A 106,400-nucleotide genomic window follows, 5' to 3' on the forward strand; every position below is an offset into this window, starting at 1 on the left:
CAAGTTACAGCTTGCACGGACGGACGGACGGACGGACAGACAGACATCCGGATTTCAACTAACTCTATATCTAACTCTTTTAGTTTTAGTACTTACAAACAACCGTTATGTGAACAAAACTATAATACTCTCCTTAGCAACTTTGTTGCGAGAGTATAAAAATTTCGATTAGACAATAATAAAAAAAAATCTTCGGTTGCACCGAAGCTATAATAAACTCACAAATACTTTCACAAATATTTTATTTGTCTTTTCTTATGCCAAATTTCGTAAAGATGTCTTGTCAAATAAACAAGAATTTGATTTTGATCGGTTAGTTTATATGATAGATATGTATATGCTACAGGGTATCGTTCTTCCTGTTTGGGACAAAAGAGCAGCATGGGGAGAAAACGACGTTTGCAAAATTTTTTGATCAATATCTCAAAAACTGACGGGTTAGTTTGTGTACATACAGAAAGACGGGTAACGGACAGATACTGCTAAATCGGCTCAGCTCGTCACGTTGATTATTTTGATTATATGTAAAATGTATACACTTTATCGAGTCTCCGATGTTTCCTTCTGGATATTACAAACTTCGTGGGAAAGTTAATATGCTCTGTTCCGGGTATAAAAATTGAATATAAAATCAGATTACAAAATTAAATCATGAGAATGGCATGAGGTAGAAGTTAATATGAGTATAACGTTCAGAACACGATTTACATTACAAAGTTTGTTTTTAAACCTTTGAGTCCTTTTAGATTGAATCATACAAATACAATTTCGAGGTTATGACATAACCTATATTAGTTTCTGGCATATATAAAGACTGAGTTCACATATCTATCCTTTTGTCTTCCAAGTATTTCCCATTTTAAGCGTTTCAGAATTGTAAATTAATTTTCTCTTAGTATCTCACAAACGCCTTGCTTGATTCTTACTTTAAAGACCTTACGATTAGTTGCCAAAATATCTAGTTTTGGCTAGTAGCACAGAAACGTCTTGTTCGATAATTACTCTAAAGGGCTCGAAGTTAATGAATAGTTGCCACAATATCCGTTTTTAACGGTGCTCTCTAAAAAAAAAAAAGTGTAGTGACGTAAAATCGCAGATTTGAGTTGAAAAATTGGCATCGCTTATTGGCTTGAGAAATGGACTGTGGGTATGACGTTATCTCTTCCTGAAATTCTCGATGGAAATGCCAGTTTATCAATGATGACGTTAGCAAATGAGTTTACCTCGAGCAACAAAAAAAAAAAAAAATAAAAAACGATCTATTTACATATGTATTTTCTTTTCATATACAAAATGAAATATTTTATTCAAACTTATTATTATCCCTCGAAAAAAACGTGCTCTCGCGTTGACGTCAGAATTTTTTACAGGACCGTCTCAAATAAAAAGGCGAGAAGTCTTTGTATTAAGATATTGGACAGAGAAAAAAGAGAAATTGTATTTTTGGCAGATGTTTTTACAAATGATTGCAAACTTTGGTGGAAAGTTAAATTAATCTGATGAATATGATCAATTTATGCATAAGAAATATTTTTAAATATTATATCTTTGCGAAAAAAAACTCCACACTTTTTCCCACAGTGCATCCAACTTTCACCTTAAAGCGTCTCTTCACCAATATTAAATTTGCTGCATATATTCCAACATTTTATCACGGCTGATAAGAGAATGTTTGTAAGAAATTAACTAAAAAAGAAAAAAATATTGAAATGCCAACAAAGTTGCCTGCCAACGGAGCAGTTATTTGTTGTTGGCAGCATTTGTTTATTTTTACTGTTTTAAGACAGCCTAACTGCTACACTTCCTGCAGCATTTGAAGACAGAGACAGCTAGTATGCCAATACACATGCAATTAAGGGCGAGCCTGTTGAATACCTAACGAAGACAGCCACGAAAACAGAATGTGAGTTTGTGTATGGAACTGAGACAAAGTAACAAAATGACGAGAGGCTAATAAATTGCCAAGCCACGGATGGACACATGCATTTGTGTGTATGTATCGTCTGTACAACATTTTTGTGCATGACATGCTCGTTTTGAGCCTCTCTCTTCGTGATTGTGTGTGTGTGAGTGCATATTTTTGGCCACACCCACTAATTAGACGAATATGTTAAAAATGGGTGCTATCACATCACACCATCACACGAATACACAAACATACGCTTGCATGTGTAGATATGTTCGCCACGCACATGCGCTTCTTCCGTTGCTCATCTCTTTCGGCACTCTTTTGCGCATACGCTCTTCCTACACATCGCTTTCCTGCCCATTTCTCTAGGTGCTAAGAAATGCGCCTCTCTGTCAATTCGTCCTCGCATACACACATATCCATTCATATCACATACATATGTATATTCACTCTTCGCCAATGAATTTGTTTACCATTGGTCCACTTGGCAGTTTTTGCTCAGCTTTATTCTTGCCAAATTTGCTTTGTTTAGCTTTTTTCATTGCTTTTTTGCTTTGTTTGTCGTCCACTCGTTTTTTTTTCTGGCTCACCTGTCAATCGTGCTAATAATCCATGTTTACTCAACTTTGTCGATGTTGGTGTGTGGATGCAGTGTTTCAAAGGGGAGCCTCAAGCTTTGTGTGTGGTGGCCACAGCCGCCGAGTCTCTTTTTGTCCATTCGCAGTTTTCTTTGATTGCATTGCATTTGGCGTGTGTATGCGTGTGTGTATTTATTTGTTCTGTTTGGTCCTCTGCTCGCTCATTTCGTTGTTGCAGTGCATTTCTGAGCAGTAAGTGTAGATTTAGTTGATGTACTTTTGTTTGGTGGGTACTTTGATGCCGCTGCAATGTCTGGAGATGATTGTGGTGCTAAGCGTTTTTTGTGTTATTTTGCGTCTCCTTCTTTGCCTTACGCCATTGTAAGTTAATACATATATAGTTGGGTAAACAAGTAATTCTCCTCTTTCACGTGGTTCAGTAGGTTTTATTTATTAATATTTGTATATGTACGTACATATGTATATGTATGTACTTTTGTACTTGAAGTACTGAAAAAGAAAAACTATGACTTGTTCACATTGTCGATAAGTCCTGGAAGATGTCCTGAAACACAAGTTCCTTTTTCTGAGAGATCGATTAACTATTCTTCATATTAACTGGTCTATTCTTAATAATACTCCTCCGATTATGAGGCAGTACACAAAACTAATGAAACCTTTAACTTATTCATAGATTTAGCTTTCTAATCTGTCGATCTTTAATATGACAGCAAATTGGAAGGAAACATCGAAAACTATATACAAAATTTATTCATTTCTAAGTTGCCTACTTTTTTAAAGAAAAACACAGAAACTCGTTCGATCATTTCGACTGGTAACTGCCGAATGACAAGGGCGATAGTTTGCTCCAAGACTAACATTACATATTTATACAGAAAAATGTCTATTGGTATGATATCATTCGATCTTGGTGGCCAATCGAACGGCCAAAAACGTGAATTTATCTGCTTTCCGAAGTGTTCTGTCAATAAATCCATTGATTGATGTGATGTGTGGGAAGTGGCGCCGTCTTGTTGAAACCAAATGTCGCCGAAATCTCGAACTTGAATTTTTGTTATCAAATAACTGGTTATCATAGCGGGGTAACGGTCTTCATTGACGGTTACGTTTTTATCGGTATAATTTTTGAAGAATTACCGATGATTCGGCCCTCACACCACACCAAACGGTTGTTTTTTCTGCATTAAATGACAGCTTTTGAATCGCTTCAAGTCTCTCTTCGTCCTAAATGCGGCAATTTTGCTTGTTTATATACTCATTGAGCCATAAAAAGGCCTCAACTGAAAAAAATTGGAAGCGTCGGATCTTCTTGGAACTTTTCAAGAGACCATAGAATGAAGCGATGACAAGCTGTATTTTGTACGCTTTCAATTTAAGTCCGAGTTGCTGCGAACGGCGCCGAACCGACTCTCCATGGTCTTCGTGTACATTCTCAGCCACGGCTGCTATATGTTGACCATAAGTTGAACGAAGTGCACGACATATTCCTTAAAGACACCGCTTACGCGATTATAGCGGAGTCAACAACAGCACGCCAGTCGTTTCTTCTTTTCGCTACGTGGCGCCAATGGGAGATTTCAAGCGTAGCCAGGTCCTTCTCCACCTAGTCCTTCCAACGGAGTGGAGGTCTTCTCCTTCCCCTGCTTCCTCCGGAGGGTACAGCCTCGAATACTTTCAGAGCTGGAGAGTGTTCGTCCATTCGTACAACATGACCTAGCCAGCGTAGCCGCTGTCTTTTAATTCGCTGAACTATGTCAATGTCGTCATATATCTGGTACAGCTCATCGTTCCATCGAATGACGTGGCTAAGGCGCAAAGGACTATAAATCTTTCGCAGAACTTTTCTCTCGAAAACTCGCATGAAGCTGAAAAATTAGGGGTCGTAAATAAATCAGGAAAATTCCACGGATACTTAATCTACCTTGCGAGGCTTCTACTCTACTTTAAACTCGGTCTCGTGATTTCGATGGAATATCGAATTTTATGCATTAGAAAAGAGCTAAGAGCTAACCTAAATGGTCGTACAAAGCTTTCGTCATATCAGTTTTACAATAAACGCATGTCCAAGGTTTCGTCTCAGAGTTTATTAAATGGCTCATTATCATTATGATAATTATTTCAATAATAACGATCACTCGCTAATATTCAGCAGCTAATGTAACACAGATTATTCGTAAACAAATAAATAAACTTAATAATGATGTTGCTGATGATAATGGTGGTTATGTGCTGAGCAATCATTATGGCTGCTCTGTGACAGTTCGGTAGAGAGATAAACATACAATGTGACACTTTTAGAGCGCATCAAATGAAGAACTACCTAACACCCCTAAATATTTCGTATACATGAATTGAATGTTTGCGCTTGGGTGTGTGTGAAGATTTGGGAGCGCTACCAGAAAGAGAGCGCATAGGGATGTATGAATGAAATGGCTTGTACCTTGGTAATGTGACAGTTCACCCCCTTGAAAGATATGTGAATATGCTTATAAATATGTTTCCCATTTATGATATCATTGTGGCTCTCTTCGCCCAATTTTCATGTTTATTATTGTTGCAAGTAATGTAACTGTAGTCGCCGACATTCGAGTGCGCGAGTGTATATTATGCCATAGTGAAATTCCGAGAAACGCGTTTCAGCCAGCACTTTGCCGACGGATTATTATAACGGTAAAACTAAGAATGTTTAGTGTGTAATCCGTAAGCAAGACTATCTTGGCGTGAGTGGGCGTCTAGCCGAATACCACCGTCATCGCCGCCATTGCTGTTGTCGGTTGCTCGTCGCTGTCAACTGTCAACTGTCAGCTCATCAATAATTTCTAGGCGTCAAGTCAGCAATGCAATTCATACAGATCGACACAAATGTTGGGTCACTAATATAACGGCGGCCGTGTGTATGTATGCGCGCGGACTGTGTCGGTGTACTTTTGCCATCAGCGCACCGTTTGACGCCTCTTCAAGGCTTTTTCTGAGCCACTTCGTCGTCCTTTGAAATTTTTCATCTACAATTGCATTTATGCTCGTGTGTGTGTGTATGGAATGACGTTAGCTACAGACACCCTGTCGGCGCTAAGCCCACGCACACATGCCCACTTGTGTCTGCTGCCATCCCGCCCCTCTAACCCCACACACATGTGTGGCGGCGACTTAATACATTTAATGTGCGCCAAAGTGTGCCGATATGCAAATATGTGTTGGTGTTTTTGCGGTAACTTGGTCACAGTTTTGCATTAATTTACTTTCCATCATAAATCAAACATTTGCATTTTAAAACTGACGTCGCCATTGACAGTCGTTGTATACGGTTAACGCGGGCTTTTGGACGATTTCGTTGAATAATTATAAAAGTTATTTGATATGGCCGAATTGTATTAAAAATATATAAATAAAAAAGAAAAATTAAAAACATAATATCAATAAAAACCAAAAACAAAAACAAAAAAAATATAATAGATTTATATGAAAATACAAAAACTAACAGCAAAAAAAAAGAAAAAAAAATTGTTTTGTGAAATAAATAAAAACTTTGTGACAAGTGAAAATAATTTGTTGGTGTATTGTGCAAAAAAAAAAAAATCTAAACATAATACCACGTGAATAAAAATTAAGAGCATGAACTACTGTTAACAGTATCTACACATTTTTGGAGAACTTTTGGATCAAGCACAACCGACTTGCAGCCATCACTAGCAGTCTAGGATAATAACTTCCCTATAATCAGGTATGTAATTTTGAATATAAATATTTTTATTTAATTTTAAAAATCTTTAATCAATAATATTGCAAATTTTATGTGAGATACGGTGGAGTAAATATAGTTATATTTAGATTAATTGAAATACTTAATACTCGAACAATCTAAAGGTTGAAAAAAATTCTTAAAAGTGCCAATTTGAGAAACTGTTTTTCTAAATATCATTTAAAATTTTCAAAAAACGTGGATTTTTGCATTTCTCAGCTAGAACCGAAACTTGTATAAACTCAATAAACCAATAAAATCTGAAATAAAAAACCCTTTCTAAGCCAGACAAAAAACTATATGAAACTGATGGGCTGAAAAGGGTAACATAGGCTAACATAGAAAATATTGTTTTGATACAATTTGATTTTATTATTAATTATATGTAGTTATGTTCGAGAATATAGACAACAATTATAGCGGCAAATAATTTAAAAAAATTTTTAAATTTGCCTTAAGCCTCAAAATAAGCCTCAGTTCCTGCAATCTTCTCTGCTCTTCTCTTCCTCTGCTGCTGCTGTATAAAATAATAAATGAATTTCCAGCGAACTTTCTCTTGAGGTCTTAATAAGGAAATAGTCGCTGTGGGCCAGATCTGGAGAGTACGTTGGATGCGGAAGCACTTAAAAGCCCAATTCATATACGTTTTCTCAGATTTGTGACACGGTGAAGTGATGAAACATCCCTTTTCTATTCTTCGAACGGTTCAATAATGCAATGTAATTGTCGTTGTCCATCGGCCTTTACTTCTTCAAGATAGTCTATAAACATAATCCTAAGCGTATCATAAAAAACAGACGACATAGCCTTGCCACTGACTCTTGTCTCTTTCCACGCTTTGAGATCAGTTAATTAAGTGGACTGCACACTCGGCCGACTATCGACTGGACTCCACTTTGCACAGAATTTTTGCACACTCAAATATTCAATCACAATAAATATATCCAATAAATTCCTTTAATATCTTTAGAGTGTCAGTTCTATCAAAGAATCTTTTGCGACTTGCATCCGAAATTATGTTGGGCAGTTTTTTGATGTTTTCGTCGGTAACAACCTTTTTAGGGTGTCTACTGCCTGCATCGTCCTTTGTGCTCATTTTGCCTCGTTCAAACTTAGCAAACCACTTTTCAACGGTTGATTTTCTTGATCGCACAATTTGTGCAAACTTTTATTTTGATAACTTTATTGATGTTGGATTTGTCTACTGTCAAAGAATCAGAAGGAATATAAAAGTTATATGGGAAGTAGGCGTTGTCGTCAACCGATTTCACCTATTTTCCCATACCAAATTTGGTCTGTATACGCCAAGCAGTTCTTGGCAGTTCATTGTATACTTTGAACCACTGTGTTAAATTAGAGTTTCCTTTCTTAATTTAGTGCTTGGTTTTGATACTTTATAGGTTTTCATTCAATGGTGTTTTGTGGGTGTGAAAGTGGTCTTAATCCTAATGGGTGCCAAGGAACACATATAGCAAGTTTCATCAAGGCATCTCAATTGTAGCTCAAGTTCTCCCTTGCATGGACAGACGGATTAACAGGCAGTCACATGTACTCGTCCCGAAATACTTGTCATAAGCATTTTTCGGGATGACCTTTTTTGTTTTATCTCTTCGATCGACTGGGTTCCACGGAGCGGCATTTTTGGGGAACAAAAAATAAATACCACGGAGCCAAATCTGGTGAATACGATGGTTGATCGATGGCAGTCTCGTTGCGCGAAGCGGGGGAAGAATTATCATCGTGTAAAATCCATGAATTGTTCATCCACAATTCCGTCCGTTTTCGACGGATATGGTCAAATAGAACTCCTTACTGACCGTCTGTCCCTCCGAAATAAATTCATGATGTACCAAACCCCGAATACCGAAAAAACAACGATCATCACTTTGAGCGGCTTTTGCGTGGTTTTTTGGTTTCGGCTCGTTTATTTTCTTGCTCCATTCCGATGATTGCTGATTTGTTGCATGTCAAACTCATAAACCCATGTCTCATCGCAGTTATAATGCTCTTCGTGAATGTGGATTCGGAATTCGCATGAAGCATGTCCAAGGCGACCAATTTACGGTTAATTTTATCGGGACGAGTCGAGCATTAACTTTTTTCAAACTCAAAATCTCCATTAAAATTATTCGAACGGACTCGCGAGAGTTGCCTTGATCTCGTGCCATCTCTCTAACACTTTCCTAACGATTTTCAAGCACCACATCCTTCTCTTTTTAAAATTTTCATAAGTTAAAGGTCGTTCAGAACTAGGTATGTCATCGACGATCCCTCAACCATCTTTCAAAGCTTTGTACCACTCGTAGGCTTGTGTTTTTGAATTACTGAAAGCATTTTCCAACATTCGCATTGATTCCGCACTCGAAATTAAACTCTCGACTGTCTTTAAAGGCTTTGTACTACTCGTAGTGTTTTTGACAAAACTGTATCAGCGTAACCAATTAGCAGAACAACCTTGATTCTTTTAGGATTTTCGAATGTGGTGGTGAAACATAGGCTTTTCAGTACAGCAGAGAGACCGCACTATACAGTTTTGAAACGAGTTATGGTTCTGATTAAAATTCTGAGCTCAGAAATAAACCCATGACCAACAATTCTATTGATGCCTTGTTTTAATTCCATATACTCGTACATATGTACTCTTACATATTATTTTTGCCAAAAGCTAATAATATTGAACTAAATAAACATGATTTCTCGAGTTTCTCGAGTGCAATGAACGCACTGTGACATCAAATATGAAAATATCAAGCTCGAAAGGGATTTTTTAAAACATACAGTGACTCGATGAAGGACAGATGAGGAAATTCTGCTTGTCACAAATTTAAAAAAAATTCAAAAGTGGCAAATAAACAATTTTTTTTGAAACTCTTTGCGTTCGATCTTACTGCTTAGCGCTTGTTGAACTTTCAGCGGTCCTTTATGCCGTAAACACCCGCTCTACGCTCATTGCCAACATAAAAGCAAGGATTTTCAAGTGTTTTCCTATACATACACGAATTTGTCTGAAAATGCAAATAAATCACCAAGCGTGTTTACTACCTTTTCGAACATTATTGCCTCCACTAGCAAGTGACATTTGAGTTTGCTAGTTTTGCTAGTTAGTTTGGCAGTCGGTTGTGTTCGGTCGCGTCTTGCTTGGCGGCTTGTGCGCCCACCCACCGCTTGACAAGCTGTCAAAGTTCAGTAGTCGTTCGATGAAAAGCGCACAGACAGCACGGGATTCTAAGAGCAAATAGCATCAGCTGGTTGCAGTTGCGCGACACTTGTGTACATGTCAATGTAGATAGGTATTTGTGTGCGTGCAGTTTTGTATGACAATGGCATTGTGTTGTAAACGCTACTCCTGGCAGCTTACACATGTCCTTACACAGTGGGTCGCTCGAACTCGCCGTGAGCGAATGCAGTTTTTTCATCCTTTACATCTTCTATTTGCACAGCTTTAAGTGCGCACAAATACATACACAGACACATATACATACAGCTAGTATTTGCCAATGCTCGTTCGCGGGCATTGTTGCTTTCGATTTCGGTTGAATTTTTAATTGGGAACTGCTGCTACGTCAATTCCCTTTGAGTTGTGATCCGCGCAGTTTTATTTGCACACCGTCGGCTGTTGGCTACGTTGCTGCTGCTGCTGGTGCTGTTGGTGATGATGATGACGTTGATGGCTGTTGGCAGCCGCAATTCCCCAGCGGCCAAAAACTGTCTCGCATTTTACACTCGCTTTTTATTTTTGTGCGTTTAGTTTACTCTTTTTGTATTTTGGCATTTTGTCAGCGTTTTACAGCGTGTTGTTGGCGTTGTTGGTTTGGTTTCACGCTGTAATGCGCTTTTGTGTTCTGTCTGCCGGCTCCTGGCTCCTGGGCGCTTTCGTGTGATCCATTTTGGGCTGTCGATTTTTATCGCAGTTTTCAATGCTGACACGGGTTCACACACACTCTGGCACACATACACATGCTGTATTAAGTTTATTTACATATGTGTGTATGTGTGCGGCGATATTTTAGCATTCCTCTGTGCTCATTCACCTCCTATAGCCTTCAGCATAATATGCATGCAAGTGTATGTGTGTGAGAGTGTGCATGCTCAAATGTTGCGCCATCAAAGCGACGCTGCAATTCGGTGTGACATTTTAATTGTTTATTTACTTAGATTTACCACTATTTGTTGTTGTTTGTTGACAGAGCGCAGCTTCATCTACAGCATTTTTATTTGTTCACGCAAGTGATTTTGCTTGTCTTTTGTTTACATTTATTTCAAATCATTTTATTTGCTTGCGGGGGATTCAAATTTAAATATGTTTATATGCTCGTTAGTGTGTCGGTGTGTATTGCCGTTATTTAACCTTAATTTGTGGTAGAATTAAAGTATACTCACGTTCCTTTAAAGCTTTAAAATTGACATTTTTATGGAAATTGCAGAAGCTTTTAAATTTTATTTGACAAAATATCAACTATCGACTTGGCTCCTACGTGCCGCTTAGTTTGTGGAATATGTTTTACAACAGCGACAAATATATTCACAGAAGATTGTGGAAAAGATTTATGCCCTTTATGTTCCTTTCCTTGGAAAGTTGAAAAGTGACAAGGTGGACAGCGATTTTAGGATAAGCCATAATACGGATGGATCTAAACTAGATAACTCAGTGGAAGGTTGTGTCTTTTTAGCTAAATTAAATACCAAAATTACATTCCGCCTACCCGATCACTGCAGTGTCTTCCAAGTAGAGATCACATCAATAAAAAAATGTCTTCTTATTCTGATAAGGAACTTGCTCACAACAAGTAATATGTTTATATATATACACTGAAATCACTAAACTCTTCTAGGGTTTCGCCAAAGAAAGTGAAGGAGTCTCTAGCAATAAAGCTGCATAGGACATAGTTATATTCTTGGCAATTATGAAGCCATGGATGAACCAGCCACCATACAATTAGATTCTGGAAAAGAGGGAATTTATAGGCCTTTTGCTACTTGCAGATATTTAGCACATAAACATGTTATAAATTTAGCTGAATTTCGGTTAAGTTAATCCCTGACTTGCTCAATAAGCAGACAAACCTGAGTTGACGACGTTTCAGAGGTTGTATAGGTTTTTGTACTGATGAACTTCATCAGAATTACGGAGTGGTTTAGAGGGTAGACGATAGAGTGAGAGGGGCGATATTAGTCCCGGTGATTTCACAATGAACCTTCTAAAGGCCTAGGTGGGTCGTTCGACAGACCATCTAATTATCTACTTGCAAGCACATGCCATCTAAATGGATAACGGCGTTGAGACTATTTAAATTCGTATCAAATCGTAAAAATCCGATTTTATTTAAATATTTTGTTTTTAATTAATAGTAATCTTTCGAAACTATAACCTTAGACCTTATAATTCGATAACATTCAACTTGTAGGTCCTTTTGGATAAACTCAAGATTCACACGACTATGATGGATGTACTATTATGACCAAAAAATAGTAAGACTTTGTTCATAATCTTTTAACTTTGAACTTATTCTTCAAAATCTATGTATATCGTCCTCTAAGTAGTCCCTCTTGGCCACAAAACACTTATGCTGACGTTTTTTCAAATGCTCGAAACAGTTTGTTAAAGTCAATTTCCGCAATAACATTCAATGTACGTTTAATGTCTTCATGTCAGATGAAAATTTGGCGAAAAACTCACGAATAAGCAAAGCAGTATGCGACGGTGCATTGTCGTTGTGCAAAAACCAATAGTTATTGGCTCATAGTTTCGGCTTCGTTTTACGAATAGCTTCGCACAAATGACGCATTTACACTCAACTAATTTGCCTTGATTAGGAGTGCACCACACCTCAAAGATGGAAGAAAAGTACAACTTAACATTGCTTTTTGGCCTGCTTTCATGTGTTTTTTTGGCTTCGGCTCACCTTTGCCACGATATTTGGCCTATTGATCGTTGATTTCCTGGTCGTAAGCATAGATCCAAGATTCGTCACCAGTAATAATACGTTTCATGACATCCTGGTAGCCGAAAAGCATTGTTTTATAAATGTTAACTGTTTCTGATGTTTTTCGAAAAAATGTATTATTTAATTTCATAAAAAGCCATTTTTACATAGCGGGAGTTGATATTGAACTCTCATGTATATTTTTTCCTCCACCGTGCATCTCTTAGAAGCTTAAAGTATACAAAGATACAATTTCAGTTCTTATGTATGCATACATATACATTTATGAGAGTATACATATGTACTTATGAACATAATAGTGCACGCCCATTAAAAGTTCATTTATTCATAACTTAACTGGCATCAGCGTCAATTGCCTTGCCGGTCCATCAAAGCATTCAAAAGCAACAATTCCGTCATTTATGCTAATCAAAGTGAGACTGTAGTCTTTTGCCGCCTTTTTATGTGACTAATGGTGAATAAAAAACGTTGCGTGCTGCAACAAAAATAACACCAACACCCCTTGTACGATAAGCATCAGAGGCGTTAGTTTCACAAGTTGAACGTGAACTTTATTGAAGACAAATTGTTGCAAAAAAAAAAAAAAACAACAACTTTTTAATCTTCATTTCGCTTCGACGTAATGCACTGACTGAGTATCGATGTAATAGTAACGGTATTGACTTAAGCTTAGCGCTAACTGCGTTGTGCATATTACGGGCGAATGCTGCAGGGATGCGCAGATGCAGTTTGCACTCTGCAGGCAGACAAAGAGGGAGACTGATAAAAGCCTAAAGCAGCCTGCTGAACGGCGACCATTTTGCCAGTCACTTATGCACTTACAATGCGTCTAAGCATTTTATACAATCTCAATATCGATTGACCCTCGAGTCCCCTTACAGGCTACATACAGCTGACGTTGTCATGGCAGTCGCAGCCGCTAACAGTTGGGTGTCTCATTGGTGCGGCAGAGACAAGGAAAGGGGTTGTTACATTTGCACCAACACCCCAGTGTTATATGCCCGCATCAGGGCGGACCCCTGGACGGAGTTGTTACTGTTGCAGGATCAACGGAATAGGGTGCTTGCATGCGAGTAGCATATACTATATGTGTTTGTATATGTGTGTGTGTCAAATTTTTCTCCCAACACTCATATACATACTACCCATTGTAAAGTCAGCAGAAAATGTGTTTTTGATAAAATATATAATTATTATTTTTTCATTTGATATTCCGAGTGCACACTTTGTTGAATATTATAGTTGTTGCTGTTGTTATAGCGCCGATTATGCCTTATTTGCTGCGCGTTTATTTTTCAAGTGCGCAGCAAAGCCGAGTGCCTGCCGCGTAGAAGCGCACAAACAGCAATGAAAAAACGCACAATAACTAATTACATGCGTGTATTATGCGATAGCAATGGCTGACAGTTCGAGCCTGAAACGTTTTCAAACACAGTGAGGCATCGATATAAGGGGTTACATGGGCTTCCTCGGGTAAAAAACAGTCTGTTTCAAAAACTTTTCTAATATAAAAAATGATATATTATATTAGAATTTTTTACTGTAACTGTCCTGTAAACATACACTATTAAGAAAGAAATTGTGAAATTTTTGGAAAAAATGTTTTAAACTCGGCCCTTGCGACGCTATTGCCGGTAATCCCTCGGAAAAAAGCTGCGCTCGCGTTGGCAGGATAACTCCCGACAGGATCATCCAAAGTGAAAAAATGCGTGTTTTAGTTCAAACCTAACTTAGAACTTGGAAAAAACCTGAAAATTGAATTTTTGGCAGACATTTTTACAAAAATATGAAAATTTCGCGATATTTTATGCTTTTCAAATAGTTGTAAACGAAAAAAAATCCTTCGTCCAAGTCTTTTAGAATTGTATTTCAAAGACGTGTTTAAAATTTCATGAAGATGGGTAGAGCAGTTTTCGAGAAATCTTGCTCAAAAACACAGTTTCGAAAAAACGCGTTTAAAGATTTGAGTGTCAATGAAAGCTAGCCTCGAGCATATAAGGCTATATCTCCGAAACTATTACGGGAACCAACTTAAAAATTTTGGACAAAATATAGATATTGTGGAATTTAATAACACAATAAAAAAATAGATTTTTTTTAAACCGTAACCGTAAAGTGAATGAAAGACGGTAAGAATTTGTTTATGCCCAGAGAAGGATGTATTAAGATTGCACAAAGTGTGTAAGCATAACAAGCTGAGTCGATTTATGTATTGGGTCTACCTACAGCAGCATTTCGTCCGAAATTTCTGCAATAGTGCGCTAAATGTTGTCTTTGAGCTCTGTGAGCGTTGCTGGTTGATTGACGTAAACCTTAAATTAAACATATCCGCAGAGAAAATAATCTAAAGGCGTTAATTCGCATGATCTCCGCGGCCATTTGACTGGACAATTTTTCTAAATTAATGAGTCGCCAAACTTTGCAGGGAACGTGTCCATTTTTATACTTGAAACATGAGGCGGCACACCATGTCGTTAGAAATAGAGATCGTTCGCGTCGATTTCATAAAATTCCGGAGTCGGTAAACATTGTGCCAATTTCTTGCCTCATTTCGAAAGAGAGTCTTACTGCAATACCCACCATCAGTTTTTCAGGATTTTTCGGAGACCGTGTCGCTTGTGTAATAACCTTAGCATAATCTTAACTTCAATAAGCATACTGACAAAATTTAACAAAAATCCTTATCCATGTTTAATGGCCGCCACGAGCTTTCAAAATCACTTCATCTAGTCTATCAGTTTAGAGATGTCAATTTGAAAGTTTCCTTTTCTCCACAAGGAATTGCTTATTTTTCGATGGTATGATGAGTCCCAACGCTTGCCTATAGTAGGCCTGCTATTATACAAGGTCACAAAAGCTTTCTTAATGTTCAATTTTAGAAGTTTGGTTTAAGACGAGACCCAATAGAGTGTACTTCATTTAGAGGTCATAAGTCATCATTGGAAAAGTAAATTAATATTTGATAACTGTATCTTCTCCGGAATACATACGGGTATGACATAGTCCAAAAGGTACCCGGCTTGAACATTTACAACAACAATCCATATAATGATAAAGTGAGTCTCGCTAACAACCCGGTTTCCAGCACCTTTCTGGCTTCAGCACTCTTTATATTAACTGACCGGTTTCAATCAACAATTTCTTACATTTGCCTCGTAATACTTGCTGAATATCATAGGCACTCGACAGACTCTTGTTTATGTTTCGAATATCCTTGGGATGATTATTCGGCACATAAGACTTTGGTTTGGTTTCGTTTCCGATTAAGGATTACTGTGTAATACATTTTCTAACCTTTAAATTGACGGTACAAAGTTAGGCAAAAGTTAGAAACACTTTTGTGTTTCATTCTCCGAAACAGAAACCAACTATAGTGAAAATATAGAAAAGTGTTTTTTGAGAACGGAAGTCCCTCTTCCTCCTCGCTATTTTTTGCCGATTGGAGATTCCAAATGTAGCCAGGTCCTTCTCCACCTGGTCTTTTCAACGCAGTAAAGGTCTTCCTCTTCCTCTGCTTCCCCCAGCGGATACTGCGTCGAATACTCTCAGAGCGGTAGTGTTTTCATCCATTTGCACGACGTGATCTAGCTAGCGTAGCCGGTGTCTCCTAATCTTATGTCAATGTTGTCGTATATCTGGTATAGCTCATCGTTCCGTCGATTGCGATATTCGCCATTTCCAATGCGCAAAAGACCATAAATCTTTTGCAGAACCTTTTTCTTGAAGACACGTACCGCCGATCATCAGATGTTGCTATCCTCCATGCCTCTACACATTATAGTAAAACGGGGATGACGAGTGACTTGTAGAGTTTGGTTTTTGTTTGTCGAAAGAAGACTTTACTACTCAACTGCCTGCTTAGTCCGAAGTAGGACCTTTTGCCAAGAGTTATTCTGCGTTGCATTTCGAGACTAACGCCGTTGTTGTTGGTGTTAACTCTGGTTCTAAGATAGACGAAATTGTTTACGACTTCGAGGTTATGACCGCTAACAGTGACGTGGGAGTCAAGTCGCCTGTGCTACGATTGTTTGGTTGAAGACAGGCGATATTTCGTCTTGCCCTCGTTCATTACCAGACCCATTTGCTTCGCTTCCTTATCCAGTCTGGAGTAAGCAGAACTGAACATTGCATTCTATATTTGTTTCACAGATGTAAAATCCCAAATGAGCACTCAAATTCCAACTATTTGCGCAGTTGACGGGCTTTGTATATTTACTTGCCTTTTAAATTATATAGTTGCCAGCGCAACTCAAATGTAAACCCACAATTAAGTTGCCGCCGCATGTGCTCTTTTTAACAACAACACTAACAACATTAACAACAATAGAGAATATCGCAAAATAACTTGCATTAGAAGGGGTGTAAGAGGCCAGTCAACGCCAGCGAGCTGTTCGGCTTCAATGATTTCAAAAAATTTACAGTTTTCAGCGTGCTAACAGTTTATAATTATATGTGTGTACATATGTATGCACATAACTTTTGTTGATTGCTGGTAATTGCAGTTGCACAGTTTGCTTGCTCCTTTTTTTTACTTCGCACTGCTTTCTTCGCCTTCTGTAAGCGTATGTGTGCGAGTACCTCGCGTTATTCCGCTTACAAAGCACAGTTGTTGCTATCCTGTCGCGATAAACGCCGTTTATTGGAGTGGGTATTGCAGCTGCCATTTTTGCGGGTCAACAGCATGCCTCGGTCGACATTTGCTGCGCGCTCGCTCTCCAAAACAAACGAAATCTTGAAAATTTTTCAACATCCACCGACTTGCGCTCAAAATTCACACCGCAGCAGTTCACATCCTTGCAACCGAATCCAAGTATACTTACCAGAACATATATGTATGTAGTTGTTCAAATATATCAACAGCTAAGCGGGCAATTGTGCCAATAAAATGGTATGAAATCAAAAATAGTCGAGACTGCTGCCTTCAGTCAGACGAATTCACAAAGCGTCCACCGCGGGCAGGGCTCATAATTCTCATACTAATATTTATATACTTTCAATTGTGAGCATATGCACATACAAATGTAAGTATGCATATGTGTGTGGATTTTTTGCTTTCATCATTGCTATTCTTTTTACATCCATCAAGTGTTTGCTTTGTGTTATTTGTTTTCGAATAAAAAATCGATTTGTGTAAATATTTGGGTACGACGTGAAAATGCCAGTTTTTTATCGCTAACAAAAGGCTATTTTTTTGTAAGCAGTCAAGTATAGAAATGCAAGTATTTCTTATTAATTATGAAACATCGAAGAGAACATACATTTCTACATATGTAGAATAATAATGTAGTTTTTAAGAACAGTGGCATTACCTGATCTTCTGTAGAGTTTACCCTTTGAAGGGTGCTGGATTTGAAATCGTGATAGGTAGTTGAGATGGCCGATACCTTTTCGATTTTCAAAACCATAATTTGGAACTGATCAAACGCATTATCAGCGCCATGAGATATAAATCAGATTTGTAGACTAATGGACTTAAAAGCAGCTTACGATTTCCGGTGAAATCAGGTGTTCTCCGGATAGCCAAAAAAACATCCGGTTGAAGGCCAGCTAAATTGAGAAGGCGAAATATCGTTGGTCAGGGTTGTTCGCTGGGTTTGGAACTCGACACGTAAAAAAACACACCCAATGAAAACAAAACTATAGACTACAGAACCGCTTAAGCGATGTCTACGCCAATAAAGAAGAAAAAGACTCATAGACTAGTGGTTATATATACATATTACGCCTCTACACTATCCTTCTTGGAATACGAGTATCCCTCATCAGACCTTGGTAATTCTGCGAAGGTGTTTCTTGTTGGAAAATCTTATTTACTTCGATATTATGAGCTTCAAAAACTGGGTAAATACCGGGATTTGCGACTAGACATACGACAATAATTTTCTATCTTGACAACGCTCGACCTAACGTTGCTACATGACAATGATGACGGCTGAGTAATCACCGGTTCTTCACCTTTCTTTTACTAAACTGGTCTTAAGACCAGTATGTCCTAACTGAACCACACCACTGCTGGGCATTTGAAGGGATCAGAATAAGGAAACGTCGAAATTCTCTCCTCCTTTAACTGAACTTTTGAAAACTTAGTTCACTGCATCGCAGTGAAGCCCCTTTCAGGGACGTATTCAATCCGACAACAGAGCTACAATACTAGCGCTGATCTCACAAAACGAGTGCTCAACGCTAGTCAAGAAGTGTCTACTAGAAATAGCAGCAAACTACTACAGCATCGGACTCGGGTGCCTGGTCACAGTGGAATTGATGGCAACTGCAAAGTCGATGAGCAAGCTAAAGGGGTCATCCATTGGTCGATGAACAGATCCTGTGCAACTGTGAAATCCTTATGGCCGAGAATAGAACGCAATTCTTCCTCCACTGTACAGCCCAGAAGACATAACCGAAACTGAAATTAAACGTCTCAATAAATTTGTCGATCTATAAGTGTCTTACGATCAGTTTTTTAGGAGTTCGTAAGTACTAAAACAGACTGACGTTCCAATTTGTTCAAGTGAGATCCCTCTTATGATCGACATCCTAACCTAACCTAACTGTGTACATGACTCGAGAGGAGAGTGTCAAGCGAAAGAGGGCAAAATATCTGAAGTTGAAAGCGAATGATACGATAATTGCCCATTATTAACTCCATTGTTGGTTTAAGAATACATCTTGTACGAGATGTAACAACGGATTTCTGAGAGAGTCTGTCTTTTTCATCTATATAGTCGTTTTTTACGTTTTTGTGATACTATACCAATACGAGTAAAGTGCTTTTATATGTTCGGATGCTACTGCGGTTTGCTCTTCTCAACTTGATCTTTTAAAATTTCTTTCCTGTCGATGGTTTCTAAGTTCTCAGAGATAATTAAAGATTGTCCATATATACTGCTAAGATATTTTTGATCCAATTTCGTAAAGTAAGTCAGCCTATGCTAAACCTAACCCAACTAACGGTCTATAGAAAACCATTTCTATCATTTATTTCAATTTTACAGTCGATTAACTTCGTAAATACAAACTCAAATACACACAAACATGTATACACGCATACATAATTGCTTAATGCTCTACTTCCCCTAATAAAATGCAAATATGCACAAATTAATTTATGTTCGCATATACATATATATGTATGCATATATTTAATAATTTCAAAATTCCATTTCGAAATGCTGCCGAACACAAAATGATTTTGCTAAACAAAGCAATGTTTCCGCAAGCAATTTATGCAATCCACACATATGGACCAAAACAACCAACGAATGTAGTGCTCAGCAATAACATGATTATGTATGTGTGTGTGTGTGAAAGCATTTGCAACAATTGTTGCAAGTCTATTTGTCTCAAGTAAATAAGCAAATTATCTACCAAGGAATCATACATATACTATATATCTCATACTACCCTCCCAATGAATGTGCATATACATACCTACATAAATGCATACATGCAACCAAATATATGTATATATTTTCATAGCGACGAATTATTTTCATTTCGAAAATCATCCGAAGTCCATCAAGCGCTCACAGCTCAGCTATGAAGCCATTTAGGGCGAAAAAAGTGGGTGAATCTCCGGCAAGCAAAGCACAAATACAAATAAATCCATTATACCTAATAGACAAATACAAGAGATAGATTAGATGCACGTAAGTGTAAGCGAGTGTGCGGCATAAGTTCGCATCAATGGCCTGCATGAGTTGGGGGAAGCCCGTGTGTGGAGTGCCAGAGATCGCAGCAGCTGCCAAGTGTGGTTTCGGAAATGCATTCAGGCATTATTATGATTATTTGTATGGGTATATTTGTTGTTGTTTATTAAAACGTTTACACATTGGTAAATAATCGTTTCGGCTAATATTGTTTAGGCCTGTTGACTGAGCAGAGATGATAAGACTGGCATTGTGCATATCAAATCTTGATTGCTTTATTGGTTGTCTGTAAGAGGTAATGACACACGCGCTGAAAGATCCATGAGTTTGAAAGTAGAAATCAAAGCTAAATTATCTATTTGCTGTTTGATTTTTAATGAGAATTTAAAAATTTAAAAATTTTGTGCCGAATTCAGATCTGACCGCCATTTCTATTTCGAAAACTTTTTTTGACAATATTCAGGGAGAGGACGCTAAAAGAGAGCTTATGTTTTTCATTGGGTTCTTCTTAACAGAGCATACGCTCACGTAACTACATTTGCTGATGATCGCGAATACAAACAATAGTAGGTTTTATAATAGCCTGAAACCGCTTCTTGCTTGCAGGCTTCAGTTCTGGTGTACTCGCTACACAAATAACTTATTAGGCCTGCGGCATATCTTTAATAGATTCCAAGTATCGAAGACTTGTAAAGCTGACCTCGGCTGTACCAACGTAGATATAGAGTGTGTTTTTTGAAATCTAGAGGAGATGTCAAACTTTATCAAAATAATCTTAATTCTCAATACCGTCACATTCTACTAGGAATTTTGCTTTTTAATATCCATATAGGAAGTTTTTGTTAAAGAATATCCAATATAACCGACGCATTCGTATTTGATACTAAATTCACAGGAAAAAGTCTAACGGTGTAATATCACAATATCACGGCCAATCAACCGGCTCAAAACCGTTATTTTTTCCTGGATGAAAATTCAACTCTTGAATCTCTTCAGGTTGCTCTTCGTCCCAATTGCGGTAATTTTGTTTGTTTACATACACATTGAGCCAGAAATGGGTCTCATCGCTGAACAAAATTTGGCTCGAAAATGTCGGATCTTCTTTGAACTTTTCAAGAGCCAATAGATCGTAGAGATGTCACTTAAGATGGTCGAACGGCTTCAGCTCTTGCACAAGCTGTATTTTGTACGCTTTCAATTGCAGGTCTCGACGGAAAATGCGTCAAGTCGTTCCATACGTCAGTTCGAGTGGCTGTGAACGACGCCGAGTCGAGTCTCCACGGCCTTTGTGTACACACTCTAAAACGGCTACTATATTTTTTTCACTGTGTCCAATAATGAATTTGTGCTTTTAAAATTTTCATCATCAATTTCAGTTTCAGTACTATTAAATTTTAATCGATTTACAATATTATTGTAATATAAATGTAAACCCCCTTCTGTAATAAAAATCGTTAAAAAATAACTGAAACTGCTTACCTACTTGCAATCCAACGTCGCACAACACCCCTGACTACCAAAGGCCGACGCGATTTCAGCTTATCTCCCTCCAAAATCAAAAGCACGCGAAGAGCTTGGTAACTGGTACAACGAAACACCGTACCGGTAGGGGGTGTTGGACGTGTCGCAAAGCGCCGCTAGACGGTGCGATTAGTAGTCGCACGTATGTATATAACTTATATATAAATACATATGTAGTATATCAATATATAGTGTATGTAAATGTAAATAAAAACATTACAACATATAAACAACAACAATGTCAGTAATAATTTGCACTGTCTGCCGAGTGCCGAGTGCCGAGTGCTGAGTGCCCGAGTATAATGCAATTTGTCAAGTGTTCAATTCGCTGCTGATTTCCATTTATACTCAGCCGAAATTATCGCCTTCAACGATCGCTACATGCGCTTTTGAGGAAATCCAAAAGCGCTGCAAGCATTTATTTCAACAGTCTGACGCCTTTTTCTTCTTCTTATTTAGGGGGTTGCTAGCCACTTAACATTTAACGAACCAACACAAACCAACAACAACACAACGAACGTTGCATGGAAATTCAGTGAATTTTAAATTTATTTATACACAACTCTGGCCGGCCCTCCCTAAGTGAAGTGGTGAATTTTGTATACGAATACGAAGTTACGTGACTCGCTGCAATTGTGCACCATTTATTTGGATTTGTTAGCTCCTTCGAGTGTCGCCGCATTGTCCTTTCGCTTGTTGTTGTGCTTCTGTGTTGCTTTCGTTTGGCGTGTGAATTAATCAAATTGTTTGGCAACAATGAAAACAGCAACAGCAACAGCGCTTCAGGGCACAAACGCTCACACATTTGCATTTTAAATCCATTTAATGTCTCAATTTGTTCAACTGACCGCGTTGCACGCGTTCACCTGTCACTTGAAATTTCGTAGGCGTTTTCTCACCTTTGAATCGTCGATTGACTTGGTGATTTATTCAGAAAGAAAATTTACGCGCTTTCCATTACTTATGAAGGTAAGGTTTACAGAAAACGGGTTACAAATGAGCCGAAATTGGGGTCAGGGGTGATCAATATATGGTTTTTGGAAGAATGTTGAACATTAAAAATTTCTGTGCTTATTTTTCACCCAGTTTTCAGGAGCGACTGGTTTGTCCATATCAAGACTGTAGTAGCTCGTTTACTTTCCCTTATTTCTTTAAAGAAAGAATGAAAAAAGTTTGATAAAAGGAAACCTACGCATGGCTTCATTAAGATTGTATGATAGTCTCGCAAGTAAAGTTGATTGAAGCGATACTCATGGTCCTGTATGATTAACAGCTATCTTTCGGTTAAGTTCAGGCTAACTTAATTAAGACCCCTTGTTTCGTTAAAGAACCATGTTTTAGTTTTACCAGAACTTAAGTGACAGATGACTGCTAACCAAACATTGAAACGGCTGTAAGTCTTTGTATTGGGTCGCTTTCCATATCCTTCAAAGTCTTCACAAATTTTTAATATTTACTATGTGGAAATGGGTTGCAAGGTATTTAAAACAACAAACACTCAATCGTCTATCTAAAGACAGTACTAGGTTTTATCTCCAGCAGCTATTGAAACAGATCAGATGGATGAATCTGTGGATGTTTCCACACGTGTATGACAGAACATTGTTCTAGTCGTGAGTTGAGGAGGTAGGGAAAATGTCTAATATGTATGATAGCGGTATCAACATTTGTAAAAGTAATTTCTGGTCACTATCGTACTTTCTAATATAATATGTGCAAACCATTATCACATTAATAGTATAAAGGCTCCACTGTGAAATTAGCGCTTTAAGCGAAGTTGATGTTGCCGTATTTGTCTTAAAATCGAAGACAATTACTTATTTAACCCTGAAACGGTTATATTAAGTTTACGAAGAAATAAAAAAAAGTTCGTGAGGGCCACATCTAGGATGTTGGGCAGCTGCGGAAGCGCTGGGTAGCTGTTCACAAAGAAAGGCGGTGTGAGCCGGGGCGTTGTCGTGGTGCAATTCCAATCGGTTTTTTTTTTGGATTTGCTCATTCTTCCGGTCTTCATCAGCGAAATCTTCTAGATCCTTCAAAAAGGCCTGGTGGCAACAAAATACACCACTTCTTGCTAAAACAACATCTGGGTAAGCCTGCTTGATAATATCAAACATCTCTGTCGCAGATTTACTGAGTTTCACACAGAATTTAATCGCGTACCTCTACTCTAACGAACGCTGCATTTTCGGCTTGCATTACTCACAGAAACACGTCGCTCGAAGATGTTTGTCCTGGCTCTCCAGTTGCTCTGAGATAACTGACCAGCTGCTCGTTCGTTAGCAAGGAACGCCCTATACCGAATCCAGTTGGTACGCTCAAGCTCGGAAGTATAGTCGCGGCGGAAGAAAAACAACCCCTGTATAAGTAATTGATCAGTGTGGCGAGCTGAGTCGATTTAGCAGTAGTCTTCGTATTCCTTCTATCAGTCGATATGTAAGCGAACTAGGCCCTCATTTCGACATATTGCTGTGAGATTTAATACACAACTTTTCCCTCTCAAGAAGCAGCTCATTGTAGGAACTGCGGATATTGGACTACAGTAGAATAGATAGATTAAAATGAAAAAATGGAAACGTTTTTATATGACAAGATATCTTCAAGAAATTTGGCATGGATTACTATCCAAGGCATTGCGACAATTACTGAATAAATTATTCAGATTCGCCCACAAAAGCAATTGACCTTTTCATCGGTCAAGATAAAGTTCTTTGTACCCTTTAATGCTATTAGAAATACAGCATTAAGGCGATCCTTCAATGATTTGAGATAATTTATATCCGATTGCATAAATCTCAACCCCTATGTGCCCCAATACTGCAATAGTCAGCATTAAATTTTGAAAACAATAGAAAACAGTTAAATAATGTTAAAGATGGAGAAAAAAATATTTTTGAAACCATGCGACATATAGTATACTATGCTTTCACCGCTGTTATGTCTTCATCATTCACATCACAGGATCTACAGTTTTTGACAGGCAATATATCGGAACGAAATGTTATCCATTGATGACAAAATAATTACAAAATCAGTGTGTTGGTTTTTTTTATGACCACCCTAATGTATACACTTGCCCATAACTGCATATTAGAAATCACCGCGATCAGGCAACTTTACACACATTAATATTCATTCTCTTAGACACCTTCAAGTTAGTAAATGTTGTTTGTATGCATGTATGTTGAGGAATACCTGTTACAAATAAGCAACAACATTAAGCATACATACAAACATACATACTTACAAATCACAGCCGTTTTCTGCTTTCTGGCAGCGTGTGTTAGGCAAATCTCGGCCAAAGTGCGTGAGCGTGCACACCGCCACTATATACATATTTAATCTCTTCGTTAACAAGCAATCACAACAACTCAAACAGACATACGCTTTGTATTGCATGTTGTTATTGTTTATTGTGTTCTACACCTCTGCAGTGCGTTTAGTAGATCTTTTTTACAACTTTTTTTTTGCCTTTTGCTAATGTTTTCGGTGCGCGATTTTCAGATTATTTATTTTGTTGTTGGTGCCTTAATTTCGTTTTTTTATTTTATTATGGCAAGCTGTAGATATGTATAAAAGTTGTTTGATTTGCTTTGTTTGGTGTGTGTGAGGCGATTTTTATTAGCTGTGCTCGGTGTTGGGGAGACAAACGATAAGAGACCCTTTGGCGCAGCGGATAGCGCGTTGGACTTCTAATCCAAAGGTCGCGGGTTCGATCCCCGCAAGGGTTGTGTCAAATTTGTAAATATTTTAATAGACAAGTGCGTTGGAATATCGCTTATGCTTACATTAGACTAATTAGATTAGATCCACGTTTACATAAAAAAGTATGTATGTTTGTTTATATATCGGGAAAATAAATGCGTTGTTTACCCTAAATAATCACGTAAATTGCCTGTTACTGAGATATATAGTGTCTGAGATGTCGCCAATCGTCCAAATTGTATTTATATCCGCAGATAATCTAATCTCATGGCGCCCGATTGGCATTTATTTCGGTATCGTTGTCTTCAATTCACTTCGAATGGCTGTATTTATAGCCCATTTGGTGTTTATTTTGATATCGATATGTACACATCGTCACCTAAAATGGAAAATAGCGTATCACCAAAACGTGAAATTATATGCTCACCGAAGTGTTCTCTCAAAAATCAAAAAATGCATTGATTGCTGCGTTGTGTGAGAAGTGACGCCATCTTATTGAAACCAAATGTTTGCCGATGTTGATGGTCACGTTCTCACCGGCATCATTTTTGAAGAAATATAGGCCGATGATTCCACCGGCCCACAAACCACACCAAACCGTTGGATTTTCTGGATGAAATGACAGTTCTTGAATATCTTCAGATTGCTTTTGGTCCCAAATGCGGAAATTTTGCTTGTTTACATACCTTTTGAGCCAGAAATGGATCTTCTTGGAACTTTTTAAGAGCCCGTAAAGCGAAGCAGTGTCGCTTGGGAAGATCGAGCGGCTTCTGTTCTTGCACAAGCTGTGTTGTGTAAACTTTCAATTTAAGATCTCGACGTAAAATACGCCAAGTTGTCCCATACGACAGCCCGAGCTGCTGTGAACGGTGCCGAATTGACTCTCCACAGTCTTCGCGGACACTCTCAGCTACGGCTGATATATTTTCTTCATTGTTTGTTCGGTCGAAAATTATTCAATGATGAGTGCTGGGTCTTAAGATAGATGTTGTTGTTGCGTATAGCGCGCTCAGTAGGCCGATTATATTGACCATAAGTTGAGCACATTTTTAACAGAACGTGGATTTTCGTAATAAATTTGTAAACGTTGTCCAAGCATTTGTTTGTAATATCTTGCTAGTTAGATGTACGATAGTTAACTATTCTGTCACATGTTGGTATGGGTTCGCGATAGCCTTATACATATATACGAATGGTGTGAGAGTTGGGATTGTTGTTCTGATCGGATTTGAACGCGAGACGGCTAATCGATTGTTTATATACTGACATATGCTGGTTAGTTGGCTGTTCTAGGTTACTGAAGTATTAGTTGTTGTTAGCTTAGATATTGTTATTGTTTGTTACTTCAGCGGTTTTGGTATGTTTTTCCCTATGACATACCTATGATAATGTTTGAATCCCTTAAAAAAGCATCCTGTGACAGTGTAAACAAAATGATTTTACTAGCTCTCGAAGTTCGCTAATTCCAATTGTACTATGGTATTTCCAGTTTCTTGAGGGTAATTTGAAGTCCTTTAAAATTTTTGTTTTATTACGGTCATTAAATTCTTCGGAGGTCTATGTTTTTTTAAGTCTACCTGAGTAATTTTTATCGACACTGTTAATGATCGGGTGCTATTGCTATCGATTTTGAACACATTCGAAAAAATTTCCATCGCAATAATATGTTTTATTCAAAGCTAAAAATAAAAAATCGGGCCCCGGGAATATTATAATAAATTATTGAAGAATCTGAAGGAAAATTATTGCGAAAACCGGGATTGCATGAGGACTCCGGATTCGCGCAGAGTTGTCCGCGATCTACTCACTTGACTGGTCTTATGATTCACGTATATACATCTATGAGGATCATGTACCTATGTATGTACATTTATTATAACTATAACTCCCCCACATTTTTGCTTAAGGCATATGTATGTTTACCTTTTTTTTTTTAGCTATCGATATAAAGCATGCATGACATTTTGACATTGGAATGAATGAAGAAATAAACAAAGAGAAGATCAAGCTTGTGCGCGTCATTAGAAAGAGCGCAAAATTTCGCTTTCGTTTCAAGTTTTTAATTCAATGAACTGCCGTGCTTTAGAAATCACTAAACGGCACCAACGGATAATATGAAAAACAAAATGCACGTACCAATAATATCGCCGTAATTGTTGCGGCACATAATTATAATTAACCGGAAGTTGTGCACGCGCCACAAACGCGAGCATGAAGCGTAATAATAGGCGCGGAGGCGCACAACAATAACAGACATGTCAATCAGTTAGTAAAATGAGTAGTAAATAAGTAAATGAACTTGCTAACGGTGGGCAGGATACCCGTAGGCAGGGTCAAACGCACATTTCGACATGTAGAAGTGCCATAAAGGAGATTTGAAGACAGATTTTTGAATGCCAATGCCAACAGGAAGACGCATAGAGTGTGCCAAATAAATAATATAAGCACTCAGGTATATTTCTATGTGTCTGTGTATGAATTGTATAAGCAACGTTACCGCCACTGCGCTGCTGAAGACAAAAGCCATGTGTCAACGACCGATACCAAGCACTCTACATACACCTATATGAATACTGTATGGATATGTGTGCGCCTTTCATTTGTTTTGCCAGCGTTTCCGGTGACTACTACGAAAGCGAAATTGAAATTGAAATACCACTCGTGAGCACAATTGCATGCGGCATAAGAAATGCCAAATGCAAAATCAAAAATGCCGGTGACGTTATTGTTTTCAAGTGCTGCAACAAGAAGTGCAAGCATACGCCTGCCGAAATGCTGAAATTGTAAGTACTAGGCGATCTAGGACCGCTACGTATGACATACGGAGATTGAAAAAGTGGGTTGAAGACATCGCTGACTGAAATCTCGGACACGCCCAACTCAAGGTGCGACAAAACGCTTGCGTCGAAGATGTTAACGGCGCACCGGTTCCCGCCTCACATTACTCCTTCTGGCACATGTCCTTTAAATGAAGAGTATAATAAGAATTTGAGTTGGCCGGGTGGTGGCGCTAGAACCGGTTCATTAGCGCAAAACCCACAAAGTGATCATAACGCTTTCATATCCCGCACATTTTCTCGCAATGATTTCTTTAAGCATAAACATACCACTTAGCTTTTGTTATATTACGCGGATGGCTTTTGATTTGAGTTGGCGGCAGCTGCATGCCGCAATGAACGCGTACATCACCATTAGCACCACTACTTTCATCGCGTAACAATGATCGCGTTAGCTCGATTGCATTTGGCGCACACCTTGCTTCCTGTTTCGTCTCGCTCGACGCCTTACGTCGGCTGTCTGCCGCTCGTAGCATACCGGAAGACGCGAGACAATGAGTGCCCCTTCTATACTCTTGATAGCTTGGCTCTTATGAAATTTATTTGCAATATCTTTGGAGCGCATAACGACATTTGAGGGCTGTTCCTTCAGACGCGTGCGCCGGTACGATCATCACAACAGCAGCCAGCAACAACGCTAACAAAAGCGCTGAAAATTGAAGGCGTTCATTGTAAACGCATTTGGTTGTGTCTTGCGCGCTCCGTTTACATTTCTTGCTGCCGATCGCATATGTAGCAATTAAAAGGACATGTGCATTTGCGTAAGGCGAGATTTTTAATTTGAGCGCGTGCCTTCGGTTGGGAGTTGTGACGCTCACAGTTCCTACATCTGCAGATTTAAGTATAGACGTTCGGCGGAGAGGCGTTACAAGGTGCTCAATCGCAATCTGAAGTATTTGCACTTGGCCTCGCCTCGGTTGACAGCTGCGCGCTCTCTTACTTGTTGACAATACGGATTTTACGCTGTTGATTTTGTAAGCAATTAGCTCTTTTATTGCGGGAAAATTGCTAATAATAGGCATAAATAGCAATCTTAAGTAAATATGACGGTTAATAATGAAGAGATTTGAGTTTTTAAAGAATTGTAATTCATGGATTGAGGGAGTTAAGTCTTGAATAGAAATACTTATATTATGTTAACACAAAACGCAAAAGATATTAAATGTTGAAGTGCTTCAAAATGCAAGAGAGAAAGATAAATACATATTTTTTGCAAAATTGAAAAATTATAAGCGAATGAACTCAAGCTCAGCAGAAGTATGACTACAGTGACAGACTCAACCTAGTTGGAGAGTCAGACTCGAAATCAAAAGCAAAATAAGGCTTGTCTACATGTACTAGTTCGGTCTGAGCAAGCAATTAAGAAGTAAAGTCTTCTCTCGACGTCGAAACTCTACAAGTCAGTCATCTTCTCCGTCCTGCTATATAGAGCAGAGGTATGTACGATGACAACATGTGATGAGTCGGTGTTACGAGCTTTAGAGAGAAAGGTTCTGCGGAAGATTTATGCTCCTTTGCGCATTGGCCTCGGCGAATATAGCATTCGATGGAACGATGAGCTATATGAGTTATACGACTAGTGAATTAAGAGACAGCGGCTACACTGGCTAAGTCATGTTGTTCGTATGGATGAAAACACTCCAGCTCTAAAAGTATTCAACGGGAAGCATCAGAAGAGGAAGACCTTCACTTTGTTCTAGAGATCAGGTGGAGAAGGATCTGGTTGCGGTTAATTCGGCTATAAACACGTATGCGGTGCCTACGCCAGTTAAGAAGAAGAAACCGGGTTAGCGGTTCTGTAGATACCAAAGGATTTCGGACAGCGGTATATCCGATTTTTATGTTTATTGCTTAATAATATCTAATACTTTTCAAGAAAAATGGTTTCTATATTAAAACATACGAAAAAAACCTGAAATGAAATTTGTTCTTCAATATCATATCAATTCTGTTGCCATATATGGATTTTTATCCATTTTCATCGTCAGCGAAATGTCTCTTGTATTAACATCTGCGTAACATGTCCTTTCGGTCCCAGTTGAGCCCAGGTTGACTCATACCCGTTTAAGTAGGGTTAGGTTAAGCGCTTGATTCATAACTGAATTCACGAAGGATCCCACTTAGACAACTGATAACGAAGATTCTTTCTGATGCCAAGAGCTCTTCAGTAAGGACCTTTGCAAGAATATTGCGTTGTGCTGTATACTAAGGTACGGCGGCATCAGAAGAAATCGGGGTACGTAAGAATTGGCGAGCAGTTTTCTAAATCTTCTGATGATTAAATAGATATTTTGGTTTCTCTAAATACCGCGTAGCCTGATGATTATCCCACCATTTGAAAACTTTCAAGATTGTCCGGCATTAGGTTTTTTGTACTCTGATCGTTTTCTTCCTATCAAATATAAATAGTTTTGATTAGTCTGTTGAGATGAAAACTCTTTCTTCTTGGGAACCATGATGACAATGCACATTCGGTCCTACTAGATAGTTTACAAAGTTCTTCTTATTGATTTTTTCGTTCTTGTGGATGTTCCACGTCCTGGAAGGCATCTTAAAGCCTTTGGATTGTAGTCTCTACAAAAATATATTTAATAGGAGTGCCTTCACCTCAAAACAGGACGTCAAAATCCACTTGGACCAATTTTTTGTCTCCAAAGATCAGAAATGTCAGGAGAGTGCAGTCAACTGCTTGCCCGAGAGATGGCAAATGGTATCGGATCAATGTGGAGAATATACATATAAGTTTTTAATATGTTTTAAATAATAAAAAAAATACACAAAAAACGAAATTACTTATTGAACGGCCCAATAAGTTGGCTTTATTTTTTGGATCCAACATAGTTGTTTGACCATCGCGTTGCAGTGTATTGAGCTCCTAACGAAGCAGTGGTTCGCAGATACAGATGAAACTCAAGACCATCGAAGAGATCCGTTCCCACGTCAGTCGTGTCTAAGTAACCAGAACTAACCCGGATTTTCATCCGGTCAAGGATTCTCAASCCCACACCACGCCTTGAAATTACTTCAGGGAATTTTTCTGCAAAACTACAAGTCCATTGAAAGAACAATTTTTCGTATAACATCATAAAGAAAGAGCATTCATTTCAGTATCTGAAAAAGGCAATTTTCTCACTACTTACAAAGGCCAATGAACAGGTCGTCCTGACACACTCAACTTCATGCATAAGTAGATATTGACATGCCTCATACTGTTATGGCCAACACCACAGTCCACCGGATATTGGGCGCACCGCCAATAAATCAAATAACGGAAATAGTGGTATTTACACAAAATACAACAAAATAAATAGCCAATAAATGAGGCAAGTGGCCACGACGACATTAAGTTGATTAATAAGAAAACAACAACAACATGCCGAAGATGTTCGAACAAAGGCAAACAGTAATAACTTTATAACTTCCGTTACTTTTTGGGCAAACTAACCCAACGGCTACCCAATAAAGCCATTTTTGCCTTACGCTGCCTGAGAGTGGCGTCAACGTCAACTTAATACGCGCGAACTTCACTTCTATACGTACATACGTAGTATATGTGTGTATGTGTGTGTCTTCGTGCCACAGCCGGAAGATGTTCAAATTGTGTTTGTCGCGTGCGCCAGTCGACCGACGCTGCCAAAAACGGAAGTGGCCTTTAAACAATAACAACAAGCGGCAGTGGCAGGAACCGGCGAGAGAGTGCAGCAGCGGAACTAAATTTATTGCCATTTAACATTTTTCCTATTCACCAGCTCCTTTTTCCGGGTTGGTCAAACGAGCATATAAACGCTTTTCATAATGCGCTTAAATAGTAACAAAAACAACAATACCACCCAAAAACTTTGAACGCACCCTCTGCGATCATTTATGACTGCGTCTGCACGCCCACCCCCTTTGCTCGCTAACTAGCCGGCTCACACGCTCAGTGACTCACACTTACTTGTCAGCGGCGTTAGCGCTACAAACGCCTCTTACACAAGGACGAGCGCGTGCGCTACGCTATTTACATACTTGTTAGTAATAAGCGGGTCCAAATACCTTATCTCGAAAAATGCAACAATAAAAGATAAAAAAAAACGCCGACACACGTTTCCACATTTGACTTGTTTACTGCACAAAAATAATAAAAAAAAATCTATACTTATGCTTTTACGTATGTCCTCTCCACATGTTGATGCGATTTTCTCAGCGCCAACACGATAGAAGCGAACGCCGTACAACCCTTCGATGTCAGTCGCTTGACAGTCTTTTCTCTAGCGGAAGTATCATGTTTGTATGTTTGTTGGTGTATGTAGGCGTGTGAAAGAGTTCTGCAAACATACCCGCAACAACTGGCGCTCTCTATTACAGGGAATACTCAATATTGGCTATTTGCTTACGGACAAATATTTAAATTTGCGTCTTTAAGTGTAATTACGTAATATTTGAAAAGCATATTTCTAATGTAATCCTATACCTTTATTTGTAATTCTTGCCTCACTTTCTAGCACAGATAACACTCTTACTTTTTGTAAATATTGTCTCCGTAAATACTTCACATCATATCCTTTCTCTAATTTGTTATAATAATACAAATATTATATATCACAAGCGATCAAACCATTCAAGACATGGAATCTTTCCACTTCAAAAACTTTTATAAAAACTGCCACTCTTCGACAGGTGCCTCTCAACACCGGTGTTATGTAGAATAGTCCTCTTATGCTAAAAAACTAATGCTCAAATCTTTGTTGTTTGAGTTTATCTCCCTCAGAAGGTTTTGTGCGATTCTTTTACGTCGTTTCAGTTCTTTTACCTTCCCGGAAGTTTTGGGATTTATACATTTGTATCACTATCTGTATGGGTTTATAAAAAGAAGGACTGCCTGACCGCCTCCGATGATTGGAGGCCATGGACTGGCTGATCACCTTCGTTGCCTCCACTGAAGATAGTTCTTTGAAGATATGGTTTCCGAATATATATTCGTTTCATAATTTGGCACAAACAGAATACACTGTCAGTTCACCTAGTTATTATATAAGAAGTTGGTGTGAATGTTTTTGGGGTTTCTTTCTCCTATTTGATCTATATATGTATGTTCGCTTTATTTCCCTTCGAAGGTTTTGCGCAATGTTTTAATGACGCTTCGATTCTTATGACTTTCAAAAAGATAAAAAATGGAACTTCGCGCTCCCGAAATACCTAACCAATACTTAAAAACTCTCTTATTTCCTTGTATCCTTGTAACAAAATGATGAGAGCTTTAATCTTGTATTTCATGAAATAAATAAATTAGGTTCATCTCGTTCTGGATACATTGCTCTCGTTAATCTTGATGGAACGAAATATATAGTCTCTCCGTTCATATCGAAATTATCAATTTGGATCACCAAAATGTTTGGGTTTTTCAACCTGACCTATGCTTTCTTTCTGCGGGAAGTCTTGCATTTGCATATTTCTTTTATGTCGGGATGAGCTCAAGATAAATAAGTTTATGATGCTATAATGGTCTCTGGACTCCACGTAGGCTCTTATTCTACTGTTGGTAGGGCTTAAGTTCTCAGAAGACCTTCCTACATTTGCATATTTCACTTACGTCGGGATGAGGTAAATATGCTTAGGATGCTACAATGTTCCTTGGACTCAACTCTGCTTTGATATCGAGTGCAATATCGATTCATTGTACCTTTGGTTTTTTTTTTTTGTTAGATCTCGGATAGCAATAATATTTAAAACACTAGACACTGGATTTCGGCTATAACCGCGTACTATAAAGTTTGCAGTGGACCTATTATTCTTTCGGAATAATGAAGAATCAGCCAACTTAACCTGAATTAACTCGAAATGTCACCACGTTTTGAATCCCAAAACTAGGTTCAGCTGAAGCTAAAAGTTAGGGAAGTGCTTGTTTCTATTTCCGATCTAGTAAGAAATTATTTCATCTCCGCCCACCGAACGAAGCATTTATAGCAGAACAGTCGTCTACTTCAAGTTGATTCAGTATTTCAGTTTGTCCTTAAACTTTTCAAGCTAGGAACAGATATACATGAAATAACCCTCAATACTCAGTGATTGAGTCGGATTTTCGGATTATGATGAAAATAGTATGTCCGTGTTGTCTTACAAAACAAAACTTTGGCTGCATTTGAGCGACGTCGCTCTCAGATTCATATTCGAAATCCCTATAATTATGTCAAAAACACTCAATAATCAACAACCAATTTTGTAAACTTTCGGCTGCATGAAGACAGTAGCTGTGTGTTATTGTTGTAATCCTTTAAATGTTTTCAGATTTTCACAACGACTTCAACTGCCGAACCGTTGCACGAGCGCTGACATTAATTTTAATCCCATTTGTATGCCAAGTAATTGTGACATTTAAAAACTGGTGCGTGCAACAACAACAACTTCTACCTTTTTAAACCGCACACATAAGAGGACACTTCGTTCTATGATTGTAAGCCGTTTTAGCGCCGTGGTTGGAGTTGAGTTTTGGAGTTCCTGCGTCAATCAAATGATTTTGATTTTGTTGGTGTTTCGTTGTTGGCAGTTATTGTCACACCCCTTTCTTTTAGCGCCCACCTTTTTTTATGTGGTATTACTATTATTGTTATTCTTGTCATGCACACATTTGATCGGTTTGTTTATGACATTTCTATTGCTGCCGCGGCGGCAGCGGCAGCGACGCAACGCCAGTGTTCGAAAAGGAAGTGAGTGCGGGGAGGAAGTTGTGCGCGGGGTGTGAGGATGCGCAAAATGTGACCGAGATTCACTTCTCAAGCCGACAGCGGTTTAGCAGTTTATTGTTGTTGTAAAACATGGAATACACGCGCCGTCGTGATTTCTGCTACTTGCAGCGAAAGTTTTTATTTGGTCGTCACTTGTTCCCCGCCGCCAATGCGGTCGATTTGTAAAGAAGCATAAGCGGCGGGACCTCAAGCCGACGCTGGCATCCACTTGCCGACGCTTTGCGTTGTTTTGTGTGCGCTTTTGTTTGCACGTCGTGCGGTTAAGCTTGTCATTTGCTCTGTATTAAGCGCTCGGGTGGGCGGTTTGCTGCGCTGAGTTGTGGGCGTCTGCAGCTCGTGGTCCATAATGATGCTGCTAACGGTGTTGGTGGTGGTTGTGGTGTCTCTTAAGTGCTCTCAAACAAAAAGAACACATTTGCCAGATTTCCATGTTCTATGGTTTCCTTGTCTTTGCTGGCATTTGTTTTCATTTACCACCCTTCCGACCGCACCACTTCCCTGCCGCTACCTCGACTGCACAACGCAACCATCACAACAGCCCACACCGCACTCGGTGTGTGAATTGTAATTACAGTGAAATCGGCTTTTAACACTTGTTCACATCCACCCATTCAAACAGATTTTCACCAGCATATTGGTCGTTCGGCCGGAACGGCAAAGCGCCAATGCGTCAGCTTGCCAATCCACGCCAGCTTGAGCGCCCGCCTAGCGCAAGTTGTGATTTCTTTCCTTTTTTTTTCGTTCGTTTTTTTGTATTTTTTGTTTGTCGACTCGGTATGGTTTCGCCTTTCTTCGGCTTGGCTTTCGCAAATTGCAGATTTCCTCATATGTCATGAAATTCTTTTCGCACATTTTCCACATAATTGGCTGCTGTTGCTTCGGATTGCTGTGCCATTCGATTGCTGTGCTGTATTTTGTTGGTATTTTTGTTGCACTGTTGTTGTGGTTGTGAACATATTTCGCCTGCTTACTTATTAACACACTCATTTAGCCGCGTCGTCGTGCGTACGGAGGAACGTATGAATTTTGACAGCCCTCAAGTACGTGTCAAAATTGTTGTGCCTGCTTTGGGGGTGACGTCGCAACTGTGGTGAGTGGGCGTTGCTGCAGACACGGTATTTATGGTTTAACACAAATTATATGTTTGCTGGCTTCTGGTTGCAGTAATTGCTGTTGTTGTGGGCGGAATGATGTACCTCGGTGTGCTTCAGGTTTTATTAAGTGGAAGAGATTTGATTTTCTGCATATCCGAGTTAGAAATTAATTGATAATAGATGTGTCAAAAATAATGAGACTTGCGGAAATATAAAATACTAATAAAACCGTTATAATTAACGATTCATTTATTTCGAATATGTGTGGGGATGTGTTTTGTCGAATAATTTTAGCTTCGATTAGATTAAAGCGCTTTTAGGGTCATAGAAGTTCGGCACCTTGACAAATTTTCAGAAAGATTTTAAGATTTCATGACCTATGACCAGAATCGGAGGTAGGGATTCTAATCTAAATAAGATCTGAGCGACTAATTGTCCTTAAAACACCCTCCTGCAAACTTGACTCCGCTATACTCTTCATCTAGCGTTCATCGAAACATTTTCGTAACACAACGTGCTTTTGTATTATTTAAGAGTGGGAAGAGAACATCCCAAAGTACACATTACAAGAAATTTCTGCATCTAACATAAGAGGTTTCAACCAAGTTGATAATATAGTTTAGCTCGCAGGATTGATCAAAAATCGATGGATCTTACTTGGACAGATATTTAATGTACCTATGATCAGAAAAGGAGTTTTCATTAAGAACACTCCACTCAGAGCTTAAAAGATCTGCTTCCTTTGATGCCAAAGTGAAGTAAAGAGTTGCTTGTCTGGACGAAGTTACAAAAGCAGAGTAGTTCCCCTGCGGTAAATTTAGAGATTTGCACTTAAAATGACGTTTAGTATGTTCGAGCTTCCACCTCCACCTCGTCATCGTGCAGCATATAGGCTGATACAAACCAGAGTTTTCCGGCACCGCCCTTGAACCTCCTTCTTCTTCTTCTTCTTTACTGGCGTAGACACCGCTTACGCAGTTTTAACTGAATTAACAACAGCGCCAGTCGTTTCTTCTTTTTACGTCAATATGAGATTGAAAGCGAAGGCAGGTCCTTCATATCTGAGGCTGTTGTTTCTTGATGATTGGTAGGAGTTTTATTTTGCGGATCCCAAAACCAGCGCCAACGTTGAGGAGGGAATGTTTCGCCTTCTCACTTTAGTTCGCCTTCAAGCGGATGTTTTTTGGCTACCCAGAGGATACACCGAAAGTTGTGAGCTGCTTGAGCCATATGTAAAAGAATCGTTTCTGGCCAATCCTAATTGAATGGCAGTCAGAGAACGTTCCTCACTAGTGGCAACTTCTATACATGACCCCATTTAGCCTTCCTTGAACCTACTTTTGTATTTAATTCCTTCAGAACAACGGAGTCAATATATGCTAGATAGCGTCGGCGTGCCAGTTCCAGTTAAAACTCACATGACTGGATATAATTTATTAGTCTTTTCTAATCCTCAGTACAGGTTTTGAAAAATCGTATATTAATTGGAATTAAGTTTGCCGATTTATCTGATTCTATTAAATTTGTATTAGTTGTATGTTTACAAAAAGTTGTATGAAGCTTTCAATTTTTAACCCAGCAAACCACCACCACCAAGCAAACCACCACCGCTATTCGATTGTTCGCCGGATCCCCGACCACCAACGGGTCTACCACCAAGCAGACCACCACCGCCATTCGATTGTTCGCCGGATCCCCGACCACCACCAGGTCTACCACCACCACCACCCAGCACTCCACCTAAAGTATTTCCAAGATTATCCACTACACCACCATTGTCTCCATCACCGCCGCCGAGCACGCCACCAACACCGTCCAGTGTTCCACCAACTACACCCGTTAAGGGTGTAAGCAAACCGCCCAAACTTTCACAAGTTGTTGAAGTCAGCGGTGTCAATGAGGCACCTAACACTGAGAGCTCACAAAAACGAAAATCACTGTCGGCACTTAGTTCCGTATTCACTTTTATGAAGGGCACACCTTTGCCAGTCACGCTTTTAAAAAGCGGTACGCCGCCTGACTCTTTCATATTTTCCGAGCCAACCGATTTGGCGAACGTCACCAACATACCAATCAAGTTTTTACGCACTTTCAGTTCTTCTTCATCCACCAGCTTTGCTTCGGCTATGGGATTGCCGAACAAATCATTTGCATCAAACATATAGCCGAGTTCGTCACCATGCGCTACTATTTCTGTATTATTATTACTAGCTTGCTCCGAAACGATCGGTAGGCCACGCAAGAAATGTATACCTTTCGAATGTGTGCCGTTATATTCGAAGCTATACATAAATGAAGGTGCGATTTGAGACCAAACTTGTGTGGTTAGAACAGCGGGCAAATTGAAGAGTATATCGGTGGTGGTTTCAACAACCTAAACGAGGTCAATTTCAAGTAATTTGCATTTATAAAAAAATATATATATAAATACCTTCGACAAAACTTGATCCACATTTAATGTCTCCGGCACTTTGAGCAGATCGTTGAGTGTTGGTGTCAAAGCCGATGTTAGGCCGGGCAACACGGGTTTTAAGATTTCTCCTGTGACTTTATCGACACGCAAAAAGCCTGTTAAATCTTTCAGAACATCGGTGAGTGAACTGAGAAATTCTTCTACTGAACCGAAGATTCGATTAAGCGTGCCGATGCTAACTGCGTTCGCGGTCTCGTGTTTTGTGACGCCCGTTAACAACGGTATGGGTGTGAAGTTGCCACTACGCAACTGTTCCTCCGGTGCACCCACAATCAAGCTTGGTAAGGCACGTCCATCGTTTTCGCCCTCGATGTGCGGCGTGAAACCGGCACTGCCAGTGAGTCCTGTAACAATGGCGCGACCGGCGAGACGTTCCGTTTGGACTTGCGAGTCATTTTGTATAATTTCCTCGGCAGATTTCTGAAAAGATTATTAGAAAGGGTTGAAATTGTTGGAGGCTTTACTGGAAACACATATTTTTTGCTCAATGGTAGCTTACTTTCCTTAACTAATTCTTTACGATGTATGTAAAAGTAGATATCAAGAGTGAGCCAGAATTTTAATAGCCTTCTAATTTAGTGTCGATAGATTTGGATCGACATGAATTGAACTGATCTCGATGTTGTTTTTTTATGCCATCTTCTCTCCCTGTTACTACTCTCCAGATCAGTTTTAAAAGTGTGGAATTATGACTTAAACAAAATAACGAGTTTGGTTCGTTTCTTTTTATTACCACAGAATCGTTATCAGCTTAGCTCTAAGTAGCTTTTATAACTGAACTTAATATACGACCAGTTTTTTTTAATAATTTTTTCACTCCAAAGTCGATAAGAAGCTGTCAAACCCTATATTCTACGCTCTAATTGCCAAAACTCGTTGCAAATCAACTTTTTTCTTTACACAACAGCTTTCGGGCATATTTGTTCACAATGAATATTACATATATACATATAATCAATATATACATTGTATATGTACCTCTCTTAAGCACTGCACAATCGCCAACTCATTCGTTGTCGGACAACCATTAATGCTCGCCACCTCCTCCACACTCTGTACGGGCTCCTTGTCGGTCGCATATTGCGACAATGCCGTACCGGACATCGCCACCACACCCGATATATCACTCGCACTACGTGCCGAACGTGACATCGACAAATACATTGCACTCGCTGCGCCCGAACCATGACCAATAGCCTTGACTTGTTTTGGATCGCCGCCAAAATGTTGTATATAATCGTTAACCCAACGTAAAGCCGCAGCCATATCGAAGATCGCCAAATTGCCATCGAACTCCTTAGTGCCATCACCCATAATACCCAACGAACCAAGCCGGTATTGCGGCGTTACGACTATTATACCTTGCTGTGCCATAGGTGTCGCGTCATATTGCGCTGCAGAACCATAACGAAAGCCACCCGGATGTATCCAAACGTAGACTGGCAAACCGGTGCTTTCATCCGGCATACGTGGTGTAAACACGTTCAAAAGTAAACAGTTTTCATTACCTACCACGCGTCTTGGATCATATGGATCCGGTTGTACGCAAGGCGAGCCATATTCTGTCGCATTAATATCACCGGCCATACGCTTGTAGACTGGACGCGCATAACGCAATAGACCAATTGGCGGTTCGGCATAGTGCATGCCGAGAAATGAGTAGATGCCGGTGCGTACATTACGAAAACCTTCGACGCGTGCATCGCGATTGAAAGTGCGCGTAAATACGACCGGATCGTCGGGAGGTGGCGCTTTCGATTGGCGACCACCCACAATACGTTTTACACGTTTATGCTGCAAACTGTCTTCCGCAGGTGACGCATCACATAAAATTAACGCGCTTGCCAAAATCACAAACACAAAAAGCAGTTTAACCACTTTGGTGGCAATAAAATTCACTGAAAATGCTTGAACTTGCGTAGCCATAACGATCATATCTTGTGCGGTTATTGCGAGCGTGATTACTGTGGAGCAGCAATTGTCGTATGTTTTTAATGCGAATGTCAAACAGTAACTGAATACGCGCCCTGCAAACGAACAAGTGTTTCGCTCCAGCGCTTTGCGTGTGAGCTATCGGCTCAGCTCAGAATGCTCAAGCACGCAAGCTCTGCGCGCGCCCCCCTCTCCGGCTTTTGGGTGTATCGTAGCGATAGCGATGTCCAGCGGTAGGTTATTACGATTGCCACTGCTGAATGCAGATTAGCTTCAAATATGAATACTAATGCTGGGTATTGCGTATATATCCAGCATTTATATATATATTTTCAACTGTTTTATTTTGCTCTGTCATTTCGCTGATATAATTAGCTGGGTTTTGCATTCGGTAATTCCATACATTGAATTATCTTCAAGCTTAAACAATGTGAGGAATAAATAAAAAACTCAGATTTATCGCGGAACTCATTTAATATATATGCGAGTGCCTTTGTTGTTGTTATACATAATAAGTTGCAATTTGTTGGAAGTACGAGGTGTGTTCAAAAAGTATCGCGAATTTTGTGTTTTTTCAAAAATTATTTATTTACTCATGAATATCTATTTGGTCCCCTTCAAAGTAATTCCCATGAGATGTTATACACTTATGCCAACGGTTTTTCCAATCTTCGAAGCACTTCAAAAAATTATTTTTTTATCTTCTTCAGCTCCTCCTTCGATGCCGTCTTTATCTCGTCAAGAGAAGCGTAACGTCGTCTTTTCATGGGCCTCTTCAGTTTAGGGAACAAGAAAAAGTCACAGGGGACCAGATCTGGGGAATACGGTGGCTGCGGCATCATTAGTGTGTTGTTTTTGGCTAAAAAGTCGCGCACAAACAACGATGTGTGAGCAGGGGCGTTATCGTGGTGCAAAAGCCAATTTTTGTCACATCCTATCGGCCTTCTGAGAACATTTTGCACCACCGATAAACGTTGCTTCCGTACAAGGTAGCTTCTCCGTATGCCACAGTCAACATTCGGAATGCATTCGAGCACTTAATTTCGTTTTTCGCACAAAATTTGATACAAGTTCTTTGACCCATTTTTTTGAATAGGTAAAAATCGAAGACGATCCAAAACACGTGCAAGTAAAGCAGCTGTCAACAATTAAATGAACATTCAAAATGGCCGAGCTTGTCGGCATAAGTGAGAGACATGAGTACCAACATAACGCCACAAAAAATTCGAAGTTCGAATATACGTAATCCGCGAAAATTCAAAATTCGCGATACTTTTTGAACACACCTCGTACTGTTATAACTGGAAGCTGCAATTTTATTAATTAATGCTTCGTTGTTTCGTTATATTGATATCCGTTGAATCTGTCTAGAAACTAGGTGGGTTGCACTTCTTCTGCTATTCTTCTTCTTCTGTATTCTACAACTTTAGGTTAAATTTATTCCGCGTGTTCTGAAAATCATGCGTGGAGTGATACAATACCATATACATATATAAATTATTTGTCATTCATTATTGCATAGCCTCATAGCCGCAGTGTTGTAATTTTAGAGCCCTTAAACGGATTATTCGAAGCTGACGCATTTTTAGCTAATTAGTCTGAATCCGGTATGTCGATCAAATGTCTATTGGGAAAAACTTGCTAGCAACGAGAGTATAGTACTATAACAACGTCATTCCCGGAATGCCGGTAAACATTTGAATAGTGAATTATCGACGCTATTGTTTAATTGATCGGTTGGCTGGAAAAGTAGGCGAATTAGTACCAGACCACAGGTAGAAGAACTTAGGCCATCATTAGGCTGATTGTGCCTTACCGGGTGGTAAGCAAATAAAGCCTTATGCAGTAACTCAGTGGACTTGCTAAACAACCTGACCAGCCGTCCAATGTTTCTTGAGTTGTAATATTGTCTGAAGACTGGGTATTCGCATAGATAATATTTAACGTGTAATGACTCCTACAATATTACTTAATTCCCTTTTTGCTCAGTCCACGATCAACACTACCCGAACGTAACTTTGTGCAATGCTCTGTGTTGTTGTGTAGCTTAGAAGAAATGCGTTTCTTGCTGCCCCCGAGTAGGCCACCTCGACTGTCTTTTCATTTCTTTCTACTCCATATGGCAGGTATGACGCTATTTGTCTCTTTGAATCAGGTTCGTATTCAAAGACCCTTGTAGTAACAGAAGTCATCCCTGAAATAATTTGGAGAAACGCTGCGGAAATGGCACGCCTTGGCCGAATATAAATCTGCATCGTTCCGGTTACGTAGACCAGGTTGTCATGAGAAAGGCCTGCCAGATCCAGCGCCCATTCTTATTCTTCTTTATTGATGTAGACACTACTTACGCGATTGTGGCGAGTTTACAACAGCGCGCCAGATAGAATATTGTACCCGCTCGGTTAAGCTTTGCATCTCGAATTATTTTCTTCAGTTGTATATTGAAGAAATCACATGATAGGTAGTCTCCTTGTCTGAATCCTCCAGCGCCTATCTGTAGGAAGGATAGAGCCATGTGAGCCATGTGAGCCATGAAGTTCACGCAAGTGAGGAAAGTTCTCTGAGCGCCATTCACTTGGGAGGGCCCAGAAATGATTATTATTTCTTATGAGTCAAATAACTCAACCTAGACGTGGCATCCTCTGGGGAGGTATCCTTTTGAAGTCGACCTAAAGTGATAAGGAGAAGCATCGCTTCTCTAGGTGCTTGTTATAAGAAACAAAGTGTTGTTCCTATACTTGTATGTGAAATGAGTTGTGTAGTATCCCTGTATATAGTCATTGAGGTTTGAAGATACTTCATATAACAAAACGGAGCGAAGAAAGCTAGAAAATTATAAGTAGAAACGTTGAAAGAAAATACTAGACCTATACGCGACCTAAGGAAACGCGGAAATAGTAGAAAAGCAAGCCCATGTGGTCGAAAGAATGAATGATTTTTCATCTTTTTGGTGTAAGAGCTATTTTCAACCAGAGTTACCCAGCATCACACTTCACCACTGTCCGGCTTTTGTTCAAATACTTACAATTTCCCTCAGAATGTTTTTATATATATTTTTTTAATTTATTCTCTTTAAAATTTTTGCCATCGATTTATGAGTTCAAACAAGTGTAAAACTTATCTGCTAACAAATATTTTTATAAACCACTTACAATAGCCTGAGAATTTATGATTTTTCCCAACTAAATTAATAATGAATATAAAATTAGAGTATTTGTTCGCTATTAGCGGCTACAATCAAAGGCTAGCGAGTACTTTACGAGTAGGTAAATGTTTTGACAATTTCATCTGCAATTTTCTTTTGTGGCTACGGAACAAGAGGATTAAGTTGTTTGCAATGGCAGCGGTCAGTGAGTGCACGCACAAACCGACAACACAATAACCATGTAAGCAACATTGCTTTTGCAGAGAAACGGTAGCAAATGGTAGCGGCAGTGGCGGCGGCAGCGGCTAATAAAAGAAAATTGCCAATTATCCGAATTTGTGGCACAAATTGATGAAAATCCCTGCGAACTATTGAGATGCGAGGACCAAAGTACACGCACACGTACACACAAACATATCCTTAGTTGTGTGAGTCCCGGTTACCGTGTGCTGGGAAAGGAGCCACAGGACTTCAGCTGCCACACTTGGTGGCTCTATTATGGCAAAGGCTATAATTATTTATGTTTTTTGTTGTTGCTCTGCGTGCCGCTACTGTATTGGCATCTCTCGCAGCCACGCAGCCGATCGAAAGGTGTACCGCGTAAATCTGCAGAATCGGCTTTTTCGAAATTATTATGAGATTTACAGCTGTTTTGCGGCAAATTTTCGCTTAAGCTTCGTCTTTATTTAAAGAATATGTATGTGCTTGCTTTAAAACTGATTTCTACAACTGTAATATTTGCTAATATGCGCTCACAAGCCGCTCTCAGCTGCTGGTGGTGGTGGTCTTGTGGTCGGCAGTTTGTGGTTTGCTTTGGCGGTTCTCGTTTGTTCGCTTGAACTCAATATGCAAAATACCAATTTGGACTAATTAACGGGATTATAATTAAAAATATATATTTTCAGTTTATCGCTGATGCTCATGTGTGGCGCACGATTGCGTGTGGCTTGTGAAGTTGTGGAGATTTCTCTGCACAGATAATTTTGAGCGTCGCTCGCAAATTAATGAAATTTTTAAAGTTGTTGGTCAGAGATTGATTATTTGTATGTTCTATACCTTGGTACAGGAGATTTTAACTAAGGCTAGACAAAATATCTCCTGTCAGCAAACAGTCGTGGCAGTCGTGACTTGGCTCCCACGTCACTGTGGACAGTCATAACTTCGAAGTCGTAGATAATTTTATCTATGTTGGAACCAGTATTAACACAACAACAACGTCAGTCTAGTAATCCAACGCAAATTAACTAAAATAAAGTTCTGACTCGTCGAACAAAGACCATACTCCACCAGTTATTCATTATTCCGGGCATGCTATATGGTGCAGAGGCATGAACGATGAGAGCATCGGAAGAGTCGGCGTTAAGAATTTTCGAACGAAAAGATCTGCGGAAGATTTATGGTACTTTGGGTATTGGCAAATACCGCAGTCGATGGAACGATGAGCTGTACGAAATATACGACGGAATTGACATAATTTAGCGAATTAAAAGGCAGCGGCTACATTGGCTGGGTAATAATGACGTCCGAATGGATGGATACACTCCAGCTCTGAGAGTAATCGAGCCAGTACCCGCCGGGAGAAGAAGAGGAGTTAAAAGGCCTCCTCTCCGTTGGATAGACCAAGTGGAGAAGGACCTGGCTAAACCTGGAATCTCCAATCGGCGCCAAACAGGGGAGAGTAAGAACGACTGACGTGCTGTTGTAAACTCGGCTATAACCACGTAAGCAATGTCTACGCCAATAAAGAAGAAAAAATCTTGCGGTGGCAGTTTCCAATGATAAAATTTCGCATTACTCTAGTATTATCAGACGGATAAAATATTGCTTTGGTGTGGAAGCCGGAATCTATTGATCGGAATTGGATCTCAGGCAACCTTTCACGCTTCTTGAATACTGCAGTATCTTCTAGGCGATTCTTTTAAAGACAGAAAACTTGCTGACATAGCTAACAATCAGGAAACAACATAAAATTGATAAATATATACGTCACTAGCCAGGGAGCAATTAAGGCAATAATCTCACATCGCATTACGGAAGGAAATTTCTTTAGATGCAAGGATGCACTAAATGTAGCAGCTACCGGAAAGCGGAGGCATATATGTATACTGGATTCCACAATGGAATTCCGGGAAATGAAACGAAAATCGAAATTCAATGAAATTTCCGAAAAGGCTGATACGCAGTTTCGCCAATATCATTTGTAAAAGCCCCGAATGAGAACTTCTTGTACTCACACCGTCTCGAAAAGACCTGAACGGAGACGGTTGCTGGTCTGATGACAGGCCACAACCTACAGGCATCACATGCAAGCCGGATGGGCATGAGTAATGACGATACATGCAGAAAGTGTAAGGAAGTAGGCCTGGGAGATGGGAGAACGTTGAAACACCTTCTGCTGGATAGAGCAATATCTAGAACTCGGCTTAGATATCTAGGAGTTTGCAGTTCAAGGGACTAGATGAAAATGAGATATCAAATCGCTCTTAAGGTTTGGGTTGACGTCCTGATTGACGAATACTTTAACTCAAATTAAGCTAAATCTCCGTACCATCTGGAATTACTAAGGACCAGTATAACGTACTCCTTTTTTACTTGTTAAAACCCTTGCTGAAACATTCTATACCCGGATTTCAAGATTTTTATCGATAGTAATCGGTTTTCCTCTTCTTCTTTTTTCCATTTCTATTGCTATCAGAAGATATAGATCTTCATAACCGATTCATGAGAACATCAAATTATTTATAATGAAAATCCTTACTCTGCTCGCTCGCATTATTATCATCTATCTCTATACCAGCTATTTATGTGCTTTACATTTGAACCAATATAGCAAAATCAAAGTCCACTTAAACCAATAAAACAATTTGTCGTTTGTCACCGAGCACACCGCCTAAATTAACCTTAAAATTGGAGATTTACACCTACACTGGAACGATGCAAACACATTGGTAAAGCATAGGAAAAAATTAGTTTGCCATAGGGCGGATCAATGGCAATAAGATGAAAATTAAACATTAATACGACGAAGGACCATGCAGCCACTGACTGCCCAATGGAAGAACCAAGCAGTTTACATAATCTGCGGTAAGCAACAGCGATTACAACACATTGTCTTCCAGTTCAAAGAGATGTTTCTAGGAAACACTGGCTCAAGCACAATGGGCACATAAGAGTGTTACAAGCACACGAGCACAGCCGAATAGAGTATGTTTGGAATATTTAGAGGAATAACCACTGGACAAACGCTGGTCACTGCATATGTGGCTATTGCGTGCGTGTATATGTGAGTGCGAGGGAGTTTAGTGCACATTGTTCGGTGCAAATAGTAACAATCGGAGCAGAGTGAAGGCAAACATCTGTGAAGAAGCTGAGGACGCAATGTGCGGCGAGTGGCTACTTCACTCGTCCTACCCACGCATATTGAATATTTATTATTTCTGTTAGAAAATAAGCACTACATGTGTTTTCTTTGTTGATTTGTGTATTTATACATATGTATGTATGTGTGTATATGCGCGTGTGTGGCGATACAATGCACAGATATTGTTAATATCCGATTTGCCAATGAAACAATTGATTTGTTGTATTTGTCCAATAATACAGTTGATGTAATGCGGTAATCGCTGGGCTAATACACGCGCACACACATATTCACATATTTATATGAGTATGTTTGAATGCATTGGCAGACACAGTTATGAATGGAAAACAGTGCAGTGTTTTGTATTTGTAAAAGTGGACGGTCATTCATAAGGAGAGACGAGCCATGAATTGTAGTGCAATGTTGAGCAAATAGCAAGTACATATGTATGTATATACATATTTGTATGAACAACTTTATCATTTAAATGTATGTATGTTTTTATACCCTAAACCCTGAAGAAAAAATTTGAGATCCTATTAAGTATGTACTTATATAAATTATCAGCATGTCAGCCGAGTCGGTAGTAGCCATGTCCATCTGTTTGGTCCTCTTTATGTACGGGAAGTTCCTCAGTTTTAAAGATATCGATCTGAAATTTTGCACACGTCATTTTATCCTCAAGAAGCTACCCATATGTTAGAATTGCCGATATCAAACCTCTATAGCATATAGCTGCCACACAAACTGGGCGACCCAAATCAAGTTTTTGTATGAAAACTGTTTTACTTGACCAGATATCTTCACAAAATTCGGCATAGATTACTACCCAAATCAGCGCTACAATTTTTAAATATTTTGTTCCCATCGGACCGCTATAGCACATAGCTGCCATACAAACTGATCGCTAACAATTTAGTATTTGTATGGAAAACTTTTTTTATTTGTGAAGGTATCTTCACGAAATTCAGCACAGATTGCTATTTAACTCAAGGTTACTTTTTATATACATACATATTGTGCAAATCCCACCACTATAGCATATAGCTGCCATACAAACTGGGCGAACCAAATCAAGTTTTTGTATGAAAAACTTTTTTATTAGAACACATATCTTCATAAAATTCGGCAGAGATATGGATAGTAAGCAGCGCTACAATCTTCTAAAATATTATTTCGATTGGACCACTCTAGCATATATGTAGGTGCTATACAAACTGACCCATAGAAATGAAGTTGTTTTATAGAAAACTTTTTTATTTGACGAGATATCTTCATAAAATTTAGCCCAGATTACTACCTAAACCAGCGCTACAATTTCCGAATATATATATTTCGATCAGACCACTATATCATATAGCTGTCATACAAACTGACCGATCAAAATCAAGATAACACTTTTTATAAGATATTATCTTAAAGGAAATGCACCCATGAAGGGTATATAACTTCGATGCAGCCGCTGTTAACTTATTTTCCTATTGAATTGTCCAACCGTCCAACCATTCATATGTATACTTGTCCTTACATATAGTACATGCAAACATATGTATGTATAATAACTGTATAATATCCACTACATTTATTTGTGCGTTTTGTTTATCTATTTTATTGTGCGTACAGGTTTATGAAAATATTTTGCTAACCTCCTTTCGCTTGTAAAGTTCAAAAGGTTTAAGGTATTACCAGCTTAAGGGATGTTCGACAAGTTAGATATTTATGCTTTTTCAATTATTTTGTTGGTTTTTGAAAATTTGCCGCCAAACGCACGCACATCAACACATACTATACATGCATACACACATACATTTATAAAATTTCTATCACAAAAGCGGCACTCTTAAGCGGCTAATGCTTGTCTCGCTCCACACAATCGGATTTGTGCGCTGCTATGTCTGTTGTTGTCATCGCTATTGCACCTACATACATGTACGTACATACACATACACCATACAGCAATTTTCGCAGTGTCTTCAAAACACTACTCTTTCTTCTAGCCACCATTCAGCCGCTCGCATTGTCCAAGTGCACCATTATTCGTCCGACTGCACCAAATATTCGCATACACTTTCGCATTTTAGCTGTGATTTCTGCGCGCAATTAGTCGTATGTTTGCTTTTGTTGTAGTGACAGCCGCATTCCGGTGCATTCGGTGCGATTTGTGCGATTTGTGCGCTTGTAGATCCTTTCTAGCCGTAAATCTGCGCATTCGTGCATGCAACTATTCAATTCCACACTAAAACACACACACACAAACACTCACAATCTATCCATACCTATGTTTGGCTGTGTTGGTACGTTTTTATTGTCCTGAACTATTTAGTGCATTTAAATAGATTAACCGCCTTGAAATTTAATTTTACCTTATCTGATCGCCAAAAAAGTTTGCACTCCCATTCACACACACATACATGCCCCTATTATACATACCTCACATCCTATCGTGGTAGGTTTCTTATTCCACATTTTCCTTTATTTTTTTTTTTTGTCGCTGTTCTGCATTCCATCCGTCCAGTTCTCTTTCCGTTTTATTGTCATCGCTTTGTTCGTCTGCATAATTCCTTAATCTTTAGTTAATTAGTTCATTAAGAGGTTAACTCTCTCTAACACCCACTAATTAGTAGAGCTCTTTATTGTTCTTCGTGCGGTGATTGCAATTAATTTTCATTTTACTCAGCTCATACCGAAGTATTAGTGGGATTTCGTTTTGCAAATTGCTTAAGGCGTGGATTTGCATGCTACTTTTTTGAAAACTAAGGTGAATAGTAGTACTTTTTAGGTATATTTGGTATATATTGTATACTTTTTTTATTTGAGTAACCTTCTACTCCTCTTCATTTAAATATTATTACGATTGCTTTTTAACTACCTACAATTATAACAGCAAGCTGATCGTGGAACACCGATTTCATCCAGTATTCAATAACTATTTCTCATGCATGTGAAATAATGCTCTTTTTCTTTTGCGGAGAGTGTTGATTTTCTACTTTCAGTCATAGAAATCAGCGGCTGAAGCACAACTTTGTCGGATAGTGTTGTTTGCTATAGTGTTTTCTTCTTTGAGTCACAGAAATCGGCGGCTGAAGCAAATCGGGAACTCCAGAAAGTTTACAGAGGTACTGACCCTAGCAAAACAACATGTTGTAATTGGTTTCGATTTCGACAGTTCCACGCGCAAGACGACTTTGCAAAATGGCTTCACTCTTGGATAGCATCACAAGATAAGTAAGATGAAGCGTAATGGTGTTTGATCTTTGCCAGAAAGATAGGAAAAAATTGTGACTGGCGATAAGAAATACATAGAATAATTCATTTGTAACGATTTCCTTACAATAAAATTGAATTTTCATTAAAAAAAAAAAAACAAAAACACCGAACACTTAGTTGCGCACCTAATATTAGGTTGTCAAAAAAGTCTTGCGGTATTTTTATTGAATTTTCAATTGTTCATAAAATTTTTTTTTGATGTCTCATGCCCAGCTCTTGACCGATGCTACGGCTGCTACTATGTCGGTCTCTTTCGGCCAATTCAGCGATTTTATCGCAATTTTCGACGACAGGCCCGGAGCGTGGCGCATCTTCGTCCACCTCTACACCAGAACGAAAACGTTGAAACCATCGTTGTGCGGTGGAAATAGAAACTGTATCGGGTCCATAAACTACACAAAATTTTATTGGCGGCTTGAGATGCAGTCTTGCCTTTATCGTAGTAGTACTGTAAAATATGCCTTATTTTCTCTTTATTTTGCTCCATGTTTGCGACGCTATAACTCACGAACGACTTAAAAAAAACGACAATCAATCAATCACGTGTTAGCGCGTGAAATGAGCTTTCCCAAAAGGTATAGCATGACCCGATGCGACGAATAAAAGTAGAACTACGCGCTCCCAGCGGGTGTATGAATTAGCCCCCCCTGAATTAATCCCCACCGGGCAAAATGACTTAAGCCCCACCAATTTTACAACAAAATTAAAAATGGCGGAAGGTGGGGCTAAAGTCATTTTTGTGGGGATTAGTTCTTTTTTTTTTTTTTGGTGGGGATTCTGTCATGTAAGAACCCCCACGTTTGGAGGGGCTTAATTCATTTTGATTGGTTGGGATAAAAGCATTTTCGTGGGGCTTAATTCATTTTAATTCCGTGATCTTTTATAAAAATAAAACAAACAGTTAGCAACGTAAAAATATAATACTTTTCAAATTTTATTTAATTTCTTTGCTTTCTTTCTCCATATTTTCGTAAGTCTCCTTTACAAAAAACTATTTGATTAAGTATAACATTATAGCTATAGTACTTGTGAGCGTTTGGAGAATTTTCAAGCCATAAGAGTAAATCCGATATTTTCTTGTAGTGAGCTTTTGTGAACGGTATCCATCTTATTAGTTGAAAGAGTTGCGACTCACTGATTCCATTAACGAAAGCAGAAACACAAACTATTAATTGCGCCTCATAACTCTTTTTTTTCCAAAAAAAGAACCAATTATAAATCAAGCAACATGAGAAAAGTTTATAGTATCGCTTTTATTTAGTAAGATCTTTCTTGCGTTTATACGATTATTCTCTATTTGTTTCAATTTTTCTATATTCATTTTTATGCAGAATACGCAGAACTGTTTTTAATAATCACTCTATTAAGATTGAATTGTCAAAGATTTTTTCTTTTACCAAAGGTCAAAATCACGGTGTACGTTTCGTAAAAGGAGAAACCATAATTTTGTAAATAATCATATAATAAATATTAGTTCAGTGGGGGCTAATTCATACACCCGGCAAACAATTTTAATAAATTTAAATGCCCTTTTTGTCGTCAAGATGTTGACGAATATTTACATATTTTTATTTAATTATTTTCTTTTTCTCACATTTTCATATTTTCATTTAACTCTTTACCTTTTTCTTTTTAAATATTACATACATACATATGTATAATTGAATTTTTGTTAAAATTTTGATTTAAAAACTTGAAGTTTAAAGCAAGCAAAATAAATTAAAAATGAATTAAAGTTGGGCTAAAGTCATTTTCGTGGGGTTTAATGCATTTTTTTTCGTGGTAATTCCGTCATTTTTGGTGGGGAAAGATTCACTGAGAAATTGGTGGGGGTTAATTCATTTTGCCCGGTGGGGTTTAATTCAGTGGGGGCTAATTCATACACCCGCTCCCAGCGCCAAGTAGCGAAATACCGCAAGACTTTTTTGACAAACTAATATTTGTACATTTCTTGAGCTAAGGGTCGATTCGGAGCAATTTCTTCCATTTGTTGGGCTGCTTTTGTAACCAAATTGTAAACTGCTTTGAATTTTTTGGTTAGAAAACTGGCTGTCGAGAGAAAACATGGATCCGCGAATGAAAAGTTTTTGAGTAGTTGACGAACTGTGAATTGCTAGATAGAATCCGAAACAAAAACTTAACTGTTAACGAAATTCGTCTTAGAGTGATTTATGAACTCTATCCAATTTATTATTTCATCGAAAAACACTCGTCCTTGATTAGGTTTCATGAACTCCTTGTAGAATGGCGCAAAAATTTTCGCGATCTTAGATGCAATTATTAAATTTTTTCGTCGATATAAATATTTTAAGTTACTGTAAGCAACATAAATAACGCTCTTATGTCAAAACATTCTAAATATGCATGTCAAACCTTATGATAAAGTTATGAGGTATTGGCATTACCTCGGTTGCTAAATCAATAAGCATAAATGGCAGCCCACATATGATCAATTGAAGCTTTTTCAAAAAATATTTTGCCACACCGATATCAAATTATCTATTGGTGATTGGATAATATATGTATATTCCGAGATTGTACTGTTGACTTCGACAATAATCCATGCCAAATTTCTTGAAGATATCCTTCCATACAAATTATTCTTTTGCTCGATCAGTTTGTTTGACAGATATGTTATATTCTATAGTAGCCGGTTTCGAGAAAAGAGCCACTCCTCGGGGAAAAATAAGCTAACAAACTAGTTTTTGTATATACACACGTCCTTTCCATTGGACCAGGTAAACCTGTGCTTATCAAACTCAAGATAAGGATATTTTTATACCTTTCTAAGCTATAAAAAATTCGTTCGCCATGTTCCTCATCAGAAGGGGGTCTCTTTTCCGAGCTTGATTGTTATTTTTCACTGTTTGCGTTTTGTTTACGTAGCGGGGGACACAGAGCACAACCCTGTTGTTGTTGTTGTTGTTGTAACGGCAGAATTCTGCCGAGTTGACAGTCCTTGGCCGGATAAAAATCCGGGTCCGTTCCGGTTTTCGTAGACCCGACTGTCGTGGGAACGGAGAGCACAACCCTGTGATGTTTCGCCTTCTCACTTTAGCTCGCCTTCAAACGGATGTTCTTTCGCTTGGTCTATTAGCGGAAGTCGTGAGCTGCTATATGTAAAAGAACTAGCAGCGTTTTTCTGCAATTCAGCGTGGATCCCATAATTCGGTATAGCAGAACCCTGGGCCCGTTTTGGCTTTATATTTAGCAACAATATATGGTCGCTGGGATTCCATTAGACGAAGAGCAGAGCCGAGTGTACAACAGCGCGCAAGTCACTCCTTCTTTTCGCTGCTTGGCGCCAATTGGATATTCCAAGTATAGCCAGGTCCTTATACACCGTGTCTTTCCAATGAAGTGGATATCTTCTTCTTTTTCCCCTGCCTCCCCCGACATGACCACTGTCTCTTAATTCGCAGAACTATGTCAATGTGGTCGTATATCTCGTAAAGCTCATCATTGCATCGATTGCGGTATTCGACGATGCCTATGCGCAAAAAGCCATAAATCTTCCGCAGCACCCTTCTCTCGAAAACTCGTAACGCCAACTCATCAGATCTTGTCTTCGTCCATGTATCTGCACCACATAGGAGAACGAGGATGATGAGTGAATTGTAAAGTTTTGTTGGTCTTCGTTCTTCGAGAGAGGACTTTACTTGTCAATTGCCAACTCAGTCCGAAGTAGCACCTGTTAGCAAGTGTTATTCTGCGTTGGATTTCGGAGCTTGCCGTTGTTGTTAGTGTTAATGGTAGTTCCATGATAGACAATCTACAACTTCGAAGTTAAGACTGTCAACATGGACGTGAGAGTCAAGACGAGAATCCGACGACTGTTTGCCTGATGCTAGGAGATATTTCGTCTGGCCCTCGTTCACTACGTCTGGAGAAATCAGAACTAATATACTTGCATACTAAATATATACTTTTAGCCAACCATCTTCTTCCATGCATATACAAATGTACATATACATACATATGTATATCATTTACATTGGCATGCCATTTTTAATGGCTGGCAAAAAGTCATGCCAATTTGCATAAAAAGTGAACTGTTCATTTTTCATTTTCATAGTTGTTAAAAAGTGGCAAAAAACATTCAAGAGCGCCAGTGCATTTACTTACATGCATATACATATTGTATGTACATACATATTGTATGTATATGCATATGTATATAAATTTATATGCGTGTGTTTAGACACAGATCTACTCATCTACGAAATAGTCATGTCATTAAAGCATTAAAACGATATGCTGTTGTTGTTGTTTTGCTGCAAAGTGTTTTGCTAATATCATTGTTGTTGTTGTTGTGTATAAACCGAGCAAACAGTGACTGGCATTTGGTTGCTTGCAACATTTGATGTCCAGTTCGTTGCCATTTGCGCGTCATTTTGTTGTAGTCAAAAGCACAAAAGGATTATACAAACGAGTTATGCGCACACATACATACATATGTATGTGTGTATGTAATTGCTAAATGCTATATGTCAACATATGTGCGTATGTGTGTTGTTCTGTGTACTCAAACGCAAATTAGAACCACTGATGAATGCATACACAATTGTAAATTCAAACGCATACAAATGTATATACGAGTATATATAAATATGTATCTGGCTATATACTTTCTAGTGGTATATTTATAAATGTACATATTTATATGAGTGCATGCATATAAGTGCCTCACAAAAGCTTTGTGTATACTACTGCTTACTAAAGCAAATATACACGGAAGCTTGCTGGAACCTAACGTTTTCATAGAAAAGGACATACCGTATTAGCAAATATCCTGCCATTTCATACATATACATATATGTGTATTTTCATGAAAACCCACTTATATTATAATTATATACGTGTATACATACACACAAACAACGTTTAAACTTCATTCAGTCATTTAAAGTGCGCTTCATTCACAGGATTATTTCAACGCTAATCTAAATGTATGGAAAAAAGGTGATAACCCTGTGATACTGAATATACAATTCAATGCGATATACTATTATGAGCAAAAAATATTAAGACCCTGTTTATAATTTCAAAATTCTTTATTTATTCTTCAAATCCTCTGTCGTCCCCTTCAAAATAATCCCCATTGGCCCCAATAAACTACTGGCAACGTCCTTTCCAATCCTCGAAACAGTTCTTAAAGTCAATTTCCGGATTAATCTTCTTCAAAGACTCACTTTTCGCGGAGCGGTCGTTTAAGTTTACTGAATAGCCAGAAGTCGCATGGAACTAAATCAGGTGAACACGGCACGATATTGGTTGAAAATTTGGCAAAAAAGTCACGAAAAATTTATGCAATATGCCACCGTGCTTTGTCCTAGTGCAAAAACCAAGAGTTGTCGGTCTATAATTCCGGCCTCTTTTTACGAATAAATTCACGCCAACCCTCAAATAGTATTCCTTGTTGCTAAATCAAGTCTTGTTTGTGAGCTCAATGTCCAAGAGTACATGTCCTAACTGGTGGTGTCATCAAACTACTTCTATATTACACCTATCTGAATGCCTGGCCACAGCGGAATCAGCGGCAATTGCAAAGCCGATGAGTTTGCAAAAAAGGCACTATTTTCCTAACTGGACACTCCTAGAGAGTTTAAATATTCTGAAGGACGCAACTTGTCAAAGTTTCAGTGAGAAAGATGAAGTGGTAATTTCTAGATACTTCCAACCTTCGCCACAGTAGGTTTGAAGCTTTTGGAACCTCCTCAATAAATTTGTGGCAGGCTCTGGGCGTTTTGTCGATATGCGATTTTTTTTATTCTTACCTAGGGGTTAGGGGCATAACCACGGACTGGTGTCTCTAGCTGTCCAAGTGGGATTATTCGTGGCCTCATAAGATATGGTATTGGCCCATTACTTAACCTAGTTCACCGTAACCTTATTTTGTGTACTCTTGAAATAGTATTTAAAAAAATTAATGCGTAAAATAGGCCAAGGCGATTTAATTCTAACAAGCATTCTTTCGAGTTCTGAGAACAGGGAAAAGTATTTGAGTAACCAGATCCAAAGAACATCGGCATCAACCAAGCGAATTGAAGTTCACTACATACTGTTCCGGATTTTAGGAATTTTTAATAATTGCTTCGACTTCATAGAGTCTTGGTAACTTTGATCAAAACACTTTTTGTTGTCAGAATTACTTTTACATTAGAAAAATAAGAGATACATATCCAAGGAAGAAAATTGATCTACTATATAAATTTTCGATAATTTTTAAATCGAAAACAAACCGTTTGACAGTCACTAGAACAGTCATTTCAGTTTCACGACTGTCAGTTGTTCTAAAGGTTATGTCTACATTAAAAGTGACAAGGCAAAGTGACAACTCAATGTAATTTTTTGTAAATATATGTATGCATAAATACTTGTATATATAAATAGTTATATGTGTTTACACATAATTTTATTTGTAAATTGAAGCTTAGTAATGGCACAATGCTACTAAATAAACAATTTGCTTAAATAACACATTTGAATAGCAAATATCAATGTAAATTAAGTTAACGCCACTCATGATTGGATGATCTGTTACAATTAGGGAACGATATGCAAATCTTCCCAATGTGAAACTCAGTAGATCGCAGGTATTTCATCTTAATAATATGGTTTTTTAACAATTAGAAAGTGCACTCATTGCCGATGTAATGCTGATACATTTTTTCAGTTAACTGAAAATAAAATCAGACATCGAGTCCTCGTGAATCAGGTACTTTCCTTAGCAAAAATGTAGCGCCGCCTGCTCTAAATCACAGCAAACCGTCTTATTCGCACTTTTGTATTTTTGAAAAAGTAAATAAAAATTAAAAAATATAGCGAGAAATAAATTGTGCCCTTTTTTTGAAAACTACCTCTATCATTTTATGTGCTAAGATTTCTGATATTGGAATTTTTTTGTACCCTAAAATTAAGTTAAGGGCTTCCATTACATGGTTTTCCAATCAGATTTCTAATCAATCAAATTTCCTCGACAACTTTTTTTTGCAGAACGAATTTGATGAACTCAATCGTCGAATACTTTTTTCACTAAATGAAGACGTATGTCATGAATAGCTCGTTCAATATTGATTTCTAAGGCTTAAAAAGAGTCTGGTTTATTGTTAAAGATCAATGACATCAAATAACCACACAAGAAGTAGTCTAAGGGTGTTAAACCACAACTTATTGGGGCCATTCAATGTCACAATTTCTTGAAATAATCTCCAAACTATACCGCCTTCCATTGGCAGTAACGGCATTACCAGCTTCATTTCGAAACAAGTACGGATCTGATAGTTCCACCAGACCAAAAACCACACCAAACTGGCAATTTAGGTGAATGTAATGATTGTTCTTGAATAATTTGTGGAGCTTCTTTGCACCAGAATCGACAGTTTTATTTATTTACCGCACTACACAGATGAATATGAGCTTCATTGAAGAAAATGCTTTTCTTAAAAAAAATCATTATCGTTTTCTAGTTGTTCTAAGGCAAAATCGGCAAATTTACGACGTTAACGGTGCCCAAATCTTTTCTCAAACTCCACCAGGTTGTGGCTTGAGACTGTACCAACTCTTGAGAACGCCTTGGAATTGACAAATTGCGGTCTTCTGGAACACTTGCCTAAAGAACAGAATATTGTCATTACTTCGTACATATATCTGACCACTATAGGATATAGCTGACATGCAAACTGATCGGTCGATATTAACCCCTTGTTACGTCCAAGCCAACGCTACAATTGCCAAACAAATTGTTCAGAGGGAACACAAATTGATCGAACAATTTCGCTTAATTTTTTCCCCTGTTCATCGCTACGTATCATTTTATCAGTTTCGTGAAATCGGTTGGTGCCTAACAAAATTGAACTATTTTTAACTAACGGTAACCCCATCTAGATTAAAATTCAACTAAATTTTGGTATCTTTCGGAGTGAGGCTAATAAATTTTGAGCAAAAATTAACCCGACGGTGATTTGAGTACATCGAACACTCTTCCTGGCTACTTGAATTAAGACCAAACCCTTCAAATGGATGTTCTTTGGCTACCCAGAGGATACTTGGTCTAAGACCGGAAGTCTTGAGCTGCTTGAGCCGTAACGTAAAATAATCGTTCCTGCCCACTCGAAAGTGAAGGGAGCTCAAAGAAGTTTCCTCACTTGCGTGGACTACTACACATGCCTGCATCCTCCGTCCATCGTTTCTAACAGCACGAAAATAAGCTGCCTTTATGCCGCGATGTCTGAGGCATTTGCTACGCCGATCGTAATAACAGCTTCTGCCATAACTTCTCCAAATATCCCATTAATATTCCGTTTTATGGAAGTAAAAATGTTTGTTTATTGTTTCTTGCTTGAAAACTCCTAAAGAGTCCTTTTGTAAAAAGACAAAAAAAGAAACGTTAAAAAAGAAGAATCAAAAACTTGTGTCAAAAATCATTTTTCTACAATATCTGACGCCCGAGTTAACCTCCTAACGGAGCAAGTCACATTCAAGCGCAAGCTTAGCGGCGACTCAACAGCGAACTCTGGCTGCTGTTAAAAAAGGCAGCTATGGCGTCGTCAGCAAAGGAGAGAAAATAAAAAAAAAGTTTTAAATAATAAAAAAAAAAAAAAACGAAAGTAGCCTAAGGTGACGCCATTTCAACAGCCAAGCTAGCCACGACGGCAAAAGCTGAGAAGCGCAATCAAGTGGGCAGCTACCATATACTATACACAGGGAATGCTAAAACAGCGCGCCGTCGTCTACAGCCATAGCCACTTGGCGCACAATGGCAAGCAAAAAGGACGAGCAATGAAATGAGAGCTAAGCTAAGAGCGCTGGTGTGTGTGTATATGTTGTTGTAGAGGTATATACTATTTATTATTTACTATAGCACTAATGAAAGTGTCTCCGCATACATGCAATGGTAGGTGGTTACAGCGCAAAAGGCGAGCGTGCCCTCATACATACATACATACATAAATATACATATAAGGTATGATGGTAGGAGCAAAAGAGTTGTGTAGGAGACGCTTGCTGCTCGGCAGCTGCCTAAAAATCAACTCCGCTGCGCCTAATCAAGTGTTGGGCAAAGGGTGAACTGCCAAGCAGCTGCCATATTTTTCCCATATATATTTATGCAAGGGTTTGGGCCCACACAACTTGACAGGGTTACCTACATCTACTGTATCCGTGTAGCTGCTGTTGATTGTGGCTTATAATATATATGTACATATGTACGTGCCGTGTAGGAGTTTATGTTTAATAAATGGGAAGCAATATGCTCGGTTGCCGCCGAGTTCTGCTGTCTTTTTAGTCAACACACAAAAAATAGCAGCCATAACAACAACAAGCGCAACAACTAAGCACTCGAGCAAACATGCTACAGCTGTGCAGTGCGCAATTTACCGTCATTCGCTTATGTCGCCGCCTTTGTATGTGAGTGTGTGTGTTTGTGACTTTATAAATATTTTATGGGCGGGATTTCAAAGTGTATGCACACTTCATTCCAATTCGACATTTTGTGCACCCTCAATGTTGTCTCAGCGTTTGTGCCCCTCCACGCCCCGCACTCGCGCTGTCTTCACACCTCAAAAACACTCTCTTTCTCCCTCTCTCTCTCTCTGGTCAATTTAAGAAACTTAGTAATGTGTGTGCATTTTAAGCGTCCGAACTTCATTATATTGCGACGAACTTGAGTGCAAACACAATCTGGCAACACAGCAGTTCATTAGGAACAACATTATTACAACAAAATTTTCAACTCAATAAGCATGTTCTTTGTTTTAACTTAATCAACAACATCATTAAGGCATCTCGTTGCATTTGCGCTCATGTATACTCACTTCGACTTGCTCTCTCGCAGTCACATACTGCCTCTCTCCCCACCCATTTGTGTGCCTCTGCGCAACTACGCAGCCATTGAGGCAGTTAATCCTTAAATACAGAACAAATGTCATGCAAATAACCAGCGAAGCATGGTCCTTTTCGCTGTTCGCTGTTTGCTCTCTCATCTCTTTCACTCTTACAGTTTTTTGTTGAGCGCAAGCAATTTTTTAAGGGTAGTTTATCAGCGGCAGTGAACTCATCTGCTGCCCACATAAAATGCTTACCTGAGTACACAAACGCCGTTGTGCATATCCTTACACACACACACACATACACTCACTAAAGCAGCGCGCTGTGCATCCTTGTGCTCTCTTTCGTCAATTTTTGCTCCTTTCACAGTCCAATTGCTTGTGCTTTTGTGTGATGCTTGTTATTCTTATTGCGTCTACCATTGTTGTTGTTGTTGTTGTTTACTCACTACAATACTGATGCTGTTGTTGTTGTTTTTGTGTCTTGTTTATTTTTGTATTCCAATTGCCATCAACCACCAGCAGCGCCACCACAGCGCATAGACATTATTACCCTCTTGGCGTTGGCTTCTTGTCGTCGCACGCTCCTTGTGGCATTTTTCTAAGGACACACTTGCCCGTTTCGCTTCATTTCGTTACGGTCGTCGGCTGTGTGATGACGTTCCATTTTACGCGTTCATCGTTTTACGTCTTTTTGTCATTCGTGCAGTTTTGCTCGTCACTTTTTGAAAGCGCATAAGAGAGAACACTGAAAAATTATTTGCGTGTTTTGGTGAAAAAAAAATATTACAAAAGAAACTTAAAGTGTTTTTAGTGGACAAGTTCATTTACATAGCGAAAAAGTAATAAAGCGCCGCAAAGCTTTGAATTCAAAAAAAAGAACTGAAATTTCGAAGAATTTTAAATTAATATATAATAAAAGAAAGAACTTTTTCTTAACAATTTTGCAACAAGTTTGAAGTGTTTGGCAACAACAAGCAGCAACTACAACAAGGCAGCCGCTAAATATGGTTTATTTTGTACGTATTTTCTTTAATTATTTTTTTATAAAAAATTTTCGCAAAATTTAAGCATACTTTCAAATAACATTTGGAAATGCTAGAAAATGTTAATGTTTTTTGGATTAAAATTTTGGAGAATTGTTAAAAAAATTTTAAATTTTATAAAAATAAATATATTTAATTAAAAATCTTAGAAACGCCATTCGTTGTGTTCGATTTTTGGTAGTCGTTCTTATATGTCAGTAATTTGTTCTGTGTCTTTATATTGCCTTCGGTATGCGAACCAACTTTCGAAATCTTCTTTTAATACTTTTTTGAACCTAAATTGTTAGAATTTGAGGCCTCGCGGCTTCAACAACAATTTTGAATGATTGTAGCCAAGCAAAGTACTTGTTGACAAGTGAAATACTGACTTGTAATGTGGTGCTTAGCTTTACAGAAACTTCAGCTTCTATTTCGCAGTTTCGACACAATTTCAAAATATCTAGCAATCAAACTGATTAGCTTTAGTAATAATGTATATATAAATATATATCGTGACCTAACACGCAAAACAACCTAACATCAATTTGCATAAGTTCACAGGCGTAGGAAAAACGTTATAATCGAAACCACTCACATTGAAACAAAACTTGAGTTTTGGTTATAAAATGGCTATGTATTCGATATATCTGTTAGCAGAAGCTTAAAATTGTATGCGTGTATATATGTATAATATATAATAAGATGTAGTGAATCGTAAGCAATAATAAGCTCAATTTTGATTTTTCTGGATATACGTTGTTTTGCATTTTAGGTAAAAATATGCATGTAATATCAAGAGTTTTTTACTTTTTGTTGCTACAAATTTATATTAAATTGGAACAAATGACTTTCTTTAAGGCTTTTTTGTTTCAAAAAGTCTATATGTTATCTATATGGGCCCTGTTGAAACTATTTCCAGTTAATTTATAATCAAGTTGTCAGATTTTAAAGTGAATATACCCAAAAAAAACCGAATATCAGAATTTATCACAAACTTAACGTATAACACTAACTTAAAGCGAAAGTATACCGACGCTAGCAACGAACAAGCATACTGTTGAAACAATATGTAGTGTTTTCTCAACTGTTTCGTAAAATTTTGACTTTTTCCGGTATATGGCTTGCAAACTTAACAACTCATTTCGAACTTTTAAAAACTTAACAAATTCATCAGATTTCTAACTTGGTATTATATATTTATTAAAATTATATGTTGAGCAAAAGCACTGTAGAAAAGTTCGGTACATTCATTCCGATGTCTATTTCTCATGAAGTAATACTTTGTCCATTGGTCCCATGGGAGAGACATGAGATGGGAGTAGGTCAGGAGTAGGTCGAAGCTTGCTCCTAGTATAAAAAAGGCTATTTCAGATTTTTTTTGTTGTTTAGGCTGCAATATATCTACTGTATTGACACAAGCTTTATATAAGATATTAATAGTATCTACTTCAAAACTTTAACTAATCTTTTTTGAACTTACGATATTTTAGAATTTGTTTCTATTTTATCATTCTTACTTAGTTCTTAGTTACATCATAGTAGTTTGATTGGCTGCCGTCGGAACAAGCAAAACTTCTTCCCATAGTATCAATATAATTCGATTTTAGTCAAATAAACATTTTCCGAAGGCATTTGAACATAATTTAAATTCTTTATAAAAGTTTTAAGCAATCGTTTTTTATTAAAAAAAAAAACAATTGTAAAGAAAAATATTTTTTATTAGATGGGTTTCCTCGTAAGAATTACTTCGTAAAACCTTTACTTTGAACTTGGACAAAGGAAAAAGCTGAAAAATTTTACAAAAACAATAAACATTTTAGAGAAATATTTTTAATCGAAAATAAATATTCTTTTTGCCACCGACTTCAAAAACACAATTTGGAAAAAAACGCGTTTAAAGACGGGTCACTTAGCCTAGTTAACCTCGTGCATACAAGTTCTGAAGGCTTTGTCTCCGAAACTATTACTAGGATCAACTTGAAAACTTAGGACAATATTCTAGAGGTGTTGAAGAATTTTTTAAGAAAATAAAAATAATTGATTTTTAGAAACCCGTAAACCCATGCTCCCCTTAAGTTAACTACGATTTTTGTAACAACCAGAAGGAAACGTCAGAGTCCCATTAAAACGTGGAAATGATCAGTTTAACGAGTTAAGTTGATATAGAATAGGCAGTTCCAATTCAAGTCTTTTTATAAGCTTCACGTTTTTTCTAAATTTATTGCAAATTATGGCTAATTATCCATGTAAGTCCTGTGAGTGAAATTTTTAACCTTATCAGATTTTTGAAATACAAGCCTAATGCAGTTCTAATGATATTTAGATTTTTGAAATTTTTGTTTATTAAAACTTCCAAAAACATGTGGTATATAAATGAATTTATATGCCTGAGTACCTAAATAGTTGCACAACAACTAAATTGCCTTAATTTTCTACGCAAGCAATTTACAGCCAACCAATTTACATACAATTATACATATGTATGCGCATATACGGCAGCATAACGGTTAAGTTTTCGAAATTTATGAAAATCATAAATTACTTTGAGTACCAATTTTCAGCGCCTGCCAATTTAAACAATTAATCAATTTAAAATGGTGTTAAAGGCGTATAAATATTAATACATCTAAGCGCTGCAATAGAACACGCATGCACTCGTTAAGAGTTACAGTATATATATATATATATATATATATATATATATGTGTGTGTGTGTGTGTGTGCGTCGCTTAACTTAACTTGCGTTGAATTGCTGAAAGAAATTGACCCACTCAAGTGAGAAATCGAGTTAATTAAAACGAGCCTAGCAAAGATGGTGGCGCACACACGCACACCAATACATATACACATACAAGTATGTACGTGTATGTACCATATATGTACATATACCTACTTAGTATGTGCTTAAACTTCCAGCATATTGCTAGTAGGAAGTAAAGCTTGTTAAGTCAACTGTAAGCCACAGCAGCCGCAACGGATGTTGCACATTACAATTGACGGTCATGTAAAATATATATGTACATACACACATACATACAAAGTCTGGTTGTATGCGCTGTGCGGCGGCTCTTCAGCAAACTTTTCAATGCACAACAACAAAATTTGGCGACTCAAGTGGAAAAAGTAGAAAGTGAACTTCAACACTTGCAGTGAAGTGTGAAGATTGCAACCAGGAGGCAGGGGCTTTCAAATAAAGTGCGGCTTTTGAAGGCATAAAAGAAATAAACATATTAAATATATAATAATAATATGCATAGAAAATGCTTATGCGTTAGCAGCTTTCATTGATTTGGTGCGAGTGTGTTGGGGCAAACAGCACAAGCCTGAGAAAGAGTAAAGAAAAAAACGCAAAAGTATTGGATTGAAAAGTATATATTTCGTATTTTTAATCAAACTTCACCATGAACCAAATATATACCATTTGGTTGACCAAATTTGCCATTTTTCCGCTTGAGACATTATTTCATTTTTCTCGACGAAAAGCTGCGACAAGTAATCTTCACAGGCTTCTCTTGAATCCAACTTTACTCCATTAACGGTGATCTGCATAGACCGAAACGACGGTGCAAGGTCAGAGCTATAAGATGGATGCATCAAAACTCCCCAGCCAAGCCAAGTCCCAGTTTTTGCCGAGTCATCAATGATGTGTGTTTTCTAGCGTTGTCCTGATGGAAGAGGAAACCCTTTCTGTTGATCATTTCTGGCCATCTTTTTTCGATTGCTTGCTTCAATCTCATCAGTTGTTGACAGTAAAATGTAGAATCAATCGTTCGACCAGGCTGGACTAGCTCATAGTGGATGATTCCTTTCCAATCCCACCAAACACTCAGCATAACCTTTCGAGGCGTCAATCCTGGCTTTGCGACCATTTGTTGATATTCACCACGCATGGGCCATGATCGTTTTCCCACATTATTGTCGTATTTGATCCACTTTTCGTCTCTGGTTACCTTCCGCTTTCGAAACGGTTCGATTTCATTTCGTTTCAGCAAAGAATCTCAGATGTTAATTCGGTCCACTAAATTTTACACAGACAATGCGTTCGGTTAACAAACATCGAGCTTCTTATTGTAGCCAGCCTTTTTTAAAAGATTCAAAACCGTTTGATGATGAATTTTAAGTTCCTTAACGATGTCATGGCTGCTTATGTGACGGTCCTGGTCAATATTTTCCATAATTTCATCGATTTTTTCAATGATAGGTCGACCGAGGTGCGCCTTTTCAAAATTTTGAGAACGGAAACCAGCGAGCCACTGTAGTGCTACACGAACTAATACAGCATCGTCTCCGTAAACTTCACAAATTTCATTGTTTCAAGATATAAAAAATAGTAAAAAAAAATTTTAAGCGAAATTAATATAAAATAGTACCGTTATAAGAAAATTTAGCCCATACATAGTATATCTTTTAGAAAACTTAGACCAAGCCAAAGCGCTTGCAAGCAAATCATAATGCGTCCCTGTGCGCTCAGACCATATGCTCCGGAGTCATTGAGGTCTGCTGCCAATAAGCGAGTAGAGTAAATATAATCATTTACTACAAGTAACAACAACAATATTGTATGTAAAACGCATGAAAAAGCTTTACAAACCAAATATGGTTTTGTTTAAACTTAAAACTTTGTTTGATTTGTGGCAGCAGCGCGGAACGAGTCACATCAATCGCCAGGATTGATTGTCAAGACGCAGTCAAGCGACAAGCGCGTAAGCGTACAATTAACACAAAGCTCAGCGCCAGTGTAAAGCTATATATTGTACCATACTAGTACATATAGCGAACATCAATAGCCGGGCAATCGCGCTAAAAGGGTTCGACAGCGATTGATGGGCGGCGAAGTGCGAAAGTGAATTCGTGTTGTTTTTATTTGACTTTGTTGTATGCAAATGTGCTTGACTTTGTTTGTTTCAAGCAATTTTGCTCAAATATTTATTACGAAAATGCGCTGAAAACGTGCGCGGTGCCCAGAGACCCCTAGCGGTGTAGTTTTGATATCCTGCCGGCGGGAAAATTGCAAACGTAAATGATGCTGTGGTTAAGCGTTGCACAAACTGAAAGGAAAAGCACACACAAACAACAGCACTTTATTCTTAAGCCACAATTTTTATAGGGGGCGTGGCATATATTGGGCGAGCTACCGCGCTTGTTTTGCATCTAATTTGTCATGCTTGAGTGCACTTATATTGAGGCAACAGTCACGGCGGCAGCACAGCGGCGCGCCGCCAGCCATGCCACAAATATCAGGGAAAAAAGCGAAACTGACAAACGCATATGCAATTTAAAAAAACTGCGTTTAATAAAAATTAAATTTAAAATGTTTTCCACCAAATTGATTTTATTGTTTAAGCGCAACTAACGCGCGCATTAGTATTAACGTATGCCTTTAGTAATTGCTAACCCGTTGCGCCCAAGCATACATAAACTAAACCCACTTCTCTTCTTTTTCTCTACTTGCAGAGTCCGCGTGGCATGCAACCGTGTAGTCCATCGGGCGTTATTGCAGTGATGCCGCCATCGAAGAGTCCCACCATGGAAACGGCCGCCGGACAGCAAGCCAATGCTCACCTCAGTGACAGCAGCGTCGCCGATAAGGAACAAGGCGCGGAACAACAGCGAGCCGCAACGCCTGTCAGCAGCAACAATACCACGAACGCAACAAACACCAGCACGAATCTGCCTAATGCACGCGCTTGTCCGCTCAAATTTTCCATTGCGAAAATTATGGAGCCCGATCAACGCGCCAACTGTGAAAGTATAAATGCGCACGAAGATTCCGAACGCTCGTGCAGTCCCATTGAGGTTGCCAGCGATGAGTGTGACTTAGAGCGCGCCGAATTGCAATTATCAAGCGCTAGCAGCCAGCAATGCGCAAATGCTGAGAACTATGATTCCGCTTTCAAAAAGTATGTGCCATCTTCCGCCACTTCTGCCGCGGCTGCTGCTGCGGCCGTCGCCGCCAACACTGTGAACAATGTTGCCGCTGTGCAGCAGTTTGTTAATACGCGCCATCAGGAATTAATGTCACAATATCCGCTGCTATATTATGCGCCCAATCAGTTGATGTGCGCCGCCGCTGCCGCGCAATATGCAGCGCTCACTGCCGCTCAGCAACAGACTTTACTTGGCAATCCGGGTGCTGCCGCGCATTTGAGCAGCTTCACCGCGTCGCTTAACAATTTCCACACACAATCACTGCGGCGTAATCTCAGCGCTTCTGGCCATCATTTAGCTGCCGCTGCAGCAGCAGCAGCTGCCGCGCAGGCACAGGCGCATCATGCACACCATCAGGCGCTTGCCAGCGCACACCCGCAGCTGCAACAGACGTTGGAAAAACATCAGCAACAACATCAACAGCATAAAATGCACGATAGCGCTTCTGGCGTATATCATAGTATGAAACGCAAACATAACGCGAGCGCTGCAGCTGCCACGGCCGCCGCGCAAACCGCCACGTCGATTCATGAGCACAACTCATCGCGCGCTTCCTCACCAGCCTCACGTCATCTACGTTCGCCGTCACCCAACTCAATGGATGACAGTCCTGGCTCTACATCGGGCAAGCAGAAGACATTCTCATGCCTGGAATGCGGCAAGGTCTTCAATGCGCACTACAATCTTACGCGTCACATGCCAGTGCACACAGGCGCGCGTCCATTTGTTTGCAAGGTTTGCGGTAAAGGCTTTCGTCAGGCTTCAACGCTTTGTCGCCACAAAATCATACACACCTCCGAGAAGCCGCACAAGTGTCAGACCTGTGGCAAAGCCTTCAATCGCTCCTCTACGCTAAACACGCACACACGTATTCACGCCGGTTACAAGCCATTCGTATGCGAATATTGCGGCAAAGGTTTCCACCAGAAGGGCAACTACAAGAATCACAAGCTCACGCATAGCGGCGAAAAGGCGTACAAATGCAATATCTGCAACAAGGCTTTCCACCAAATCTACAATCTCACCTTTCACATGCACACACACAATGACAAAAAACCGTACACGTGTAAGGTGTGCGCCAAAGGCTTCTGTCGTAACTTCGACCTGAAGAAGCATATGCGCAAGTTGCATGAGTTGGGCGGTAGCGATCTGCTCGACGAGGACTCGCCACCAAGCTATGAACGCCGACGCGAGTATACGCGTCGTGAATATACGCGTCGCGAAGCGCATCTCGGCTACCACGCGCACTTACCGCACGGCAGCCAATTGACGCCCGACTCCTCTGCTGGCAGCTTATCGCCGCCGATCAATGTCACTACACCGCCACTCTCCAGCGGTGGTGGCGGTGACAGCAGCAATCCCGCTTGGCATACGCCGCAATACCAAACGCTAACCAACGCACACCAGTCAGCAGCTGTGAATGCAACAACGGCTGCCAGCGCCTATGCGCCGCATCACCTTTTACCTCAGGTGGCCGGCAGTAGCTTTCGTGCAACCGCCGAATACTCCAGCAGCTCCGCATTCATTCAACTAGCCAGCGCAACTTCCACGAGCGCCTCCACCAGTGCCGCACAAATGTTATCGGTTCGCCAGCACCAACAACAACAGCAGGCGCATCAGCAAGGCCAACATCATCACCAGCACAACCACAACCAAAGTCCGATGCATCATCATCATCAGCGTCTGTCGGCAGCTGCTGCCGTCTCTGCGATGGATCAGGTGCCCTTCATAGCGAAAGTATTTTGACAGCGTTACTATGCGGACAGTTTGGCCACAACGACAACACAGCATGCCGCTAGCACACTGACCGCTTCCTCGAAGAGCATACTCATCGACTGACTGCAGTTCGTGGCGGCCGCTGCGGCAGCGTCGGCAACAGCAACAGCAACAGCGACGGCGACAGCGTCATCAACAGCTAGCTCGAACTTGATCACAGCACCGTCTTCAACACCCACTGAATTCGATCTGGATGATGAACTTCTGGTGGACGCTGTGGATGAAGATGAGCCGCCAGCTACTTACCCTCCCGGCTGTGGATCAGCTGACGGAGCAATGCGCTTCGCATCGCACGACATTGGGCAGTGCCGTCGAGGCGCTAAATAGTCTACTCTAAAGCGTGCCTCCGAAATGCTGGTTTCAACAAAATGGTTTCATGGTTGCGACAAGCGGCCGCTATTTACCAAAATTGATCACCAATTAGTCAAAAGTGTGCAATAAGCGTTATAAATCCGTGAAGCTTTGAAAAAACTTAAATATTCGAAATATTTCCACAGCTTTAACGGTACAATTACTCCTACATTGCACTCTCCAGCACCTTGCCACATGGCTCTCCAGTGATTTACCGTGATTTTTTTTAGCATGTTTCGTGTAAAGGGATATGTGCGCATTCTCAACTTATTTAGAATGAAAATATAGCTTATGAGGTATTCACGTTGTAAATAAAAGCGGCCATATGTGATATACCCAACTTGTAAATACGAATGTTCTTGTAAATATGTTTGTTGCGCCATTCTTGTTCTTTAATAAAATGGTTGAAAATATATACAGTTAGTGGTTTCTTTGTATATATGTATGTGTGTGAAATACACATATACATATGTAAAATTATATGTATGTGTTTAGTTCTAAGTATTTCAATGTGAAATTCCACCTCTACACACATATATACACAGCCTTTTGCGCCCACAAACAGTTCAATTTTAGGTGTAGTAGTATTAGTAAAATTGTAATTTATGTTCTAGTTATAAATAATTGACATTATATAACATTAAGTAAATAATAAATAAAATAATATATAACATTAAGGGAATTATCGTTTTGATTTTTAGTCAATATACATATCGAAATATGTATATTTAAGAGAAATGGTACGGTGAATTGCATGTATTTGAATTGAAAATATAAAAATAAAAATCATAAAATAATATATATATATAGTATAATGCGTATAAATCGTTGAGTTGTTAATTACTTCGCTCGTGTAGGGTTTTTAAATATGTAAAACTTTTTAAATCCACTATTATGTTGCAGAGCTTCCCTACTTTTCATAACATTTATTCAAAATACTTCACCAATACTCATATATCGTCATATAAAAATGACCAGCGAGACCTGTTGAGGCGATTTTCGTATGTCCTTCTGTATGTCTGTATATACACGAACTATTCCTGCAGTTAATAAAATATCGATTCGAAATTTTGCAACGTCCTTATCTGCTGCTGCTGCTACGTTAGAACCGTCAATATCAGATCACTATATGTATGGAAAAATGTTTTCCGTTGGATACAAATCGTTGATTGAAACATTTTTTGGTTATACATTCATATAATTGTTATAAAAACTCGTATGGAGGCTATTAAAGCTTCGATATAGAGGTTAACTTAACCCCTTGTTTTTTTACTACGAAATGTTTCGATTTAAAATTGATTCGTTTTTAGCGACGATTTCTCATTGAAATGATACGAAAGCTTGAAGCTGCCTGTTACATATCGGTTCAATATTTCCCTTATCCCCTATACACCTAATAGAAAAATTTTCGAGCTGTCGTCTGACTTTATACTAAACATATCGGGCGATATAATTAGTGTAGAATTTTTCAAACATCATGATTGATTTTACTCTTTATACTTGTATATTGTTGATGGTAACTTATGTGTTTCATCTTAAGGGGGTATAGAGGCTTCAAAATATCGATATTTTTGAAGATTTTTTGGGAAGGAAAGAAATAATTGATTAAAGCGAAATTTTTAGGCTTTAGAATTATATATTTAAACATCATCCTTAAATTTTTTGGATTCGAAATCTTTTATACAAATGCATATGGCAGACGGCGGGCAAGATGCAAGTTGCAATTTCTATCTGAAACAAAAAATTCAAAGAGATTCATATTTGTTAATAAATTATCTCCTAGTTAAACCAACAAAATTCCAATATAGTGTAATATTCTACAATTTTTTTTTTAAATTAAAAAAAGGTGGGTTTTGATCAAAAATTTTTAGTTTATTTGGTTTAAAAATATGTTCAAACTTAACTTTTCATAGTTGTTTTTAGTTTTAAGTAGAAGATAATTGAATGCCAAAGATAATAAATTCTGCCACAATTCCATACGACGTTTAATTTTTTTTCGATCCTGCCCGCCAATTAAGAAAATCGTAAAAGAAAACAAGTAAGGAAGGGCTAATTTCGGATGTCACCGAACATTTTATATGTACTCCCGCATCAAATACCGTATTTGTGTAAAGTTTTATTGCGCTATCATCATTGGTTCCTAATGGATATATTATACAGAGAAGGAATCAGATGGAATTCAAAATAGCGTCATATAGGAAGAAGGCGTGGTTGTGAACCGATTTAACCCATATTACATACGTACATGTCATCAGGGTGTTAAGAAAATATTATGTACCGAAACGACTCAATACAGTTTGGTTGACATAGCTATAGTAGTTTTCGAGATATATACAAAAAAGTTAGTAGGGGGCGATCGTTTGTGCCGAATTTCATTTTAATATCTTTATTTATGGCTTAGTTATGACACTTTATAGGTTTTCGGTTTCCGCCATTTTGTGGGCGTGGCAGTGGGCCGATTTTGCCCATCTTCGAACTTAATATTCTTATGGAGCCAAGAAAAACGTGTACCAAGTTTCATCATGATATCTCAATTTTTACTCAAGTTACAGCTTGCACGGACGGACGGACAGACATTCGGATTTCAATTCTAATCGTCACCCTGATCACGTTGGTATATATAACCCTATATCTGACTCTTTTAATTTTAGGACTTACAAACAACCGTTATGTGAACAAAACTGTAATACTCTCTTTAGCAACTTTACTGCGAGAGTATAAAAACCGAGAAATCTCGCGTCAAAATCTGTCCAAGCGCTTATATACGTGCTAGACGCTCGGCCACTATTTCCACTCTAGCTTCGACAATATTTCGAATTTCCATCTATAACTCAGGGGTCATATTCTTAAATAATTTTTAAAGGGATTTAAGCAAAAACAAAAATTTATTTTTTGAAGCTTCTAAAGCGGCTTCCCTTAATGAAACTCAAAAACATCAGTTTCCGTTAATAATTGGTAGTAATGCCAATAATGGATAAAATCTGGTTAAAACTACTCTTATCTCTCATATACCCGATAAAATATTTTAAAACTTCCGGTTGGTCTTATATCCTATCTGTCAGTCAATGTCTAAGTTTAATGCCCAGAATATGTGATTTTATATTATACTACATATAATAATATCCGTATTCTAACAAACATATTTTGTATTAATGGCGTACCATTGAGCATGATTGAAGTTGATCTAGTCTTAATTTTATATCCTCAGTATCATTAATTTCACATGACGTTTTGCTCATCAACTTAATGTATTAAAATTAACTTCTTCGATTAAAATGTAGTTCTATTATTATTATTTATTATTTATTTAGTTAAATATGACCTATAAATAAATTTATAGACCGACTAGAAAACAAAGGGAAACTAATAAAACTAATTGAGTATACGACCAATAATATCCTACTACGAGTAAACTTTGTTTATAATTAAAAAATTATTAATAAATTTAATTCGAAACAGTTGTTAAAGTGGTGGCCCGCTTTGACGTGGTTTCTTTGGCTTCTGCTCATCTTTGCCACGATATTCAGCGGATCAATTGTATGTTTCAGGGTCATAAGCATAGGTCCAAAATTCATGGTCAGTAATAATGCGTTTCATGACATCTAGGTAGTTGGAAAGCATTGTTTCACAGACGTTTGAAAAATTTAATGATTTTGGAACCAATCGTGCTCTCACTTTTTTTAGGCCCAAATGATCTTTCAAAATGGTTTCACTGATTTTTCAGATTTTTCAACGATGCCAGTATGATCTCTGACTGTTAATCATCGATTCTCAAGCACCAAATGCTTTATTCTGTTGACGTGTTAATCATCAGTAGATGTTAATAGCCGTCCTGGACGTAGTACCTCGTTAACACGTTAACGACGTCCTTGAATAATTAGTATCAAAACCATTTGTGTGGCCTTTTTCCAACATTCTGAACGTTTTGGCACCAGAAATTTGATGCTGCACACAAATCGTAATGAAGCTTCTTTTTTGAAGAGTTTCACTCAACGTGCAAATCTATGAATGCACTTTATGTGCTTCAAAAAGACAAACGTATACTGAAAACCAATGATTATTTTGTTGTAACATTTGCCATAGATGTCACTAACAGTCATATATACTTAGAAAAAAAAATATTTTGACGAAATTTATATTAAAAAGTCTTATTTTTCGCTCACAGTGGTAGCTTAATGTACCGTCTAATAATAAATGTTGTCTTTCACGCCATTTTTCAATATTTATTTTTAACTGCATTTCAACGTATTTCATGGTCTTTGGTCCTTGCTAGTTGCAAGAGTACGAAATGTTCGGTTGCATTCGCACTTATCCCTCCCTACTTGTTATATCTGTCTTCTTTCTTGCCTACCGCGCAGGTTGCTGAAATTATGTTAATTGTCGGCTACAGGTATTATTGCTAGACGTCGAATATTATAATGCTTATTAAAACACTTAAGATAGGCATCTTTTTTAGTTTTCCTATGATGACTTGGAGCATGTCATCACGGGAAAACTAAATAAGTTTGTGTTTCCCGAGCAACACCTTTTGATAAACCAAAATATGGAGATTTGAATTATGAGAACAATGTTATATTGATATTATAATATTAAATTCTTTCAGGGCTGCTTTAGATGATCTCGTATTACAAACTCATGAAGAACCCCCTAGAACACCTTTTCATACGGTCATTATCTACAGTTACATATATGTTTTAGGTAAGACAAAAATTAATATTTGAAGTGTCTACTTAATTTTGCATTTGTCCTCTTCAGACTAGGCTGTCTGAAAATTATGCTTTCATTGGCAGTCGCTTAATTCGACATTAATATATACAATTACATATGTACAAGTATATATGAACATCCATTTATTTGTATGTATATGTAGCAACGCATTCTCGCAATGAGTGCAAGCATTTTAAAGCCATTTTATACATAAATATGTACCTGTATGTTGACTATATTTTTTCCTTCCTTTGAAATCTTCTTTCTCCGTGCTTTCACTGAAACCAAAACTCGCCACTTGGCCATTTTTTGCTAACAAAAATACAATGACACATGCCTATATAAGTATATTCCCATTTAACTGAGAAATGTTTCTTCGACTTTGTGTGATTCACATACACATACATATATGCCTTTTAAGTGTCTATTTATAAATTTAAAAGTAAAGTAAAGGGTGTTTCAAATATAGTAGGTAAGCTAGATAGGATGACGTGATATGCTTTTGCTAAGAGAGAAAGAAGGTTTAATTTAGTCATACAGATTGCTTCGCATAATGTTCTTCTTACTATATCTTACTGGAACTAAAGTTCTTCGAGACGACTTGTCGCTATTTTGACCTCATAAAAATCGAATTTCTTCTTTATTAGGGCTTGATCCAAAATCGACGAATCACTTGTACAAAAATTTTATGTTTGTGTTACCCACAAATTTTCTAAGTGAGTCACCTCACAGATTGACGAATCGCTTTGATCTTACCATAAAATTAGTAAGGCGATTAATAACAATCCCAGAATTTTCGCTAGGTTCGTCAAAGGTGTGTCTACCGAAATATTTCTAGCTCAGTCTACAAAAAGCTGGGTAATAGAGAAATAAGGTACAACGCTATTGAATCGTGTCCAGACAGTACACTTATAATTGTGGAGAATGACTGTTCACCGCTCACTCTGTTGTTGTCTAGCGCTTCTTGACCTATACCTCCAGAGGTGCAACGCCAGAACTCAAGAAGATCTCAGCGAACCGACTCGACAGCCATCTCATCGGCTTTGCAGTTTCTAGCGACTCTGCTGTCATCAGCCACCCATACGAGTCTAATAGGGAAGAAGCTTCAAAGTATACCAATGAGACCATTATTGCTTAACTAGTTTTAAGCCCATAGTCAGCGAAATCAAAGCAAGTATACCCGCTCGGCTGTCGGCGTGAGTTTAAGGAAAACTCTCAACAGAAGATTCCACCAACCACTCTCCCTCTTGACTTCGATCAAATCGTGAAAAAGCTCACTACACCCCCTTTCAACGTCTTTGACCTCGTTAAGGAGATTCTGCGATGTAGTAATCTAAGTTAAAAGGTGTGCAAACGAAGCAGTGGAGAATTTAAGTGTTACTCTGCCCGAGGCCCCTTACAAACCTATTTGCTATAGTATTATTGCAGCTTTCGCCGTCAATCACCTACCATTAAGTGTCATTTTTGGGTAGTCCTTAGTGCATCAAAGATGTCGATGAGGGCCACTCTTAGAACACGCTTTAGCTTCTTAGCTATGTTTTTCCGAGCGCCTTCCACTAGACAACGACCCCATAAAACAATGTTGGCTTAACATTGGTTTCCTAAAGTAAAAACACCACTTTCGATGAGAAGCCTATTCCCAATTGTTTCACTACAACAGCATAAGTCGACAGATGTCCTTCTCACTCTCTACTAGATTTTTGGCTACCATTTGAGCTTTCTATCAAGGATAATCCCCAAGTAATTCACCCGGTCTAACAGTTGAAGAACAAAGCCTCCCAACGGGAGGGTTTTGTAAATAAAACTAGCTCAGTATTGCTCCAATCATTCCTTTCACATTTAGGTCTTTGCTAATTCCGCACCGAATTTTTCGTTAAGGATTCAACGAGTCTATGCACAAGACTAGGCACTTAAAGTCCATTGCATTGCTAATAAACAGCGGCCAGTCCCAACCGAAAAACCCTTTCATTTATATAGTTTTTATACTACAATATGTTACCACGTCAGTCCTTTGGGCCACCATTTTCTTATTTTACTTCGAAATAAAAGTGCATGCGAAGGACTGTCGTGTGTTGTTGCCTTTGAGTGCAACTAAAAAATGCAAATTCAAATGCGCATAAATGAGAACAATTAATTTTGCATTTCATAAGGCTGAAAACACATCGACACACACACTTACATGCTGGCACTCAATGGGCACACAATGGCTGATAAATAAAACGACGGTCATTATGCAAAACAGAGCCAAAGCACAACCAGCCCAGGTGTGTCTTCACATGTATACATACATTTATATATCATTTACATATATAATATGGAGTATATACTGAGAGAAAGAGTGCAGTGCATCTTCGCTGAGGCAAGTTGGGGCACATCTTCAGTGTTTACTTAATTAGAGGCAGCTTCTGAAGATGCACACGTTCGCTGGCTGCTGGCTGTTGCACTCGTTGGCTCACCAGAGTGGAACAAATGAATGCACAATTTGTGTTTGCGGGCTACACCAACACAGCGCAGAAATATGATTAATGAGTGTAGGAGTCACAGGGTCTAACCATGTAAACGTGGCACTCGATGGCAACACATTTATTTGCATTTCGCTTTGATGTCAAAAAGACGGCGGACTCGGTGCGAGTTCGTGTATGTTGTAAGCATGTAGGCGGTAACCAGCTGTCAGCGATGGTTGATGTGTCACTTCAAGTGCATAAAAAAGGAACACGCAAAACCAACTGTGCCTCGTGGACTGAGAGGCACACCAATTTGCATATCTACTCGTAAGAACCACATAGAAGTTTTTGGCGAATTTTTATAAGAAGCAACAAAATGGCGACTACAGCTAGCAGTCATCATTAATATTGTTAAAGTGTAGTCAAAATTAGTTAAAATTAGAAAAGGTGGCAGAAAAATAGCAAAGAAGTGGTCTTCTGTAGACCAGTGTTGCAAAAAAGAATGATGTCGAATTATCTGGGAAATAATGTTATTTTTCTTGAAAGTCTTGTCGATGAGGACGAGAATCCAATTTCGGAATTTTTCAAAAACCCACAAAATCTCGACTTAAGTTTAAAAACCTGATTTTTTGTACTTACGCACTATTAGTCGATATCTTAGCTCATTATCAAGAGATTCTAAGAACGGTTTAAGAAAGAAAAAACTAAGACCTTAAACTTAAATTTTGTTACCCTTTTTCTAGTCTTTTCACTAAATGGCTACTCTTTCTTTTACGAAAAATATGATATTTTCATCATGTTTCGATAACCTCTTCGAAGATAATCTCAGGATGTCATTCCCACAAAAACCCTCGTACCTACTGGTAAAAAAACTTGGACAGTCGATTTTCACAACCTTTTTTCGAGGTGAGTTTTCATCCAACAAATTCATTCGCCATAGACAGGCACACGTATTAACCAATAGGTTGAAGATCCGGACTATAAGTATGATGCTCGTGAGTCGCTATCGGTGTGTGTGGCCTGGCGTTGTCCTGAGGGAACACAATTCCATTGTCTCCCCTTGGAGGAAGCTGGCTGTTTCTGAGCGACTGCTTCGTTCAGACGATCCAATTGTTGACAGTACAAATCCGATGTGGCCGCTGGGGAGCAACTCAACGTAGATGATTCTCTACCAATTCCACCAGGTTTTAGGATTTTTTCAAGAAGTATATCGAACGGATGGGTGAGGTAAATAGGCTGATTACTTGTGAAACCTTGAATAATCCCTCTTGGACTGCTAAAAACGCTTGTCCGTTGTGATGACCAGAACTCCTAGGAAATGATTAAAAAGACTGCCGAAGCGCTTAGAGCCTGCCACAAATTCCTTAAGATGGCTAATATCAATTTCAGCCAATTCGCCGGGTTCATAAAAAGTATAGCAACTGAGTTGTATGGCGAAATCTGAAAAGTGGAGGAGATCTAGATGTTTCCTCCTCATCTTCTTCACTGAAACTTTGACAAGTTACGTCCTCCAAAATTGTTATCCTCATCGCGAGAGTAATTTATAATTTCCTACGATTCCACTGTGACCAGGCACCCAAGCATCATTAAACTTGCTCAGCGAGCTCAAAGTCTGTATAGCAGCTTTGCTATCGGAGTGCCTAAAAGTAGCCGCACTTCAGAGAATCACATCACTTTTGCTCCAGATATTGCCAAAATTTCACTCTGCGGGTTTGTTATTGTTTGCTCTCAGTCATATGGTGCTCCAAGTCCTGACTTAGACTTTAGACTTTATATATCCCCACAGAAAAAACTCGCACGATCTTGGTGGCCAATCGTCCAAAACGTGAAATTATCTGCTAGCCGAAGTGATATCTCAATAAATCCATTGATTGATGCGATGTGGGTGAAGTGCCGTCATCTTGTTCAAACCAAATGTCGCCGAGATCAGAAACTTTAATTTCAGGCATCAAATAGTAGGTTATCATGGCGCCATTGACGATTAAGTTCTCACCGGCATCAATTTTAAAGAAATATGGAACGAGGATTCTACCGACCCACAAACCACACCAAAAAGTTGTTTTTTCTGGATGGAATGACAACTCTTGAATCTCTTCCGATTGATCTTCGTCCCAAATGCGGCGATTTTGCTTGTTTAGATGCCTATTAATCCAGAAATGAGCCTCATCGCTAAACAAAATTTGGTTCGAAAGCATCGGACTTTTTTGGAACTTTTCAGAAGCCCATAGAGCGAAGCGGTATCACTTGGAAAGATCGAGTGGCCGCATTTCTTGCACAAACTGTATGTGGCACGCTTTCAATTTAAGATTTCAACCTAAAGTACACCAGGTCATTCCATACGACTGAGCGAGTTGCTGCGAACAGCACCGAATCGGTCCACAGGCTTTGTGTACATTCTCAGCTACGGCTGTTATATTGTCTTAACTGTGTGCAGGACGTGGTATAGACCGAATATTATCAAATAATGAATGTTGGGTTTCAAGATGGGTGATGGCGTTGCGAATAGTACGCTCAGTAGGCCAATTATGTTGACGATAAGTTGAGCGCAGAGCGTGAAGCACATTCTTTACAGAACATGAATTTTCGTAAAAAAGTTGTACGATTTGTAATCTATGGATGATTTAAGTGCGATCCCTTGCCTTCAGATTTCTTTATATCTGAGGTCTCCACTAATTAATAGTGTAACCTCAAAATGTTTTGATCTAAATGGATTATCGAAAAAGCTCCATTTAATAATATTTTTCGAAAACTTTCGGTATTATACTCGTGGAAATGCGCGTCCAAATCTATTTTATAACTTTGTTTGCATTTCAAACCTATATTGGAACACTGTCACTTCAAATTATTTTCAAAAAGCTTGAGCATACCGGTAAATAATAAAAGTAAATATATATTTCCTATTCTGTTTTCTGTTTTTGCCAGCTCTAAACTCAGAAAAACACTCAAAATACGCTAAACAAAAAATATAACTTCACAATTTGTCAAACCACTATTTTCAAAATATTAAAAATAAAACTAAAACTCAAAAGCGTTGAATTTCATATACCGGTATTTACGGTAAATTTTCGGCAGTGCTCAATTAAAAATTCATACAGAAATTTTTGAATTATTGCTTTGATCCGTGACACTCGAGCGGAAATGTCAAAATTTTGTCAAAGCAAGTGGGCACTACTGTCACTCCAGTTGACAGTTTTTTATTATAATAACATGTACGCTTTTTTGTCAATTTTATTGCGCACTCAAAAAGCCAGAAAAATATTTACTCGTTTGTATGTGTGTGTATGAAAGTGCACGCCCATGGGAAGCGCACATTGTTGGGCTGCAATGTAATTGTTTATGCAAATCCAATTCATCGGCAGCATTATCGATTCATGGTGAGCATATGTCGACGCCATACACCTACAAACACAATCAAATCTTCAACTGGCACTACTAATAAGAAATAAAAATGAAATTATGCCAAGTAAGCTGCGGCGCAGTAAAGCCTCCCGTTGGGCTAGCGGCAGCGGCCTAACGTTTTCCTTGCTAAAATCGACCGCTGTCTCCCGAACAAAGCATTGCATATATTAGTATGTATTTGAAGCGCCTTGAAGTATGCTTCAAGTGTTGTGACTTTCAGTGCTGTCACCGCTTTTTTGTTGCACGCTTCTTGGCGGCAACGCTTTGATCCCGCACGCACTTGTCTGCCCGCGCAAGCGAGAGGCAAATGAATACTCCGACAGTTTTGCAAGTACCCGTAGCATTATGTGGCACGGCTGTGCAACCTAAATACAATAAATGTCCTCAAAATTATTGCATTAAAATAATGAAATACTAACACATCAAACATTGGCGCAACGCTCGCGGATGTGGGTGCGTCATTTGATCGAATCGCCACTTTGCATTCACCCGCTGTGCTGGAGTTGTTTCGCGCTCGTGCTAAGTGCGCTAACGGGACCAAAAAAGGACGATAGCATTGCCGATTCGCAGTCGCCCTGCAATCAGCGGCGAAATCACTGTCATTACTACTGTTTTATTTGTTGTCTTTGTGGCGCACTTGAAATGTCCTTGAGTGTACTGAGCCCGTCCGTAAGTTCCTGCGTCTGTCCGCCGCTGTGTTTGTCATTTGTCATTGAGCTTTTTGATATTTCCGCCGTGAATGTAATCGCAATGCTGAGTGGTTCAATCTATCTGTGCACTCGAATGCAAAACAAAAACAACAAAAAACAAAAAAAAAACAAAAAAAAAAACAGTCTACAACAAAAACATCAATAAGGCAACTCTGTAAATGAAGAACTTATTTACAAATTGACTTCGGTCACCATTATCTCTCTCACCATTAGTCCGCTTTCCTCTTCGGCAGCTGGTTTCGTGTTTTCTTTTGTGTCACATACATATGTCCGTTGTGGTGTCAATGTGTGCGTGTCGGCTTGCGGGTGTCGGCTAAAGTATGTGTGTATGTGCATACTGATTTCGTCCTGATAAGGTTTGGCTCTTCAATGTTTGAGTTTTATTCTCTTCCCTACCTCAAAACCGTCTTCCTCCCCTTGTTCCAACCAGTTTTCTATGCTCAGTTATCCTTCTTCTCTTTTGACACTTTGAAAGAGTTTTTGAGTTTGTGCTTTTTGTCCTGATTTAGTCTTCCATTAGGTTTTTCCGCATACATTAGCCTTATGTGAAGGCGTTAATTAAGGTAATTAATTTAAGTCAATTTGTAGACATCTGGATTAGTGAATGTACGTCTGCTGGCGGCAATTCAATTGCCATTTGCATATCAGCGCTATCGATCTGAGAAAATTAACATTCAACATTCAGTTGAGTTTCTTACTATGCGATACGCTATATGTTTCTATGCCTACGGTTATGGAATAACTACGGTGTACACCATTTATGATGGTAGTGATATAAGCTTTTAAAACTACTCATGACATATGTATACCCTGAACTGGGTCTATTAAGCTTGTCATGAAACTCGCAACACACAGAATGAAGCAACACGACGAACTCAATAAATTTAACCCAACCCAACGGAAAGGAGACCTTCCTATTCCCCTGCTTTCCTCGATGTGTACTGCGTCGAATACTCTCAGAGCTGGAGTGTTTTGATCGGACCTTTGACATTGACATAGTTCAGGAATTAATAGACAGTGGATCGCTGGTCGTCATATATCTCGTACAGCACATCTTTGATTGCGACATTCGCTGCTGCTAATGTGCAATGGAATATAAATCTTCCGCAGAATCTTTCTCTCGAAAACTTGTAAAGCCGACTCATAATGACATTTTCCATGCCTCTGCACTCTATAGTATGACGGGGATGATGAGTGACTTGTGCGATTTGGTCTTTGTTCGTCGAGAGAGGACTTTGCTTCTGTGTTCTGGTAAGGAAAACTCTAATACCAACCGAATCTGACGAAAGTAATTTGGTTATTTGAATTAGAGCTATTGCATAAAAATTTGTAAACTTACTTCTCTATGTTGAATTATACATTATACAACCATCTATCCATAATTAACAATTACGAACTAGTTTTCAACTTGTTTTCCAAGTAGCAGAGATTATCCACAAATGTGTCGTGGTGGATTCTTTTCGTTAGTACAGTACATGAGTTAGAATCCTCAAGAATTATTGGAGAATAAAAGTCAAATATGATACGTTTCGATGCAAATATTTAAGCATCCGGGTGATATGTGATAAAATCCTGATCAAATATTTTAAAATCGGGATCAAAGATGATATAGTCCGGGTGATATATAGAGTCCGGGTCAAATATTTGAGAGTCCGGTGCAGATCTATTACGGTGATGGTAAAATATTTGAGAATCCGGTGCAAACCTTTAAGAGTTCTGGTAAAATATTTGAGAATCTGGACCAAATATAATAGAGATCTTGTCAAATCCGGAAAACGGTTACAATGTGGTAGAGTCCTTGTCAAATATTTGAGAATCTAGGTAAAAAATTGAGAATCCCGTGCAAACTTTTAGAGTTCTGGCAAAATATTTGAGAGTCTGAACCAAATATTTCAAATTCTTTGAAAATCCGAAGTCCGGATCAAATATGATAGACTCCTTGTCAAATACTTGAGAATCTAGGTCAATTATTTGAGAATCCGGGTAAAATATAGAGTCAAATAGTTGAGAATCTGTGTCGAATATGACACAGTTTTTAGTTGTTGTGATGCTGTGATTTATTTGGTTTTAGTTTTCGTTGAAATGATGAATGTGTATGTAGAGTTTAGATATCTATGTCTACAATATGTTCAAGTCAACTTATTTTAGTAGTCTAGAATACTTTAACTTTATTCAAGGGATTTCACAATCTTACACTAAAACACTACTCAGGACTGCTCTCAGGGGACCTTTACATCCAAGTAGAGGTCAAGAAAATCACAAAAAGACCATGGAATCTAACAATCACCATTTGAAAGGCTACTCTCAGCGTAGAGCTCTGAAATCGACTTGAATAGGTGTCGGACATAACTTGAGAAAATCGTCAGAAAATATACGACGGTCCTTAGCAATAACTTAGTACTGAGGTGTCAGTCATAACATGTTTACAAATACCATATTACATATGTATGTATAGATAGATATATAAAAATTGAATAGAATAGCGCACAGTCAATGGGGATCGACTAAAGTGCGTTGATAATATGAAAAGTACACAGCGACGCCCCACAATTAAGGACACAATTAAAACGCCAAGACCTCGACGTGCGATAAAGGGAAGCGTGCGCACCAATCTGACAAGAATATGAGCGTTGTATCTCTTAAGCAGGATTACTTACTTGCGGAGCAGCGCACATAAGACACTCTCAGATATATGTGACGAAGAATGATACAAAGCAGCGCTGTGGAGGCGTTCCACTAAGTGTCGCACGCATCAACTATGAACTCCCGAACAATGCAGTTAAAGGCGCAAAAATATAAAAAATGAGAAAAAAGAATAAAATGGGATTTCGAAAATGTGAAAATGGTTGAAAATTCCAAGCAGCTATTGTCGCACGTTGCATACTTTGAGCGCATCTCACTTGATTGCAAAATAATTGAAAGGAAAGTGCAGCGCTTTGAATCTCCTCCCCACTTCTGAACTAAATACTTTTTATAACTATTTTTTTCTGTTCGTTTTGTCTCTGAGACCTTTGCCAATGTGCCTTTCTTCCATCTTTTGTGTGTTTTAGCTTTTTAAAAAATTATAATCACATAAAATGTGACAACAAGCGATACACACTTAAGGCGATACAAAGATAGGTCACAACCTCCTCATCCCCAACATCATTCTCATCAACAACGCCCGCGTAACAGACGTTGAAAGCAGAGGCACGCAGGCAACATTAGCAGCTATCACGACTGGAAAGCAACAAATGAGGCAAGCAACAGTGGCTGTTGCACTCCTGCCACCAAACAACAGACAATAACTGCAACAACAGCAACAAAAATGAATTTGACTCACACTTTAGAGCGAGTTGTGGCAGCGCGCTTCATAAAATCCTTGAGCATGAATGGCAAGCGTATCATTACATCATTGGCAAAAATGTGTGGTATATTGAAGAGATCATCGTCGGCATCATCGTCATCGTCGCCGAGCAACAAGGATAATGCGCTGGCGAGCATATCTAGAGAAGTGCATGTGGGTGTGAGTGTGTGCAGCGGTTGGGTCAGACAATGCGCTGAAAATTCCATAAAACCATCGCACATTTGGCTCCACCAGAGATTCGCATTTATCGATTTGCGCCATTTACTAATAAGAGCACCACTACTGTTACGGACAACACAAGAGCGCAAGAGGGGAGCGCTCACGCACTTATAAGTCTTAATCGCATCCGGAAGAGATTACACAGCGATTTATGGACGATTATACGAACAGCGCGGCTGTTGATTGGCGTCGGAAAAACAAAAACAAAATATACGCGTACATTATGCGATAAAATACTATAGAAGTGTGTATTATGCAATAAATTCTGCTAAATTGTTGCTAAATTCTTCACATTTCTTGTGTCTTTTTCGCCTATGGTTTTAGTATATACCCTGGAGGAAAAGAAATACACCTGTTCTAAGCTGATAGAGTTCGGAGCTTTGCCATCACCTGGCCCATGGCCAATCTAGATATAGGAAAGATTATGATATCTTAAAACCAACAACAGTGTTGTATCTTGATAAAACTTGGTATACATGCTCCTTGGTAAAAAAGAGAGGACGAGTTTGGAGGGGCGCGAATTGTAGTATACGTGTTTCTTAGTAGAAACGGTAAAGCGAGTTCTCGGATGGGCGAAACCTGTGGACTAAAAATTTTGAAAGAATGTGCAGGCCCGTTGGTACGCATGCTCTTTGGGAAAAAAGAGAGGACGAGTTTGGAGAGGCGAAACCTATGGACTAAAATTTTTGAGGAAATGAGTGGTGCCCCGCTTTCTAAAAGATTTCTTGTACATATCTGCCCTAACTACTCCTCATATAACGGTTGTTTAAAACTACTAAAAGTACATTAAATCAATAACTAAATACACAAAAAATATTTTATACACGAAACTTAGTCAACGGATTTCAACCAAATTTAGTTGGAAATATTCACCTGACATTCCTACATTACAGTGTGAAAATACAACAGAGTTTTAAAATCCATCTTGTTCAAGAGCCGAGAAGAGAGAGAAACCGATTATGTGGACTTCAATGTCTATTACGAACTTCTTTCTGAAAATATCGGTCAACCTGTCAGATATACTATTGAAATTCGAAAAAAGATTTAACGGTTTTGATCCCTTAACGCTGCGAGAGTATAAAATGTTCGGTTATACCCGAAATCAGCTCTTCCTTACTTGTTTTAATAATAAATTGTGACAAAAAAGCAACCGGAAATTGTAAATAAATTCCAAGGTAAATTTCGTTGAAGATATGTTGCTTTCTGAACAACCTTCGACCTCTTTAACTGATGAAAATATTAAAAAAGTGAAGGATATAGTGAAAATCGTCAGGCAAGTGTTAGAGAGGTGAAAAGGAAGCTCAACATGTCCCGCAAGTTCGTTCGAATGATTTTGGTGCATATTTTGGGTATGAAACGCGTTCTTTGCTCGACTCGTCCCGTCACAATGTTTCTCTTCACGCAATTTGGACAAGGTATTTGCTCAGGCAACGAAAAAATTTTCGAACGTATTGTTCAGATCAAATTACTATAGCATATAGCTGCCATATAAACTAACCGAACAAAACAGATCTTAACACGAATATAAATGAAGAGAATGTACATATTATTTTCTAGACCGAAGTAATGACAAATTCACCAATCGATGGTGCGAAACGAAGGTGTAAGGGAACTAACATGTACCCCCATTAATAAGGTTGTCGATAGATTAAAGATTTATTTAGTAATGATTCGTTTTTGTGATAATTTCTTTTGTATTTTCTAACTAGTTGTAGTTTCCTGCAGGGCATGTACGCATCTATTCAAGAATATATGCCGCGTTGAAAACTCGTTTTTCCCTGCATTGAGTATCTCTTTAAGTATTGATTAAATTCGCTGCATAAAAAGGTGATAACGATTATGCTTGTTTAGACATTTTTCGCTGCGTTGCCGTTCCACAAGACAATAGAATTAGATTGGAAAAATGCTATAGCCGATAAGCAGGCAGCGCAGTGGGATATCTGTAATAATAATCTAGGCATTTAATAAAGCGTAGACAAAAGGGAGGTTATGTACATGAGCACGTAAATATACCTAAGTAGACATGCACAGGTATACATGTTTGTATGTATGTATGGTATAAATGACTGTATAATTATGTAGCGTAATCAGGGAGAATGAATATTGATGCCCCTTATTATATTATACGAATAATTTTTAATAGACATTTAAATGACTGTAAACTTATAAAACATACATACATACATATGTGTATGTATATACATGTAAATACCCAAGTCTTATTATTTCCGGAAAATCCAATGCATTTCCCACACTAGTTTCTGACGTGTTTGCCCTCTGATTGGTTACTTTCTAAAATGGCGACGGTGTGTTTACATTTATAGCAATATTAATATTCATTTCTTTATGCCGACACACATAAATGTGTAACTAAGAAATTAAACGTTATTAACTTGCTGATTGCATCAGTTTACTATACTAAATCACGCTCCGACAATACAAATTGTTTATTCATGATAAACAATCACGCCCCGAAATGTGTCTTGCAAAAAAGCAATTTGTATGAAATTATTAAAATGAAGGTAGCTTCGAAAATCAGTGACTTCATCAACTATTCTTATTGTAAATTTTAATAAAAAAGTTTGTCTACAAAACTCCCCTACAAAAAATTAAACACAATTATTGAAGAGTTCAATGAGAAATTTTCAACAAGACTCACTGAAAAGGTGCCTGCTCCTGCAAACGGTCATCGTGTCATTGCGGAATAGCTGCGTATACAAGCTACTTAACATAGCCTTACAAAAATTAGTCTAGCAATTTTAAATCGCATGATTTTAGAGGCCACGTTAAAACCTAATAACACGACGTAACGCGTTCACCAAAAGTTGCCTGCAATCAATTGCTTGTTTCGTTGGCTGTAAGGCATGTAGCGCCGTGTTGTTGGAACCAAAGCTCATCCACTTCAACAGCCTCCAATACAGACACGAAAAATACCTTAATCATGGCTCTAAAGAATTCTTCAATGTCATATTATAGCCGGCTACATTTTTGAAGAAATATGGGCTGATCTTTTTGCCCAGCCTCAGTCAACAAAATAGAGACTTTTTAAAAATGTAACATCGTCTAGATAATGGCTTGTGAGTTATCATCACTCAAAATACCACAATTTTTTATTTTAACGTACTCATTGAACCCAATGTGAACTTCTGAACACAATTTTCTTGTGAAAATTTGGATGAGTGGCCGTCTCATTCATCGAACGTGTGACGCAAGTTGAATCTTGTAAGCCCTTAAACCAAGATCTGTTCGCAAACTCTGCCATAAAGTGGATGGGCAGAGCTCCAGTTGTTGTGCGCGATGATGGCTGCATTCATTTTGGTCTCCGATACTGTATTCCACAGCACACAATACCGTATTCGGTGCGGTCACTTCCGACAAATCATATGACATTTATTAAGTATCAAATAAGCTCCAGCTGAGGCAACCGTCGTTTGCTTTTTCAATTAAGATCTTTGTCTAGTTTATTAAAAAACAAAACCAAAAATTCTTCTTCTTGATTGGCGTAGATACCGCTCACGCGGTTATAGCCTAGTTTACAATAACGCGACAGTCGTTCTTCCTTTTCGCTGTTTGGTACCAATTGGATTTTCCAAGTGTAACCAGGTCCTTCTCCATCTGGTCTTTCCAACGGAATGGAGACCCTCATCTGCTTTACCCAGCGGGAACTGCGTCGAACTATCAGAGCTGCAATCTTTTCACCATACGCACGACATGACCTAGGAAGCGTAGCCGCAGTCTCCTTATTTTGCTGAACTATGTCATTGTCGTCGTATATGTAATACAGTTCATCGTTCCATCGCCGTTGCCATTACGCAAGGACCTTTCTCTCGAAAACTCGTAACGTCGTCTCATCAGCTGTTGTCATCGTCCATGCCTCTGCACCCTATAGCCGGACGGGGATAATGAGAATGAGTGGCTGATAGAATTTGATCTTTGTTCGTCGAGAGCAGACTTTACTTCTCAATTCCCTACTCAGTCTGAAGTAACACCCAGCTATTCTGCGTTGGACTTTGTAGTTCGTAGGCTGACGTTGTTGTGAATGTTAATGATGGTTCCAGGATAGACAAGCAATTTGTTGTCGAATAATTATTTTGTGTTTCTGTTGTTGTATCCCTTGAACCAATCGTCGGGCATACATGTTGACCATCTATAGATTATTCACCATGTATTAGCCACAATGGTTAAACATAATAATATCCAATCGAAAATTCTAACTTTATAGTTGAATAAGGGGTCAAAAACCCCACATGACACAAAAATTCTTAAGTAGATCAAATATACTCCGAAAGCTAACTTGAACATGTTTAAGCTAACATTTACAAGTAACTCATATTGAGGCATGCAACGTTTACTGAAACGTAACGCCACTCAATCAAACACATTTCAACAACTTAATTACTCATTTGACGCCCTCACAAATTAATTCGGGTAGTTACAGTAGTCAGACAGTTAATATGTGCTGTCGAAAGTAAAAGCCAACATTATACTTACACACTAAATTAAATGTGCACAGAATAAGTACTCGGGACCATAGCATGGGCCACCGGTGATCAACGAAGCGGTACACCTTTACAAGGTTGCAGTCAAGAAAATTAACATAACTGTCAATTGGTGGGCGAATTTATCGCTTTTAAGTGTCGAGAAGTAACAACTATTTGCGAGTTAACCGCAAACTAACGAAATTAAGAGTGCAAGTTTGGTGTTTGAAGTGTAGTGGCGACCCCACTTGCGCCCAAATGAAGGAAATGAGCAGTGGGCGATGTTTTATTGACAATTTCCGCAACAATGTCAGCGTGTAATGGACTGTTCGCAGTAGTAAAATAAGGAAGTAAAAAATTATAATAAAAGTGCAATATCATAAATCACCTCTGCTAATTATCTGGTTTTGAAATCTGTTCGAATTTTTATTCGGTCTCGCCAGTGACGAAAAGTCAGTCATCGAAACTCACATAGGAGGAACCATGAATTCTAGTTGATATAGCCGATGTTCCCCTAATATTAGGACTCTCGATTATCAGAGGTGCTAATACCAACTAAGGGATGAAGAACTATTCGTCTGAGGTTTTGAGGTAGTGTAGGCGTATCCTGTTTTTTTTTTTTTATTATGTAGGCCAAGCGCTCCAAATACCTTTTAAAATTCCTTTACCAGCACATTTGCTCTAGATTGGATTTATGCAAAACAAAAACAAAAACGATATTTTGCGATGATCCCTTTAAAGATTCAAGATTTCAAGATTAAGCACCAAAAACTGAATAGAGAGTAAAATCGGTCAGCACTACCATCTTCAGTTCATCTTACCGCAATCACAGGAATTCTTACTGTACATTGAAGAACGTCTTCTTGCAGTAAGCCTACAAATTTCGCAAAGTCGCAAATTATCAAAGTTGTATGGAAGAAGGTGAGGAAGGAAGGAAAAACATCCAAGGCCTTACTCCTCCATTTTTCAATTTTTGCAATATGGAGATTGAATCATCCCGGCAGTTATACTTTCGTCGAATCAGGAGGCATAGCCAAATTTGAAGTAAGCTTTTTCAATAAATTTTTGAACGCTTTGTCGATTTATGAGGATCGTATAGGAGTGAGGTCCCTGTTATCCTTACTATCAATACCATTTTAAACTCAACTGAAGCTGAGATTTCTTAGACGGAAAGTTCACTGAATTTATACATCACAAAGCATCCCACAATTACTCAGTAAGCCACATAGGATCTATTACCAAGGGAAAAAACTTGGCATTATGACGAGTTTCACTTCCGCTCAGCGACGTGTTCTCACAATAAATCAATTGATTTGTGCAGGAAGTGGCGCCGTCTTGTTGAAACCAAATACCTCTGAGAATACGAGCTTCAATTCCATCGTGATTAAGCAATTTTCTGAATGAAATGACAACTCCTGAATATCTTCAGGTTACTCTTGGTTCCAAATGCGGAAATTTGCTTGTTTATATTCATTGCCCATTGAGCCAGAAATAACCCCACTCGCTGAACAAAATTTGGTTCGAAAACGTCGGATCTTCTTCGAACTTTTCAAGAGCCCATTGAGCGGAGCGATGTCGCTTGGGAAAGTAGAGCGGCTTCAGTTCTTGCACAAGTTGTATTTTCTACGTTTTTCATTAAACATCTCGAAGTAAAATACGCCAGATCGTTCTATAAGACAGTGTGAGTTGCTGCGAACGGCGCCGAATCGACTCTCCACGGTTTTCGTGTACATTCTCAGCCACGGCTGCTACATTTTCTACACTGCGTTCGGTCGAATATTATCCAATAATTAATGGAAATGCTACTGGAAAAGTACTTATTAGTTTGTTCAAAGAAGTTCCAACTTTTGTTTTGTAAAAGTTTAGGTTTTAAAGAATTGAATATCTATTTATAATACCTAATTGACTTCCTTAATCAGTTTTTCGAATTCAATTAGCTTATGTTTAAAGAAGTTTTTTCTTTTAACTAATCAATTTCTGGATTGTCTTTTCTGTCGAATTTGATTTTTAGTCCACCTGGCATTACATTTGTACTGGAACTTTCAGAACTGAATGGTTTTAAACAAATGTTAGATATACCCAGTGGTAATAGATTCCTACCCTTTTTAAAAAAAAAGTGACAGCTCCCAAAATTCTCTACCATATATCTAGTCTCCTTTCCACTAGTTCTTTGTGCCGTAACTGCTTTTTATTCGCACTTCTTGCTTTGTTACTCGGCGGCTTATTGTGTTGTGGTCAGTCGAGCGCATTTGATTTGTATCTATTCTGACAGCTGAGTCTGAATTTTTATCTGTGAGCAAGTGCAGCTGATACCGCACCACCACCATACCACCATCACCAACACCATCAACGTAAGCACCGAAGTCTTAGCACACACAAAAGCGAGGTACTTAGCGTTCTAGAGCTAATCATTTTGGATGGACGTGGCTAAAAAGAAAAAAGGACATTTAAGCTCATTGAGACAAATTAACATTTGACACGATTCATGTGGGACAAATACAAGTACAAAAAAAAAAAATAAGTAAAAAAAAAACGACGCTATTTAGGCAAACACGCAAACATTCTAATATGTATTATATGAGAAAATGTCACTTGTGAGTGTACAAAGTGGGTTTGGAAGTTACTTAGTTGTATGTATTTCTGAATCTAACTATGTTTAGGTATAGTATGTATGTGTATGTATATATATAAATGTATGTATATATGTACATATGTATATAATAGATACTTTGTAAATACCGCGGGGTGTTGCTAAGCATGGCTTGCTATTTGGTATGTACAAATGACGTCCTCCGCTGCACACCCAACCAACCAGTCTTCCTTTCAACCATTAGTCGTCTTCGCTACAGAATTTCCTAGCTTCATTGTTGTCGTTATTTTTTTTCTTTATCTTAATGAACAGCAAATCACAAACGTTATTCAAAGGACACGCTCATTAAAAACATTATGCTTTTTGATTTGTCACCTTTTGCTTTGTGCTGTTATATTTCTTGTCTATATACTTCTATATAAGTATATATGAATATACTTTTGAATCCCAACTTTAGCTGAACAAAGTGGAAATTATTGAAAGGCGTGTCTTGCTGGAGCCGGTGGCTACCGGTTCCGCTGCGTTCGCTCATTTAAGCTTGCTTTCCTTCCAAAGCCTTCTTGCTTTTTACATCTCTTTTTTAATTGCATATGTATATGTATGTGTGTGTGCGTGTGTGCACTGAAAAAATGTATCATCGCAATATGCTGCAAATCCTTTAGCCGATTCTTGTTGGCATTGTCGCCACAAGCTGTTGGCATTCAGCGTCATTCATGTCAACATAACGCGGATCAATTAGTGCGGTTCAGCAGCTATGAATGCCAGCAGCACTAAACGCAATGCAAAGCATTAATATACATAAGTATGAATATGTGTGTGTAAGTGTGTGCGTACTTTATATGAATATTGGTAGTGGTAGTTATTGGGCATGTCCTTTCCGCCTTCCATATGCTTAACGCAGTGCCATACAGATGCTGCCCATCTCACCATTTGGCTTTATATTTTATTTTATTTTTTTGTGTTGTTGTTGTAGTTGTAGCGCTTGGCTTGTACGCTGCACAGTCTTATGATCCATCTTATTCACTTATTCACACCTGAGAACAATTGGCGCACAGCAGGACGAGCAAGGACTCGCGTATATACATTTATTCATTTAAATATACATATACAAACAGACAAGTAAGGAAGTGCTAAGTTTGGCGGAATCGAAAATAAAATATTAAGATAAGAATTTACAAGATATGGACCTTAGTTCGCTTTTTTTTTACAAAAGGGTACAATTTTATTAGTGACGACTGCATGCGGATCACCTATTTTTTGGTACAAAATTACCTATCGCCTTGAATATTATATATTTATAAATTTCAATTTGTCTAGTTAGAATTATCCGATTTTCATAATGCCACTTTCTTTGAATCCTTTCCCTCCACCCCTATTGGCAGGAAACTTCCATTTCGCAAACTTCTCTTGAGACGAATCTTTTTAGCCAATTACCGCTCTCCTCCAACTCTCATGCAGGAAGGTGGACAGAGAAAAGCCGTCGGAGTTCCGTTAGGCGACTTCATGATTCAAAAGATCCCGGTATAAATTCAAAGCGTGTGTGGTACCCCTTAAGCTATTTTCGATCAAGCCTTATTTAAATGGTTCCAAAAGGTTATTCGTGCAGCAGTGTTATCATAGCTTTTCGACTCAATGATTTTCATTGTTTAAGGAAATTTCAACAATTGGTCTACCATAGTGGTGCATATTTGACATAAAATTTATCGGAACGGAATTGAGGAAAGTGAAATTAGCCGTGTTGACTGTTAGAGTATCGGGTCGGCAAATACTTTTCACATTTGCAACTGCCTAGCCTTGGAAAAGACCAAATGACTTCAAATAATCTGACAAGAGGTAGTCTACTGATGTTAATACACAACTACTTAGAGGCCATTCAATGTCACAATTTCATGAATTAAACAAATCTTCAAACTTTTCTCGCAACAATTCGGTTGCAAGTGCTGTATGGCACATATCCCTGTCTTATTGGCACCAGATGTTGTCAAATTAACTTCTTCCAATTACAGTCATAAAAAGTTGATTACCATCGATCTATACCGATCTTCATTGGCAGGAACGATATGGTGACACCAATTTATTTCAAAAGAAGTACGGATTGATGATTCCACCAGACCAAAAACCTTACCAAACTGTCAATTTACGCGAATGTAATGGTTGTGCATGAGTAATTTGTGGATTTTCTTCGCACTAAAAACGACAGTTTTGTTTATTTACTATACCACTCAGATGAAATTGAGTTTCAACGGAGAAGATGACTTTCTAAAAATAATCGTTATCGTTTTCAAGTTGTTTCAAGGCAAAATCAGCAGGTTCACGACCATTAAGATGGTCCAATGGCCTCAGCTCTTGAGTGAGCCCAATTTTATACAGAAGCAAGTCGACCTGAGGGATGTGAACATTATCATATACAAAAATAATTGTATATTGATATTAATTATGCGATCGTATTGATTCTTATAGCAAAAAATGTTTCTAGCTCAAGATGAACAAAAATGAACCGACTTTTCTACAAGTTTCTGAGAATATCTCAATATTTTCTCGTCTCTGCATTTAGAATCTTTTATATATCCTTGTTTTCGCAGCATGCTGTAAAAAACCTTTTGCCGTACAAAGCGTTTACACACCCGACAATGTGTTGCGTGGGTATAAAAATAAAGCAGAGAGCATATATACAGTTACACATAATATAAACGACATCACTTTGGTCTAAGTGCAGTCATCGCTTTGCGCTTGAAGCGCTACGAATGCCCGGCTTATATGCCAGGTTTTGAGTGCTTTGAATGCTCCGAATATTTTGAATGCGCGCAACACTTTGCATAGATTGCGATTTCATACATATTTTGTGCAACTTTCTTGTGAAATTATATTAAATTATTTGCGTTTTTCGACATCCGCGCAAATTCTATTCAGCGTGCGATCTGGAGCTCAATTTATGGTCGGCTCTCCACTTTACGTTTTGATGTTCACAAATATCGTTTGTGTTCGCAATGAAAAGGTTTTCGAAAAATCACTCTTGCATATTCGACACTTGCGGTTGAAAGAGTTTCAACACTACCGTAAGTAGTACAGGAAATGCATACTCGTTAACGGCATTCGAAAAAGAAATGCAACTTAATTAAAAGTTGTGTTCGTATGGCAACACTTGACAGCCCACATCGAGCAAACACTTTGAAGTGTTCACCTAAATAATTTTTTTATAAAAATAAGTGTAAGGAACAGTGCTAGGCAGACATGATCTGAATATCCCTCACAGAGCTCACTAGTTTACTTTTTACTCTGAGTATATGAGTTCCGAGTTTTGGAACGTGTCAAATGGTACATCCACTGTTAAAATCTCAGCCGAATCGGAGTAATAATTTGATCTTGACCACATATGAAAGCAAGTGTCTCTAGATTTTAGAAAAATTAAAAAAAGGCAATCTCGATCGCTATTTCGATTCTTATTTTTTGCAGAGAAATTGATCGCTAAAATAGATAAACGATTGTAGGCAATAAACAGCGACTCTTCTAATTCGATCGGAACCGCCACAATTGGTTTGAGGAGTTTATACCTAAGAACTTGGAACTTTAAAGCCGTCCAGAATTTCCCTTTCGGGTAGTGTTGATAGTGGATAGACCAAAAAGCTACTACTTTTAGGCAAAAGAGTCATCACAGGGAACTTACCTCTGAGATCCTATATTCATGCTCAGCTTTCAGCCGGTTCCGCGGCTCCCAATGTCCTCACATACTGTAAAAGACATCGGTTAGCTGGAATGCGAAAAAATCGAGTATTTTTCCAATTCCATCAAGTTTCTAAATAAGACTACTTGTTTACCACTCGGGTGCACAGTGGAATTAATGATGGCGGTCGCTTTTTAAACAACCAACTAGTGCGATTTGAGGGGGTTTCGTGATTCCATTTATACACAATAGCTATCAAAGAAGAAAGAAACATGTTACGAAGAATATGAAGACTTTCCAATTGGCTAGAAAAGTGATGAAATCCGTTTTCTTGAAATCACAAAGTAATCTACATAAATGTTTTTGAGAAAAGCCCAACAATCCCAGGGCACAGTTTGCAGACAGAACGGCAACGTTTGGCTATTTCGCCACGAAAACGAAGTTGTTCACACCTACACTTTCATCACGTCCAAATTTGAAGGAATTAAGTCATATATGTATATAGGTCAGTTCATCCACTGTATTCTTCAAATTTAGAACTCGTCCGACCTCCTTATATTTCCAAACTTAGTCACTCGCTGGCAAGAAATTGGAGTCAACCGAAGAGGTCATTGTTGCCACAGACGCCTACTTTTTGCAGACCACCTGGCGTGTTAAAGAAGTTGGAGCGTCGATAGATCAAAAGTATCGAACTATAAGGAGACTAAGTTGAGAAATTAATTGGCAAATTTCAAAATTTTTTAATTCTATTGTCGACTAAATATTTATCGGATCACTTTTGAACATAGTATGTACATATGTATGTATGTATGAATATATATCTGTATAATCGCGATTTATTATCTCTCACCTTCCTCGCAAATTTTTTTTTTGGCAATTTATTGTATTTCATTGCATTAATCTCGGAATCATTGCCTAGTGATTTCTCCAATTGTGGAATGAGTGAATTCGTGCATTAATCATAATCATAAGAGAAATATTAAAAATTCCATTGCCATTGTGATCATAAAAAATGAAATTATAAATTTATACTCGCACGAGTACCTAAGAAATCTATTCATTAAATGATACACATGCACTTACATACATACACTGATGGAAAAAGTCCATGGATTATAGCTGCTGCACTGTGCGAGCATATGAACTCATCATCGACAGATTGAATGGAATCAGTGAGATGAAATAATTTCTGCCAAATAGCATTGCCAACCAACAAACAAAGATAACAACAACAGCTCTGGCAATAGCAATAGCAACATATTGATGTGTGGCTGGTGTAGTTGGCATGGTTGGCTTAAGTGCTCGCCAGCTAGTTGGCTACAATGGCAAATCGTAGCTAAAGCAGAAACAAAAACAAAAACAGCAACAACAATAACCAACAATCGAACGGAAAATAAAATGAAGAAACAAAAATCCACTCGAACTGGAGGAGTACGAAAGCAAAATACACAAATTGAATACAAACAAACAGTTGCGGATCGGGTGCGCACCCGTACGAGGTCTACCCTTCCCCGTGTAGCCAAATAACAGGGCACCGGATGTGGACACAGTTCAATTGGTTGCTCTTTAGGGTGAAATGCAAGCAAACAAATGGAGGAAAAATATGCGTTTCTGACGCTGGGCTGAGGTTGGAGGACTGCTAGTTGTTGCTGTTTGTTGGTGGGCAGAGCTTTCGTGCTGCGTTGCCCAGTGTCGTGGGTGCATGTGCACAAGCGTATGTGTTGTATGTGTGCGTGTGTTTGTGCAAAAAGTGCGTTGGTTTTGTTGCGAAAGTAACGAGTGGTGCGGCGAACTGTGGGTGGCGCATATTTACTGTGCTATTTACGCCTTTGGGGTTGTTCGTGTTGTTGCTGTATTGACAACTGGGTGAAATCAATATGACGAAGCTTATGGTGTGTTCGGGTTTCTCTTCTAATTTTGTTTTCTTTTTAACGAAGATAATAATGTGAGTTCTGTGTTGATGATTGTGTTGCTAATGAAGTTGAAATCGATAATTATGATACTGAGTATTGAGAGCAGCAGGTCTTCGTTATTAGCGTACCTGGCATGAGAATTGTTCACAAAATTCTTACTTAGCGATATTATAGTATAAAGCCTAATATTGTCTTTGAAGACATTATCTAGTCAATTTGGAAGGTTATTCACAACCTAACGATGTAAGTTGAAGGGGTTACATGGCCTTTCTCGGATAAAACAGAGCATTTTTCAACAATTTTTTTTTCATATATTTAAAAATGAAATATTTTATTGCTACAAACATACACTATTAACTAAGAAATTCTGAAATTTAAAAAAAAAAAATATTTGTGCGATGTCCGTTGACCCTTCGGAAAAAAGATGGGCCCCGTTAGCAGGATAACTCTTTACAGGACCATCTAAAATGAAAAAATTACGTGTTTTAGTTAAAACCTTAACTTAGAACTTGGACAAAGAAAACAAAAAACTGAAAATTCGAGTTTAGGCAGACATTTTTACAAAAAATTAATATCTTAATCGTCTTTAAGAATTGTATCTCAAAGACCTGTGTAAAATTTCTTGAAGATCGATTGCGTAGTTTTCGAGAAATCTTGCCTACCGACTTCAAAAACACAGTTTCGAGAAAAAAACGGAGTTCGCCTTCTCACTTTAACTCGCCTTCAAACGGATGTTTGGATGTTTTTTGGCTACTCAAAAGATACTTGGTCTAAGACCAGACATCGTGAGATGTTTGAGCCATATTTAAAAGAATTCTTTCTGACTAGTCCCAAGTGAATGGCGCTCAGAGAATTTTCCTCATTTGAGTACAAAACCGAACATTTCCCACATACACTGTTTTATAGAAAAAAATCAAACCTAAACTCTAATTTCAAGAAACTCTAATTTACATACATATAAAAATTAATCATCAATATCAATAATTAAAACCATCCATTAAGTAACAACTCAAATCAGCTTTCGAAAGATAAATAATATTGTTTTAATTAACTAAATTTGTTTATATTTTTATAAAATTTTATAAATAAAGTCAAGCAGAAAGAAATCTATTATTTTTCCAATGCCTTTAGTAATCTGTGTCTCGTGTTATAAAGAGAGATCTATTTCGAGGTTCCTCACTTTAAAAAAGAAAACACGGAAACTTCAAATGTAATAGTTAATGTTTAATATAATTCGAAAAAAAATTCTTTGACATTTATTTTTTGAAGATTAACTCTTTCTAATATTTCATCTCTTGCGTCCAATCGATTACTCGTTCGAGCATTTTGACTGTAAATGACGAATGAGTTTTGCTCCGAGGGCTGAATCGAAGCGGGATTGTCCGCATATATAATACTTTAGACTTTACATATCCCCACAGAAGAAAGTCTAACGGTGTGATACCACACGATCTTGGTGGCCAATCGACCGACCTAAAATGTAAAGTTATCTGTTCACCGAAGTGTTCTCTCATTACATATATTTATGTATTTATGCGCTGTGTGGGGAGTGCGCCGTCTTGTTGAAGCCAATGATGATGAGATTTAGTCATCATATAGTCGATCATCATGGCGCGATGACGATCGTCATTTTAGAGGAAATGCGGACCGATGACTCCACTGGACCACAAACCACATCGAACCGTTGATTTTTCTAGATGATGATACATTTTACATAGCCATTGAGCCGGAAATGAAAAAAATCTCATGGCTGAATAAAATTTGGCTCAAAAACGTCGTATCTTTTTGGAAATTTTCAAGAGCTCAGAGCAGCTGCAAACGGCACCGAATCGACCCGTCACGATCTTCATATACACTCTCAACTACGTTGTCTGACAAATTACGCCGCGTGAAAGGCCAATTGTGGAAAATATCGTGAAAGTCATTAAATTCGTCGAGTCCAACCGCACAAAAACCATTTTGAATCATTTAAATAAGACTTAATACACAACTAAGCTAAATGTAGTCCGCAAATTGTTGAAATTGATGAAAAGTGGGACAGCATCAAACGAAGGCGGTCATGATTTAGGCAAAAGCAAAGTTTGGTGGAATGGACAGGAAATCTTTTATAAGAGCTGCGGAGCCAACCAAACTCTTAGATCGGACCTACGCCGTCAACCGAATGAAGCAATTGCTCAGAAGCAGGAAGTTCTGATTAATAGGAAAGGAATTTTGATCGGTCAGGACAACGCCAGGGCACGCACACCGACAGAAGCTCCAGGAGTTTGATTGGAGATTTCTATCCAGCACCCTATAGTTTAGACCAAGTGAATACTACAATACTTTTGCCGGTAAAAATTCCCCTCAAGAGAAGATGAGATAAGATCATTTTAAATATAAATACTGAAACATCCGATTTATGACAAAAATAATGGATTTAGTTTTTTTGATTCCAAGCATTACAACCATAATATTTTAACTAGAGGCGCATAAGTAAATTCATGTACATACATATATTGCTTCGTACCTCCAACCAAAGACACTATACCCTGTTATCCTTACAAAGTTCTACCAAAACGAAAAAAAATTTGAGCTAAAAGTAAAACTAGCGAAGCTACACACAACAACAAATCAAACAACAACTACTAAAGTTCAGTTAAATGCCTTATAACAAAATACAAGTGCTCTGCAAAAACAATAACAAAATGCAATAGCAACAACAAACAGTAAAATATAAGTATTAAGCAGAATGGGCGTGTTCTCATCATCATTGACAATTTCTTTTATGCTCCTGATGTCGACGTTGTTGATTTTCTTATATGATTTGTTGTTGTTGTTTTGTAGTTGTTTTCAATTCATATTTAAAACACTCTGTTGATATTTTGCTGCTGCTGTTTCTATAGATGCAGGCGCAATAATATCTGGGTATCCTTATGTCCTTTTCATATTTGCGTATGCACTTGTATGTAGTCATCATTTATATATTTTTACACACGTATGTGTGTGTGCATGAGTGTGTGCAATTTGTATGGGAGTCGTGAAAAGGCGCCGTAGCAGTCGACTCACAGTCGAAGCCAGCGGACAATGTTGTCGGGGTTGTTGTGGAGACGCGCGAGGGGATGTGCTCACTTTACGATTGGGTGTCGGCATAAATTATTCATATTTCGTTGGTGCAAGTGAGCAAGGCACATGCCAGCCAACCGTTCCGACGGTCAGGCCTGCCGTCAAACAGCCCAACCCCCACAGCTCAAACTCTGGCTGCAGTATTTCGAGTGCGAGTTTTCATCGATGTTCGGCGATGGCTCAGGGATAACTATTTCACTGGGTTGGTCGTTGGGTGACGAGTGGGTGTTTGGGTGGCGCAAGGCGTTTGCTTAGTGTGGCTAATGGTGGTTGGTGTTGTCGTCACTCGCTTTGCAGGTTGTTGCTCAAGCTGAAGGTGCTCTTTTGGTGAGCAGTTCAAATGCGCATTGCATGCTGCGTGAGGAGTACAATGCTGATGGTGTCGAGGTGATGAGACCAAAATATGATATACAAAGTCTACTATGTACATACATAACGGTTGTGTATGCGTTATTAATTAGTAAAATGTTATCTTTTTTAAGAATATTAAATTTAGGTGCTATATTGTCTAATACTACTGATAATTCTCGCAGGAGAATCTGTACAAAAAAGTGCATTTAGTAATCAACTAATTACTTGACCAACTGCCGAAAGCTCTGCGATATTTATAGACCAAAATCAGACCCATTGAAATCGCAAGTAAATATGTTGTCAGTGTGTAATTTCTATGCTCAAATCTATGCATTAAATTACACTCTATAAATGTCTCAGTCTCTGTATTTTGGATTAATCTTCTCTTTCGTTGAAACTGCGATTTTGTTCCAAAACATGAAAAAACGTTAACTTCAGTTGCACCAAAGTTAACTACCCTTCAAAGGTGCATTTCTGTTAGTAATTATGTGTTCAGTTTGTATGGAAGCTATATGCTATAGTAATCCGATCTGAAAATTTTTTTCGGAGATTATATTGTTGACTCAGGAAATTATCTGTACCAAATTTCGTGAAAATACCATGTCAAATGTGAAAGTTTTCCATACAAGAACTTGATTCCGATCGTTCAGTTTGTATGACAGCTATATGTTATAATGGTCCGATATCGGCAGTCCCGACAAATGAGCAACTTCTTGAAGATGAAATGACGTTTGCAGAATTTCAAAACGATATCTTAAAAACTGAGGGACTAGTTCGTATATATACAGACAGACGGACGTGGCTAAATCGACTCAGCTCGACATACTGATCATTTATATATATACCTTATTGGGTGTCCGACCCTTCCTTCTGAGTGTTACAAACTTCGTGACGAACTTAATATACCCTGTTCAGGGTATAAAAAGGAGTTTGTTCTTCTATGGAGTCCTATGTAGTGCGAAAAGTTCGTAAACTCGCCACCGGAATCCGACTAGTAGTGATATGTTTACCACATGTGGAAGAAACCTACAGGCAGAGAAAAAAATGCAAAATGGTTTTACAGAGTTTGAACTCCGGCTTTTGATAAGTCATGCTAATCTACTCCCAGGTGATAACTGGGCTTTACAGCAGTATGTAACGCCTTTTATGTGAAAACCAAAGGGAATCAGCGTAATTTATTGATCATCGACCAAGTATCATCGACCCACTGGAACACACTAAAAGTGTCATTTTCGAATAAGATGAAAGCCACTCTTCTGGTAAATAAACGGGTCTAAAAAATTTAAATATCACTGAATAAAGTGAATTGAGCTAAAAAGAGATATACTATATATTGTATTTTTCAATCATTTTTGTTTCTCTGGTGTAGGTTATGTATTTAGCGGGCTTCCCTCATATATAGCTATGTTAAATTAGATTAGTCTGATGACTCATGTATTATCCCTACATTTCAAGATTTTGACTAGACTAAGCCATCCTGCTCCAACAAATGATGTCACGAATGCGTTTGAATCTGAGTCCGAGAAGAGGGCTTCCAATAATTTCATCTCTATTTCTACCGTTCCTGCCATATTTGTCCCGGTGGATTACTACAGTCGATGAGCGCCACCATATCGTTTAGTATTATTACAGGCTGCCGGCGTGATTTTGGATGTCGTCGTTTTGTGGTCCGCGTACTTGACGTTCAGCTTACCGGCAAAGTCCTTGAACTTTTCCTTTTTCGAGGATGTTCTCGGTTCGCTCTCAGTCAAACACTGCCTCTTTTCATTTCCCTTCATTTTTCAGTTCCTCTCTGACCTACGCCAACCGTTTCACCTTCTCTTCCTACAGGTCGCCTCGAGTCGGCTACATATCCTGACCGTCGCCTTGTACCGTGCTTTAGTCTTAAATGTTTCCTAGCTTGACTTCTTCAGGGGCCCTCTCTTGTTGCCGAAGCTTGAACCCTCGGTAGCCTGCTCAAGAGCCCGCACAAGCTTTTTTTCTTTTTCTTCGTAAGAACTGATTGCGCTTTGTTGGTCCAAGTCTTCATGGTCTAGCGCTGTAGACCTAACATGGCAGTAGGACTAAAACCACCGCAATCCGCTCCCGTTGCAGTGGAAGTGTGGCCATTGGAATCATAGTTGGTCGAATCGTTGTGTTCAGTGATAATAGTGTCTCGTCTCTCACCGACGTTAGGGTCACAGCCAGTTTTGGATTCGGCGCTTCCTACCTCTAGCTTTTTATATCTATGTTAGGTATAAATAAGTACCTCATTAGTAATGGCTCTTGTGTTACCTCATTCATTTTTCTGTAGTGGTAAAGCAGTCCACCATAAGAGGACGAATGGAGAAATATAACAGCCTTCGCTGGATGACGCCTGCCTGCAATGTCATGACGATAGGCCAGAGGCAGCGGGAGACCATGATATATAATACCAACGTAGAGCAGCGACATCCGCGTGGAAGATACAGCTAAGAGGCCCATGATTCCAACCTCTTCTTCCGAATATCTTGGCATAACACTCAAATAGTATTCCTTGTTGACAGTTTGGACGGTCGGAAGGAAATCGGAGTACACCACACCTTAATAATCGAAGAAAACTGTCAACATAACTTTGAGTCTTGATCTACTTTAACGTGGTTTTTCGGCTTTGGCTCACCTTTGCCACGATATTCCGTCGATTGGTTGTCTACTTCCGGGTCGTAAGCATAAATCCAAGACTCATCACCATTTCAGCCGCCGTGGCTTACGAGAACCGCTAGTTAAGACCTTTGCCTTTGTCGCTTGAATAATGTGAAGAAATGTCATTAGCGACCTTGGCCTTCTCCTATCAAAAACTTCGTCTCAGCATCTCCGTCGTTTCAAAAAGCCCAACAGTTTTACTTTGAATAATTCAGTTTCTGAGAACGTTTACACATATTTGGCTGATTTCACTTTAGAATATCCATAAAGCTGTTAGCTTCACTAATAAATTCAAACTTCTAAGGCACGGAGCAAAATTACCTATGAAAACTTTTTCCAATACCAATTTTCTCACGTTTAAATGGAACTCATGATTTCAAATTTTACATCATTGCGCTCATTATTTTGATACTCATCCATATGGGGTCAATAAAACGCAGCAGGACATAAATTAATAAATTGGCACATATGCCGAGAAGCGGCAAAAGTAACCTCAATTACTTGTAATTTGCAACAATATAACGGGATAACGGGAAGGAGAAAGACACGCACTCACCCAAAGGACCGCAAATCACGTCCATCTGTTAAACGCACACACCGAAAGCAACGAAGCTGCAAAGTTTTAACAAAAAGTGTCAAACTTTTTCCGCCCATACAAACTCGCTAACAAACAACGAAGTCTATTCGTGTTCAATGCGGCATAAAAAGCTTTAGACACCCTCGTCAATTATTTTGATACACTTTGATGACTACATGCACCGAACTAAGCACACTTTGATGGGTGGTTGTGAACAAACACCACGCAAACGGTATTGAACCTTTCGACCCTTCACTCCACCTGCTCAACTCTTATTTTGAAGCTGTTACAAATTTTTGTGTGTACTCGTATTGTGTTGTGCCCGGCGGCCAGCAGTCGGCGCATTCAATTGCTAGCTGCAAGACCTATGGTGGCTATGGTGGACTTTGTTGCCGGTGTTGTTCAGTTTTGGCTACGCTTGCCTGCGTCTCACTTCTTGGCGCTTTGGCGTACGCAGCACACCGTTGGTCCTTCGCTGATGGTTAGCAGCGATTGTGCAGTCGTTGTTGTATTTGTTGCTAATGCTGTCTCGTTGCCAAGTTGGCGTTGCTTGTTTTGTTGTTTGTTGTAGCTTGATATCAATTAACTTGTGTCAATATTTAAACGAGCTACTTGAACTCGTTGCACATTAAACGTTCCGCTAGTTTGTTAATTTTTGTTGTTGGTGCAAGCCGTCGTTCTAGCGCTCCTTTTGCAGCTATCGAAGTGCGGTGTAGTTGCTTTGGAGGTTAGCTTGCGGCGATGCTTTGACATGACAGTTAAATGAATTTTGTTTATCTAATAGCGCACGAAGTCAAATAATCCGATTTGGTTGCTTCTGCGCCGGTACAAGGAGAGAGTCAAGAAAATGAAGTACGTATTTTTTTTATAAATATAAATCATTGGCAAAAGCTTTACATGAGATTCAGTAAGAGTTGCAGATGCGTAACAGCTCTTTGACTGAAATAAAGTTGTCTTTCAGCAGACCTCAAAAAAAATTAGCAAAAACTGAAGACCAGATGTTTGAATGGTTTATCTCTAAAAATATTAGTTTCCGATTCTAGCAATATTTCAATTATTTTATTTTTCTGGACGACCTTCAACCTCTTCAACTAAGGCAAGTGTTAGAGAGAGATGGCAAGTGAGCTCGAAATCTCTCGCGGGACCCTTTGAATGGTTTTGGTGGATATTTTAGGTACGAAACGCGTTCTTGCTTCACTCGTTCACCCGATAAAGCTGAATTCATGGAGAGCATTATAACTGCAGATGAGAAATCGGTCAACTAAAAAAATTATGCCAAAGTCTTTCAAAAATAAAGGTGATGCTTATGGAGAATTCATGAATTTGTGACAAAATTTAAAGCCAAAAACGCAATGAATACCACCGATAAACCACCATATCCACCGGATTTGGCTCTCTGTGATTTTTACTTGTTCTCTAAACAAGTTATATGAGAGGCCTAGACATACTGAGCCGAATCCAAATGATGTCTACAGGAATTTTGGGTTGACCATGAAATAATTTTCTTCTTTACTTTCTTATTGGTTTCAGTAATCTCGTATCTTCAGGAAAATCGCTGCTTAGCACAAGTTTCTTAGTTTCCTTGGCCTACGAAATTGCCATTAAAACATACATACATTTATAATACGAGCCGCTTGCTCCAAGACAGACCCGCTTGCAGAAGATTGCGGATTGTTTTAGCTTCGGTGCTCACCATTGACCTTACCGATTTGACAGGCGCTGCCAGTAGTTAAGCTCCTTATGGCGACAAGATAACAATACTCAAGAGACCACTTCGCTCTAAACGGAGCTAAAGGAAATGATATATGAAATTTAATAGATAAGCTGGTAAACGTCATTGGTGACTATCGAGGAAAGTCTGAAACAAGTTATGCTTCATATTGACTCCATGATTACTATGTTATGACACAGTACACAATTCTAGAAAACGGTGGAAAAATTGCATTCGCTTTTCTTGTTTATAGCCAGCCCCTAGTGACTTTATGCTATTCTCAACCCTCAAAAGAATGCTCGCTTGAAAGATAGCGCTGACACTGAGACCCAAGGCAACGTAAAGCCGGATGGTGATTGGTGATTTTTTTTAATACAAAATGCGAACATTGGAACCATCTAGGAGAAATTGATTTGACATAAGAGAACAGCCAGCAAATCAAATCACCCATCATCTAGTTTCGAAGAAGTATGTATGCTTGATGGAGGCAGGTGTGAAGTTCACGCAAGTTAGGAAAGTATGTATACACGATTCCTACCCATTCTTTATATCACCAAACCATTGCCCAAAGTTAAAACCATTTCTATTATTATAAAGTAATTAGAATTTATTGTTTGTTATAACTTTTCAAATATTTTATTCTTTCCTTTGATCGTTTACATTATAGTCAACTTGTTCTTTCTTTCTTGGTTAAAATTTTTAATTTAATTTCTTAATTACATTTCTTTTTCTCATTTACATAAGTTTTGTGCTGGTATGGTTTCTTAAGTGCAAAAATATTTTAAGTTTATTTATTATTTTCTCTTTTCCTCTCCGTTAGTCGTGCACACCGACATACATATGTATGGACATATTTTCACTTTGACAACATCAATACTATAAACAAGGGGATTATATATATTCAATAAATGCAATTTGTTCTCTTCGGGATATTTTGTGTTGGTAAAAAATATGAAAATTAAAAAAAAAATTTGTAAGAAAAAATAATATTTAATAATAATATGTTGTGATTAATATTTAATAATAATATTTTAAATTATTAATCATTTTTGTATGAGTTTTAGTGTTGTAAAAAAGCCAAATGAAGAATTAAATTAATTATAATTGAATGTGATTTTATATATGTAAGTTGTGCAAACATATTTTTTAATTAATATAAAATAGAAATTATATATTTATGCTTTCATATAAAGTGAAGTACATTATGTATTTGCACCTATTACAACAAAAATTTTACTAAATTCTAAGCTCTAGCAAAATATTGTAAACAATTCAGGCACATAATATACTACTATTAATAAAATACACTTACATACATATGTATATTAATTTTTATGTATAAAATTTGGCTAATAAATGAACACAGCAAGCGTACAAACATATTATTTATGTATTTATGGATGGATTATTTTATTTTTTCCACTAACAAATTCCTATTTTGAAAGAGTTTCTCTGAAAAGCAGTCACACGACGGACAGCAGCATAAATATATATTTGCTCCAATATGTTAAGCCATATACTTCATTCCTGCATTAAAATTTTTACCATTCGGTAGACCGATGGCTCGGAAAAAAACGATTTAGTAGGTAAGTTGCTGACTACCAGATGCTTAGAAATAGCACACATTATATACCGAAAACATTTTTCCCAATATTTTCTAAGCTGCCCCTGAGCTTTAACTACAATCCTGCATTTAAATTTTTCAATTCGTTCCACCAACGGCCGA

General features: G+C 38.4%; 2 protein-coding genes and 1 non-coding gene across 5 annotated transcripts; 2 read left to right on the plus strand and 1 right to left on the minus strand.

Moving 5' to 3' along the window:
- Positions 1–6,171: 6,171 nt before the first annotated feature.
- Positions 6,172–69,431, plus strand: LOC108970077 (zinc finger protein squeeze). 2 transcript variants are annotated; one of them, XM_018935212.1, is made up of 2 exons: positions 6,172–6,229; positions 66,205–69,431. In XM_018935212.1, exon 2 carries the CDS (start codon positions 66,217–66,219, stop codon positions 68,422–68,424), a length of 2,208 nt encoding a protein of 735 aa, XP_018790757.1. In that variant the 5' UTR covers positions 6,172–6,229; positions 66,205–66,216; the 3' UTR covers positions 68,425–69,431. The 2 variants fall into 2 exon arrangements, with proteins under 2 accessions (XP_018790757.1, XP_018790756.1); XM_018935211.1 differs by lacking the exon at positions 6,172–6,229 and adding an exon at positions 60,380–60,744.
- Trnar-ucu lies at positions 25,018–25,090 on the plus strand. Its single transcript has one exon. It is a non-coding gene; the product is annotated as a tRNA-Arg (tRNA).
- On the minus strand, positions 37,140–40,307 carry LOC108970078 (carboxylesterase 1E-like). 2 transcript variants are annotated; one of them, XM_018935215.1, is made up of 4 exons: positions 39,172–40,307; positions 38,152–38,613; positions 37,446–38,094; positions 37,140–37,376 (listed from the first exon to the last, which is right to left on the minus strand). In XM_018935215.1, the coding sequence occupies exons 1-4, from the start codon at positions 40,126–40,128 to the stop codon at positions 37,291–37,293; spliced, it is 2,154 nt and encodes a 717-aa protein (XP_018790760.1). In that variant the 5' UTR covers positions 40,129–40,307; the 3' UTR covers positions 37,140–37,290. The 2 variants fall into 2 exon arrangements, with proteins under 2 accessions (XP_018790760.1, XP_018790758.1); XM_018935213.1 differs by having other exon boundaries at positions 37,140–38,094.
- Positions 69,432–106,400: the final 36,969 nt, after the last annotated feature.

This window comes from Bactrocera latifrons, unplaced genomic scaffold (genome assembly GCF_001853355.1).
Source record: "Bactrocera latifrons isolate USDA-ARS-PBARC rearing strain unplaced genomic scaffold, ASM185335v1 scaffold_28, whole genome shotgun sequence".
Taxonomy (NCBI): domain Eukaryota; kingdom Metazoa; phylum Arthropoda; class Insecta; order Diptera; family Tephritidae; genus Bactrocera; species Bactrocera latifrons.

Coding starts and splice junctions, on each gene's coding strand:
- LOC108970078 (XM_018935213.1), bottom strand. CDS start 40,128: ATGATCGTTATGGCTACGCAAGTTCAAGCATTTTCAGTGAATTTTATT. Junction 38,614..39,171: donor TTGTGCAGTGCTTAAGAGAG/GTACATATACAA, acceptor TAATCTTTTCAG/AAATCTGCCGAGGAAATTAT. Junction 38,095..38,151: donor TGGATCAAGTTTTGTCGAAG/GTATTTATATAT, acceptor GACCTCGTTTAG/GTTGTTGAAACCACCACCGA.